Source organism: Ochotona princeps, chromosome 10, assembly GCF_030435755.1.
Source record: "Ochotona princeps isolate mOchPri1 chromosome 10, mOchPri1.hap1, whole genome shotgun sequence".
NCBI classification, from domain to species: domain Eukaryota; kingdom Metazoa; phylum Chordata; class Mammalia; order Lagomorpha; family Ochotonidae; genus Ochotona; species Ochotona princeps.
The window spans coordinates 553,499-663,220 of record NC_080841.1 but is presented as its reverse complement, the minus strand read 5'-3'; the positions used below and the strand labels follow the sequence as shown (position 1 = coordinate 663,220).

The window sequence follows — 109,722 nt, the reverse complement described above, 5'->3', positions numbered from 1 at the left end:
AGAGGGGCTCATCTCGCCGCATGCCTCCGTCCCCCCGCGGCCGGCCTTGGAACGGCTGCCTCTGCCTGGGAGACAGGGCAGGGATGGCGTCTGCCACAGAGGGGACGGAGGCCTGGAAACCGTGGCTGACCACAGCCACTCTGCATTCTGCTGGTGCAAGGACGGGGATGACAGTGGCTCCCTGCGCAGGGTCTGTAGTAGAGTGTATGTGCGCACGGTGACAGGCAGGTGTCCTCCCGTGGGGACGGAAGGCTCACAACTGCCATGGTAGGCTGAGAAGGATGGGGGGTCAGGTGGCCTGGGCGGCGACTCAACCAACAGAAACTCCCGAGAACCAGCGGAGGAGCCAGTGGCTAAAGCCTCGCATGTACCAGGATCGCATACGGGCCCCAGTTCATGTCCTGGCAGCTCCACTTCCCATCCAGCTCCCTGCCTGTGGCCTGGGAAAGCAGTTGAGGACAGCCCAAAGCCTTGGGACCCTGTACCCGCGTGGGAGACCTGGAGGAGGCTCCTGGCTCCTGGCTTCAGTTTGTTTCAGTTCTGGCCGTTGTGACCATTTGGGGTATGAACCAGCAGATGGCAAATCTTTCTCTCTGTATCTCCTTCTCTCTGTATATTGGTCTTTCCAATAAAAATAAATAACTCTTTAAAAAGAAGAAGGAGGAGGAAGGAAGGAAGGAAAAAAGGAAGGAAGGAGAGAGAAAGCAGCCTGGTCTTCCGGCCTGGGAGCCAGGCTGTATCAGAGCAAGCCTGCCATCATCACACGTTGGACCAGCTGGCCCTGAGGGCCACATGCCAGGCCTGGGACCTGGACTTCTCCCACACGTCCATCTGCTGTGATCACCATATGCTGCTAAAGCTCAATCAGACAGGACCAGGGGCACAGGAGCTGCAGCGGGGAGGGTGTGGGCCCCACACCAGGGCTGCACAGTGAGAGGTGAGAAGTCTCCGGTGTCTTCCAGACTGGGCAGCACTTGGTGTGTGCGCTGCACATGGGGGCCAGTTCTCTCTCCTCTTCCTGTCCCTTGAATCTGCCTGGGGCTATGGAGGCTGCTGTTTGCTCCGCAGGCACTGAGCAGCACATGGGGACAGACGCAGCCACCAGGGTTTTGCAGTGAGGCTTTCTGCATGTACGTGACCAATGGGCATGGGGAGTGGGTGTGGGAAGATCGGAAGGTACATGCTGGGTCACCAACACACCTCAGGCTCACCTGGAGACAGCCAGGCCGGCACTGTCTGAGAGATGGGGTCTGGGACTGAGTGACCCGTGGGAGGTGCTTCAGTCCCTGGGCAGGCAGCTCTGGGGAACTGCGATTATCCTTACTCGTCACATGTGTTCTAGGCATCCACCGTAATGCCAGGAAACAGCTATGTGCCACAACCTAACAGGTGCAGCAGGTCTACAGGGCCAGCTGTGCATGCCACAGTGGGAGGACGGTCTGAGCTGCAGTGGGAGGACGGTGAGTGCTGCAGTGGGAGGACAGTGCTGTAGTGGGAGGACAGTGAGTGCTGTAGTGGGAGGACAGTGAGTGCTGCAGTGGGAGGACGGTGAGTGCTGTAGTGGGAGGACAGTGAGTGCTGTAGTGGGAGGACAGTGAGTGCTGTAGTGGGAGGACGGTGAGTGCTGCAGTGGGAGGACAGTGCTACAGTGGGAGGACGGTGAGTGCTGTAGTGGGAGGACAGTGCTGTAGTGGGAGGACGGTGAGTGCTGTAGTGGGAGGACAGTGAGTGCTGTAGTGGGAGGACGGTGAGTGCTGTAGTGGGAGGACAGTGCTGCAGTGGGAGGACAGTGCTGCAGTGGGAGGACAGTGAGTGCTGTAGTGGGAGGACAGTGCTGCAGTGGGAGGACGGTGAGTGCTGTAGTGGGAGGACAGTGAGTGCTGTAGTGGGAGGACAGTGAGTGCTGTAGTGGGAGGACGGTGAGTGCTGCAGTGGGAGGACGGTGAGTGCTGTAGTGGGAGGACGGTGAGTGCTGTAGTGGGAGGACGGTGAGTGCTGCAGTGGGAGGACGGTGAGTGCTGTAGTGGGAGGACGGTGAGTGCTGTAGTGGGAGGACGGTGAGTGCTGCAGTGGGAGGACGGTGAGTGCTGCAGTGGGAGGACGGTGAGTGCTGCAGTGGGAGGACGGTGAGTGCTGTAGTGGGAGGACAGTGCTGCAGTGGGAGGACAGTGCTGCAGTGGGAGGACAGTGAGTGCTGTAGTGGGAGGACAGTGCTGCAGTGGGAGGACGGTGAGTGCTGTAGTGGGAGGACAGTGAGTGCTGTAGTGGGAGGACAGTGAGTGCTGTAGTGGGAGGATGGTGAGTGCTGTAGTGGGAGGACAGTGAGTGCTGCAGTGGGAGGACAGTGAGTGCTGTAGTGGGAGGATGGTGAGTGTTGCAGTGGGAGGATGGTGAGTCGAAGGCCTGGAGCTTGTGCTACTCCCACCCCACTAGTCCTATGTCACAACCTGATTCTCAGTGAACAAGACGGAGAGGTGGGGCCCTTCTCCCCTGCAGGGTGATTCAGCCGTGAGCGCAGGGAGCCCTTGGCATGGGATTGGGGTCCTCAGGAGCAGGTCTGAGGGCGGGGCTTCCAGCCTACAGCTCGGGCAAGCTCCACCTCCAGCTCCACTGAACACCTGGCTCCAGCGTCTTGCCACTGCCTCTCAGGGAATAGCAATGAGAGCTGCAGGCGCTCAGCTCCTGCTGGCCCCTGGGCATCCCCCAAGTCCCCTGGGGCAGGGCTCACCCTGACTTTCCTAGGCATCTGGGGAGAGAACCTGAGATGGAAGACCTTTGTCTGTCCTGTCTGTGTGTTTCTGATAAATGAAATATGTTTGTTCAAAGAGAGAAGATATCACCCACGATGCATAAAGCTGGTTCTCACCAGATGGAATTCTCTGCACCTTGCCTGGGGTCTCCCAGCGCGAGACCCGTGCTCAGGCCGCTGGCTAGGCACGGGCTGGAGACTGCAGGCTTCGGCACAGAGCTGCCTGCGAAGGTGAGAGGTGTTATCTGGTGTGATGTAGCACCTGGAGGGACCCTAAGCCCGGCACGGGGAGGAGGCAGGGTTGTCCGGAACCCCAAGGAGGCTTCCAGCAGGGCTGTGATCAATATTTACATCCTGTGGCCCAACAGTTCGTGCTATTTACACCATGCCAGCACAGCGCTTGGCTGTCGCCTTGGCAACCAGATGGTGGCCGGAGGAGCGGAGATGCGCGAGTAAACTGATACCACAGCAGGTCAGCGAGAGGTGACAGCAGACAGCCAAGACCTGCGGGGAGCTGGACACACTGCAAGCACATTGCTGAATGTCCACAACGCATCCCCCAACCTCCCCAGGAGGGACAACTCTGCCACTTCGCCAACCAAGTCCCCACAGGGGACCCGTCAACGTCCACCTGTTAACTCTGGAGAAAAGAAGCCTGAAAAATGCTTAGTGTCGAGACAGAATACAGAAAATGAGTGTTCCACTCAAGATGACGGAAGGAAAGGAAACAAAAGGCTTCCCAGCAAGTGTCAAGAAGGGACTGATGAGGCCAATGATGGAGTGAAAAAGACCAAAGACTGCTCAGGGGACGTACGCTGTGCGCACTCGGCCCAGGTCAGGGGCCGTACACTGTGCACACTCGGCCCAGGTCAGGGGCCGTACACTGTGCACACTCGGCCCAGGTCAGGGGCCGTACACTGTGCACACTCGGCCCAGGTCAGGGGCCGTACACTGTGCACACTCGGCCCAGGTCAGGGGCCGTACACTGTGCACACTCGGCCCAGGCCAGGGGCCGTACACTGTGCACACTCGGCCCAGGTCAGGGGCCGTACACTGTGCACACTCGGCCCAGGTCAGGGGCCGTACACTGTGCACACTCGGCCCAGGCCAGAGGCCGTACACTGTGCACACTCGGCCCAGGGTAGGGAGCCTGCAGGGGAGTGGCCCTGGAGACAGTGTGCCAGCTGGTGGAACTCTGACCATTCCTTGCTGAGCTCTCGAATGTGCTGGAATTGGTGTCAGCACACCTGGAAGAAAGCTGCAGGTTGACGCCACTGTGGAGTGGAGGCGCTGGCATCGCATGTGACAGCTCGACACTCAATGCCCTGTCCTGGTCCAGAAAGCCGGGATTAACACCACCATGCCGTAAGGAGGCCCTAACCACTGTGACAACACAAGAGAACGTGAAAGGTAGGTGTGGAAAATTTCAAAAAGATTGTTATTTGTAGGCAACAAGTGCTAATAATAATTGCTTGGAAAATGTGATGGAGAAGGGCCGGAATTGTGGCGTAGTGTGTGAGGCAGAGACCTGTGGAGACGGATCCCACATGGGCTGACCTGTCCCCACCACTCCACTTCTGATCCAGCACATTGCCAGTGTACTGGGGAAGGCAGTGGAGGGTGGCCCAAGTGCGTGGGAGACCCAGAAGAAGCTTCTGGCTCCTGGCTTCAGATCAGCTCAGCCCTGGATGTTATAGACACCTGGGAAGTGAACCAGCAGGAAGAAGACCTTTCTCTTTCTCTCTTTGTCTCTAACTCTTTCAACTAAACCAATAAACCTGTTTGGGACCAGCACAGCGTTATAGTAAGCTAAGCCTCTCATACAGGCCCAGCTCCCTGCTTGTGGCCTGAGCAGGCAATGGAGGATGACTCAAGGCCTTGGGCCCTGCACCCTTGTGAGACACCTGACTCCTGGCTTCAGTCGGCCTCAGCCCGGAGAATGGAAGATCTCTGTCTCTCCTCTCTCTAATGCATCCTTTCCAATAAAAACAAAGTAAATCTTTTTTTTAAGATACAGAGAAGAGGAGAGACAGAGAGAAAGATCTTCCATCTTCTGATTCACTCCCCAAGTGGCCACAATGGCTGGAGCTGCGCCAATCTGAAGCCAGGAGCCAGGAACTTCCTCCAGGTCTCCCACGTGGCTGCAGGGTCCTAAGGCTTTGGGACATCCTCCACTGCTTTTCCAGGCCACAAGCAGGGAGCTGGATGGGAAGTGGAGCAGTTGGGACATGAACCAGTACCCATATAGGGTCCCATTCATGCAAGGTGAGGACTTCGGTCACTAGGTTACTGTGCCCAGCCCAAACAATAAATCTTTTTTTTTTTTTTTAAGTGTTTGATGAAACATATGGAAAAATCCATATAAAACCAACATTTACATTTGCTGATGCCCCGGGGAGCGAGATCGTGGCTCAGCAGGAGCAGGTGCTGCCTGGGACGCTGGCAGCCCCGCAAAGCGGTTCCTCCCCACCCAGCCTCCTGTGAGCGGCCCTGGAGAGCAGCAGGCAGCCCAGGGAGGGGGACCACTTGGCAAGTGAACCAGGGGACTGCTCTGCCTTTGAACAGACGAAATGCACACTGCAGTCTCACTGCGCCCTGGGCTGTGTGTCACCTGTCGCTGGCCTGTACGTTTCTTCACTCGCCTGTCCCTGTCTCCCGCAACCTCGATGCTTTGAGTCCCTGGCCCGTTGTCGGCCATCATTCCTCTGGGTTCAGGTCATGTGCCTGTCAGACACATCACAGAGGTGACACGTTTGAGACACCCGAGCCCAGCCTGTGTGCTGTAAAGGCCCAGCTCCCCTGCCGCTCCAGCTTCTTTGCTAAATGGCCCAGAAGCAGCTTGATGGCCACGCACCTGGACCTGTCCACTGCGCGGCCTGCGGGAGCTCCAGGGCCAGGCGGGCCAGCTCTTGCGGGAACGTGGGGCGCAATCCAACAGATAAGAGATCTCTGTGTCTCCCTTCCCTCCTTGTCACTCTCTTTCCAATAAGTGAATCAGCTTTCAAATGTTTACTGAAAAACGAAGACAGGCAGGTTTTAAAAGCACAAACGGATGAGGATGACAGCGATGGGGTGACGGAGGAGGAGGAGGAGGAAGAGGAGGCTGAGCGGCAAGATGGGGCTGCAGCAGCACCTCGGCAGCAGCGGGTGGGAGGCCGGAGGCGGCGCTGGCAGTGGCGACATTGGCCCCCAGGCCTGGGACAGAGTCCGAGTCAATAGTGGTGGGCGTGGAGGCTGCCAGGGGGACTCTGAGAGGAGCTGCTGCTCGAACCAGCGTGATTTGCAAAGAAATGGAGAGAGAGATCTACCCTTTGATTCACTCCCCCAAAATTGGAGCAGAGCCGACCTGAAGGCCAGAGCCAGGAACCTCTTCCAGATCACCCAGTTGGAGCAGGATCCCAAGACTTCGCACCATCCTTCACTGCTTGCCCAGGCCACAAGCAGGGAGCTGGAAGGGAAGTGGAGCCACAGGGATTAGAACCTGCGTCCATATGGGATCCTGATGCTTCAAGTGGGGGGATTCTCCAACTGAGCCATTGTGCCAGGCCCAACTTTACACTCTTCTGGCACCACTATTGTGGGTATGTGTACATGTTGAGCAAAATGTAATTACGTGGCCTCTATGTGGGTGGAGTTGGTATATTCTTCTGGTAACAGTTACAGGAAAGGCGTCTGTATGTCTTTAAGACAGATGGAGGATCATACCCCCAGCTGCACCTTGGAGTCGTAATTGCTTGGCTCATGCATAGAGGAAAAACACCTGTGTTAGTGTCTCCCTTTAAAATGTCCAGATTTCGGGCCCGGCGGCGTGGCCTAGCCGCTAAAGTCTTCTCCTTGAATGCCCCGGGATCCCATATGGACGCCAGTTCTAATCCCGGCTGCTCCACTTCCCATCCAGCTTCCTGCTTGTGGCCTGGGAAAGCAGTTGAGGACGGCCCAATGCATTGGGACCCGCATGGGAGACCTGGAAGAGGTTCCTGGTTCCCGGCTTCGGATCGGCGCAGCACCAGCCGTTGCGGCTCACTTGGGGAGTGAATCATCGGATGGGAGATCTTCCTCTCTGTCTCTCCTCCTCTCTGTATATCCGGCTTTCCAATAATAATAATAAATATTTTTTTTAAAAAAAGTCTAGATTTCCTCTCATTCCTCAGGATTTTATACATTCATGTGTATTACTTTTTAGTAATCTAAAAACACAAATTTCTCATTGTGAACATTTGTCCCTACTTTCAAAGTTATTATTTAAAAATTTTTTCAATTTAAATTCTAATTTGGAAGAATTGAAAGCAGACGGGCACAGAGAAGTCTCCCACCTGCCCCGTTTGCTCCCCGGGGCCAGGCCGGGCTGCCAGGTGGGCGGCAGCGAGCCCGAGCCGTGAGCACCAAGTGGAACCGGGGCAGAGCCAGGCCTTGGGCGCGGGCACTCTCACGGGATGGCGGTATCCCACGGGGCGTTTCAGCTGCCCCCACATTCAAATGTGTTGGTTCTTATTAAAATATGTGGTCTGGTTTTTAAAATTTATTTGTGAATATTTTGTATATAAACTGAATTATGCTGATGCTTAGGAGATAAAGAAGCATTGAGAAAATAGCAATTTTCAAAACACTTGCAACTTTGTGTTTATAAAAGCGTTGAGCGAGGTCACGGGTAGAATGGGCTGATGTGTGTGCTCCGAGCTACTCCCGACTCCGGCGGGCGGCCCTCCGTGTCCCCGAGCGCTGGGACTGCGCACGGAGCGGCCACGTTTCCACATCCCACAACAGTGCACACAGCAGTGTGCATGAACAGACTGGAAAGATAAAACATTTGCTTTTTCTGTAAAAAAAAATAAATAAAAGCACAAATGACATATTTTTATTTTAAATAGGCACTGACAAAATTCCTTATAAAGGAAATACAGCTTACAAGCTTTCAGAGGAAACTGACTTATTTTTACATTTTAAAGGTTTTCTTTTTTTTTTTTTTAAGCTTTCTATTGTTTCAACCATGTAATGTAGACCCTTAAAAACAGCGCTTCCTTCCTCCAAGCACTCATGTGTTTATTTTTTCCTCTTTGGAAAACACTGATTTGAGGCTCGCCTGCACTTTATACCAAAGCTGAAGTTGACCCTAACTTCCGCCCCCATCCTCACCCCCACCCTCACCCCCACCCCCCTCAGCCCCACCGCCACCCCACCCTCACTGCCACCCCACCCCTTAGCCCCACCTCCACCCCTCAGCCCCACCTCCACCCCCTCAGCCCCACCTCCACCCACCCTCACCCCGACCCTCCTCCCTACCACCATCCTCACCTCCCTGCACCATTGCTGGGACTGAGCCCACACGCACCATCGGCCTGGGTCCCTCTGACCTCTGCGGGACAGTGCAGACCCATGGCCACCACTTGGTGACCACGTGCTGTGTTCATGGGTGAAGAGCAGGCCGGCGTTGCAATGTGGCCGGCTCAGCCACCGCCCGTGACGCTGGCATCCCACGGCCATCCCGTTCCTGCGAGTGCACCTGGGAAGGCCGTGGGAAGTGATCCTGGTGCTTGGCCCTGGAAACCACGTGCCTCCAGCTGCAGCTTGCCCAGGCCTGTGGGCAGTGAGCCAGCAGATGCAAGATCTATTTCTGTGATTGTTTCAAAGAGAATTTTTTCTAAGTGGGGGGTTGGTGGGGGAGGCGGTTAACATGATGGCTCAACAGGCTAGTTCTCCACCTTCAATGTGTTAGATCCCGGACCCCACATGGGTGTCGGTTCATGTCCTGGCTGCTCCACTTCCCATCCAGCTCCCTGCTTGTGGCCTGGAAAAGCAGTGGAGGACGGCCCAAAGCCTTGGGACCCTGTACCCACGTGGGAGACCCGGAGGAGGCTCTTGGATCCTGGCTTTAGATCAGCACAGCTCCGGCCGTTGTGGCCACTTGGGGAGTGAACCACTGCATGGAAGGCCTCTCTATCTCCTCTATTTGTAAAATCTGCCTTTCAGGTAAAAACGATCAAATCTTAACAAGACAAAAGCTGTGTGTATAGACTGGAAAGATTCCACTGCCAGAGGGCAGCCAGGGCAGCTGAAGTCCTGGAGACAGCACTGAGAGGGGTGGCTGGCGCAGAGCGGGAATGCAGCATGCCCACTCACCAGGGATCGAGTTTCCCTTGAGCAGATGGAAGTTTCTAGAGTCAGAAGGTGGAGGCTGCCAAGCAGGCGCACATGCTGAAGTTAGAAGTGGCTCAGACATGGGGCCCAGCACAGTAGCCTAGTGGTTAAAGTCCTCTCCTTGCATGCACTGGGATTCCATATAGGCACTGCTTCTAATCCTAGCCACCCCACTTCCCATCCAGCTCCCTCCTTATGGCCTGGGAGAGCGGTCGAGGATGGCCCACAGTCTTAGGACCCTGCACCTATGTGGGAGATCCTGAGGAAACTCCGGGCTCCTGGCTTCGGATTGGTAGAGTTCCAGCTGTTGTGTCTACTTGGGAAGTAAATCAACAAACGGAAAATCTTCCTCTCTATCTTTACTCTTCTCTGTATATCTGATTTTCCAATAAAAAAATAAAAATCAATCTTTAAAAAAAAGTGGCTCAGACAGTGCATTCTGTGTCCTGCGTGGTTTACAGTAAAACACAGAGGCTGACTGGGGGAGCAGGCATGAGGCACTGCAGTGGAGGCGCCGTGCAGCCCACAGCGCAGCCAGGCACGTGTGGGACACGTGGCCGGTGCCACTGGAGAGGTGGGCCACAGCAGGGGCTCCGTCTGTTCTCTCTGCTCTCCAATGAACGCCAGCGCTTTCTGAGGGAGCTGCCCTCCGGGGTGTGTCTGCTGCCAGCCGGCCAAGCCCAGGGTTGGCTCAGGCCCAGCCCTCACCTGAGGCCTTCCTCCCGCCGTGGAGGCGCTCTGACTGCCCCTGCAGTGTGTCCGCTGACGACTCATCCTTCGCATGTCCTGCAGTTCAGGGACACGTGTGCCTGAGCCCTCACGGCCAGCGGCCTTCTCCATGGCTGCCGCACGGGGACCCCTGGTCTGCCCAGCGGCCCAGGGCCTCTGAAAGCAGGAGCATGTGACGGAGACCCCGTCGCCTCTTCACTGTGACCGGCTTAGCCGGTGCCTGAGTGCACCGCCGTAGGCCCGCCTTGGCTTCCTTGGGTAGCTGGAGTCAAGTGGCCATGCCTGGAGGTGTCTTTAGATTCCCCTGACCTTTGGCCTGGCCTCACAGCCGCTCAGCTCAGTTTGGGGGAGATGTGGCCTGGCCAGCAAGGGTGTCTGTCTGCCTGGCTGGGAGCGGCCAGATGAGGAAAGCTGCTGGCGCCTGGCTTCGGGCGGCCCAGGCCTGGCCAGTAGAGCCGCCTGGGGAGTGACTCAGTCGTAACAATTCCCAGGACCCCAGCATCCGGGAGAACATTGTGATTCCAGCTGCTGTGAGCAATCTAACAAACATGAAGTGCTGGAAAAAGTTTATTTGTACAGGCAGTTACAGAGGAGGGAGGGTGAGGCAGAGTGCTCCTTCATCTGCTGGTTCACCCCCTAAACGGCCACAACGTCAGAGCTGATCTGATCTGATGCCAGGAGCCAGGCGCTGCAGGGTGTCCCACGTGGATGCGGGGCCCAAGCACGTAGGCCATCTTCTCTGCCTTCCCAGGCTGTCAAGCAGAGCTGGAGTGGGAGTGGAGCCGCCTGGGCACAAATTCGCACCATATGGAATACCGGCACCACAGAGTGGAGAAACAGCTTGCTGTGCCACCATACTGACCCCAAACCAAACACGTTGGGCCAGCCTCCGCTGCTTCCCCAGGCCACCAGTCATGGAGTCGGATGGGAAGTGGAGCAGCTGGCGTCCATGCCAGATGTTGGTGTCGCGGGCAGGGGCTTCACCCGCTATGCCTCAGTGTGGGCCCCATTGCCGTGGGTCTGATCCAACACACACATAGCTCCTGCTGCAGTGCCTGCCTGAAGAAGGCTGAGCCACTGCTGTGGATGGAGCCTCACGACCAGAGGAAGCGAAATGATCGTCCCATGAGCTCCACTGCCTTAAGTGTGCAGGACACAGCGTGTGGGAGACAGACACGGGTGACCGTGACACGAACCACGCACTGGCCGGTGTATCTGAACAATTATGGGGTCATTGACGATGGTAAGACCCTTTCCCATGGGACCCGCATGGGCAAGCACATGGGCTGAGCCATGCCTGTGGTGGAGAGCAGACTTCTGGGGGCAGGTACCAGGAAAAAAACAGAAATGGGAACTTGTTTTGAGCTGGTGTGTGCACGCGCATCTGCACCGGCGAGAGTCCGCTGGGACTGTGCAGCGACTCCAGCCCTCAGGCCCTGCACGGCACAGACCTGCCCACTCAGCCCTACCAGCCTCTCCTCTGAGACCCAGCAGCAGCACCGTCACGCACGGCCTTCTCTGAGCCGGCGGCTGCTGCCCTTACATCTGTCTTAGGGGTGTGCCTTCTGGCAGCAAACCCACAGCCCCGCAGGCCAGGGGCTCCCACATGCCGTGTGTGGCAGGCGTGGCATGTGGGGCCTCCTGGGACCTGGCTGGTGAGACACACCATGGCTGAGACCTTCATACTGTGTGGAAACAAGCTGAGTTGAAGAGTTTCCCAAAGAGCAGATGCGGACATGTCAGTGGCCGTGGGGAAGCTTGCTTGGGCTGCTGGCTGGAGACTCAGCTTGGGATTTCACTGAGGGCGAACAGACTATCTCACCTTCCTTAAACACCCAGCAGGTTGTGTCATAACCCTGGAGTTGCGTCACTGCCAGCGAAGCCACCGTCCGCAGCAGCAGCACCTTATGCGGGCGCCAGCTTGTGTCCTGGTGCTCCAGTTCTAATCCAACCCCCTGACAGTGGCTGGGAGAGCAGCAGAGGATGCCGGGCCTTCACCCACACGGGAGAAGCTCCGGCCCAGTGTGGCGGCCATCTCAGAGTGAACCAGCAGGCAGAAGCTCTTGCTTTCTCCCCTTTCCCTGGAACTCTTAAATAAATCAATACTACTAAAAACCTGGAGTTTCTGGTCTTGGGTAGGGTGGGGTTAGGCACCTCTGGGTGCACGGGACATCCTCACTGCAAAGCTGCCTTGAGTTCTGCAGCTGGTAACCTGCAGCCCAGGCCAGTGTGCCTGCCCACCTGGAGCTCTGTGCATCCAGGGTAAGCCCCTCGGCCACGCTCTGCCCGGTCCCCGATGGCCGATGAATATAGTAAAATGCTAAGACCAGTTTCTATAGACATACAGAAAGCCTGCCACGCCATTGCTAACACATGGCAGCCTACATATCCTGTGTTTAACACGCACTGGCTCAGTCTCTAGTGCAGCTGGTGGATGGACGAACTCACCCACACGAGTACTTGGAATGACAGCCTGCCTCACTCAGGATGTGGGTCTACACGTGTGTAACGTGCCTATGTGTGCACAGTATGTCCTGTGAGCTGTATTGCTGTGCACACTGCATCATGTATGTACCATGTGTCTACATGTGTGCTGCACGTGCTGGGTGCGTTGTGAATCATGTGTCTATGTGTGCACTGTGTGTATGTGTGTGCTGTGTACACAGTGAACCAAGTGTCTGCATGTGTGTGCACCGTGTGTATATGTGTGTGCTGTGTACCCAGTGTATCAATGTGTCTGTGTGCTGTGTGTGCACCGTGTGTGCTGTGTACAGTGAACCAAGTGCGTATATCATGCGGCTGGAGAACCCAGTCCCGCTGTGGGTCGGGCACCAGGTGTGCTAAGCTCAGGGAATGGTGACTAGCACCCAGTGTCTTGCACAGGTCCTCTCCCTGGAGTCTCACAGCGGGCGGGGGACACGGTTCTGTCACTCCGTCGCAGGAAGAATGCTGTCGTTGAACAAGGCCGGGCTGTCTCCAAGGCTGCCCAGCCGGAAGCAGCTCAGGCTGGCTGTGTGCAGGCAGCCCATTCTGGCACTCGGGCCCAGGCACCCTCTGCACCAGCTCCTAGGCCCACCCTGGGAAACGTGCCACCGGATGCTGCCTGCGCCCAGCAATGCCCTTTCCCTGGGATTTCCAGAGCCTCCCGACTGGGAAGGCTGTAGAACCTCTTTCCTGCCAGGAAGCGCTTCCTTCCCCCAGGGGGCGGCCCGTGTCCTGCTCACAGCTCAGACAAAGAGCTACTGTTTGTACATGCTAACAAAAAACACAGAATTCCCCCCAAGCCCCTGCGCCGGTGATGGCCAGCACTCCACAGCATGGTCCCCCAAATGAAATAATGGCAATGCTTCATCTATTTGGCGTACAGAGACGCAGAGAGATACAAAAAGAAAGAGCTCTTGCATCTGCTGGTTCGCTCTCCCAATGGCTGCAACAGCTGGGGCTGGGCCAGGCTGAAGCCAGGAGCTGGGAGCCAGTCCACCCGGGGGAGGAGCACCGGAGCCCCAGGACTGGAGCCAACCTCCGCCTTCCCAGGATGCATGCGGGCCTGGGCAGCAATTCAGCTTGATTTACCCACAGGCCTCGGCTGTGCTTCTGCAGCTTTAAGAAAACAAAGATCCACAAAGTAAATGCCATTGAAAGCACAGGAGGGCAGCACTGCCTCCCGCCCAGGACCCACGGCGCCTGCCCAGAGCCCGTCGCCCTGCCTGCCCACGGCCGCTCCCGAGGGGCGCCCGGGCCGCTGCAGGCCCAGCCCCGGCGGGCGGAGGCAGCCGTGTCCCGGCGGGTCCAGCAGGGCCTGAGTCAGGCCCCGGGAATGCGGCGGCCCCACCCGGCCCGCCGGCGCCCAGCTCCCCGGGGCCCCCCGGTGGCCGGAGCGGGAGCCGCAAGCGGGAAGGCGCGGGGTCCAGGAGGGCTGCTGGACAGCCCGGGGAAGCAGCTGCCCGGCTTCTCCCCAGGCTCGGGGCCCTGTCACAGCGTGCCCGTGACACCCCAGAACTTCTCCCCAGGCTCGGGGCCCTGTCACAGCGTCCCCGTGACACCCCAGAACTTCTCCCCAGGCTCGGGGCCCTGTCACAGCGTCCCCGTGACACCCCAGAACTTCTCCCCAGGCTCGGGGCCCTGTCACAGCGTCCCCGTGACACCCCAGAACTTCTCCTCAGGCTCGGGTCCCTGTCACAGCGTCCCCGTGACACCCCAGAACTTCTCCTCAGGCTCGGGTCCCTGTCACAGCGTCCCCGTGACACCCCAGAACTTCTCCCCAGGCTCGGGGCCCTGTCACAGTGTGCCCGTGACACCCCAGAACTTCTCCCCAGGCTCGGGGCCCTGTCACAGCGTCCCCGTGACACCCCAGAACTTCTCCTCAGGCTCAGGTCCCTGTCACAGCGTCCCCGTGACACCCCAGAACTTCTCCTCAGGCTCGGGGCCCTGACACCCCAGAACTTCTCCCCAGGCTCGGGGCCCTGTCACAGCGTCCTGTGATATACCAGAATGACTTCTTCTCAGTCCCTGGCCCATGTCACAGCGTATCTGTGACATCCCAGAACTGGGGTCTGGGCAACGGTCAGAGAGGACTGGCGTCAGTCAGGTCATGGTCCAGCCCACCCTCTCACATGAACACTGGCCATGTCATGAGAACAAAGCATCCTGCATCGTAAGCCTGCCCGCGGGGCTGACATTACCGCGCAATGCTGGGGTTAAGCACATGAGTGAGCGCAGGGACACGCCGTACAGAAATTGCTGGATCAAGGCTGGGGTCTTGGTCATCCTGAAAGTTGCCCGACTCCATTTTCACCCATGCTCTGCCCCATGAAGGCTTAGCCTGGGGCCCTGCCTGCAACCATCATGGTCCATGTGTTCATGCTTAGAGTCGTCTATGGGTAACTCTGGCCATCCCTGGGCATTAAAGCTGGGCCACAGCTTATGAGGCCACTCGAGTCCCACAGGCCTCCACCTGCACACCAAGAACTGCTCAGGGGACCCAGGTGCAGGGCCAGGCCTGGCTCAGCCTAACACAGCCTCAACTGGACCAGCAATTGAGGATGGGGGGTGACAACGGCCGCCTCTCCTTGTCATTCCATTCTTTCAGTCCCCTCTGCACATGGGGCTTCAAATGCCTGTGGGGAGTGGAAAAGGAAGGTGAGTTTGGCCCCACGCATGGTGTCTATGCACCGCGTGACTCTCCCACTCTGAGACTGCAGTCCAGCCACATGCACGCCCGGGTGGCAGCTTCTCCTCACCTCGGCAGGATCTGGGCCGCTGCCCCCGCTTCCCGGCCTGCCCTGTGGCCACTGTCTACGCCACCCCCACTCGAAGGCTCTGCTGCTCGGTGGTCCCGTGTGCATGGACCTGAGCTCTCAGGGCGCCCAGCATTTACAAGTCCGCATGCAGCCCCGCAATGCACTTACGTGATACAAGGTGAGATCCAAAGTGAGTTTCTGGTGGCAAATAAGCTGTAGTGACTTGGGGTGTACCTGAGGCCACTCAGGAATTCACCCTAGGCCTTGGGGGGAAGCCAGTCCAGGTGGCCTCCCCCTGGCTGTCAAAGCTGGGGTGTGGTGCCCCAGCTACAGAAGCCCCAGTGTGGACTCCCAGTGGGTTCTCATGGCAGCCCACACCAGCGGCCAGGAGCCTGTCTCACCCCGAGGGAGGACAGCCCAGCTCAGAGCTGCTGCCCGGAGCACTGGGCACCTTCAGCATGCTGCCCCATCTGCCCATTGCTGATGTCTTCAGAGGCCTCTCCCCTCAGACACTTCTGCAAATCATTGCCTGGGAATCCACTCCACACCTGGGACAGATGGTGCGAGGTACACCCGTCGGGGAGTGTTCAGGCCCCGATGCCCTGCGGACAACTGCTACCACACCCTGATGTCAAAGGAAGACGAGCTGACCAAGCGGGTCTCCAGGGACCTGCCCCTGGGGAGAGTGCAGCCTGAGACCTATGGGGGGGTGCCATGGGGACACAGTGATGACATGGAATCCCAGGTGCCTCTGAACCCCAGCTCACTTCTCCCTGATCCAGGCAAGTTTCCCTGAGATGCAGGGGCCATCCTGAGGGTGTGTCCTGGCCACCTGACTCATCTCATAACCCAGCCTGCAGAAGCCAGTCGCTGTCACCACCTGCAGACAGGGCTCCATGTGGGACAGATGCTGAGGGCTGCACGTGGGGCAGGGCCCTGATGTGACGTACAACATGGACTCCAGCCTCGCACGCACCAGGGCCTCGTGACCCAGCGTGCACCCTCAGCTCCCTGAGTTTCCGTCCACTGATGCCATCTATCAGTGGGCCCACTGGTCACTGCCTGCACGGCTGGCCTGCCACCATACTCGCTCACCCCGGCTTGGGGCCTGCAACCTACTGCTGTGTCGCTGGTTTCTTGCCACGAGGATGGACGTGACGAGACTGTGATGGAAGCACCTGTGTGCTGTTGAGGGCTCAAGGAACAACACGGGTTGTGGATCCTCTTGGCTCAGCATCTGGTGAGCTCTGGGGTGTGTGGAAGAAGGGCTCATAGTTAGATGGGGGCAGACAGTGAGCAGGGAGATGGGTGGGAGGGAGGCAGACAGGCCACATTCATGACAGGGTTCCACAGGCCCTACCCACAAACAGCCTAATCTAGTCACTCCCCAAGGCCCTGCATTCAGCCCTACTTTGAGTCCTTCTCCATTAACATAAGGCACTGAACACCACGCCTATAACACAGGGTTTCAGGGGATGCCAGACATCGCCTCCCCAGCACCACTGCAAAGTTGCAGCTCCCCGAAAGCTGTCTGCTCACAGAGGCAGGACGTCACGTAGGAGCCCATCTTGAAAGTACTGACACCCTGGGACCGCAGCACGGAGGGACCCTCTCCCCTCTCCACTAGGGAAGTAGAAGAACCAACAAAAGCAAAGGCATGTGACATCCAAACGGCACGTTGATTCCGACCACGTGACCAGGCATGTGGCACCCTAGAGGACGGCCGACTGCACCTGTGTGGGGCACGGCGTGTTTGAAGAATCACTTGTTCCTACAGTGTAGCACCACAAAGTAAACGGAGCCGTGCTGGGATGGAGGAGGCCTGGAAGAGCAGGGTCGGGCCTGTTGGGCATGAGGCCTGCCTCTGGGCTGGAGTGCCCCCAGCTGGCCCCAGCTCCAGCCCCTGCCAGCGCAGACTCTGGGGCGCCCTAGCGACGGCTTCCACCTGTGGGTCAGCACAGTCCCCTCAATGTTGGCCGCACAGGCATCTGGGGAGCAGACCGGGCAAGAGAAGTGTGGTCCGTCTCCGCCTCTCTGGGGACACTAAAAAAATACACACTGTACAGTCCTGAGTGTGAGAAGAATAATCAGGGGTGAGCGTTTGGCTCAGGTAGGGCACTTCCCCCACATCGTGGCGCCACGGCCTGCTGTCACCAAGGCCCAACAACCAGGTGCCTGCCACCCACAGCAGAGTCTGGACTGGGCTTGTGGTCCAGCCTGAGCCGTCCAGGGAGAGGAAACCGGTGCATGGAGGAATTCACTCTCTCACACAGTAAATCTGTTACCTTGCAAAAGCTGAGAGGAGACATACTGAAATGCCACAGTCCTGCCTGAGCTGTTTTGTTTTCTCCTTTACTGCTTGTCTGTGTTGCTGAAATGAGCTGCGGTACAAGTATTGCCCTCACGATCATGAAGAATCACCGAGTTACTTCCTAAAACACTCTGCTGGGTCACCTCTTAGGGCCTGCACTGTGTCATAATGCGACGAGCCTGTGGTGCCAGCATCCCACGCAGCTGCTCCGCTTCGGATCCAGCTTTCTGCTGCTGCACCTGGGAAAGCATCCGCGGACGGCCCAATGCTTGGGACCGTGCAGCATGGGGCTTCCCAAATGGAGTTCTGGGCTTCTGGCTTCGGACTGGGCAGCTGCAGGTGTTGGCGGCCATTTGGGAAGTGACCCAGGGAAAGGAATCTCCCTCTCTCTGGATTTCAAATGAATACAACACCTCCTGGCAGGAGCCAGCACACGCGGGCAGGAAGGGTGAGCCGGGTCCAGCACCTCTGCGTGGAAGGGCAGGTAGCGCCCTCGAGCAGGGCGCGCGTCGGGGTTCCGGCCCCGCCCTTTGGCGCATCGGGCGGGGGGCCAACGGCCGCCACGGGCCTGGTGCGGAGGCGATGGCGTCGGGGCTGAGGGCTGCGGGGCCCGAAGACCCGCTGCGGGTCTTGAACCCGGGCGAGGAGGTGGTGAGCGCGGCCCCGGTGCGCTCGGTGGTGGCCGCCCCGCGGCCGGTCAAGGGCAGAGCCGGCAGGGAGGCGGTGCGGCGGCGGCTGCAACCGCCCGGGGCCCCCGCGGCCGAGCGCCCCGGGGAGGTGGCGGAGCCGGAGCCTGGAGAGGCTGCAGTCGGGTGGAGGCCCGCGGGGCCTGCCGAGGAGGCACGGCCACTGCCCGCCGTGTGCGCGTCGCCGCTGCGGGGCATGTGGCGGGCAGAGAAGGTGGCGTTGTACTGTGACGCGGTGCTGCTGGGCTGCCAGGTGCGGTGGCGCGGGCGGTTGGGGCGGCCGTGGGGGAGCGCCTGCGTGTGCATGGGGACCCAGCTGGGGTCCCTGACTCCTGGCTGAAGCAAGCTTGCTCTTTCTCCGCGTTTCCCTCAGTTGTTGTCCTGCCTTCCACATAAATAAACTAAGGAAAGGCCGATTGCTATGAAGTAGGGAGGCCGTTGGACAGAATCCTTGCGCTGCCCGTCGGGGGCAGGATCTCATGACCCATAGCCGGCTAGGGGATAGCTTAGCTGCTTACTGAAAATGTTAATTTTTATTTGAAAGGCGGTAATGGGGGCACCCCAGGGTGTGCCCAGCTGTTGGGGCTGGGCAGGTTGAGGCCATGAGCGACTACCCTGGTGCGTGGCAGCTGGGAGCTGGACCGGAAGCTGTGGCAGACCTCAGCTGCGGGCGCCACAGCCTGCTGAGCCATGAAGCCTGCTCCTGGGGAGCTCCTGTAAAACTTGACTTAGCAAATGTGCTTGACTCAAGGCCACCACATATTTAAAGTTGAGAAACAGTCATTACTGTATGCTTAAATGATAATTAGCCTATTTTAATAAGTGTGATTATGTACAAAACCTGATGTATCTCTTTAATAAAAATGAATGGATTAAGTTTATTCTATTTTTAATGCTGTAATAACATTTTCCTTTAAATGCAGTTTTTGCTTAAAGTCTATGCAGTATTAAGGAATCATAGTTCTGTTTTTTCATTATCAATGTGTAGTTTGATGATATTGCTTCTTGGCCTTTTGGTTAAGATCAAGTGTAATTTGATGTTATACACATTTCATTATAAATATTGTATCTATTCATACATGCACATCTGTTACCAGCATGAAATGCTCTATGTTCACACGTGTTTTTATCAGAATGTGATGTCCTCTGTTCACACATGTGTTACAAACACGTGATATCCCATTTGTACATGCATGTTACATACACGTGTTACAGTGTGCGATGCCCCATCGACACCTGTGTTACAGTGTGATGCCCTATTCATACATGTGTTACAGGCGTGTGATGTCCTGTTTATACACGTGTGTTGCAGGTATGTGGTGCCCTGTTCATACATATGTTACAGGCATGCGATGCCATGTTCACATGCACGTGTTACAGGTGTGATGCCCTGTTCATACACGTGCGTTACAGGCATGCGACTCATTGCTCATATATGTGTTACAGGTGTGATGCCCTGTCCACACATGTGTTACCGTGTGTGGTGCCCTGCTCAAACACGTGTTATAGGTGTGTGATGCCCTATTCACACACGTGTGTGACAGGCATGTGGTACCCTGTTCACACACGTGTGTTACAGGTGTGATGCCCTGTTCATGCATGTATGTTACACATGTGTGGTGCCCCTGTTTGTATGTGGGTTACAAGTGTGTTGCTGTGTGATGCCCTGTTCCTGCATGCATGTTACACGTGTGTGACAGGCGTTGGTGTGCTCTGTGTGTGCGAGCACCTTTCTCTGTTCTCAGGCAGAGGACGTTGACGAGGCCATGAGCAAGTACCTGTCAGAAAGGTTGAAGTTGAAGGAAACGTGGCTCGGCGTGTGGAAAACGAACCCAGAGCTATTCTTTGTGAAGTTTGAGGAGACGTCCATCCCATTTGTGGGCATCCTGGTGGAGGTGAGTGCGTCTGTTCACTGCTCGCCCTGGTGCTGAGACGCTCGGTCCTGGCAGGACCTGCTGGGGCTCGGGCACTCGGTGGGTGCTGACAGTTGTTGACGGGAGCTGGGCCTGTGGGCCCAGGCTTGGCATGAACGTGACAGCATGGGGCCTGGCCGTCTGTGGGGCAAGCCTTACGCCTGTGTCTGTGGGGTTAGGGAGGGAAGACAAAACGCAGCCCACAACTCGGGGAAAGCCCGGTGTGAGACTCTCAGCTATGTTCAGGCTGCACCTTGCAGTGCGTGGTGTCAGCATTTGGTGTCCCTGAGGCCCGTGGTTTGTGTGGAGGCTGATGGTGCAGCCGCAGGTGGAGCCCACCCCTGACATTGAAGCACATGAGGCTATCCGCTTGGGTAACAACAACGGCAAGACAATCTGTGGGAAGGTGTTGGGGTGGTTTCCAGCTGAAGGGCGGCATGCTCTCAGCTCGGAGGGTGCAGGAGACCTGGGGGGGTCGGGGAGGGGGGGCTGTGGCACTGGCCATGGTTCTGGAATGTTCTGTTTGTAGTGTTTCTCCCTATGCTTGTCACTGGTTGTGATGCGTGCCCAAGGCTGTAAGGCGAGCATGTCTGCCTGCAGCAATGGCCCATGTTCCCTCAGTGGCCCTGGCCCTGTTGCTGTCCCAGATCCCTACAGCTTCAGGTCACCGTGGACCCACCGCCCATGGTTTACCGGGACACTGTAATGTAGAGTGTTGGGTGACACAGAGGTGGGACTGGGGGCAGGGGAGGGGTGAGGGTGAAGGGAGGGTGCTGTGTGCCAGGGCCCGACCACGCACTAGGCAGCTTAAGCAAAGAGTGTCCCCTGAGTGGGTCCTGGGGCCAGGAGCCCGCTTGGCCAGGCTGTGCCACAGCAAGGCGGGGGCAGAGCCTGGCATCCCTGCAAGGCCCATCAGAGGGATGGCAGGATGTGCGTGTGGCTGGCTCTGCTGCTGGGGCACACGGTGCCGCCTCAGCGTTCTACCATCCTTGGCTGCGATCATGTCCACAGAGTGCAAGGTGGTCAGCTGGGGACCACAGCCCCAGACTGGCACATGTGAAGTGGGCTTGGAAGGCCACGAGCCGCAGACTGGCACGTGACGTGGGCTTGGAAGGCCACGAGCCCTGGACTGGCACACGTGATGTGGGCTTGGAAGGCCACGAGCCGCAGACTGGCACGTGTGATGTGGGCTTGGAAGGCCATGAGCCCCGGACTGGCACTCGTGATGTGGGCTTGGAAGGCCACGAGCCCCGGACTCGCATGCGTGATGTGGGCTTGGAAGGCCACGAGCCCCGGACTGGCACGTGTGATGTGGGACTATAAAGTACCCAGCTACAAAGTGGCCCGAATCCAGGAGGAATTTTGATGCAGTTTGGTGGGGCTGGTGTGGTGGCTCAACAGGCTAATCCTCACCTCCAAGCTCTAGGATCCCACATGTGCACCAGTGTCCTGGTGTTCCCACTTCTGATCCAGCTCCCTGCCTGTGGCCTGGGAAAACAGAGGAGGAAGGAGGACAGCCCAAAGCCTCGGAAGCCTGCCCCCGCGTAGATCCTCAGCTCATTGCATTACGGCCATCTGGAGAGTGAACCAGCGGATGGAAGATCTCTCTACCCCTCCAACAAATATAAATACGGAAGGAAGGAAGGAGGGGAGGAAGGAAGGAAGAAAAGAAATGAATTTGAAAGAAAAGAAAGGAATTTGGCAAGTGTGTCGAGAGCTCTAAAACAGTTTCTGGAACTTTATTCTGTGGTGACCAGCAATGCAGCCAGAGCGGGTGCAGCCGAGGTGCTCAGGGCGCCATCCGTAACACTGCCGCGTGAGCGCGCATGGAAGTCACTGGCAAGCTGCTGGTGGAGTAGATGGTGACCTGCCCGTGAGGAAGAGGCAGAGGCCGTCTGAGCTCTGCCCACAGAATGCTGTCCATGCACAGAGTGCATTGGGGCTTGGAGGCAGAAGAGCTCCCTGCAGCTGTCGGCCGCCCCCCAGACGGGGAGCAGGCGTGGAGAGCTATTGACTGGGGTGGGGGACCACATGGCTAGGCACCTCCCTGCCTGTCCTGGTTGTGCAGTAGAAAGAAAGGCAGTGAGGGGCTGCCCTCCCCTTGCCAGCCTCCCTCCCCCGGCCAGCCTCCCTCCCCCCCCCAGCCACTCTCCCCACCCTCAGCCACACTCTCCCCTCCAGCTGGCCCGAAAGCTCTGCTGTGGCAAGGCCTCCTCGACCTCCTGTCGCTCCATCTTGGCTCTGGGGCGTCCAGAGGTGTTTGCATGGAGCTCTCCCATCCTTATCCGCCTTGGAGCTCAGGGGGAAGATTCTGCCTGCCTGTTGGGCTCCATCAGGGTAGCACTGGGCTGTGCATGTCACGGCCATGGCCTGTCCACCAGTGCCTGCGGTGCCAGCTGCCTTGACCAACTGGATGTCACGGCCATGCCCTGTCCTCCTGTGCCTGTGGTGTCTTGACCGACTAGACGTCATGGCCATGCCCTGTCCACCCCATGCCTGCGGTGCCAGCACTGGCTGCCTTGACTGACTGTGGACGTCATGGCCATGGCCTGTCCACCCGTGCCTGAGGTGCCAGCACTGGCTGCCTTGACTGACTGTGGACGTCATGGCCACATGTCTACCCTGTACCTGAGGTGCCAGCACTGGCTGCTTTGACCGACTGTGGACGTCATGGCCACATGTCTACCCGTGCCTGCGGTGCCAGCACTGGCTGCCTTGACTGACTGTGGACGTCATGGCCATGCCCTGTCCACTCGTGCCTGAGGTGCCAGCACTGGCTGCCTTGACCGACTGTGGACGTCATGGCCACATGTCTACCCGTGCCTGCGGTGCCAGCACTGGCTGCCTTGACTGACTGTGGACGTCATGGCCACATGTCCACCCGTGCCTGAGGTGCCAGCACTGGCTGCCTTGACCGACTGTGGACGTCATGGCCACATGTCTACCCGTGCCTGAGGTGCCAGCACTGGCTGCTTTGACCGACTGTGGACGTCATGGCCACATGTCTACCCTGTACCTGCAGTGCCTGCTGTCTTACTTGAACATGGATGTCATGGTCACATGCCCTGTCTACCCCGTGCCCAGGTGCCAGGGGTGCCAGCACCCAGCCCTGGCCCTGGAAAGCGGGGTTAGTGCTTTCTGCTGTTCCCCGCGGGTTCCCACATTCCGCCTGTTTCCATCCTTCCACAGTGCTCACAGAGGGTGCTGGCATGGTCACATCTTGGGGCCCCATACCGGCTGTGGGGCCCTGGGGTGCTGGCATGGTTACATCTTGGGGCCCCATACCGGCTGTGGGGCCCTGGGGTGCTGGCATGGTCACATCTTGGGGCCCCATACCAGCTGTGGGGCACTGCATGACACAGCAGACGTGTGGCGTGTTATGATTTATTGCTTCTATTTCCCAGACACTTGGACACTTCCTTGAGCTCCACTGACCTTGTTGGTCGCTCCAGGGCCCTCCCTGGCTCACCCTCAGACTCTCCTAAGTTCTCCGACCCCTCTCACCGTACATGCACTCGCTTCCCAGGGACGCCTCCTCGTCACCCTGCAGAGCCCCAGCTTCTCCGCCTTTTGTCCTGGCCCGGGACCATGGACCTGGCGGTGCCTTGTGGGCTGCGCCTTCACGCTCTATTCACGAGTCCACGTGCGGATTCAAGATTTGACTTGAGACTTAGAGTTTGGACTGCGTTTTTTCCTGTCGCATTCCAGGGGCTGCTGTTCAGAAAGCAGCACTACTGATGGTGGATAATGCTGGTGTCGTTTTCCTCCTGAAGATGTGTAGGATTTTCTCTGTCCTCAGAGCCCCCGCCAGCAGAATGACAGCAAAGGACTTTTTGAAAGTAACCCAGAGCCAAGGTGATGGGAAGGAAGACAGCAGCCATATTTAGAAGGCATAGAGCAGATCCAGAAACAGCAGGTGACTTCACAGAACAAGAATGGCTATCTCCCGAGGCAGCAGCAGGGAGAGTGCTGGGCCAGTGAGGCCAGTTTGGACCACCCAGGCCCAGTCTAGAAGCCGCCCCTCGAGGCCCACAAAAGGCTGCATTGAGGACTAAGCGTGGGTGAAGATGGACTCCGGGGCCAGAACAGAGCCTGGAGAAGCGGGTGGGGACGGCGGGCTGCCTGCTGCTCTGAGTGAACCCTGGGCTTGGGAAGGTGAGGGCACGGCCGACTAGCAGGAGCCCATACCCCAGGACAGGGCGTGAGTGCCCAAGGCCTTATGGGGAGCTGACAGACAGCTGAAGGCTGACACAAGACCCACGCGTCCAGCCACACACGCACGCATACACACACACACACGCAACACATGCATGTGTCATGCATACTGCACGAAGATATAATACACACATATAAACCAATACACAATGCACAAACACATGCACGCCTGCCCAGGCACACACAAACACACACGTGTGACATAACGCATACATACATGAACACACAGGCATAAATATACATGCATATTCAAATCATACATAATAAATATTTGCATACAGAGCGACACGTGCATAGTGGCCTGCACATATGCAATGTGTGTGCGTGATACATGAACACGTGCCCAGATGAGCGGACACACACACGCGTAGGACTCAGTGAACCTCAAGACAGCAAAGCACAACTTGCACACCACGACAGAGAAACCAGGTTTTTTGTGATTTATCTGAAAGAGCAACAGAGATCTTCCGAAACGACCACAACGACTGGGGCCGCGCTGCCAGAGAACGGTGCCTTCTGGTCTCCCACACAGGAAGCTGGGGCTCGGGTGGGACGGTCGGGGCTGAGCTAGTGCCTGTGTGGGCTATGGCGTCACAGCAGCCGGACCTGCTAGGAAATGGACCAGGTCTGTGAGAACTTGTCAGGTGTCTGTGGACCTGCCCTGTGCCTGCAGAGTTTCAGGACAGATCTAGGAGAGCTAGGCCCAAAGGTGATCTCTGCAGAAGTGACGGTGGAAATCCCGGGCCTGCAGCCTTGGGGGCTGAGGGCTGGGCAGGGTGAGAGCGTGGGCCGACTGGCTCTCCAGCCTGCAGGGGTCGCCCTCTTCCCATGCACACGGCCCTCCCGCCAGCACTGTGGCCTATATGCTCCAGCAGGAGCTCACACAGCGGTCACCAGATACAGCAGAGAAGTAGAAACTCCAGCGTGGTGTGAGGCCACGAGAGACAGGACGTTTGTCAGCGTTGAGGAGAGAGGCCAGGGGCTCACAGAGAGGGGGGCCTCAGAGGCGGGGGTTTCAGAGAGTCAGGGGCCTCAGGGAGTTGGGGGCTGCTGGCATTGGATCCAGTGCAGGTCTGTGATTGCTGTGTTGTTGGCTAGTAGAAAACCCTCCTGCCCACAGAGGGTTGCCAGGCAGCCCCCGCTGAGTGTCTCGCCCATGGGCTCATGGCTGCCTGTCCGCCCAGGTGACCTGCCAGCTACGCCAGAGCTCCTCACCTTGCTTCAAGGTCAGTGTCTCGGTGGCCGAGCCCTTCGCCTCCAACATCGCCAACATCCCTCGCGAAGTGGTGGACGAGACCCTGGAGGAGCTGGGGCACAGCGTGCCCCTCCTGGAGGTGTACCCCGTGGAGGGTCAGGACGCCGCCGTGGACGACATCGCCCTGGCCCTGGAGGTGGCAAGGTAAGGCGGCCCCAGGAGGCAGAGCTGGTCATGTGTCACTGCTGTTTGCTCACTGCCAGGTTAGATTTGCCCGCGTTTTTTCTTTCTTTTTTTTTTTTAAAGATTTATTTATTTTTATTGGTAAGTCAGATTTAAAGAGAGGAGACACAGAAAGCTCTTTCACCCTCTGCACCAGCCAGAGCTGTGCTGATTCAAAGCCATGAGCCAGGAGCTCTTCCAGGTCTCCCGCGCGGTGCAGGGTCCCAGCTCTGTGGGCCATCCTCGACTGCTTTCCCAGGCCACAAGCAGGAAGCTGGATGGGAAGTGGAGCTGCCGGGATTAGAACCGGCGCCCTTATGGGATGTGACGGTGCTTGAAGGTAGAGGGTGAGCCAGTCGACTCATTGCAGCAGCCTGATTTGCTTGTTTTTAATTGAATCATGGGTGTCCCATTCAGGTAAATTTCCTTGTGGAGGTGTTGTGTGTGGTGTTTGATCTTGCATTTGGCCTTGGGCTTCCAGCAGCTGTGGAAATGAACACTGTGTGTCTTCCTGCAAGTCAGCCTTGCAATTCCATCTGTCCTGTCCACGAGCTTGGGGCAGCGGGCCTGAGAGCAGCCAGGAGCTTCCCATTTCACCTGTTGCTGTGGCTTCCGGGAAGTCCATCTCAAGAGCTCTGTCCTGAGGCCCTGTCCTGTGGAGAGGTGCCCCTCAGGCAAGGAGGGCTCGGACAGCTCTGGCTGACTTTGCTTTTCCGTAGGTTTTTCTATGATTTCCTGTGGAGAGACTGGGATGAGGAGGAAAGCTGTGAGAACTACACTGCTCTGATTGAAGAGAGGATCAACTTGTACGTGCAGGTGGGGCGGCTGCGGGGTGTCGGCCTGGGCGCCGTCCCAGCTCGCGCTGCCTTGCAGGTGGTGTGACATCCAGGACGGCACGATCCCCGGCCCCATCGCACAGCGGTTCCGGAAGACGCTGGAGAAGTACAAGAGCAAGCGCGCGGAGCTCATCGAGTACCAGGGCAGCATCAAGGAGGACCCGTCTGCGGCCGAGGCCGTGGAGTGCTGGAAGAAGTACTACGAGATCGTCATGCTGTGCAGCCTGCTCAAGATGTGGGAGGACCTGCGACTGCGGTGAGTGGCTTAGCTGGACGTGGGCAGGGCCCTGGGCCGGCAGGGCACCGCTCCTTGCTCTCGGAGCCACAGGGCAGCAGCGCCTCTGCCTGCCCCTGCCGTGGGAACTCCCAGGGTCAGCAGTGGCCTGCACCTCCTGCCTTGGTACTTCCCTCCACACCTGAGCTTTGTTCAGCGAGGAACCCGTCCCGGAGCCCGTCGTGGGTGTCTGGCAGTGCCCGGGGGACTGTGGTGAACACAAGGCCGCTTGCGGAAGCACCCGGGGCTTTTCAGACCCTGCCTGGAGTGCGTGGCCTAGTGGAGCGGCCTTGCTGTCCACGAGTGGGAGCAGCACAGCGGGGCCTCCTCGCTCGCCTTGGACGCTCTGCCGAGGACATCACCTCAGGAAGGACATGGCTGTTGTAACTGCACGAATGTGTCATTACAACACGATACACACTCTTGTCTCATGCAGACACGATGGAACAAATTAGAAATGACTGACTGCATAGTCCCAGATGGGAGTGGAGTGAGAGGAAATTACGAAGAGAGACAGATCAGGGAATTTTCCTGAATGTTTGCATATTCACATTTTTATATAACAGAGAAGTCTGAAGAAAAATTAAGATATCAAACTTTATGGAATACAGAAAAAGTCTTTGAAAGGTAATTGATAGCATTACGTACATGGACCATGGTAATTCAGAGTTCCTGAAAGACCATGTTGTTAAACTGCTGTGTGTACCACTGGGATCCCTATGGGCACCAGTTCATGGCCCGGATGCTATCCCTGCCCGTGGCCTGGGAAAGCAGCGGAGGACGGCCCAAAGCCTTGGGACCCTGCACCTGCGTGGGAGACCCGCAAGAGAGATCCTTGACCTTGGCCTGGTCAACGCTGTTGTGACTGGAGAGTGAACCAATGGATGGAAGATCTCTCTCTCTCCACCCCTTTCTTTCTCAGTAACTCTTTGAAATAATGTTAGAAAAAGAAAGCTACACAGGAATTTCAAATTCTTGCACCAAAATAAACCTAGTTGTAATTTCTATGGACTTTTAAAAAATATTTATTTTTATGGGAAAGTCAGATTTACAAAGAGAAGGAGAGACAGAAAGATGTTCCATCCGCTCTTCACTCCCCAAGTGGCCACAACGGCCACAGCTGAACTAATCTGAAACCAGGAGCCAGGAGCCTCTTCCTGGTATCCCGTGTGGGTGCAGGGTCCCAAGACTTTGGGCCGTCCTCTACTGCTTTCCCAGGCCACAGCAGGGAGCTGGATGGGAAGTGGAGCAACCAAGACATGAACCGATACCCATATAGGATGATGGTGCTTGTAGGTGGAGGATTAACCCATTGAACCATTGTGTTGGGCCCTTGCTATAAACTTAAAAGCAGTATCTGTACTAGAAATGTTAACAAGAACTCTAGAGTGACACAAGTGGAATTGGTGGCCGGGGGCAAGGACAGCCCTGGGTGCTTGGTCCCTGGGACAGAGCCGAGTGTGTGTTCAAGTGAGACTGCATGAACAGGCCACCTGGGACTGGGGACCTGTGTAAGCCACATGGTCCCACATTCATCTTTAGACAGGCCAGTGATGAGGAGCAGGCTTCCTGCAGGGTCAAGATATGTCACCCTGTGGACTGTGGCTGCACAGCGGGTGGTAAGGACCAGGAGGGACCACGCCCAGAGGTTACTGATGGAGTGGGTGTGGCCTGCCCATCTTAGGGGGACCACCGTTCTGGGGTGTAGCCACTGCACTGAGCCCACCCTGGGGAAGCTGCCAGGGAACTGCAGTTTCTGGAAACATTACCTTACAAAAAGGATGTGTGCTAACTGGGACGTAAGCTCAAAAATCCTGGGCACCAAACAGTAACTAGAGTTGCCACAGGAGACCCGGAGGGGGAGCGCCCAGAGCTGGCTGCCAGTCCTGCTTCCTGGCTGACCGGCAGATAAAGGACAGCAGGGCCGTGCGTGTCCCCTCACTTCCTGCTGGAGAAACAGATCCAATCCACACTGAGAGAGACTTGTAAGGAGGGAATGGAAGGACAGCTCACTAGGATAGGCCGAGAAGGCCGCTGAGCGCCAGCCGGGCTGTGGAGCCCATGCCTTTGAGAGACAAGTTACGTCTACAAGCCCAACACGGTTCTGCCCACGTCACACCCGTGGATTACAGGGGAGGAGCTGAGGCTGTGGGCTCCCGGGGCGGCATGTTACAGGGACAGAATAGCCTGGCCAGAGCTAACCCACAGCTGAGAGGACTCGCAGCTGACCCCTGGGTCTCTGATATGCTCGGCTTTAGGTACTGACCTAACCATGACTGTTTCCAACCCTAGAGTTCACGGGCCTTTCTTTCCAAGGATTCTGAGACGCAGGAAAGGAAAGCGAGACCTTGGGAAGACCATAACGCACATTGTGGCCAAAGTGATGACCACAGACATGGTGAGACTCGTCTTGTCCTCGCTGGTCCACGTTACTGTCAACCACCGGCAGGTCATCCCCCTTGGGACTCATGAGAGCACGGTTCCCTTTGTTACATTCAGCCCAGAGGTTAGAGCAGAGTACAGGCGAGTGGGTGGTCACTCACTGGGTGCTGGCCTTGCTGCCAGGGACGCTGGGTGCCATGGCAGTGCTGCCATGAGGTGAGGGCACGCTGGGGCGACCTGCAGCTGGGGCCCGTCAGCCATGTGGCCGTGGCAAGGACAGGCTGAAGCAGTTACAATCACAGGGCAGACGGGCGGACGTGGGCATGGTTAGGGAAATGTGGCCATCAGACCAGCTGGAGACGGGCAGTTAGGAAGCTGGCCACGCTGGCTGGGGATGACAGTGGCGTAAACGTACCTCCTGTGAGTGAAGGTGTCCCTCACCATGCGTGGACAGAGCTGACCGAGCATGCTGCCCGTTTCTCCTGGCTCTCCCCTGGCCGTGCGTGGACTGTCTGGGCCTCTATGCTCCTTGGTTGTTCTGTCCCCTCACGGCCTCCGGGTGTCTGGTGGCCCACAGACCACCTGGCCTGAGCTCATGCTACTGGGCCACAGGAGGCTGGCTTGTGTCCCCATGCCATTTCCCCAGGGGTCAGGCACAGCACGCTGGACCTGTGTGAGGCCTGTCCCCTCCAGTGTCACAGCTGCAGGCGCCATGAATGGCCCTCGGGCCCCAGCCTTCACATCCCCGCCACAGGAAGGCCTGCTGAGCTGCCGTTCACGAGGAGTGCCCCTGCACTTGCCTCCCGGGCTTGCCTGCACCCCAGAGAACCAACTGTGTGTTGGCCATTCACAGGCTCCACAATGCTGTGTGGCATTTTCAGTGGCATCAGCGTGGGAGCACGTGCCACAGGAGAACGTGGCGTGTGGTGAACAGGCACATGAGCAAGTACATGCGTGGGGAAATTTTAGGGGAAATAGCTAAATAGAAGTTTTTATATGACCCAACTTACAAGTCAGCTTTTTCTGTACATTTTCTTTCATATTGTTTAATGTTTAGAACAAGTTATAACAAGTCTCATGTCTATAATAAGGGAAGAGTATATGACTCACAATGCCATCTTCCAGTGATTTAAAATATTGGGCATTCTTACGGTGCATTTTACTTCAGATTTCAGAGTCCTCCCCCACAGTGCTCACAGGGTCCCCCACATTCCCATCACTGTCTTAGCTCCAGCCTGTCCTACAGGAGGAGCTGTGACTTAGCTCAGCAGAAGGGCATCTCGGGTTAGAAGGCGGTGGTGCGTAGGGGAGAGCTGGGGCCCAGGGTCAGGCCGGCCAGTGGGCCTGTGGGCAGCTGGTGCCTCGTGGAGGCCCAGCTCCTCCAAGGCCAGCAGGCACGCTGGCAGCATCCGTGCAGGAATACTGACTCTGCGTGTGCGTGTTGGGGGACGAGGGCTGTCCTGCAGGGCTCAGAGGGCGTGCTTGGCACCCCATGGCCTGTCTGCCTTCACAGGTGAAGGGCTTGTCGGCAGACACGCTCCTGCAGCAGCACGGGGACCTGGACGTGGCTCTGGACAGCTGCTACAGTGGGGACACGGTGGTCATCTTCCCGGGAGAGTACCAGGCTTCGAACCTTGCCGTGCTGACCGAGGACATCGTTATAAAGGGTTTGTGCTTGATGCGCGCCTTGCTGTGCGGGAGGCACTGTGCACCACGCAGGTGCCACATGGACCGCCGGGGCTGCAGGGATTGTCTTCCACTGCCAAGACCTACTGGCCACATTTTTAACTAGGTCCCGCTCTCTGGTGTGACTTTAGTAGACAAACACTCAGTGTGTTGTTAAAAAAGCAAATTCCTCTCATGGGAAGGTGTGTTAAGCTTGCAGGTTCCCGATGCTGGAGGCAAGAGGTCCCTGGGGTTGCAGTGACACCAGGCGCGGGCAGGCCCGTGGTCTCGCTCCTGAGAAAAGCACTGGGTTCAGCCGGGGCTGTTCCCAGAGGTCGGTCAGCATCACTGCTGGCTCAAGTGGATGCCCCTCTTGGTACCATTCATTTAGAACTTCGGGGTTTCAGTTCTTGCATAAAACCAGGACAAGACCTTCTTCAAATGATAACAATTTCAAAACCAGGCAAAATCGTTCCGGCTTTTTGATGATTACAGGATGACCATGTGGGTCAGCCAGGGTCTTCAGAAAGTCGAGAAAACATACGCAAGGGTTTCAAAGCTTTCAGAAATCCCACAGCCTTCCCGAGTTTGCACATGAACTCACACGACAGGAAGCAGGTCAGCTGAGGCGTCTTGGCTTGTCCTGGGTTAGCGTCTCTGAGGTGGTGCGTCCCACACGTGACCGCTGCTTGGTCAGCGAAGCACAGGGGCCCGGGAGTCACACTGTGGGAACCCTCAGTGCATTCTGGCAGGAACCCAGATTCCCCCGTCACACTTCAAAGGCGGACGACAGCACGATGCTGAACAGCAGATGGGTGTGACTGGTGGGAAACGCTGGAACAGCGCCCCCCACCCTGCCCGGGGCGCCTGCAGGCCTTGGCGTCCGGTTACTCACTGTTTCCATCCCTACGAATCAGGTGTTGGAAGGAGAGAGGAGATTATCATTACTTCGGAGCCCTCTCACGACAGTTTCGTTGTGTCCAAAGCTGACAATGTCAAGCTAACTCACCTGTCGCTGGTACAGCAAGGGACGGTGGACGGCATCGTGGTGGTGGAGTCGGGCCACATGACTCTGCAAAACTGCGTGCTCAAGTGTGAAGGGACAGGCGTGTGCGTTCTCACCGGGGCGGCCTTGACAGTGACCGACAGTGAAATCACAGGAGCCCAGGTGCGGCGTCCACGATTTGGCTAGCCAGGCTGGGAGGGCTCACGCACACAGGGCAGCCGGAGCAGGCCCATCCGTGCCAGGTGCTTTCAGGACATGTTAAACTAGTGAAGGCAGCTAGCTTCTCCCCAGCTGGCCACAGCAGTCCAGGCCGCGCTAGGCCAGGAAGACAGGAGCCAGGAGCTCCGTCCGGGTCTCCCACATGGGTGAAGGGTCCTGAGCACCAGCACGCTCCTCCACTGCCTTCCCTGGAGCATTAGCGGCGTCTGCATGGGACGCCAGTGTCACAGGCACCACCTGAACCTGCGGGGCCGTCACACCGGCCCCCTTAGCTTTGTTTCAAATAACAGAGAGCACAGGTCAGTGCCGTCCTGCTTTGTAAACACAGAAACGAGTGCGTCCAGCCCTTGACTTGTCGCAGGTCATTAGGTTAGTCAGAGGCGTTTGAGGAACAGAAAACTTTCGTGTCCAGGTAGTGCTCTTAAGATCATGAAAAGCTTGGAGAGCTGAACAGGAGAAAGGAGGGAGCGCGTCCTTGCAGCGCTTTCTGGAGGGGCGGGCACTGGGTGCATGAGGCTGGTGGCGGTTCTCCGGACCCACACACACCCCGTGCCCGACACACAGGGTGCCGGCGTCGAGCTGTACCCCGGGAGCACGGCCGTCCTGGAGCGCAATGAGATCCACCACTGTAATGACCTCAGGAGCAGTGACAGTGCCCAGTGCGCCCTGGGCGGCGTCAGTGTGAAGGTACCCCGTGTCTTGCGTGTGAGTGTGGGGGGTGCGGGGCGAGAACCCCGGCTGTAGCCTGCAATGAGGTCAGGAAATACAAACGGCCGAGCTGGGCCGAGACCCTCGCTACCATCTTAGACCGGTCATGCCTAGACCCCTACCCTGTTCTCAACAGAAGGCAGTGACAGCACACACGAACAACTCCCGCCGTTCCGAGTGCTGGGACGCCAGCACAGTAACCCATCTTCCCCAGCTCCACCCAGCCCTCAAGCTGTTGTCCAGAAGCACCCTGAAAGGCAGCTGAGGGGAAGCAGAGCCGGGGCTCAAGTCAGGGCACCCCAAGTGGGGCCGTTTTACTTCCCCGGGCAGGGACTGTGTCACTTGCTGGGGCAGCGCATTCCTCATCCACTAATGCCGGTGGCAGCAGCATTTGGGATCTCCCCTTTTACCGGAATAGCTGCACATCGGTCACACAAAGAGCTGGGGCGTCTGAAGTCTTGGCATGCAGTTCCTGTTTCAGCCACATAGCCTTGCCCACGTAGCCTGAAGCTGAATTTATATAGTATGTTCTATTTTGCACAGGAAGCAGTTTCTGGCATTACCTGTTTAATCCTAGGCTTGGTATGCGTGAGGGGCACTCAACCTGCACTAGCAGCCCTGTCTCCTCCCCACTCCACATGTAGACTCGGAGCACCCCAAGGTGCTGTCTCGGCAGCTTGGGCTGGCGTGGGGACTCTCTGGCAGGGACTGTGAGCAGTGTGGTCAAGGTGTGTGGTAGCACACCTCACAGCGTCACCACGCTAAATGCCACGAGGAACATCCTGGCCTCATCCTGACACCTGTTAGTCCAGCCTCTCGGCTCCATGCGCCCAGCACTCACTCACCCAGCCTGGATGCCACCCAGGCCCTAACTGCCCACCCCAAGCCAAGTCCCTGGCTAAGGGTGTCCCTGCCCGGTCAGCGTGCCTTGGTTGTCTTCTCTGTGCCACACATTACCATCTGAGATGATTTCCTGCATTGTTGTAACAGCGATGAGCTTTAGGGGCTATTGCCATAGCTCCATGGAGTTTGGTATTTTCTCATGAAACACCTGGGATTATTTAAGATTAACCAGTGGGAGGAAAGCAGCACTTTTTAAAACTGAAAGTCCACTGTTTGAAAGCCGGGCGCTGCAGTGAGCCTGGAAGGACCCACGGACAAGTTTTTCCACTGGTTTCCCAGGTGCTGCCGGCCCCCAGACTGAAGATGGCAAACAACCACATCCACAGCAACAGTGGCTACGGCGTGAGCATCCTCCAGCCCACGGGCCAGCTGTTGATCGTGGACGCCCTGGGCAATGGGGCCGCCTCGGGGGACACCAAGGACGACCAGGTGCTCGGCAAGGTCATGCAGAACCTGGACCTGGAGATGAGCAACAATAAGCTGGAGGACAACCTGAAGGGGGACATCCAGGTGGTGGCGAGTTAAAGTCCATTCCAGAAATCTGATTCATATCCTTAGAGCTTCATTAAAATGTTAGAACATTCAGCTGCATTGACTCACTGCAATATGTTCAAAGCAGGCTTTGATGTGTATTTCCCATACCATGGAAGCCACCCTGTAGGCCACGCACAGTGCAGTGTCACGGCCCCCATCACCAATCCCAGAGCCTAGGGCGACGGCTGACACCTGCTCCCTGGAAGGCATCCCACGTGCTTCTCTCTGAGGAAACACACCCCATCTCAAAGACTTGGGTCTCTGCCAGCCACTTGGCAGACCTGGACTAAGTCCCAGGTTCCCAGCCCCAGCTTTGTGGCCAATAGAGCCCTTGTCACTCTTACAGTCACTCCATGCTCATGGACAGCCATGGTAGTCATACCAAGTGGAAGGCCCAGAACCTACTACAAAGCCGCACAGGGAACTCCACCATGCAGCCTTCCAGACTGCCACCCTACACATCACACAGGACACCAGGAAGCGATCTTCAGACTGGCTCCTCCCACCCAGGCTGCCATATTCCATCGGGAACGCATGGGCTGGCACCCTTGTCCTCAGCTTCCTGCTGACCAACACTGAAGTGGCCAGATCCTGCCCCCTACATGGAACCCTGGGTTATGTGGCTCCAGCTCCTGGCCTCAGGTAGAGCAGGCTTGCAAGGGGCCAAGCCTGGGGAGACCTCGGCTGGGGTGTGCATGCAGGAGACAGTGTGAGGACCCAGGCCTCACTCCCTCAAGGGAGGAAACCCAGGATCCATCTAGTACTGGGCCGTCTTGGATATGTGAAGGACTGTCATTCCAGACCTCCACGTCACAGCCTCGCTCCTTCCAGGGCTCTGGCCAGGGCCTCCCAACATCTAAGCAGCCATCTGCTGCCACACAGCAGCAGTGAAAAGAACTGGATATTTTCAGACTTGTGATGTAAGATACCATTTGATGACCTCACCAATAACATTAAAAACCATCGCAATTAGTCACGGGGATGCCGATTTGGAAATGCTGACAAAACTACAACACCAAAACACACAGATCAACAGGTCAACCTAATCCAATCATGCTTCTTATTAAAGCTGTGCCATTTCTAAACATGTGATTGTAAGCTAATGTTGAAAATACCCACTACGCAGCTGGTAAAACCAGCCTATCAGAGTGTCAGTGTCACCTCTGACCCGTTCCCTCCAACACCCGGCGGAACAGTGGAGGATGGCCCTGGTGCCTGAGCTGCCCACGGGAGACCAGGACGAACAGCCAGGCCTGGCCATCCGGGGAGTGAGCCAGCAACAGAAGGGCCCTGTCTGTCCTCTTCCCAAACAAGTACACAAAACTTAAAAAATAAAGTTGTAATGAATTAAACTGTAGAGAATGCCCAATGCAACGAATTGCATGCAAAGGTTTTATCCCCTCAGGTACAGGACAGCAGGCCTGGTTCCCCAAGGAGGGCAGTGCAGGGTCACATGCCAGAAGGGAGGAGGGGCTCCACACTGGCCGGGCTGGGCTCCTGGGGACTGCCAGGACAGCCCACTACACCTCAGTGGCTCTTGGTGCTGTGCAGGATGAGAGCAGCAGCTCGAGAGGGAGCTCCAGGGAAAGGATCACTTGGCACACTTCCTGCACTGAGGGCACACTTCTTACACTGAAAACAATGAACTGAGGGTGAAGCAAACGATTCTAATAGACAAGGTCAGCAATCAACTACACACCCCAGATTCTGTGTAATACTTCACTTTTAATAACAGTAAACAAAAGCAAAAACAAAAAAACAAGTTAACTTTAAGCGCAAAAACCTAAAGAAAAAAATAGAAACGGTGGTACCTTTATAACGGCCTATATCTTACACAATATAAACAGGACCACTGATGGATCCAGACGCTGGGTTTCCTGGAACTCCAATGAACTACAGACTGGGTGAGGCCACAGCACACGGGCAGAACCTCTTGGGAAAACATGGGACATGCACTGGTCTAACTCCCTAAGCACAAGCACTGGCACGACCAACCCTAATAGCCCCCGCCACCCCTGCCCTGCCCAAAGTAGCCCCCGCCGTAGGCGCCCCTGCCACCGCCCCGCTGGAAACCCCCGCCCCCTCGGTAGCCTCCTCGCCCAGGCCCCCTGTAGTCCCCGCCTGAGCCACCTCTGAAGCCGCCCCGGGCCCCTCCTCTGTAGCCGCCGCCTCCACCGTAGCCGCCCCCACCGTAGCCGCTGCCGTAGCCTCCACCGCCGTAGCCTCCACCGCCGTAGCCGGAGCCCCCCCTTCTGTATCCACCCCCATTGTCGTAGCGTGCCATCTTGGGGGGCCGGGGGCCATCTCCATACCTAGGAAAAGGACAAAGCCACTTTAGCAAGGTGCCCCTGCCATGCCTCGTCTACGGAAAGCCAACAAGCTGAGAGAAGCGAGTCTGTGACACTGTGCTCCCCGGGGTCTCCACTGTATGCTCCAAGGCCTAGAGCTCTGGCAACCGGTCCTCTCACCCCACTTCCTTCCGAGAAAGCAAGTGTTAGGAACTCACATTCTTGGGAGTTGGGAATAAGTTATTTTGTCTTTGTTGCCATTTTCCTTATTAACTCAGAAACAGTTTCTGAAAAAGATGCCTTGGGAGATTTCCTAGTAGCAATGAGAAACTACAGAAATCAAAGGTGCTACCCACCCATAGGTGCAGGGCCAGGGGCGTGTGATGGCTCAGTGGCTACAACCTCGCCTTGTACATGCCCAGATCGCACATGGGCGCCAGTTTGTCCCGGCTGCTCCACTTCCCATCCAGCTCCCTGCCTGTGGCCTGGGAAAGCAGTCGAGGACGGCCCAAAGCCTTGGGACCCTGCACCCGCATGAGGCTCCTGGCTTCGGATCAGCTCAGCTCTGGCCATTGCGGCCACTTGGGGAGTAAACCAGTGGATGGAAGGTCTTTCTCTATCTCCTTTCTCTGTAAATCTGCCTTTCCAGTGGAAAAACCACAAAAAACAAAAGAAGAAGCCAAAACAAAACACACGCGTAGGGCTGGGGTTTCCGCTGACAAGCCCGCTGTGCAGACAGCCTGTTTTGGTCCCCTCCCCGGCTGTACAAATTCCGTCACTTCTGTCCCCTTAACCCTCCCTGCCCACTGTCCTCACATCGTAGATCAGGCTGCTGATGCAGTTCTGATTCGCTCCGTCACGAGGCTACCCACCATGCTCCTATCCTCACTGCTCTTCCTTGTGCCTGTCTATGACACTTCCCTTCTCAAAAACCGCTCCCCGACCCAGCCCCTTGTCTGGCTGGAATCTCTCAGCCGCTCGCTCCGAGGCCTGTGAATGACATCACCTGGGCCTAGATTTCTCCCCGACACGCAGAGGGCAAGGACAGGACAGGTCAGATGGGTGGCTGGTGCGGGCAGCCTCACGGGGTGGCAGTTTTCAGCCCAGCTCCCTGCTCATGTGGCAGATGAGGACAGAGCCCCCACCGAATGGGGAGGAATAAGGCAGGATGGGAACTTTCTCCTTCGTGCTCCAGTGTCGTGCATGTACAAAAAAGGCAGTGACTCCTAAAGAGTCATTGGGATAACTGGCAAAATTTTAAAATTAACTATTGTCTGTCACTGTTTGGAATTTTTGAGGTGGTCACTACACTGACACGGGATCTCAGGGGCACCTTTACCACCAGTGACGGTGCACAGGCCAGACAAGCAACCCTCAGGGAGACGCGGGAGTGGCCCGTGCTGCTTGCGTGCCCTTTGTAAGCAGTGAGTAATCCCAAATGGAAAACGCCCGAGGCCGATGAAGCCTTAGAGAAGATGCCCACACGCAGTCGGCAGTGCTGAAGGTGGGGAACGACACCTGCGCCATCACCTTCGACCGCGCGGCCCCCTGGATGGCCTCCGTACTTGTCCCTAACTATGTGAGCAGGGGAGGAGGACCACACCATGAAAGTGAACTAGCATCCTTTGGTTCTGAGTGTGTCGACCAGAACTCAAGTCCAGAATTCAAGTTCACCCTTGACGCTTCTCTAGAAGTTCAACTAACTGGGCCTCCAAGAGATGCCCATGTGCGGCCTGGGGCCAGGAGAAGGCAGTGGGGTCCTCACCGTGTGCTGCCCACCATGAGGCTGATGCCCGCAGCCGAGGGCCGGGAGATCTGGCGGATGGTGTTCAGCATGTGCTCGTTGGCCGGGTCCAGCTGCCCGATGATGCTGGGCTGCTTGGTCACCTCCACCACCAGGGCTTCCATGGCAGCCCGCAGGGCAGTGATGCAGGCAGCAGCTTCGTGGCTCATCTGCAGCCTGATCCTAAGACGGAGTGAAGTGACAAAAATCAGAAGAGAGTCAACAGGGCAAGTCTACCCGAGGCTACCGGGCAACCCAGGCTCAGAGAGACACCCTGACAACCCTGTAAAGCCCTCCTACACCAGGAGGGCTTTCAGCCCAAATACTGCTCCCAGTACAGACCATCCAGCCTCCCGGAAGAATGCAGCCAGACTTGGAATAGTGGGACGCTGCAGGCTTCCAGGCATGTGGCTAGCCTACTGGGGTTATTCCCCGAGTTCCCGCAGGCAGCTCTGTGGCCAGTCGACACATACACCACAGGGAAGCCAAGCACCTGTGGGGGTCTATGTCCGTGGTGGTGCCATTCCCTCAATGTGGGGGACGTCCCTAATGCATTTGCTGTTAGTGGTACAGTCAGTGCATCACAAGATATGCTATCAGGATGCACTGCTCTGCGGGGACACCATGCTACAAATACCCTATCACTCCACGCGGTATATGGACTCGAAGACTGAGCCCAGAACCCCCTCCGATGGTCCATACCAGTCGTCCACAAGCACAATCTGGCCGTCAGACTGGACCTTCTTGGAGGCAAAGAGAAGCAGCTGCAGGGGGGTGACGAGGGTCATGCCCTTGGCAGAGATGGCTCGGGTGCGAATCTGCAAGCGGACATGAGGAAAAAGAATAAGTGGGTAAGGGGTGGGGAGAATCTAAGTACCTGTGAAACTGTGTCACATAATACAATGTAATTAATGAATTAAAAATAATAAATAAATTAAAAAAAAAAAAAGAGTAAGTGGGTGGCATTCAAACTGCCAAATAACAATGAACTAGACTAAGCCACCAAAACTCACGCTCTCACCTTCTCACCAAATACAAAGAAGGGGGACGGGTACTTCATGTCCTGGCTGCTGAAAGGGCAGTTCACAGAGGACTTGTGGATCAGCGCGTTGCGGCCCTCGGTGGTGAGGATCTTCCTCTTCTCCTTGTGGTAGCACACGTTGGGGTACACGCCAAAGGCCAGGAGAGAGATAACCACGTCCAGGTTGTTATCCGGCCCAGTGTTAGTGAACACTTGTGTCAACAAACAGTCTGTTAAGAACGAGGTTAACAAAACAGGAGTCGGACAATAGCCAAGCACCACATCACATGCGGGTCAAACACTAGCCAGCCCACGGCCCCTAGCTCCATTCCTCCCGTCGTTTGTCTAGAAACCTCTTTCCCCTCAAAACCCTTACACCAGATCAGTTCAGGAGAAATTCTGTTCCATCTCCACAAGAAGAAAACTAAACTGCCCGTTTTTCTCATTGGTTCAACAACCACAGATGGAAACTTGGGATCACGGTCCAAATAAAAAAATGGAGTGACAGGCCAGGAGGCCACCCAGGGAGCACAACGTGCTTCCTACGGGACAGGCTTTAGGAGGACCTCGCCAGCAACTGGAAACACGGCCATTAAGGGTTGAGGAGTCTGTTCTCGGTCAGCCTGGTTCTATGGTTATACAACAGACGCTCCTATCCGCACACACGACTGCCCACTGCTCCACTTTCCAACAGGAGACGCACGACATCTACAACCATGCAATCAGTCACTGTGTGTGGCACGAAGTGCTGCCAGGAGCCTCAGGAAACGGATACATCACTTCTCAAACACTGTCTAACTCCCCTTTGACAGGACTTCATGTAAACCTTCAATGTACCCCCACGTTTACAGCTGGATGTGACACTTGGTGCTGTGAACACACAGCACATCTATGTCTGGAGATGCTGAGAGAATTACCTTCTGGAAACCCAGAATTGATCAGGATCTCTTTCAGCTGAACTTTAGCCTCCCAAGTCATCCTCAGGGTAGCCATGTTGAGCCTTTTGTGATCACAGAAGCGAATCTCTGCCTCCTCCCCACTCATTCTAGGAGAAACGGGGGATGTCACAGGCCAGAGCTCCGCACACCGTGAGAAACCAGGCAGAGCGCACCCAGAGCTTCCAAGAACCCTCTTAACCCGCACCTTGCATCGTCCCAGGCCTGGAATACCGACAACAGGGCCACGTGGTCGGAAAACCTGTTTCCAGCAAAGTTCCGATGCACATAGCCCAGGCGCTTTCCCTCGTTGATGAACGGCTCTGGGAAGCAGGTGGCCGCAGAGATGGTGCACACAGCATCCCCCACACTGGAATGGAGCACAGTCGCACTGCTGACACCACAGGCAGGGCTGGCCGCTTACTGGTCTCGCTTAGCATGGACCCGGCTGAGCAGAGGAAACCAGAGGCGCCCCGCCCAAGCAGTAAAGGAAACCACCACCACCGGTCTAATGGCACCCCGTGCCCCGGGACTCTGCAATTCATCCCACTTCCTAATCATCTAAGAGTTAGGACAAAGTAAAACATCGTTGGGGCTGGCACTGTGGCACAGCAGTTCTAGTCACTGCCTGCAATGTTAACGTCCCACGGGGGTGCTGGGTGGAGTCCTGGGCACCTGGCGCTGGCAGGCATCGGGTGCTGCAACCATGCGGGGCTCTCTGTGTCCCTCCTCTCTGTAACGGACTTGTAAATAAATCTTCTAACTCTTATGCTATGTTTTCTTCCTAGGGACACCATAACCACCAAGGACAGTTCCACCCTCAGGAGAAGATGCTGAGTGAGACTCACTACACGGTGCGCCGTCTCCTCTATGGCAGGAGACTCATGTGCTTCCACTGAACACCATCAGCAGTAACATACAGCACTTACTAGAAAATACACCCCATGATCATCATTTTGCCGAGGCGAGGCTCAATGGGGAGTTTGGCGAGGATCCGGCCCAGAGGAGTCAACTCATCATTGGCGTCCAGCGCGTCCAGCTCTGTGGAGAGAGTGGGTAACAGGCACACTGACCGGAGGCAGGCAGCAGGCTTCTCCCGACTGCTGCAACAGGGCCGCCAGCAGATACGTACTCCCAAAGTGCTCGTCCCTGCCCTCAAAGACACATGGGAAAGGAGGTGCCTGAAACAGCTATTAGTACACACTACTAGTCAGTACCATGACCAGGACTGACTGGGAGCAGCAATGTACAGGTCACAGCGTCTGTCAGAGCTGTAACAGAACCCTAAGCACTGACAGGCCTTAACAAGTCTGACACCTAATTGCAAGAAAAACAATGAAATCTGGAAAAGCAAACCTGAAGCTCACACAGCAGGTGAACTTGTACTGCCCCTCCATCTGATCCTGCCTGTCCACTAAGCAAACACAAACGCGCATTCTAGGTGATGAAGGTAAACTACCACTGCGGTACCGCAGGCTCTGACCAGAAGCACTGCTGTGAGATGAAATCCTGCCTTCTCCTGCCCCCTATCACCTCCAGCCAGAAGCTGTCCTTGTCCTCATGGCCAGGTTGGCAACAGAGCCCTGTGTGTCCCGGGCAGTTTCCAAGGGAACCCACCTCTCAGCGTGTGCTCTGCTTCAATCACGGCATCCAGCGGAGGTGGCTCGATGGCCTTGGCCAGGAACTGGCCGATGCCCCCAAGGCGCAGCAGTTTTATGCTCAGAGCAATCTCATGTAGCGGTGTCCGGAACATCTCTGGTGTCATGTGGGTTTCAAGCCTGGGGGAGACAAGCAGGCAAGACATCCCTTTTCTGCTTACGTAGCTATGACACTGGATCGGCCCCAACCCCACCCTTTTCTAATTAAACACGCATGACGTCCTCTGGCCAAGACTCAGCCGTAAGAGCAGCAGAGGAGAAGCAGGGCTGCTCCCCAAGGCTCCTTCAGGTCTTTTACCCGTGGACAAATGTGGCTTAAAAGTGGTAGCCAGCAAGACTTTCTGTCCAGGTAACTCCAAGTGCTCCTGGGTAGGGTCTTCCAAAGCATCAACCCTTTCCAAGTTCGACAGCCTGGCACTGCCTGGTGCCCGCATGTGCAGGCACTGTTCTAGGGCTAGGGCTGGTGACCAAGTGGTCTCCACCTCACAGGAGCCCGGCAGCTCAGGAATCCCTCTTGTCTTCTCATAAATGAGTGAAAATATCACACTGCTACTAACCAGTAGATTTTTCTGTGTGATGTATTTACACTTTGCTTCTTCAGTTCAACAGATCCTCTGATGGTGCCGTCTGAGTGTCACAGCCACGCTCCCAAGTTGACGGGCCAGGACCAGGGAGCCTGCTATGTACTGCAGGCACTGGTCCCGTAAGTGTGCTGTGCCTCACTGTGCAGCACCCACAAATCCCAGGCTCCACCTTTCCCTGCACATGGCTCTCCAGACAAGCACAGGACGGCCTCCACCTCTACTGCTCTCCCACAGCCACCAACGGAGAAAGACCAACACCGACACGTGGCCTTCAGCCCCGGTTCTGCAGTGGTCTTGGCAAAGTGAGAACCACAGGTTTCATCTCCCCATTCAAATAATCCCCTCTACTTCTCAGGGACACAGAGGATGAGCAAACAGGAGATGTGATGACACTGAAAAGAAAATCTATCACTGCAAAGTTCTTAAAAAGCTATATTTAACATTTACTTTTCAAAGAGTTAACCACTGTTGGGTCAAAATAAACTCAGTTACACACCCACAAGTCTCACATTTCCTTTCCCGGCAGTCTTGCTACCCAGGCTGAGCTTCCCCCACGACACTAGCAGGAGGCATTCCTGTGCCTGGCAGGCGGGAGAGGACCCCGGGCTGCGCTGAAGTCGCACGAGGGGGCACGGCACAGGCAGGTCTCACCTCTCAAAGCGTGCACGGCTGCAGAGGTGGAAGCAGAAGCCAGGCCGCACACGCCCGGCGCGCCCTTTGCGCTGCTCCAGGTTAGTTTTGGATGCCCACACTGTGGCATAGTTGGTCATGTTGTTGTGAGCGGTGAACAGCTTCACTTTCTGCCTGAAGAGGAAGAGGCGGTCATTGCTCAGTGCACTGGCTCTGCCTGGGGCAATCACACAGATGCTAAAGAAGGGACACGGCCCACACAGCTCCTCTGTCTCCCATGCTGGCAGCACAGCACAAGGCAGTGTCATGCACACTCCTCACCAGCTAACTGAACGGCTTGAGCCCAGTCTCACAGCCTTCTGCGGCCTCAACTAACCTAATCAACACACAGCATTCAGCGGGCTGACACGGCCACGGGAGTGCTACCACTCACTCGGGCCAGCCCCATCAGAGGCCCACGTGACTGCTGGCTATACAGGATGTGTCATGACGGGACAAGGTGGCACAATCACACACAGTCCTTTGGAACCTCCCCGCCTCAGGTTCCCTCACAGGCTGGAGATACAGGGCACAAATGTGACAGCAGAACTAAGTCTCCTCAGTGGCTCACCTCACGGCAAGTAGGAAGTTCTTTGTAATAATTACAGGCAGCGTCCTTGCCACAGGCTCACTGCTGGCTGCCTACACACCAGAAAGCAAACGTGGGGGCAGCCAGACCAGCAGCCAGCTCTGTCCCCGTCCCCTGTGACTGACAGTGACAGCGTGCCCACCAAGCAGGAGCACAGTGACAGAGGTGCTTGGGAGGGGGTGCTGGGCCCCGGGAGCTTACTTGCAGGAGTCAATGACGTAAACCACATCATTAATGGTAATGCTCGTCTCAGCAATGTTTGTGGATAAAATAACCTGTGATGAACAGGAGAAAACATACTTCAGAGCGTATGCCAAGCACATCCCAGCAGGAACCATCTCTTAGCCGGACACCGACAGCTCTGTATAGGCAGGGAAGATGCCCTTCGCCGGCTCGCAGGCAGTACTGGCGGCGCTCTGCAGGCCTGCCCCAGCGGGGTCTGCAGTCACAGCCCTGCCTAAGCTTACCTTGGTCACTCCATTCGGTACTGGGTCGAACACCTTGCGCTGCTCCTCTCGGGGGATCTGCGAGTGCAGAGGCAGGATCTGGTACCTATGGCTCCCTGTAACGGCACCCAGAGGGTGTGGACTCAGACCACAGATGCTTGACACCTGCCATTTTCCACACATGCAATCCACACAACACCAAGTTTTGTTTTCAAGTCTGGGCCAGGTCACCATCGAAGACTCCCTTCACACACACACAAGAGAACTCAGACTCGTACCAAAATGCGGGTTCATTTCCAAATGCTTCTGCATGGTATAGATGAGGTTCCAGCCAGGCAGGAACACGAGCACAGCGCCAGGCACATTCAGGGTCTCAATGTACTTCAGCAGGGCCTCAATGAGCTCGAACGGGGTCTCCTTCTCGTTCAGCTGGGCCATGCTCAGCCTCGTCTCTGGGCCGTACTCGTCCCCACAGATCAGGTTGCAATTTGCCTGCAGAAAAAGTGACGCATTCCTGGATGGTCAACAGCGACATCTGCTAATTCCAGATTTACTGTTTCTCTTTTCAGGGGCTGGTGCTGTGGCACTGTGGGTAAAGCAGACACATGTGGCACCAGCTTCCCACTGGGTGCTCTGAGCTCTAGCTGCTCCACTTCCAACCAGCTCCCTGCTGCTGGCCTGGGACAGAAGTGGAGGATGACCCACGTACTTGGGCCTCGCTCACGTGGGTGATTTGGAAGAAACTCCTGGTTCTGCCCCCCAGGCACTAAACCAGCCCAGCTCTGGTTACTGCGGCCAGAGGACAGTAAGATCTCTATCCCTTATCTACAATAACTCTGCCTTTTAAAAAGTAAATCAATCTGTAAAACAATTTTATTTTATTCATTTAAAAAGGCATAATCATAGAGAAAGCAAGCCAGGCGGCAGCCAGAAGCTCCATCTGGGTCTCCCACACGGGTCTGAGGCCCAAAGGGCCATCTTTCACTTTTTTTCCCAACCACTAGCAAGCAGCTAGGACATAAACCAGGGCCCACAGGGGACACAGGTGCTGCAGGTAGTGGCTTAACCGCTATGACACGAAGCCATCCCCATATCTTAGCAGCAGCACAAGACACCCAGGAGTGTGATGCAAAATTCTCCCTTTCAACAAGTTTTCCACAAGCTTTGGTCCAACAGTCCATCTCAGAAAATAGGGCTCCTAGAATAATCCATTGCCTTTATCTCACTTCCTCTTTGCATCTTTTTTTTTTATCTTTGTGTTATCAATGATGTAAGTCTGATAGCAAAGAGCTGGTCACTGAGCCAGACATCAACCAATTCCCAATACTTTCTTCACCAAAAAGTTAAAAATAGAAAAAGCCATTCTTTTCTCTTCAGCATTATGCCCATGAGAGCAACTCACATCATCGTCCTCACCGCCATCGTCGTCTTTATCCTTCTTCTTTTTGTCCTTTGGTGGAGGAACAAACTGGGTCATCTGAATGCAGTCTTCCAGAAAGTACTCTGCCAACAACAAGTCGCAGCAAGGTTCACGACACGGCAGCAGACAAGCACCACCATAGTCATAACCCGGATCCTCACAACTGCCAAGCAAGCCCAGCAGCAACACCATTAGCTGGTTCCCATTCCCACAGGGGCACAGGCGGGTGGCCTTACAGTGCCCGCTTGTGGAGGCGCAAGGTGCAGAGGCCGCATCTCGGGGTGGCCTGCGCACGTGTACACACACACGAAACCCGCCTCTCTTCTGGTCTCTCTCCATCAGAAAGCCTCCAGCAGCCGTTCAGGACTGCGTTGTGACAGCTGCGTCAATCCTGGTCTGTTCAGAGGCTTGTCTCACAGCAGCACAAGTGGACCACATGTCTGACCCCCCAAATGCGTCTCTGTGGGGAAGGGGCCTGTGAGACAGTAGACCCTGAAGGAGGTACCTCTGATATGTGCTCCCACAGAACTAGCCAGCTGTGCTGGGACAACATTCCCAAAAATATGCCATGTCCATCCCGCCACAAACTGGGAGCTATATGGAAGGAGATAAATGCACGGGAAAGTATGTCACAGTAAGAGGGCCCGGTGCCGTAGCCTAGTGGCTGAAGTCCTCGCCTTGAACTCCCTGGGATCCCACATGGGCGCCGGTTCTAATCCTGGCAGCTCCACTTCCCATCCACTTCCCTGCTTGTGGCCAGGGAAAATAGCGGAGGATGGCCCAAAGCCTTGGGACCCTGCACTTGCATGGGAGATCCGAAAGAGCTCCTGGCATCAGACTGGCACAGCACTGGCCATTGCAGTTACTTGGGGAATGAATCATCGGACAGGTGATCTGCCTCTCTGTATATCTGACTTTGCAATAAAAATAAACAAATATTTAAAAACAGTAAGAATGCATACATAGAGCCAGCTCCTGTTTATGTTCCAGTGTAAATGCTGAAGGGTAAGTTCAGCCCCCCATATCACTGGCGTTCTCTCATGGGTCCAGGATGCCTCTGTGGCCTGAACACCTGACCCCGGGCCAATGGCATCACATCCCATCCCAGCCAGGGACTTAGTGAAGATGTCACTTACTCCTCACGATCACTGGCAGACTGACTGAGCTGGTGGCCAAGTTTCCCCTCTGAATTCACTTTTTTTTTTTTTTTTTGGAAGAAAGACTTGCTTTTATTTGAAAGGCAGAGTTACAGAGAGAAAAGAGAGATCTTACATCTGTTGGCTCATTCTCCATATGGCTGCAACAGCTGGAGTTGGTCCACTCTGAAGCCAGGAACTTCTCTTAAGTCTCCCACATGGGCAAAAGGATCTGGGAACTTGGCAAACATCCACTGCTTTCCCAGGGCACATCCATGGTGCCAGCCCCCGACGTCACTCTGGATAACCACCATTCTTCAGAAGTCACCAAGTATACCCTACCCAAGCTTGTCTGAGTAGTACCACAGGCAAGAAATTCCCCAGGAACGCTGACACATCGGACAGCCAAACTGTACTTTAAACCTGCACACGAGGTGTTCACCTTCTCCCCGTCAGTATTTACCTTGAACTGGGTAAGTCCTCCCATAAACTTCAATGATTGGGCAATGGAAGAAATATTCACAGAACATGCTGGTGTCAATCGTAGCTGACATGAGAACAATGCGAACTTCCGGATAAGCCCGAACCACATCACGCAGTACAACCAACAGGAAGTCGGTCTATTAAAATACAAACACAAAAAAAGCAGCACTGAAATGTCTGTACAATTGTGAGAGGAGTTAGACTGGGTAGTAGGCAGTTAGGGTATTCTGGGTCCCCAAGTCATTTTTTTCTCAAATATAAAATCCCCCACCACGTCTTACATTCACCAAGGGACAAGAGTGACATTAGCATATCAATTCCCCACCTGAAGCATCTCTGGCCATTGTGTGGGAGGGCCTCAGGCTGACCTCATCATTGAAAAGAGGACTGGAGGAAGTAATACTCCTATTCCCGAGGCCAGGAATGTCCAATGCCCGACACCTGTCTGGTCCTTTGCCCCAAAGCCAAATACCAGGGGGACCAGGAATTTCCTTTTGTCCTTGGGGAGCCCCTTTGAAGCAAACCTTTAAAAGGTGCGTCCACCACCATTAACACGGGTCTCTTTTTCCACTTTTCCTCCTGCCACTATGGCAGGGGGTAAGGGTCTTTTCTATCTCAAGAGCCCCCTCCCGTCACTAGGACGGGAGTCTCCTTTCTCAGCTCTTCTAATAAATCTTGCTTTAAAACTAAACTGTGTTCGCACGAAAATTCTTCTTTCCTGCGAGACAAGAATTGAGGTTGCTGCCGTACTCGGGGTCAAAAACCCTACAACACAATGAGGTAGACCTGAAGGCTGTGACACAGCCAGGAGACATCAGGGAGACTCATCACAATGAGCGGATACAGTAACAATAAGAAGTTGTATCGAGATATCTGTGAAGATTTAAAATGAGTGCCTTTGGATAAGCAAAAGGGAAAAAATATTATCTCAGAATTAAAATATGCAGTTCCACAGCTTTAGCAACAAGGGAAAACCCACACTAAGCCGAGAAGCGGGCATCTGGTCACCTCAGCATACCCGTTTCTGATGATCACGGGCAGGTACGCCAGGAGGTACCTTCCTAACCCCACCACCTCGCGTCCCTGCTTAGCAGCAAAGCACCTCAGTGGTCACCCACGGCAGTGTCCCGCTGTCCGGCTGCCAGGAGCCTTAGGGCCAACACGCTCCTCTTGGAACATGCCTGTCTCTGCTTAATTGTGACGCAGTCTTCACTGACGTGTACAGGATTTCTATACTAATGTACTAGAATCTCATCAAAGTATCTTTCAATGGAAACAATGTTAGGCTTTTTTTTTTTTTTAAAGATTTATTTCTACTGGAAAGGCAGATACACAGCGAGGAGGAGGAGAGACAGAGAGGAAGATCCTTCATCCGATCATCTACTCCCCAAGTAACCGCAATGACCGGTGCTGTGCCGATCCGAAGCCAGGAGCTCTTCCGGGTCTCCCATGCAGGTGCAGGGTCCCAAGGCTTTGGGCCGTTCTTGATTGCTTTCCCAGGCCACAAGCAGGGGGCTGGATGGGAAGTGGAGCTGCCGGGATTAGAACCGGCGCCCATATGGGATCCCAGGGAGTTCAAGGCGAGGAATCCAGCCGCTAGGCCACTGGGCCCTGATGTTAGCTTTAATAGACTGAAACACCAACACTTAATTTCCAGGTTGAGAACTGTGCTGCAGTGTAAGAGCCACTGGCTACCTGCGCCTGCTCACCAATGAAACAGACCCAATCCTGACGGACACGTGCTGAGAGTAAACACACGTCAGATGCAGAGGAGGATCACAATGCACTTTTACATTTTAAACTTCATTTATATTTTTCCAAGAGACAGAAAGATGTGGAATCCAGCCACAAAATGGAGTCACTTTGGTTCAGGCTAACCTGCTCTTGGTGCTTCTGTACAAAATGCTTTGCCAGCTGCCTGCTTTTTGAGCCAAAGCACCAAGTGCATCATGCCTTGCCTGTAACTCTGGGTTCCAGGAAGTGAGACTGTATGAGCTGCTATCCCACTGTTCCCGTGGCTGCCTCTCATGGCTGCCCCCACTGGCCTGGTTCCCATGGCTACCTAACTTACCATTCTGTAAAAGCCCATGTAACCGGGCCCGGCGGCGTGGCCTAGTGGCTAGGGTCCTCGCCTTGAACACCCCGGGATCCCATATGGGCACCGGTTCTAATCCCGGCAGCTCCACTTCCTTCCAGCTCCCTGCTTATGGCCTGGGAAGGCAGTCGAGGACGGCCCAATGCATTGGGACCCTGCACCCGCGTGGGAGACCCGGAAGAGGTTCCTGGTTCCCGGCTTCGGATCAGCACAGCACCGGCCATTGCGGCTCACTTGGGGAGTGAATCATCGGACGGAAGATCTTCCTCTCTGTCTCTCCTCCTCGCTGTATATCTGACTTTGTAATAAAATAAATAAATCTTAAAAAAAAAAAAAAAAAAAAAACAAACCATGTAACCATTACCTCAGGGTTACTCTGAAGGAAAGCAGAGCTGACCCCAGCGGCTGGTCTGTTTACCTGCCTCCTCAACAAACTGCTGCTTAGCAGAGCTGTCTGGGCTGCACTTCTGATCCAACAAGAGAGCTTCTCTCAGTGGTTTATTTCCCAAATGCCCACACAAGCCAGGATGGGGCCAGGCTGCACGCAGCAGGACCAGAGGTCCACACAGGCCTCTCACAGGTGGCAGGAACCCGAAGCACCCCAGTGGTCACTGTGCTATGCAGTGTACACTTCAGCAGGAAGCTGCAGGGAGCCTGGATGGAGACGCTGTGTGACATGGGCTATGTGTGTCCAGGTCTATCTCAACCATGGTTCTCAATGCGAACCCCAAAATGTTTCCTAAACCGAATATATGTTGAAATGTTTTCTGGGCTGCATGGCTCCCTGGGGGAGAGGCTCGGCAGGCCTTTAGGCTCTCCCTATCCGGACACTTTTTGACCAACACAGGTGCGTCCAGCAAGGTGGCATGGCTTTCTTGGAGAGGGCCTGGGCAGCCGAGTGCGAATGGTGTTGGGTGAAGCCCTCGAGACTGACATTTGACTATGGATGGCACATGTGGGGGAAAGCAGGGACCTTAGGGTTCATGTCCAGCTGAGAAACCACTTCTGAGGGTCTTCCACGGACAAGGCCTCTGAACTTACAGGGATAGATCACGAATCCACCAGTCAGAGTTGGAACAGGGAATGGGTAAGGTGCGGCAGGTCCATGACACTAACCAGTACGTGTGTCAAGTAGGTCTGGGGCAGAATATGTTGGGAAGCATGTGCTGTCCTGGGCTGAATAGCCCTCTCCATTGGTACGCACAAGACCTATGGCTAGGAACACACCTGGTTGCGGAGCTAAGGGGACACCCCAGTGGGGTGGCCATTGCACGGGAGCAAGAGGGTAACTATCTGGGCTGGACATGGCTGCAGTCTCCCTTGGCATGGGTGGGGACTGGGTCTGGGGAGCACCAGACTGGGCTAGATTCCAGCACCCACTGGTACTCGTGAGAGCCAGGGTGGGTGTAAATAGGCTGGGCTAGGTCTCATCCCTTCCTGAACCACATGAGGACTGTGTGTGGGTGGGCAGCAGGCGAGGCTGGGCTGCAACAACCAATAGTAAGAACCAGACTGGGTCTGGGCTGACCGGGCAAGGACAACATTCCCCCCAGAACAAGAGGACAAAGTCAACCTGGGCCAAGGACCGACCGGTGTGTGTAAGGTCTGCCATAGGCAGGTGCCTGACAGAGGAGCCTGGGAAATTCCTTACTCGGGACACAGTCCCTGCAAGAGAGCACAAGAACCAAAGCCAGGCCAGCACACATGTGGGTCAGGTCTAGGGGGTAGGCCAGGCTGGGCCAACTCACAACATCCACTGGCAGACCTGAAGACCAGGAGAGTTTGCAGGTGCGGCCAGGTCGGGCTGCAACCAACCCGTTCACAGAGGCTAGAACTGGGGGCTGGCTGGGCCAAGACAGGATGCAGCATCAACTAGCAGGAGCTAGAACTGGGAGCAGGCTAGACTGAGCTAGGCTGAAACACCTGCCAGTTGATGCCAAGGTGAGGCAAGCCATGCCAATCTGGGGGCAGTGGGGCAGGTACTGTGAGCTCCGGGAGTGGGGGTTCAGCAGGGCCTGCGCTGCCTGGCCTGGGTCCTTGGGCCTGTCTGTGGGTGCTGGTTCTGTGAACCCCAGGGGCAGGGGGTCTGGTGGGGTCTGAGTTTCCTGGTCCGGGCCGTTGGGCCCACCTGTAAGAAATGGTCCTCCTCAGCAGAGAAGACGCGGTAGTCAACAGCCGGCTCAGCTCCACACAGAGGACACAGCAACCCCTGGGGCCTACAGAAGACATCTGCTGTCATAGCAGTGGAAGACATGTACCCCAGTCCAACAATGACAGCAAATATCTGGGCAAATGGAGACTCTAAGGTGGGCTATGTTACCCAATGGACATCCAAAGTGTTCTCTTGGAGGAATCCTAGACTCTACAGAATTGTACCATAAAATTCAAAATTTAAAATAAAAATTAAAAGAAAGTGTTCTCTCATCCTTGGATTGGCAAGATCAACAATGTCAGAATTTCTGAAACCACCTGGGCAGAACCCTTGGAGTGTACGCTACATGAGAACCCTGGGTCAACAATGGGCGTCCGTTCCCCACTGCTGGGTGCTGGGGCAGCTGGGAGACTGGGTGTGGCTTCTCCCCTGTCTACTCCTTCCCCAAGATACAGGCGAAAGAAACAGAAAGCCTGCAAACAATGGTCACACCCACCTTTCCCTGACCCTGGATCCTTCTCACCCTGATCAACTATGCAAGCATCAATGAAAAAAAGTTTTCACTACAGCAGGTTAAATAAAGTATTTAAAAAATAATTATACCTATTTTGTCTTTAAAAGCGCTGTGTGGACCTGAAGCAATGATGCTGACTCCATTCTGTCTCCTGCACAGAGGCTGAGGTAAAGACCCTACTGATAGACGCGTGAGGCAAGGATCCCATCACGAATGGCTGCCTTCAGTTCTACTAAGTCCATGACCTGAGAAGCCATCACTGGCTCATTAAAAAGCACCCCAAGGACCCAACCTGGGCTCTGCACTCCCGGTCTGCCTCCAGCAGCCCCCTGTCCTGCCCTGTCTGCCATCAGCACCCTCTCCCCCCTGCCCTGCACACCTGCTGTTTACAAACTGCAGCCAGGCTGCAGACCCACTACTCACGTTAATGTCTCTCTCGTGTATTTCATCCACAATCACATGACTGATGCCTCGAATGCCTGCTTCCAACTTCCTCAGGAGCACACCTTGAAAAAAAAACAGCAACAACCTTACTTAGAGAAGGAGGATGAGCCAGAAAGACGGGAGGCAGCCAATGTAGAAACAAACAACTTTTTCCGGAAACTACTGAGAAGGTTAGAGTGCAGGCTGAGGACATGTGCTTCTCACTGACTGCACTTCCTCCAGGCTGCAAGATCAGCAGGCCTCTGTATTCTGCACCAGGAAAATGACGACAGAACGTTCTACGCACAGAACCTGGAGACTGGCTCATCAGCTTGAGTGTCACTGCTCTGTTACCACTCTTTCACATGGCCCCCCAAGGACGCCCCAAATGCAGCGCGCGTGGGCACACACACATACACACACACACACTGACCTACGGTGCAGAACATGATGCTGGCGTGCGGCCGGGGCAGAATGGACTCAAAGCGCACGCTGTAGCCACAACTCTTCCCGGGCTCCTCGCCGCGCTCGTAGGCCACCCGCTCTGCCACGGACACTGCACTGATCCTCCTGGGCTGAGAAAGGGCAGGCCTTTTTAGCACTTCAGAACAACCATCAAGAGCTGTGCTATCTTTTAGTAAGCTCCAAATTTATCTTCAAAGAACAAAGGCAGAAAAACTTTTACTTCTGTGTCAGACAGGAATAACATCTTCCATTTTGTGTTTTAAAGGTCACCTTGCTACTGGCCCCAGGGAGACTCCAGGGATGAAGGGACTGAGCACGTGGAAGAGACTCTCATAACTGCTTGCCACGCCAGACAAACCCTGGACACACAGATCACCTCTTAGCCCTGTCTGCAGGAGCACCTTCGGTGGCACCTCCACATCAGGAGCCCCAGAAGGGGGCAAAGATGAGAAAGTTAACAAACTCACTACTTGTTAAGCTTACACAGCAGGGAACACTAAGGGCTCGCTAGCTTTCAGCAAGAAAGCAAGAACCCCAAGATAAACGGTAAACACTAACACTAATTTTGAAACCATAAGATCATGGGAGAGCAGCACGATGCCTCAACAGGCTAACACTCTGCTGGCCAGCATGGATACCCCATTCGGCCCCGGTTCATGGCCCAGCTGCTCCATTTCCCATGCAGCTCTCTAGCTTACTGCCTGGGAAAGCAGCAGAGGATGGCCCCAAGTTCTCGGGCCCCTACACCCATGTAGCAGACCCAGAATAAGCTCCTGGCTCCTAGCTTTGGATCATATTGGCTCAGCTCCAGCCACTGCAACCACCTGGGAGAGAAGCCAGAAGATGGAACATCTTTGCCTCTCCTCTCTGTGAATCTGCCTTTCCAGTACAAATAAATCAAACATCTATGGGTAAGGGACCACACTTTATAAGAGGCAACAGAGGTGCAGACATTTGTAGACGCAATCCCCTACAGGTTCTTGGGAATATTATTTTAGTTCCTTGCATGAGAAACTGTTTCAAAGTTAGGTGAGAGTCTATAGTTTATTTATTACGGAACTTGAGCTGTGGTTATGCATCAAGGTGAAGGAACTCATCATGGGGGAGGGGTTTGGGGTGAAGGGGGGAGAATCCCAGTACCTATGAAATTGTGTCATGTAATAGAATGTAATTAATAAATAAATGAATAGAAAAAAAAAAAGATTTATTTATTTTATTACAAAGTCAGATATACAGAGAGGAGGAGAGACAGAGAGGAAGAAGATCTTCTGTCCGATGATTCATTCCCCAAGTGAGCCGCAATGACCGGTGCTGTGCTGATCCGAAGCCGGGAACCAGGAACCTCTTCCAGGTCTCCCACACGGGTGCAGGGTCCCAAAGCATTGGGCCGTTCTCGACTGCTTTCCCAGGCCACAGGCAGGGAGCTGGAAGGAAGTGGAGCTGCCGGGATTAGAACCGGCGCCCATATGGGATCCCGGGGTGTTCAAGGCAAGGACCCTAGCCACTAGGCCACGCTGGGCCTGGTTCCTATAGTTTAAAAACATGAGACACCTAAAATGCTTGTACAGCTGTCAATGTCTTCTAAATACAAAACACCTTCTCCATCTGCAGAACAGACGCCCAGCGTTACGGGCCAACAGCAGCAGCAGCTGTCCCTACAGATGTTATCACTCCTGCGTATGTACTCCTCCTGGTCTACAGGACCCTACCTTGCTTCCCTACGGCGAGCCTGCAGACAGCTAGCCATTCTGTTCTGCATTCATCTGCTCTTCCAATAACGCTAATTGTCAGAAAGCACTACTGCAGGGAGGCTACCATTACCGTTTCAGCCTGCAAGCAGGGGGGTGCTACAGAGATGACAGAGATCTGGAGGTCTAACTCCTGCTTCAGTCTTGGTGCACCATGTATGCCCCGAGATCCCATCAGCAGGCAACCAGGGACAAGTGCAGATGCAAATCTGCGCGGGCCAACCTGGCATGCAGCCCTGCCAACACACCCAGGAAGGCGGCAGCAGATGGCCCGAGCGCTTGGCTTGCTGCCGTCCTGAGATCAGGACAGTCCTAGCTTCAGTCTGACCCAGCCCTGGCTGTGTGGCCACGTGGACAGTGCCAACTGGATGGAAGATCGCTTTCCGTTGCTCCATCAAACACCTTTTGAAAAATGTTCTGTGAGGAAACGGGCTCTGTAACTAGCCATGGTGTAGGTCTGCCATGAATCTAAGTCAGGGCTTGTGCAAACATTTCACTAGTTGTATAAATCACACTCATAGAATTTTCTGGGTCCTTTCAACAAGCTGCTTCACTGTATAAGGAAAATGCAGGTGTTCACCCTTCTTTTCTCAGTTTCTTAAATCCTACAGTTTTCTAGCATTTCAACTCACAGCTGGAGTCTGGAAGCACTTTCTCCCAATTACGATGCCTGACACTGTGGCTCATTTCACACACTCCAGCCCCTTTGGGCCACTTCTAACTGTTGCCTGTGCGGCTTACAGCCAACTAGCCCGGAGCAGCTGCAGCCAAGGCCGCCGCATGCCGAACACAGGGAAGAGCCGGCCCTCACTGCCAGGACTAGTGTCAGGAGCCGTGCACTATAGCCACACTGAAGCCATTTTGAATATAGACCTATGGGACAGTTGGCTAGATGCTTGGGAAAGAAGTTATGAAACTAATCACACGCTTAGCTTCAATTGTTCCTAGCAACTGTTTCAGAATGTGATTGATGCTGTACTTACCAACATCTTGTTACTGATTACCTACGCTATTGTCGATATGTTGGTTACTATTGTTGATATGGTGGCTGCTCAAGAACAATCGGTCTTGAGACCATGGCTTGCGTCCCAGCTTCTCTTTCCCTGAGCCTTAGTTACTGAAGAATATAAAAACCCTCAGTTGAAATCAATAAACTGACAGCTTGATCAGACCTACTGTCTTGCTGTCCATTCTTTGTGTCTCTTGTCCCTTCATTCTCTCCTAGGTGGCTGCGACCCCGTTGACTGTCCTGCTGTACAGGACAGACTAGCAGCTCTTTGCGCAAACCACCACCAAGCTTCCTACCTCCTTCGACTCCTCAGTTTGTACTCTCTTCACAGCAGCCCTCATTCGTAACAAAAAGCAGAAACGTAGCCAGCGTGATGGCCCAGTGGCTAAATCCCTGCCTTGCAAGTGCTGGGTCCCATATGGGTGGCTAGTTCTTGTCCTAGCTGCTCCACCTCCCATCCAGCTCCCTGCTTGTGGCCTGAGAAGGCAGTAGAGGACGGCCCAAAGCTTTGGGACCCTGCACCTGCATGGAAGACCTAGAAGAGGCTCCTGGCTCCAGATTGGCTGAGCAAATGGAAGATCTTTCTGTTTGAATCTACTTCTATCTGTAAATCTGATTTTCCAATAAAAATTCTTATAATAAAAAAAGAAAGAAACCAGAAACATCTGAAACCACACTGAAAAGAGAAGTGCTGCCCTGACTCACTGCTGATTCTACCGGGAATCCAGGCATGTTTTTCAAAGACAGCAAAACAGTGCACAATACATACTCTGGAACAATTCCACAGTGAAACATTTATCCCAACAAAATATCCAGGAAGTGTACACAAAGCTCATGATGGAAGTATTTATTATTAAGCAACTATGTATGGGAGCCAGTGCTGTGGTGCAGTAAGCGAAGCTTCCACCCCACCTGGGCACTGCTCTGTGTCCTTCCTGCTCCACTCCACATCCAGTGCTCTGTTAATGCACTTGGGCAAGAAGAAGACGGCCTTCAGGCTGTGTGTGACTCACCTGTGTGACGACAATGTTGCACTCTGCTGCTCGGCCACTCTGGATGAAGTCGTCTAGAATAAACTGGGGAACCTGCGTGGTTTTGCCACACCCCGTGGCCCCTCGGATTATGACAACTGAATTCTGACTAATCGCATCGAGGATTTCATCTTCAAACTTCTTCACAGGAAGCAACGTTCTCTCCTGCAAGACCTGTGTGGACAGCCACATCTCAGCTCCTGCGCACACGAGCTGCCCTCTCTGCAAGCACTCACTCCTTCCCACTGGGTCACCCCTTCCCCTCAGAGTATTTCCTGCACGAAAGCACTTACATATTTCCATCTGTAACAAAACACCGTCTTCTCACTAAACCCTGTGGTCACCCCCACACTTTTGTTTCCCTGTTTCCCCCGAACATTCCACATGCTCTAACCCTTCTTCTAACATCTGTTACATCATGTTTCCAAGTTAGGTTATTACGTGAAATAGCTCCACTCAGAGTCAAGTTCTCTCTTAGGCCTTGCCTCCCAGCCCCAGCCTCATGGGAAACCAGGACTGGCAGGCAGGCAGGTGCAGCACTCTGCTCCACCCCCTCGGCCAGGCCTCACTGAGGTTCAGTGGCTCTGCAACCACATGCCTCAACACTGCACACTCACCGCCTGCAAATCCTGATCCTGTTCCAGCTGGTACATCAACTCATTTTTGAGGTCCATGCTTATCTGTTCTGGAGTGGCCTGTAAAGCAGACAGTTGGAGTCACACAAGGGCATGACTTCCACTTGTAGCAGAACCCGTGACAATCCTGAACTCACGTAGGCCAGCGGCCCCTCATCGATGTTGCTGCTGGTCCAAGGGTTCCAGTTCGACTGCGGGGGGGACCAGGGCACCACTCCCACATGGTTCTGCCGCTGCGATGGTTCGAAGTGAGCCAGTTTGCCAATGTTGAGAACGACTGGCATGGAGGGGTCATGGGGCTATCAAGAAGCAAAGCCAAATACGTAGCATGAATCCCTTGTGGGATAAGAGACACTAGAAAACAGTGCACCTAAAAGCTGTATGCTTACAGGGGGCACAACTTCAAGGTTCAGCTCCTGAACTGTGTTCTGCAGCTGAAGCTCCAAGTCTTGAGAGAGATTCACTATGTAAGGCTCCACCTGGGGAGGAAGACTGAGCATCAACACCTCAAAGCACACACAAAACAGGATGCAGATCCACCACCTGGGCTACACACCCACTGCACAGCTGGCGGGTCAGCAGTGCCCCCACACGGCAGGGGGTCAGCAGTGCCCCCACAAGCAGTGGATCTCAGCCAGGTGCACAGACCAGCAGGAGGGGCAGTCTCCAGTCTAAACTTAAAAGATTTTCAACTATAAATATTTTTATACAATTCCTTAAAAAAAAAAAAGCAAGCAAGCAAGCTACATTCAAATGCATTTCTCAGGCTTTTAGACTCACTGTCTCGCCTTCCTTCTTCTTTGTAAGTCCGGAGTAAGGTTCAATCACTCCGAGATGATAGAGCTGTCTGACCAGAGACAGGGCGCAGGACTGGGCCGCCAACTTCTTGTTTGATCCATGTTCACGTGCAAAGATCCCTACAGTGTAAAGTAAGAATTACAAAAAACGAAGCCATTTCTCCGCAGGCCTACACCCCAAAGGAGCCCTCACACAGAAGACGCCAGGGCCTCGTTCCCTCTCTCCCTGATCTACCAACACAGAGACACCAGGACACACACCAGTTACCATCATGACCACACAGCATCAGGCAGAGGAAGAGCATCGTTCTAACCTCGGAAAGCACAAGAATGTAGAGGCAAACAACAATTAAATCCAAAGTGGCTATCTACATGGGGTGAAGTGCACCCAGCCCACCTGCCACACGGGGCACGGAGCAGTTTACACAAGGCAGGCCAGGACTTCTCTCACGGCCCTGCCAAGGCAGCACAAGATTCAGTAAATCCCCAGCAGCCTGACTTTTAGGTTCTGAATTAGTGTTTCAGCTCCCAGCAATTCCACTCTGCCTACCGTGTTAGGGCAATTATTAACTAAAGGGAAACCAGGGCTTGACACAGCACACGTCTGTAATTTGTGTGCTTTTTAAAAGCCTGGAAAATTAGACAAAAATAAAAAGGCTTGATCTGATTGGCTTGGCAAGGCAGGAACCTTTACCATGTAGCCCTTTATGTAGGCAGCAGTGTAGCTGTGCCCTAACCCAGCTGTCCCCTTGCACACAGCAAAGATGCACTTCCCCAGAGGGCCAGTGCACGGATGGCAGCACCAGTGGGAGCCAGCAGCGCCTCCCAGCGTGAACAGGAACGGTGATCTCTCTCCTGGCACCACTCTGCTTATGCTAGGAAGCAGGAAAGCCAACTTAGCGTGAAGTGGCCCGAGGATCAGGAGTGCAGGCCGACAATCCAGGCTGCCTTTACCTTCTTCGTCTTGATCCTAGGCACCGAAAACCATTATTGCTAAAACCGTCTCCCAAGGAACCCTTCAAAAGCTCTGATAGTATTAGGAAGGTTTTTCATACACTGAACTTGCGTGCAAACTGCAGAAGTTGAGTGTGAAAGAAACTTTAGGGCCCGGCGGCGTGGCCTAGTGGCTAAAGTCCTCGCCTTGAAAGCCCCGGGATCCCATATGGGCGCCGGTTCTAATCCCGGCAGCTCCACTTCCCATCCAGCTCCCTGCTTGTGGCCTGGGAAAGCAGTTGAGGATGGCCCAATGCATTGGGACCCTGCACCCGCGTGGGAGACCTGGAAGAGGTTCCAGGTTCCCGGCTTCGGATCGGCCCGTTGCGGCTCACTTGGGGAGTGAATCATCGGACGGAAGATCTTCCTCTCTGTCTCTCCTCCTCTGTGTATATCTGGCTGTAATAAAATGAATAAATCTTAAAAAAAAAAAAAAGAAAGAAACTTTAGCCATTTCTGCCAATTTGCGGAGAAATAAACAGAGCTCAGTGTGCTGATTCCAAGTCACGATATTTGAAAGGAACAACCAGGAACATGGGTTGGTGCTACGGTATAGCAGGGAAAGCCACGACCACTTCCCATCTAGCTCCCTGCTAACGCCCCTGGGACAGTGGAGGCTGGCCCAGACCCAGCCTTTGCAGCCATCTGAGTAGTGAACCAGTGGATGGAAGCTGTCTCTATTAACTTTGCCTTCCAAACAAATAACTAAAACAAAAAAAGTTCAAGACACCATCTGCCCCACTTATGGTGTCCTGCTGTTTCTGGTTATCTCCCCCTTGTGGGCTTCCTCGGGTACTGCCTTCACTGGGTCTCAGGCCAGGCAGTCACCTGTGACTCCTCACCCTTCATCGTAGCTACATGAAGATGACAGCAGTTCACCTTTTTTGACATTGGCACAGTCCTAAACATCCTTCTATGTCTCACTTTTTAATACTAGTGTCATTTTCTTGCATGGGTAAATGTAGACTAGGCTAATCTATGTCACCATAAGTATTTTTAAATAGCAAATACACTGTGGGTCACACAGCACAGAGCACACCAAAATGCATGTCTTGTCTATTTCAAGACGTCACGGGGAGAAACCAGACAGAACTCGGTCTGGACATGGATATCTACCTCTGCTTTTCACCTGGGGAGATCTCTGCCCTCTAGGACCCTGGGTCTGGAGTCTGGCCCAGATGGACCACTGCTCCACCCTCCCCCAGAGCAACACCCCAGCCTGCTTGCTGAGCTACCTCAAGGCTCAGTCTGCATTTGTTGTGCGTCCCCACTAATCCACCACCCATTTACTTCCTGCACCAATCCGTCAGCCTCAGAGGGCCCCCCCACACCGGCTATGTTCTTCCACGTGGTCTGTGGGTCCCAGCCTCAGACACTGCACTTTCTACAGCTTAGCACACCGGGGGCAGGGACACTTACTTCTGCCCAGCTGCTTGATATAAATGGTCATTTCTGCAATAAAGCTCCTGTAACAACACAAAGAAGGTTAGGGATGTCACTGCAGAGGTTAGTACATCCAGGCCTCCAAGTCAGGGAGGCTTTCCAACCGCTTAGGCAAATCACAGAAACGAAAAAAAAAAAATACTAGGTATTCAATTGCATCCCATTCTAAAATAAAGTGAAAATTCCAATACAAAATATGGCATGAGACAGTTATGAGAAAGTTGATGAGCCAACTGTCCATGGGAGGAAAATGTAGGGTTTTAGATTCTACACATCTATTCACTTACTCTTATTCCATAGGCTTGAACCTAACACTCAAGGAAAAGAAATTTTCCACTCAGCATGTAGCCAAGGAATCAATTTGGCCTCAAACTCTCCTATGGAGGTCTTCGCCTCCCCGTGCGGCTCGGAAGGTCAACTCACACATGCACATACAACACTCCGGGATCTGCCTGCAGTTGGAAGCAGCCATTGGTAACACAACAACGGGGCCGGTCACCCCCTTATTGCTTAGCTAGGTCCTAGGGAGCAATGCAGCCGAGACCTCAGGGGGCTCTCAGGCACACACCAGGGTCCCCGCCATGGAAGAACTGCCCTGGACAACTACACACCAGGGATGGTCTAGCCTCACTCTGTACTGCAAGCAAAGGTTGGGGGAGCTCACGAAACAAGATTCCTTCCTCTACCTCTTGTGAACTGACCTTCAGGCACAGCGGCTTCAGGGGTCAAAGGCCACTGACTTTCAGGGGAACAACGGCCACCCTTTCATTAATGACACCGATGCCAGTATGTTTCTCAGCCAGGCTTAAAGTCAGCACTCAATCTCATTCTCCTCCACCTAGGGGGAACAGCGACACCAGAAATCAGTTGACAGTAGTTTGCCATGTGATTGCTTAGTTCAGCCTAAGCAGCAGCACATGTGTCTGATACAGACCTCTGGTGTTGCTGTCTACATGGTGGGCGCGAGGAGCAGTGCTGTGCTGCCCCCCAGGGCGGAGCCTCCCACCTCACTGCGTCCTGAATTCTTTGCTTCTGTCGCAGCAGAAACTGTCCCAACAACGAGCTTCAGCCACACGTCGGCACCTTACCGTGCCTACTAGGCCCAAGCAGCTCAGGACAGCACGTTAAACGAAACACATCGCCAGCAAATGGACCCTTGCTTTAAAAGCCTCAAGGGTTAACAGGCCAGACAGCGTTTAAGAATCCAGGACTGAACAGGGCAGTAGGAAGCAGGGGGAAGGAGGCCCTGCACAATCGGCCCATAATGTCCAAGTTTTACTTTGGTGATAGGATTGTTAGATGCATCCAAGGAACAACACTTAAATTTTCAAAAATGGTTTAGATGCATTCTGAAAAATTTCACGTGGCAGATCTTTCCAATTTCTGCTGCCACCTCCTTCCCTTCCGACATGAACATGGCACCCAGCAAAGCGTCTCATCCATGAGCCCTCCTGGGAGTAATTCTTACTACCCCGGGTGCTCCTGGGAGGCACAGCAGGCAGGCTGAGAAACATACTGCCACTGCCACCACCCCCTGCTAACGGAGCCCTCTACACACGCCGGGCTCATCTGCCACTGCCACCACCCTCTGCTAACAGAGCCCACTACACACGCCGGGCTCATCTGCCACTGCCACCACCCTCTGCTAACAGAGCCCACTACACAAGCCGAGCTCATCTGCCACTGCCACCAGCCCCTGCTAACAGAGCCCTCTACACACGCCGGGCTCATCTTCCTTCAGCAACACAACTTCTCGGGGTTGGAAACTTTGAAAGCTAAGGTGAAATTTCAACCCAAATGCAATAAAATCCACTTTCAAGACCTGACCAATGACAGAAATGACCAGTACTTGGAACCAGTGAACACAACCACCCTTCTGGCAGCACCTGAGCCGGCTGCCAAAGAGCCACACGCTGGAGTACACAAGCATATTCCAAGGTGAAGACCACAGTAACAGCATATTACAAACCCGCATGCGCTCTTGTCTTTGATTTACAGCTCACTGGTAATCCACCCAGTGAAGCTGATTCACACATACAGAAAATAGAACACATCCAATGACAGGTATTCAATCAACTTACTATGGGGGGGCGGAGAAAGAGTGAAACAAGCAAACCTGTTGTGATCAGGACCCACTTGGGTGTACTTATATTCCCCTTGGATCTTTTCCTTCTGGAAATACTGGTTCAGACGCGCTTTGGCGTTTTCCAGGGTCCAGTTTCCATGAAGTCCGGCATTTAAATCCACTTCCTCTGACTCCAGAGTCTGCGGGGTCAGCAGGGAGGCTGGTGTCAGTCAGGCTGACCTCAGGGCCGAAACTCCTAAAACTACTTTCTGCGTGTCGTCCCTCCTGTAAATGCTCCTGGCTCCACTGGCTTTAACTGAAAACAAATTCCCGGGCCCGGCGGCGTGGCCTAGCGGCTAGGGTCCTCGCCTTGAAAGCCCCGGGATCCCATATGGGCGCCGGTTCTAATCCCCGCAGCTCCACCTCCCATCCAGCTCCCTGCTTGTGGCCTGGGAAAGCGGTCAAGGGCGGCCCAAAGCCTTGGGACCCTGCACCCGCGTGGGAGACCTGGAAGAGGTTCCGGGTTCCCTGTTTCGGATCAGCACAGCACCGGCTGTTGTGGCTCACTTGGGGAGTGAGTCGTCAGACGGAGGATCTTCCTCTCTGTCTCTCCTCCTTTCTGTATATCTGACTTTGTAATAAATAAATCTTAAAAAAAAAAAATTTCCCTACTGTACCAACACACCGCTCCTCAAAGCTCGTATTTATTTAAACTGTTCCTGAGAGACTGCTGACAACATCCTTGTGCTCACCACACTTTTAAACGCAGCGATCTGGGTAACGGTGTGTCGGGTTAAGCCTCTGCCTGTGGCTCTGGCGCCCCACATCCGAGACAACAGTGCTTAGAAAGCAGAGCCCTTTCATACCACCATGCTTCTTCCCACAGGCAACTGAAGGACCGGACTGTGCGACAGTCACTGGCCTCTGAATATCTTACACTTTGCTCTGAACCAAGTCCTAAACAACAGCCCCAGCCGTCCCTGGGAGGGCCCACTCGCCCCTCGGCCTCCACCCACTGCCCCTCCTAGCTGTACCTGGGAGGGTCGACTCACCGCCTGGACTTCCTGCTCCTCCTTTTTTGAGTAGTAGTCCTTCAGGTTGGCTCCTCTGTCCCACGTGGGCCCGGGAGGACCATAGCCAGATGCCCCAACTCCAGAATTATTTTCTGTTAACGAAGGAAAGCAACTATTCCCTTGATGAAAAGACAGAAAAATGCTAAATATATGTAAGAGTTTTCCTGGGCCCAGCATGGTAGCCTAGTGGCTAAAGTCCTCGCCTTGCAGTGAAAATCTGGGCAAACGGAGACTCAAAGGTGGGCTATGTCAGCCAGTGGCTTCTGGAGAGATTTCAGTGTGCTTGGAATGGCAAGATTGGCAGCAATTCAGAACTGCGAAACTCTAAACACCACTCGAGCAGTGCCCTCGGAGAATGCCCCACGTCGGGGACCCTGGGATGGGCGGGATTTCTCCCTTTATCTCCCCCCACCCAAGATACAGAAAAAAAAAATGAGAAACAATGGTCCTACCCATTTTCCTGTAGCCCTTGACCCTTTGCGCCCTAATCAATTATGTAAAGATTATCAAAAATAATAATTACAAAAAAATAAAGTCTTCGCCTTTTACACGCTGGGATCCCATATGGATGCAGATTCATGCTCCGCCTGCCCCACTTCCCATCCATCCAGCTCCTTGCTCTTTGCCTGGGAAAACAGTACAGGATGACCCAAAGCCTTAGGACCCTGCACCCACATGGGAGACCCACAGGCTCCTGGCTCCTGGTTTTGGATCAGCACATCTCTGGCCACTGCGGCCACTAGAGGATCTTTCTCTCTCTCCTTCTCTCTGTACAGTTGCCTTTCCAATAAAAATGATTAAAACAAGAAAATTTAAACAACTAGGTACAATTTGCAAACTCTGAGTTTGGGTTATCTCTCTTACCAAGTTTTTCATAGTTGTTTTTCCTGCACCTTGGCCATATGTGTGCACAAAAGGCCCTTACCTGCCTTGAGAGCCAGATGTGGAGGGAGCGGTCCCCCCATGGTAGTTGGTAACCCTCCGGCATTGGCCATGTTGCTGTTAGGTCCGTCCGTAAGTGTGGGCAGAGGAGGGGCGAGCTGCAAGAGGAAAAGCCAGAGCAGCATGAATGTGCAGCCTATCAGGGACGAGACCGCTCTCACCCAAGCACGCCCACGTTCCCCACGCTGCCCAACTCTCACCCAAGCACGCCCAGTTCCCCATGCCACTCAGCTATCATCCAAGTATGCCTACGTTCCCCACGCCACCCGGCTCGCACTCAGGACACATTCCCCATGCCTCCCAGCTCGCACTCAGGACACATTCCCCATGCCTCCCAGCTCGCACTCAGGACACATTCCCCATGCCTCCCAGCTCTCTCTCAGGCAAAAAAAAAAGCCACTACTCAATTCTCCTGGAGAGGTAATAGAATAGGTATGCAAGTAAAACCCTCCCAAGAGGTGGAATTTGGTTTACCCCATACGGTGAAAATACTTCATACTCTGGTACCACTCTCAGCACAGAAATATAATCACGCACCAAAAAGGCCAACAGTCCTCACAGAGCTAAGCTCTGATGCAGAGAGCTACACGAATATGTGAGTGTGTAACCATGAAACGATGGGACTGAAACCCAGGGACTGTGCACTCACTGCTTAAAACGGGCAAGCTACACTCACGTTGACGTCTGGGCAGACATACAGTGGGGGGGAACACGGGGCTCCTAAGATGAGGACCACTGTGGCAGCTCTTCTAGCCACTAGCCACTCACTACCCGAGTCTACTACAAACACAGGCAGCATCACTGCTGAAGGACAGTTACTTTGCAGAAAACACTGCTTGGGGCTAATGTCACGGTGTAGCAAGTTCAGTCACCTTCTGTGATGCTGGCATCCGATATGAGCCCTGGCAGTCCCACTTATGATCCAGCTCCCTCTAACATGCCTGAGGAAGCAGCAGGAGACGGCCCAAGTGCTTGGAACTCTGCCACCCACATGGGAGACCTGCAGTTCTAGCTTCAGCCTAGCTCAACCTTGGCCACTGGGGGAACGAAACTAGCAGATGGAAAATCTCACTCAGGGCCTCACTGTAGCACAGTGGGTAAAGCCAATGCCTGCCACACTTATGTCCCATATGAGCTCTGGTTCAAGTCCCAGCTACTCCACTTCTCATCTAGCTGCCTGCTCAAGTGCCTGAAAAAGCAGTGGCAGCAGGCTCCTGGTTGGCCCCTCCCAGCCACTGCAATCTGGGAAGTGACTCAGTAGATGGAGAGAAGATAGCTCTGTCTTGCAAATAAATAAATACATCTTTAAAAAGGTCTGGGAGTCATCCAGATCCAGCCCGGCCACTCAGAGAGATGGCCCACGGAGCCTGCCTGCCCAACATTGATCTCTGTTATCTGCCCCAACGGTAGGTCTCATTTTTCTACAGCAACTTACTGTTTGCAGATTTTCTCTGCCCACTACTCTAGATATTTTCTGAGGTCATCTGAATGATAAATAGCGTCAAAAGATGAACGTATCAAGGCCAGCACTGTGGGGGCAGCATAGAAGTCACTGCCTGCAGCATCAGCAACCCATGTGGCGCTGGTTCAAGTCCAGCTCCCAGTCCTGTGAGGTGGCCCTGCCACCCAAGGAGCCCCAGAGAAGTCCTGGTCTTCAGTCTGGCCACAGCTTTTGTGAAGGATGAAAGACCCATCTCCCTCTTTCTGTAGATGTTTCCTGCCCAGGACAGCCTTCAGCAAAGGGGTTCTGCATACCACCCACCCATGTTCCTTCCAGAGCTCCATGAGCCCAGTGTGCTCTCCGAAGCTATCTAGGCCAACTTCATGTCACCTCAAAGGCACACTGAAGGAGCGTTAGGACCCAGGGGTTGCGACTCCAGGAGGCAAGCAGGAGACGGTGGCCAGCTCACTCCTCAGCCAGTCTGGAGCTCTGGACACTACCCTCCAGGAAAAATTTTACAACTACATATTCCTGAATTCCTTTGTAACTGTTATTACCGGGGTGATTAGGGTAACTTTTTCTGGTTAAACAAATTTTTATTTTTAATTTTTGAATTTTATGGTACAATTTCATCTAGACTGGGATTTCCCCCCCATGTCCTGCCCCTCGACAATTTTCCCCATGTGGCTACAATAGTAGTCCTTCATAAGGAATCGTAATTCCATCAGTCTGTTATTTAAGTGTGCCCCGACATTACTGGTACAATTTTAGGCAGTCCAGCATCCCACTGTCTACACATTTCCAACAGTTTGGGAGTCCGCCTCTGATCTGGAAGCAGGGATGCGTGTTGTATTGTATCCCACATCTGGACATGGTAGTCTCTATTACTCCACCACTACACATTCCCTCAAATGAGAAGCCACGAAATAAGGTCAACAACCAGTATGAATCAATAAAATTACAGCACCATGAAAAAAACGTGCCACTGAATAACCAATGCATGGGTGACAAAAAGAAAACAAAGTCTCTTAGGTAAAATGATGCCACTGTGTAATCCATGAGCCAGAGATGAATTCAACAAAAGTATTTGGAAAAAACAAAAATGAAATAAAAAACACGAAAGCACATGGGACACGGCAAGAAAACACACACACACACCAGTATGGAAAGGGTTATTGAAGAAGTTACACTCATATGATGGTTTCCTTACATTAGAGAGAACATACGGTATTTGTTCTTTTGGGATTGACTTATTTCACGGAGCATAATGGTCTCTAGTTGGGACCATCTAGTTGTATATGGCACATTTCATCCTTCTTAATAGCTGAGTAATATTCCATGGAGTAGATGTGCCAGTTTTTTTAACCACTCTTCTTTGGAAGCACATCTGGACTGTTTCCATGTCTTTGCCATTGTAGATTGTGCTGCTGCAAATATAGGATTACAGATCCCATTCTCATATGCAGATTTCACTTCTATTGGGTATATTTCTAGGAGCAGGATAGCTGGGTCATATGGCAGATTTATTTGCAAATCTCCAAGCACTCTCCATACTAATTTCCACGGTGGTTGTACTAGCCTACACTCCCACTAGCAGTGAGGGAGGGTGCCTTTCTCCCCACATCCACACCAGGTGTTGTTAGTTGAGTTCTGAATGTAGGCCAGTCTCGCTGGTGTTAGGTGGTGCCTCAACGTGGTTTTCATTTGTATCTCTGATGGCCAGGAAGCCTAAGCATCTTTCCATGTCTGTTAGCCATTTGAATCTGTTCTTTTGAAAAATGTCTGTTTTCTTTGCCCATTTTGTTACAGGGCTGTTTTTCACTGTCCCTGGGTTTCTGAAGCTCTTTGTAAATTCTATCACTTGTGTAGTGTGCAAAATTGTTCTCCCATTCTGTTGGTTGCTTCTTCACTTCATTTTCTTTGTTGTACAGAAACTTTTGAGTTTGATGTAGTCCTATTTGCTTATTTTGGCGTCTTTTCTAAGAAGTCTTTCCCCATTCCCATATTTTGGAAAGTGCTTCCAATGTTTTTCTTTAATAGTTTGATGGCGTCTGGGTGTAGATTTAGGTCCTTGACCTATTTAGAGCTGATTTTTTTTTTTTAAAGATTTATTCATTTTATTACAGCCAGATATACACAGAGGAGGAGAGACAGAGAGGAAGATCTTCCGTCCGATGTTTCACTCCCCAAGTGAGCCGCAACGGGCCGGTGCGCACCGATCCGAAGCCGGGAACCAGGAACCTCTTCCAGGTCTCCCACGCGGGTGCAGGGTCCCAATGCATTGGGCCGTCCTCGACTGCTTTCCCAGGCCACAAGCAGGGAGCTGGATGGGAAGTGAAGCTGCCGGGACTAGAACCGGCGCCCATATGGGATCCCGGGGCTTTCAAGGCGAGGACTTTAGCCGCTAGGCCACGCCGCCGGGCCCTAGAGCTGATTTTTGTAAAATGTGACAGGTGTGGGTCTTGCTTCTTCATTCTGCACGCTGCTATCCAGTTGTCCCAACAGCATTTGTTGAATAGACCCGGATTTCTGCCTGGATTGTTTTCGGTTTTCTTGTCAAAGATTAATTGATTATACATGTGTGGGCTCCCTTCTGGTGTTTCCATTCTGTACCAGTACCAGACTGTTTTGATAACCACTGTTCTGTAGTACGTCTTGAGGTCTGGAATTGTGATTCCTTCAACTTGGTTTTTATTCAAGATAGCTTTGGCTAGTCATGGTCTTTCGTGATTACAGATGAACTTCTGTATCATCTTTTCTATTTCTGAGAAGAATGTTGTTGGGATTCTGATTGGGATTGTGTTGAATCTGTATATTACTTTTGGTGATATGGTCATTTTGATGATGTTGATCCTGCCAATCCAGGAACATGGTAAGTTTTTCCATTTGTCAATGTCTTCTTCTATTTACCTTTTAAATGTTTTACAGTTTTCATTATAGGGGTCTTCAACATATTTAGTTAGCCTAATTCCTAGGTAAAGAAGGACCTTCAGAATCTTTGCTATTGAGGAGACACAGCCAGCTGAACCTCCCCTGAAGGCAGCGGGAGCAACTGATAAGGAGATGAATAAGCAGGAGACCTCCAGGTTCACAGGTTTAGATGGAGGACCTGCTAGAGGACTGGACACTGTCCCTTGCTGCTGAGATGTAAATGGCCCAAGCCCCTCCTCCCTGGATGCCTATGTGACAACTTTCTTTTAAAAGTCTGATGCTGTTAATAAACTTGGGCTAATGACCACCAGTCAGTAGTCCACGCGTGTCATTAATCAGGTTCTGTGCAAAGTCCATTACTGCAGGACAGCGATACCTAGGTATTTACCATTCCTTTCTGCTATTTTAAAGGGGACTGTACTTACAACTTCTTTCTCAGCCATGGAATTATTTGTGTACACTAGTGCCATCGATTTGTGTTCATTTTGTATCCTGCTACTCTGCCAAAGTCTCTTATGAGTTCCAATAGTCTTTTTTTTTTAAAGTTTTTTTATTAAGTTTTTACATATGCAGATTTTTATTTATTTTTTATTTATTTTATTTTTACTACAAAGTCAGATATACTGAGAGGAGGAGAGACAGGAAGTGGAGCTGCTGGGATTAGAACCAGCGGCCATATGGGATCAAGGCGAGGACCTTAGCCACTAGGCCACGCTGCCGAGTCCCCCAATAGTCTCTTGACTGAGTCTTTTGGTTCTTCTATGTAGAGAATCATGTCGTCTGCAAAGAGATAATTTCAGTTCCTCATTTCCAATTTGGATTCCTTTAATTTTTCTTGCCCAATAGCTCTGGCAAGGAGCTCCAATACTATACTGAAGAGTAGTGGTGACAGTGGACATCCCTGTTTAGTTCCAGATTTTAGTGGGAAGGCTTCCAATCTTCCTCCATTTAATATGATGCTGGCACTGGGTTTTTCATATACTGCTTTGATTGTGTTGTAGTATGTTCCGTCTATGCCTATCTTGCCTAGGGTTTTCAGCATGAAGTGGTGTTGGATTTTATCAAAGGCTTTCTCTGCATCTATTGAGAGGATCATATGGTTTTCATTGTAATAATCTAATGGATCACACTTATTGATTTGTGAATGTTGAACCATCCCTGCATGCCTGGGATGAATCCCACCAGGTTCGGGTGAACGATCTGCCTCATGTGCTGTTGGATCCTGTTGTCTAGTGTTCTGTTGAGGATCTTTGCATCTGTGTTCATCAAGGATTAAAGGGCCGTTCCGTCAACTCTGTAGTCTGCTTCTCCACACACGATGACACCCAGAGTCCCTTACTTTTTCTCTGCTTGTAGCTGGTCCAATGTATTCAGCAAGATTAGCAGATCTCAGACTGCATTTGCCTCCTGAGCTCCTTGCGTGAACACAAGCTCCCACCTGGTAGCTACAAGAGCCGAGCAGAGGCCACTACTGGATCTAAGAAGTCTGGACTGCTGCTGTCGACTGCTGGTGGGTTTTTCTGGTCACTGCAACACTGCTCTGCTGTTGCCGCAACTTCCCTGTGTCCAGGGGGTCTCCAGGTACCCCCGTCTACTGCTCAACCCCCTGTAATCTGCTTCTTATGCTTCACCCTGTCTAAACAGTCTGTCATACCACACATGTCTGTACCCCTGCTGCCATCTTGCCTCTTTCCCCTACTCATTTCCTTTCAATTTTGATGCAGACCTTGGTCCTATCCTAACAGGGAATGCCGCAGGACACTCCATCTCCCACTACCCAAATGAAAGGCCAATTACATTTAAGTTTTCTCTCCTAATCTATCGGAAACAATGTTTTTGTAAGACATCTATACACAAACTTGCTAGAAATAACAGAAGAACATTCAAAGAAGCTCAATTTTTCTAATCATTGGCTCAACAACCAAGACTAATCAATGTTTAGCCATTTTTAAAAAAGGCTTATTTATTTTTATTGGAAAGATTTATAGAGGACAGAAAGATCTTGTCTATTGGTTCACTCTCCAAGTGGGCCACAATGGCCAGAACTGTGCTGATCCAAAGTCAGAAGCCAGGAACTTCTTCTGGGTCTCCCACGTGGGTGCAGGGGTCCCAAGGCTTTGGGTCATCCTCTACTGCTCCCCAGGCCAGAAGCAGGGAGCTGAATGGGAAGTGGAACAGCCGGGACGTGGATCAGCGTCAGTGCCCATATGGGATCCCAGCATGTACAAGGTGTTGACTTTAGCCACACCATGTACTGCTAACCCTTACCACTACACCTGCCTAAGCCGCCCTGCTGGGCCCTGTTTACACATTTTTTCACCCATCATCTATCACAACTATCAAGGTTCATTCTGCTTCCTGTAATTTCAGATGACACCATTCAGTACACTAAGGAAGGATCTTCCTTTTTTTTTTTAAGATTTATTTTTATTACAAAGTCAGATATACAGAGAAGAGGAGACAGAGAGGAAGATCTTCCGTCCAATGATTCACTCCCCAGGTAACCACAATGGCCAGTGCTGTGCTGATCTGAAGCCAGGAGCCAGGAACTTTCCTCCAGGTCTCCCACGCGGGTACCGGGTCCCAAGGCTTTGGGCCATCCTTGACTGCTTTCCAGGGCTACAAACAGGGAGCTGGATGGGAAGTGGAGCTGCTGGGATTAGAACTGGCACCCATATGGGATCCCAGGGCGTTCAAGGCGAGGACTTTAGCCACTAGGCCACTGTGCTGGGTCCAGGAAGTATTTTCTGAACCCATTTCTCAAGTACTTTACAGGTGGTATTTATGAATAACATTATTAGTATTAGTAAATGTTGTTATGAAGGTGGCGTTCTGGGGCCAGCACTGCAGTAGACAAGGTTAAGTTACCACCCGTAATTCTGGCAATCCACACAAGTGTTGGGTGAGTGCAGCCCAGCTGCCCTACTTCCCAACTAGCAATGGCAGTACAAGTGACCAGAGTGCTTGGGCCCTGCATGGAGACCTGAGAGAGGTCCAGGCTCCAGGCCTCCGTGGAGTGACCTGCAGGCAGATCTCCATCTCTCCCTCTGTGATTCTGCAACTCCAGCAACACAAGTGCTACGAACACCCTGGTATCTCCACAGTATCATCAAGTAGCCCACTTCCCACCCAAAACTGGTGACAGTCCACTACTTCAGAGGACAGATTATTTTTATGAATAAACAAAATGAAACCCCAATCAAAAACCAGAGGGTGGAAAGGCGTTGGCCTGGCAGGAAGATGCCCAAGCCTTACTCAGGCTCTGGGATCAACACGGCTGGCTCCCGTCTTTGGGTTCCTGCCACCCACATGCAGAGCTGGACTGGTTCCCGAGCTTCCAGCACACTGAGCCCATTCGAGCGAAGACGCTTCTCCACTCGAACAAGAAACCAGAGAACCAGAGAAAGACAAAACCTCTCAAATGCTCATCTAGTCACCAGAGTAGGACCATTCCCAACGTAAGAATTTAAGTTGAAGAAAGGAGAAATGCTGCTGTATAGGGGAGACAGAATTTCACCTGTCATGCTTAAAATGAATGCCTGTTTCAGCAGGTGATGCTCCAAAGATTGGCGTTCCTGCCAACCATTTTGGAGGCTAGGATTGAAATTTCATCTTCTGGCTTTGGCCTGGCCCAGCCCTGGCTGCTGCAAGCATTTGGGGAATGAAGCAGCAGAAAAAAATCTGTCTTGCCAAGAACAAACAAAAGCCTGTTTGCTAAAGCTGGTCTAGAACCTGAGGCGCAGCTCAGGATGGAGAAGCACACAGCACCGGCAATGATCAGCCAGCACCTACAGGTGCATCCTGAAAGATCTAAGCAAGCAGCACCGCAGTGAGGGGGCCCAGGCCACCCACCAACTCCTGTGGTCAAGGAGTGCGCCGGGATGGAAGGTTCAACAAGGCTGGGTGCTGACTGGGTGGAAAGAAAATACAGCCATACAGGGTAAGCTTGAGAAAATACATACCTGTCAAACATTTACTTATTTCTATCGGAAAAGCAGATTTAGAGAGACAAAGAGAGAGACTTCGATCCGCTGGCTCACTCCCAAGTGGCCGTAGCAGCCACAGCTCAGCCAACAGTTTAGAGAAAAACATGCAGATGGCTGTTGGATACCAAAAATGTCCAAAGCTACTCCTTAAAAAACATAAATTCAGGGGCCTGGATCAACAGCTCAACTAGCTAATCACCTCCAAGCTCCAGCATCCCAGATGGGCACTGATTCCTGTTCTGGCTCGTGGAATTTCAGGCCCTTGGCTGAGGCCCAGCCTAGCCCAGGTCATCCAAGCCATCTGAGAAGTGAACCAGCAGACGGATGACTTCTTTCTCCCAACCGTCCCTCTCTGAGACTCTTCCCTTTAAGGAAGCACACAAAAAACAAGCAAGCAGCTGATGGGAAAGAGTGCAGTAAAACACCATTAGTAAAGAAGGAGAGCAAGAGATAGCAACTTGTTCTTCTTTGCTTTCAAACACAAAATTGATCTAAAGTCAAAAAATAAAACCAAGAAACCAGGAGAAAACAAAGCAGAAAGCAGGGTTACAGGCTCGACTTTTCTGAATACCTGTAAATAAATTTAACACAAAGCCACAGAAACAATCTTAAAAGGACAATCCCTTAAAATCAAAAGCAATGTTGCTCCTTCTGGCTTCGATGAGTAGCTGCAGTGAGATCAGCCAACACGAACAGCGAAGACAGTAGCAGAAGCATCAGACCCAACAGTGACCAACTGGACTCTGCAGGGAGCCCGTCACTGGGCCTGCACTGCTAGCCAAGCAAGGTGGCTACAGTCTTGCAGCGTTCTCAGGAGCCAAGGCCCCTGGGTGAGAAGGGACATGGGGATTTCGTGAGGTCAGGGTTTTAAACTAAAGCGTCAGTCAAACTCAAAACATGGTCTTTCCCCAAGCTTTGTACACAACAGGCTAAAGAGCTGGGGACAGACACTAAGACAAAGAAGGTACAGCCCTCTTGTGCTGGCTCACCCCCAAACACCTGCAAAGACAATGCTGGGGCATGGGGGTTGGAATGCAACCCAGGCCCCCTACCATCCAGCATCCTGCCCACTAGGCTAACCACCTATTCCCTGTGTGCTATTCTCCCTCCCCCACACAGTCAAACAAGGACCTCTAACAATAACCCACCCACAGGAGAGCGCACACACCCCCACCCCAGCACGGGAGCTGCATGGCAGGCCACAGGTGAGTCCCTGTGCATTCCTGATATCTCCCTGAAGAGTCAGAGCTGCGGAGCTCAAGCAGGAGCCGCTGTGGAGCATAGCAAGTAAAGCTGCTGCCTGCAGCACTAGTACCCCATCCAGCTTCACACCAGGCTGCTTCACTTCCCATCCAGCTCCCAGCTTGTGGCCTAGGAGAGCAGCTGAGGACGGCCCAAAGTCTTAGGACCCTACACCTGTGTGGGAGATCCAGAAGATCCAGGCTCCTGGCTTCAGATTGGCTCAGTTCAGGCTGTTGCAGCAACCTAGGGAGGGAACCAGCAGATGGAAGATCTGCTTCTCTCTGTAAATCTTTCAATAAAAATAGATCTTTCAAAAAGCACCAGGAAACCAAATTTGCTAGAAATGAAGAGAACTGCAGAAAGAGTCCAGAACAGTCTCCAAGAGGTCTGCCCACACCTTTGCTTAGACCTTGAACCACACAGGCATAGGGCAGACTCCTAGCGGAGGATGAGAAGACTGAAACAAGATTCAGTATTTACTGTCTCAATGATGTATTCTGTGTTGCACCAATTAACTGCCTAAGGAAACAAGAAAGCCACACCATCCAGTGCCTGCACACTGAATATTCCTATGCCAGAATCCAACCCAAACTCACCCCAAATACAAAGACAAAATGAGAGTACAATTGTACGATTAGTAGAGCCCAACACAATACAACTAAGGCTTTGTTTCCTCAAGATCTATTTACTCATTTGAGAGGCAGAGACAGAGGTGTTCCATGTCGCTTCACTCCCGATGGCCAAACACGCCCAGGGCGGGTCAGGCTGAAGCCAGGAGTCTACAATGTGAGCATTAGCTGAGCACTGGTCAGGACTTAGAGCCAGCACCTACATGGGATGCCAGCACCACAGGCAGAGTCAGCATGCTATACCACAATGCCAGTTCTAGGGCTCCAACTACTTTAACCTTCACCATTCTCGTCCAGGTATTGATATGGGAGACATGACCCAGAGGATGAAGCCTCTGCCTGTGGCACCACCGGCTTGAATCCCAGCTGCTCTACTTTTGATCCAGGTTCCTGCTAATGCACCTGGAAAAGCAACAGAGGCTGCGCCAGTGGCTGGGTCCCTGTGGGCGACCTAAAGCTCTTGGCTCCAACCTGCCCAGCCCTGCCACTGCAGCCCTCCGGAAGATCCACCTCTTCTTCTCCCTCTCACAGTAACTCCTTATAGAAAACCTCTGAAAAAAATCTGCAAAATTTTCTCCAGAGAGAATCAAGATCATCTTGCTTAATCCCTTCACCCACAGATGAATCAACACTTGTTCTTCTGGGCCTTAGAGGAGCACACGGATCCTCAACTCAGTTTGCAGAAAGGCCAACATCAGCTCCAAGCGCAGCCTGAGGCATGCAGTCTGGTCCGAACGCACACGGGTACACGTTGTGCGGCCTGTGCCCAATGCACACAGGTTATACGCCGTGTGGCTTGCTCCCGATGCACACTGCTTACACACTGCCAACATCGAGGACCACAGGCGTGAGCCCCCAAACTTCCTTGGCACATTCAAGTTTCCTTTTCTCTCATGCAGAGCCATTTGCCCACAGTAAATCTGTGCACCTCCTCCTTTATTTGGTCTCATTTCTGTAACCCAACACAGCCACAGAAGTTACAAGCGTGGACATGAACTGCTTCTCACTCCCAACAAAGCACTCAAATGCAGCACCAGCCGCATGACTCACCCCCATAGCTGGGACGTCCTCACTCCTGACTTGGTTGATTCGCACCAGGTAGTTGAGGAAGTCTCTGGCAGCATTGCTCTGCGCGTCCTTTTTGTTGGTGGAATTGCCCATACCAGTGTAATTGTACCCTTCCACTCGAACCTGGAACCAAGAGCAAGATGAACCCATTTACTGGGGTAACTCCAGGATGTTCAAAATGTGTCGTTCAACTAAGAAACAACTAATAGCTAATTTTTAGAAACTCATAATCTAAACACAACGAAACCAGAATTCATAGAATAGAATAGACTGGATTATACTGTCCAGTGATAAAATAATCCAAAAAATCCACTTAAATGGTTCTGGTACCTCTTTGTACATAGTGTTGGAGAATAAAATATGACTTTACGTATCACACAGCAAGCCTGCTACTCGCACTTGCTGCCCTACCTGTTCAAGCTGACCCAGCCCTGAGTGCTGAGGCGGCTCGGGTTTCAGAAACTGGCCTATCAGACTGCTGATGAGACATAGAGCCACCACAGCACCAGATAAAGAACCGCCCTTCTCCAGTGCGCAAGTCACGACCACTTCTAAACAAAACTACCGTCCTAACTCAGACCTGAGCTGCGAGACGCACAGCCCGCAGCAGCGCTCAGTACCTCACACATGAACTTCTGCCGGTTCTTGTTGCCCACGGCTCTGATCTCATAGGATGGCGTCATCTTTCTTTTGCCGCACCAGGCATACAGAAAATCCTTAACGTCACCCATGGCTCAGGGGCTCTGGCAAGCCTAAAAAAAAAGTTGGAAACAAAAAATCAGCACCATATTTACCAAAACCCGGAAACTACCAACTCTTGGCTAAGTCGCCCTGGTATCACGGGTGTGGCCAACGCCAGGAGCGCCTAAGGTGAATTCCGGTGGGTCCAGGCCTGCGGCTCCACGGGCCAGGCCAGCTGCACTTCCCGACTGTGATATCAATGACAGGCCTCCTCGCCATATTGAAACTACCACATTCCCATGTTGGAGCAGATTCTGAACCTTGTGAAATCTCACGTTTCAGACCGCAAAAGGACTTGGTGACACTCAGTTTTCAGTGGTAGGCCTAGCCCAGTAAATTTCAAGTCCATCATTTGTAGGATTTTCCTATTGAAAACACCATACCTTCTTCTCTCTCATTTTCAGAAACTACAGCAAATACGATAATGCTGCAAGGTAAAAGCTTTGAGAACTATATTACCATGCCCAATAAAACATCATCACTTACAATGATGCTGCGGCACAGCAGAGCCGCGGCCACTGAAGCCAGCATCCCACAGGGACACCGGTTTGTGTCCTGGCTGTGCACTTCCCAATCAGTGCTCTGCTAACGCGCTGGGAAAGCAGCAGCAGACCTGAGGAAGCTCCTGACTGGGCCTAGCCCATCGAGGGAGTGAACCTACGACTGCAAGGTCCCCAGTCCTCTAACTCTCCAATAAATAAATGCATCTATTAAAAAACTGCCTGAAAGTTTAACAACACCACTGGAAAGTCTATGACCCCAGAACACAAGATTTTGTGATGTGAACTACGTACAAATCATGCAAAAATCAAAACTGGGAAGCAGTGCCCGTAAGACTTGTCTAGCTCAAAGATCGGCCCTGCAATCGGCACCTCGTCTGTTTTAACCCGTAGCTCTTCACAGGACAGGTGCGTCCACCGCACTGCACAGCAGAAACGGACACAGCCAGAAGCGCTAGCTCAGGATGGAAACGCGAGCCCAGCCTCCAGACTAAGAGGTGCTCAACCACACCGTGCCGCGGGCCGCGCGGTGCACCTGCTCCTTCAAACCGGGTGTTCTCCCCGGGCCGGCCAACCCGCCAGCACCCAGCACCCAGCACCCAGCTCGGGGCCAGGCCGCCGTCAGCACCCGAGGACGGCCGGGCGGGATCCCGGGCCCCTCCGCGCCTGCCGCCCTAACCACGGCCCGTCGGCCCACCCCGGCCCGGCTCCCTCCCCGCTTCCTGCCCAGCCTTCGCCCTCAGAGCGCGGGCAGCCCGGGACGAGGAGCGGCGGGAGACGCCACCAGGCCGCCCGCTCCCTCACCGGCTCCTCACCGGCTCCCCACCGGGGACGCCCACCCCCTCACCGGCTCCTCACCGGGCCGCCCGCTCCCTCACCGGCTCCTCACCGGCTCCCCACCGGGGACGCCCGCCCCCTCACCGGCTCCTCACCGCGCCGCCCGCCCCCTCACCGGCTCCTCACCAAGCCGCCCGCACCCTCACCCGCTCCTCACCGGGCCGCCCGCTCCCTCACCCGCTCCCTCAATGGCTCCCCTCCGGCTCCTCACCGAGGCCGCACAACCCCTAGCCCCGCACCGAGCGAAAAGTGGCGAAATGGCCGACGGCGGCGCGAGGGGCGGGACCAACGGGCGCATGCGCAGGAGGCGGGCCGCAGCGGGGACGGGGGCGGGGCCTTGCCCGCCGCGGCGCCGTCGCCCTGGAGACCGTGGCCCCACCCCTTCCGGGCCGTGGGGTCGTGCGCCCTAGAGGCTTGTGGGAACCCATGCATTCCCCAACAGGGCGCCCGGAAATGCAGGTCCCTGGGGAGTTTCTGACGGGATCCTGTGTGGAAGGCCCTCCCTCGGTAACGGAAATGTGTGCTTCTGTGGCTAAGCTGTTTCCGCCGACTGGCGAGGAAGCAATCGGGGCCCGGGAGGAAGGGGACCCGGGCAAGGTCCGCCTCCTCGGGGCTGCGGCTGACCGGCACGCCGACACCCCGGGCGCGGCGGTCACCCCCGGGTCTCCATCCTCGGGGCGGCAGCTTCTTCCGGGTCTCCCACGTGGGTGCAGGGGCCCAAGGGCTTGGACCGTCCTCTGCTGCTTTCCCGCATGTGTGAGCGGAGAGCTGGGTGGGGAGTGAGCGGCCGGGACAGGAGCCAGCACCCTTGGGATGCTGGCAGTGCCGGCAGAGCTTCACCACTACACCAAAGCGCTGGTCCCCCCGGAGTGGTCGTTCCTGGTGTGCGTGTCTGCATTCTGTCAGTTTACTTACAAAGTTATCAAGCCTTGAAGGGAATAAAATTGAGGTTTAGAGTACCCTGCCTGCTCCCCACTGCTCCACATCTCATCCAGCTCCCTGCTGATGGCCCAAGGGGACCCGATGAAGCTCCCGGGGGCTGCCTGGCCAGGCTCTGGGCACTGACTGGCAGGGAAGTGAAGCAGTGGATGACAGCTGGCTCTCGTTCTCTCCCTCTCTCTGGAACTCTCTCAAATAGATCAATAAGTCTTGTAAAGGATGTTTTCACTGTGACTAACTTCTCCTTCCAGACCCTCGGGTGTCCCAGTCACCTGACGGTCCCCAAAGTCGTCTGAAGATTTTAACACCCGCCCCCCCGTTTACGTGAGGACTTTGACCCCCAGCTGGGTTTGTTCCAGGTTTATTCCTCCATCAGGGAGGAGTTGAGGGGGCGAAGGTGTGTACAGGAAGCAGCAGCATACACTCCAGACTGCCCGCCAACACCCTGTCCCACAAAGTTGCGGTTGTCCTTACTAGGGTGGTGCCCAAGGCAGGGCCCAGCTGAATGTTCAAATGGCATAGAGTTGAGGCGAGGCTCGAGTCCTAGGGATCCAGGAAAGTGATGGCAGAAGGGTGGTTTCAGTTCTCGTCTCACAGAATTCCGCAGCGGGGACCGGGGGCGCTCCAAGGAGGGCCGGACCCAGTTTTCAAAGTGTCTTTTAAGTACACTGTGTGTGAGGACAAAGCCAGTCAGAATTGGGACCCTGTGATTCCAACTGCAGGACTGTAGCATCAAGTCCACTCGGAAGGAACTTTCATTCCAGCGGGACCGACGGACTGCCCAGCCCTTCGTCTGCCTCCTCACCTGGTCTCTCCTGTGTCCCCTGGGGATCTCAGTGGTGTCATGCTGGTGCTAGCAACGTGTAGCAGGAAGAGCCACCACCTGTAAGAACAGCATCCCATATGGGCACCAATTTGAGTCCTGGCTGCCCCACTTCCAATCCAGCTCCTGGCTGATGTGCCTGGGAAAGCAGTGGAGTATGGGCCAAATACCTGGGCCCCTGCGCCCACATGGGAGACCTGGAAGAAGCTCCTGGCTTCAGCCTGGCCCAGCCCCAGACACTGCAGCATTTGGGGAGGGAACCAGCAAATGAAAGATTTTCTTTCTTTCTTCCTTCCTTCCTTCCTTCCTTCCTTCCTTCCTTCCTTCCTTCCTTCCTTCCTCTCTCTCTCTCTCTCTCTCTCTCTCTCTCTCTCTCTCTCTCTCTCTCTCTCACACACACACACACACACACAAACACACACTGCCTTTCAAATAACTAAATCTCTAAGAAAAGAAAGTTTCCTGGCAAAGTTGTACCTGGAGCTGCAGAACATCTAAGGGCATCTCTAGGAAGACACCCTGGATTCTTACGCGTCGGCTGTGTGACGAGGAGTCGGGCGCAAGTGGATCTCTGGGAGTGGGGCTTTGGTGTGTGACGGGGAGTGGGGTATAGGTGTGTGTTGAGAGGGGCTTGAGTGGGTGTGGGGGCTGGGTTATGGGCATGTGTTGGGGAGTAGGATGCAGGTGTGCTGGGGTACGGGTGTGTGTTGGGGAGTAGGGCGTGGCAGGGAACAGGTGTTAGTCTTATGTATTCCCAGCCTGCACCTGTGGAAGTGAAGTATGGTTCAGGTGTGGGGGAGTGTTCCTCAGCTCCTGCTCACTTTCCAGCTGCCTGCCTGTCCTCATCTGATCTGGGTAGAGATGGACTGGCCCAGGCTCCTCTGTAAGGTGCGCAGGTGGGTCTGAAGCGTCCCTAGGTCATGCTCACCTCGGGACGTCTATGCGCATGTGAGGGGTTTCTGAACCGCACCTCGTGAACTGTATGACAAGAGTGGCTCCTCACATCCACATTTCCTGTTGCTCAGGGAGTCACGCTGTGGAAATGATGCTCTGACCTGCTTAGACTAGTCTTCTGTCGCCTCACCCTCGTTCCTCCCCTCCATTCCATGATGTGGAAGGCACAGTGAGAATCGGACTCCCTGACTGGGTGGCTGGGGAAGGACAGCCAACATAGGATAACAACTGGTTGGATAGCGTTTGTATGAGGACACTTGGGTGGATATACAAAACAAAAAGGTAGTTTCAAGCAAGGGTGTGGAGACAATTGATGAGTTCTGTAAAGGGGTTTATGAGAACCAGGGAAGCTCCTCAATACCTCCTCCCTTATCCTGTGTGAGCCTCAGTCTATAAGAGCCTGATGCCACTAATAAACTTTGACTATCTCACCAACATAGCAGTCTACGCGTGTTGTTATAGGCTCTGTGCACCAAGTCCCTCGCCTCAGGACAGCGAACACTTGGCTTATTTCCCAGATGCCGACAGTGTAGAGTTATTTGAATATCCCACCCTGGACCAGGCGCCATTTCTTCTTCCTCACAGCTCACGAAATTTGCGCCAGCCTAGCCATCCATCAATCAGATGTAACCTGACATTCCACCTGAGACTCCCACCCCTGATCTTCCAGCTGCTTCCCCAACCCCACCACTCACCAATCATCCCTAGGCATTCACCTGCAGGCACCAATCCCCTGGGGCCGGCCCTCAATCCCTCCTAATCCCCGCCCCCCACACCTTGCCTGGCCTACCTGCATAAAAAGGCCCCGGTTGCTTCCTTCTGCCCTTTTTTCTGATCTCCACCACCTCCCCCCTGTTCCTGCCCCGCTGGAATAAGCCTAAGATACCTCGTTGCATCTGGTGTTTTCAGGTTGTGGGAATTAGCTGTGCGTATTAATATAATATCCTAGGAACTAGAACTCTAAACTGTTTTAAGTAACTAACAGACAGTAGCCAGGACTGGGCCAGGCTCAAGCCAGGAGGAGCCCAGGGTTGCCTCCAAGGCTCCTGGTGGTGGCAGGAAGCCACGCACATGGGCCAGGTGCAGCAGCAGGGAACTGGTTTAGAAGGACTCTGCCCCATACTTTAGGGTGGGTACCACTGTGTCTCAACATTCACATACTTGCAAGCAAACCATCGCTTTTAAAATCTGAGCAAGGGGCTGGCGTTTGCCGAGCTGGTGCAGTTGTCACTGAGACACAGTGCCCGGCATCTTTGCCTCCCTTGCAGCTCCCTGCCGCAGCACCCTGGGAGGCAGATGGGTCCCTGCCACCCACAGTGGGGCGAGTGCAAGTGGAGCTCTGGGTGCCCTGCCCCTGGCCATCATGTGCACCTGGGGGAGGGGAACCAGCAGATGGGACAGTTCTTTCAAAAATAAAATGACTACAGAGAAGAAAAAGATTTTTGAAGCCCAGAACAACACAGAATTTACTCATTTTGAGAATTATATTTTGAGTCTTTCTAAAAATTATTATTTATTTGAATGAGGGAGAGAACGAGCTATTTCTTGCGTCTGCTGGGTCACTCTCCAGACTGCTGCTTCTGCCAGGCTGTAGCCCGTGGCCAGGAGCTCCATCCTGTTGGGGTCCGTGCAGGCAGGGTCACAAGGAACTTCCCACTGTCTGTACAACCACCTGAATGCAGCGCAACCTTGCTTTGCATGGACACCGGACCACCCTGCGAAAGAATTCTAATCCATTCAGGCACTGTTTGCTACTGTGGAGTTGGCTTCTTTACTCACTGTGAGCTTGGAGGTTAATGTCAATAATAGTAAGGGCCTTCTATTATTCATGCTGTCTTGGCTGTCCCCATTGACCTTATGCTAATCAAGGGACCTATATTTAGGGTTTCATTCTTTCCTCGATCTTTAGGTTCTCCTTTTCTTTGTGATACAAGATTAAGTTGTAGAACAAGAATTATAGCAGGAACTTCTGTTGTTTTTAGGTAAAACAAATGGCAGAATTATCCTTGGAAACACCCACTTGACCATGACATAAAAAGTCTGAGCCAGAGTTTGACTGTTTCTGTATAAATAAAGCGGACAGCTTTCCCACATTGTCCATTATGATCATGGAATCGTAGTGGTCCATTTCCTTCCTCTTTACGCCTCATCTACACACTCTTCTCGAGTTCCAAACTCGGCTGGAGCTGGACTCCGGCACCATCCCACGCGGGCACAGGGAACCGTGCCCTCTGCAGTCCTCCACTGCTGTCTCAGGTCATTGGCAGGAAGCTGCGTAGGCAGTGGGCCAACCTGGACTCTAGTTGTATGGGATGTTGGCATGGCGGTCAGCCGCTTTACCCACACGCCATCCCACAGACCCCACGCCTGTGACCCTCAGGGTGCTGAGCACTGCCTGTGCCTGACAGGTCTTCACGACAGGGAGCCGAGGCCTGCAGACCGAGCAGGAGGCCTGAGGCCCCCAGCCCATGCCTGAGTACCTTTTCAGAGGCAGATATTCCAGCCTGAGTTGGTCTTGGAGCCCAAGGCTGCGGCAGTGCCATAGCTGCTGCTCCCTGAGTTTGCCCCAGGCAGGTACCTGCTCAGCCCTTGCAGGTGAGCTGTTTGGGTTGGTGCCAAAGGTTAAGGGTTCATGCTGGGGCCATGGTGAGGCATTTGCGCCAGGGCCAGGGTTCATGCCCCGCCCACATGAGTTAAGGATACCAGCCCTGGAAGGCATTTCTTGTACAAATAAAGAAAGGTAGGGTGTTGTTCATGCCAGGGGGTGCTGTGGTCATTACATGCAGAGGTGGGCGCCAGCGGGGGAGGGGCAATATGTGTCCACACATGTCATCGTGATGTAACGGGCCTGGGCGTCTGTGTGCCAGATACAGCGCAGGTCAAGGTGGTGCCTTTGCCTGAAAGCCAAGGGTTGTCTGTGTTAATTCTCATTTGGAAAGGCTCAGTCCCTGGGGCTCTCTGTTTCAGTGGTGGGCAGTGTGGGGTGGGCATGCCAACTGTGGGTGTCCCCTTGGGCTTTCCAGTCCCCTCCCAGGACAAGACCCCCCAGAGCAGGTGCTACCTGGTGCCACCCCATCCCCACCTCCCAGGCCACTGTGTTCCTAAGCTCCCACCCCAGCACCTCCGCTTTCCCTGACATGTCTCCCAGGCTCCGCACCACCTCTTCCACATGTCCTTCACTTGTGGCTCCTGCCCATTGCCTCTGCATGCTACCTGGACGGTCTCCCTTTCTGCTGGACACTGAGCGTTGTTGTCCTTTACAGAATTCCTCTAAGGAAAGGAAGCTCAAAGCTGGCGTTGTAGCACAGCATGTTAAGCCTTTACCTGCAGTGCTGGCATCCCATATGGGCACCAACTCATGTGCTGGCTACCCCATTTCTGATGCAGCTCCCCACTTGAAGCCTGGGAAAGCAGCAGAGGATGACCCAAGTCCTTGGGATCCTGCACCCACATGGGAGAAGCCAAAAGAAGCTCCAGGCTCCTGCTTCAGACAAGCCCAGCTCTGTTATGGCCATCTGGGAAGAGATCCAGCAGATGGAAGGTGTCTGTGTGTGTGAGTGTGTATTTTCTCTCTCTGTAAATCTGCCTTTCAAACAAAGTCTTAAAAATAAGCAACCCACCCGTCAAAATTAGGCTCCTCTCAAAGCTCTGGGGGTCCAAGAGCACGTGCTGTGTTGTGCTGCATGGGAGAGGGGCTGCACGGGAGCCGGAGGCTGGAGAGCCAGGGGGCTGGGGAGCCGGGGGCCGTGGGGCCGGGGAGCCAGGTAGCAAGCTTGGCCAGGCTCAGGCTATTGTGAGCAAGAGGCCCCAAACCCAGGGCAGTCCCCTGAGCCTGTAGGACCCCTCCGTCATCCCCACATTGTGGCACCCAGACTTTGCTTAAGAGAGCTAAAGCAAGTGTTCTCCCACCCCATGCCGCACTGCGTGAAGTGTGCTCCTGCATGGCATCAACACATGGCTGCCATGTGGTGTCACAGCACCTGGCTACCATGTGCCGTCACAGCAAATGCTGCATGGTGTTAGAGTACGCTGCCACATGGTGTCACAGCACACTGCCACATGGTGTTTAAGCACACTGCCGTGTGGTGTTACAGCACGCTGCCACATGGTGTCACAGCACACTCACTCACGCATGGTGTCACAGCTCACTGCCACATGGTGTCACAGCACGCTGCCACATGGTGTCACAGAGCACGCTGCCACATGTTGTCACAGCTCACTGCCACATGGTGTTAGTGAACACTGCCGCATGGTGTCACAGCACACTGCCACATGGTGTCACAGAGCACGCTGCCACATGGTGTCACAGCACGCTGCCACATGGTGTCACAGCACGCTGCCACATGGTGTTAGTGAACACTGCCGCATGGTGTCACAGCACGCTGCCACATGGTGTCACAGCACGCTGCCACATGGTGTCACAGCTCACTGCCACATGGTGTCACAGCACGCTGCCACATGGTGTCACAGAGCATGCTGCCACATGGTGTCACAGCACGCTGCCACATGGTGTCACAGAGCACGCTGCCACATGGTGTCACAGAGCACGCTGCCACATGGTGTCACAGCACGCTGCCACATGGTGTCACAGCACGCTGCCACATGGTGTTAGTGAACACTGCCGCATGGTGTCACAGCACGCTGCCACATGGTGTCACAGAGCACGCTGCCACATGGTGTCACAGCACGCTGCCACATGGTGTCACAGCACGCTGCCACATGGTGTTAGTGAACACTGCCGCATGGTGTCACAGCACGCTGCCACATGGTGTCACAGCACGCTGCCACATGGTGTCACAGCTCACTGCCACATGGTGTCACAGCACGCTGCCACATGGTGTCACAGAGCACACTGCCACATGGTGTCACAGCATGCTGCCACATGGTGTCACAGAGCACGCTGCCACATGGTGTCACAGAGCACGCTGCCACATGGTGTCACAGCACGCTGCCACATGGTGTTAGTGAACACTGCCGCATGGTGTCACAGCACGCTGCCACATGGTGTCACAGAGCACGCTGCCACATGGTGTCACAGCACGCTGCCACATGGTGTCACAGCACGCTGCCACATGGTGTTAGTGAACACTGCCGCATGGTGTCACAGCACGCTGCCACATGGTGTCACAGCACGCTGCCACATGGTGTCACAGCTCACTGCCACATGGTGTCACAGCACGCTGCCACATGGTGTCACAGAGCATGCTGCCACATGGTGTCACAGAGCACGCTGCCACATGGTGTCACAGCACGCTGCCACATGGTGTCACAGCACGCTGCCACATGGTGTCACAGAGCACGCTGCCACATGGTGTCACAGAGCACGCTGCCACATGGTGTCACAGCACGCTGCCACATGGTGTCACAGAGCACGCTGCCACATGGTGTCACAGAGCACACTGCCACATGGTGTCACAGAGCACGCTGCCACATGGTGTCACAGCACGCTGCCACATGGTGTCACAGAGCACGCTGCCGCATGGTGTCACACAGCACGCTGCCACATGGTGTCACAGAGCACACTGCCACATGGTGTCACAGCACACTGCCACATGGTGTCACAGCACGCTGCCACATGGTGTCACAGCACACTGCCGTGTGGTGCTGTGGGTCCAAACTGCCCAGAGATACCAGCTCAGAGTCAGGTGCTGGACAAAGGTTTATTTGTGTGGACATATGCGCGAGTAGCTCAGAATCAAAGTGTTCGATTAGGATTGGGCCCCAGGAATCAAAGTCACAGCGAAGGCAGGAGGGACCAATCAGCCATGGTTTTCCTCTGGGCTCTCCTCCATCCCCACAACCCCCTACAGAGGCGTGAGCCATCAGTGGCCAAGCCAGGACCCTCTGAGAGCTCCCTCCGACAGGGGCACCTTTCAGGCCCACGGTCAGCACTGAAGCATCTGTTGATGGATATGAGGATGGAGTGCAGCCCAAGTTCACGTGCAAAGTCCCTGAGAGGAGAATGAAGTATGTACAGCGGACCAGGCCTGGTGTGGCCTGACCCCACGGCAGGCATTAGTCCCGGACCTCTCAGCTGTCCTACTGGGAGCTGGCCAGTGCCAGAAAATCAGCGTCCAGGCTCCTGAGTTGAGCTGCAGCCTTCTCGGTGAACTCGCCACAGGCCCTCTCCAGGGGGAGCCGGGGTGGACCCATGGGGATCCCCGAGACCAGAGACAAGAGGGCCTTAGTCTGTGGCACCCCGAAACCTGCCCAGGAGAAAGCAATGAGAAGGCGTCAGTGGCACCCACTCTTCCTCACAGGCCCCGAGGCATCCTCTCCCAGGGACCATCCCGTAGAGCAAGGGATCATATGGACGGACCATGCAAGAAATGACCCAAAAATCCAGGAGGAGGAACCAGCAGCCTGGAGTCGGCCTGGGTCCAGCACTGACTGAGGAGGGGTGGGGCGGGCAGAGATCAAGGCCCTGAGAGGTCCCTGAGAATGGCTCGCTCTCCTGGGGCCACGTGACAAAGCGGCCCAGGGCTCAAGCTGGCCACAGAGCTGGGCATGCTGAGGAGCTGGGGTCACCCCAGTGGCCAGGCCCCTCGCTGGCTGGGGCAGGCCCACTGGCTTCCAGGGCTTCCATGCCACAAGGGCACAAGAGGCAAGACTGCATCATGCGCCTGGTGCAGGTGCCACAGTAAGATGCTGTCTAGGGAACTAGCAGGTGCTCATGGAGCCAGGCACTAGCTCCGCCACAGCACCCCTCATGAGCCAGCCCCCGGGCAGCTCATCCAGAAAACCAGTCTGGACCAAGGAGCTCAGTCAGCAACGAGAGTCAGAAGCCAAGGGCGAGAGGACACAGAGTGACAGGAAAAGAGGAAGTAAGTGGTCGAGGACAATGCGGAGTAGACAACATGTTGGGGAAGGCCAGGAGACACACTGAGAGGGGACTGGCACCACCAAAGGTCAACCTGCAGAAACACACGGGCTAAAATGGCTGCTGTGCGGATGTGAGCGCGCAGGGTCTATGCAGGACTTGGGGATACAGCAAAGGCAATGCTCCCCAGGAAGGAACAGAGCTGGCGGCCGTGGGGCCCCCAGGCCTGCCAGCACTGACTGGCCTGCAGGTAAAGGGCAGTGCCCACAGCGAGGCTTGGGACCGTGTTTCCTGCTCTAGACCTGGGACCAGCGGCCGCAAGGGCCGATTTCCCGTGCATGGTGGCATCTGTCGCATGTCACAGTGGTTCTGGACAGGGGTACTCTCCTCCAGCGTCCCCGTACCCCATCTCACTTGGTCACCTCCTGCAAACACCCTATGCCTGTTCACTGCACGGCCAGCCTGCCAGCACACAGCACACAGCAGGACCACCTCCTGGATGCCTCAGCCAACACCAACACCGCTCAGGGTGGGATTCCCGTGAGCAGCCACAGGAGGGGTGGGGTGTCCTGGCTCCCAGATACTCCCAGCTGGCCTCGCTCCCCAGCAGCCCATGGAGCAGCAAGCACACACAGCACTTACCTAGTTTAACCACAAAGTTGATGAACCTCTGGATACAAAACTAGAAAGGAAGAAGCAAATCAGCAGGCAGGATCCCTTGACTGAGATCCCAGCAGGCCTACAGGCCTTTGATTGCTCTCTCCAAAACCATCCAACTGAGAGGCAGAGCAACAGAAAGCAGAGAGGGAGGGAGAAGGAGGGAGGGAGAAGGAGGGGGAGGGAGAAGGAAGGGGAGGGAGGAGGAGGGAGGAGGGGGAGGGAGAAGGGGGGGAGGGAGAAGGAAGGGGAGGGAGGAGGAGGGAGGAGGGGGAGGGAGAAGGGGGAGGGAGGAGGAGGGGGAGGGAGGAGGAGGGGGAGGGAGGAGGGGGAGGGAGGAGGAGGGGGAGGGAGGAGGGGGAGGGAGGAGGGGGAGGGAGGAGGGGGAGGGAGGAGGAGGGGGAGAGAGAAGGAGGGGGAGGGAGGAGGAGGGGGAGAGAGAAGGAGGGGGAGGGAGAAGGAGGGGGAGGGAGAAGGAGGGGGAGGGAGAAGGAGGGGGAGGGAGAAGGAGGGGGAGGGAGAAGGAGGGGGTGGGAGGAGGAGGGGGAGGTAGGGAGCAAGTGAGAGAACTGGATCTTCCATCTGCTGGTTCACTCCCCCAATTCCCCAGACGGAAACAATGGCCAGGCCATGCCAGGCTGAAGCCTGGTCTTCCCAGTTGACAGCAGGGTCCAAGCACCTGGACTTTCCCAGGTGCACTGGCAGGGAGCTGGCTGGGAAGGGGAACAGCTGGAATTCGCACTGAGGCTGGGAGAGCAGGGAGGCAGATGATGGTTCAGCTGCTGCGCTGCAATGTCTGCCACCCTCTGCCTTCCCCCAGCTTTCTGAAGGTCCGCGTAGAGATGGACGCCAGGGGATGGAGGGTGGGACACATTCAGAATGGGTGGAGACAGCGCCTGCTGGCCAGGAGCTCAGAGGACAGGACTGTGTGACCCAAGGCAGGACACCCTCATCGCTCCTGCAGCCAGGGCCAGCTTGACCTGCACAGCTGTTGGAAAGCGAGGGTACCACCCAGGATCCCCAAGGGGACACCTAACCAATGCCCTGTCTTCATGCTCAGCTGACTGGCCTAAGAACGCACACAGCAGCAGGTGCAGGCCATCCAGCTCTGCTTATCCTGGCAGTCACTGTTCTCCTGGGTAAGGCCCCCGAGGACACTGCTGGGAACGGCGCTGGGGAAGCCCTTGTCCCGACAGGTTCTGCCCCTCGGGAGGGGTGACAGATGCTCCCGGACCTGGGGGTTCCTTTCTTGCTACTCAGCATATGATGAAATGATCAAGGCTATGACTTAAAACCACTGGTTCACAGAACCCACGGCCACTGATGGCCACAGACAGCCATCCACGGTCACTGATAACCACCGATGGCCACAGACAGCCATCCACGGTCACTGATAACCACCGATGGCCACAGACAGCCCCTGCGGTAACCACACTTCTGCCACTCTCACCCACCAATTCACATAATCAGAACTTTCTAGGATGAATCTCTCTAACACAGGAATATCCTGGCACTGCACCTTTAGCTTACCCTGGCATGGATATTCCCCGCGTTCACAGAAAAAAAAAATGGTTTAAAAATAAAATAAAACCAAGAAAACAGACCAGAGGCACGCCTCTCCTCCTTGCTACCTGCCTCCTTCCTCCTGGGCCTCTGCCACCTGATGACATCCTGGGGCTTCCCCTGCCACTCAGGCACCTACCCCTCATCCATCTCCATTTCACCCAGCGGCCCAGAGGCAGGGTCTGCTTGAGAGTGGCCTGGCTGCCGGTTCCTGCCTGGGGCCGAGGGGGCGTCTTGGTTCTGGGCCTTCTCAGGGGAGGCCGCAGCTGCCCTGCCCTGCCCTGCCCTGCCCTGCCCTGCCCTGCCCTGCCCTGCCCCAGCCTGTGTCGGGCGCAAGCCCTCAGCTCTCTTGCCGTTGCTGTTTTATGGCCGCAATACTAGGAAGGCAGAGCCAACACAGGCTTCTGGGCTTAGGGGACACCCCAAGAGGCTGTCCTGCTCCAGGGCAGCAGGAAGAAAGACCGAGGGAGGAAGGTGAAGCAGAGGCCCATGCTGAGGGCAGAGGGAAGGAGGCAGGCCCACCTGGTAGCTGAGAGCCGTGGACAGGTCCCCGCGTTGGAAGGCCTCCAGCACCTGGGCTGCCCTCTTCCCCAGGTAATTGTAGGTGCTGGTGAGACAAGTGAAAGTGTAGGTTCAGCCACACGCCCTCAACTGCCTCGCCCGGTGGCCCAGGCCCCAGGTGAGGTCTAAGGTGAGGAGGAGGTTGGCCACCTGGCATCCCACGTCTCCAGAGCAAGAGGTGGCAAAGGGAGGGGACAGAACAGAAAAGGACAGTGTGCGAGAGGCCGACGATGCCTGCCCTCGGGCAGGGCTTCCCACCGGGCGAGGGGCATCACAGGCCTGCCAGCCTCGTGGGGGCCTGGCTCCCCAGGATGTGCCGCTCACGCCTTCCTACAAGGCCTGAGGGAAGAACGAGGTCCCAGGACTCAGCTGTGATCCCACGGGGTGCTCTGGGCAGACGGGAAGGAACAGAGCCCGGGCAGGGAGCTTCCCTGGCTAACATCAGGGGCCACATGACAGGGCCAGGCAGGGAGAAGGCTCCACGGCCAGCAGCTTCTCGGTGAGGATGGCCACCGTCCTTGGTGTTCACCCAGGCGGGGACAGGACCCACGCACCCTCATCCATAGCCAGCAGCCATGGCATGACCCAGTGCCCGCCTCCTGCCGAGGGGGCTTCAGGCCGGTGACTCGGGTCTCCTGGTCCACGTGGCCAACAGGAGCTTCTGTGGACATGCTTGGACTGCCATCAAACCATGTTGGGGGGCTGGGGAACAGAGACTCTGAGCTGGCTCCAAGCTGGCCTGTGCAGTCCCTGCTTTCAGCGTCTTGCACCCGCACCCCCCGAGCCCTGGTAGTCTACAGCATCCGCGATTTACAGGCACCATTCTGACCTAGGCATTGGGGTCCACCGAGACGCTGACCGCCACAGGGAGGCCACACCCAGTCTGACTCTCCCTGTATCCCAGGGCTGCTTTCCAAACACTGGGTGAGGTATCTTGTGGTGAGGCTAGCCCATCCCCATGCAAGACTTCATGCAACGGCCCCGGGACTCACCTGCCCACAGCCCCCGTGGCTCCCATCGCCAGTGCGCCCAGCAGCTGCTGTCCAGGAACAGAGAAGAGTAGGCTTTGGTGGAAGCTGACGGAGAGGGGCTGCCGAGCGACAGTCCCTCCTGCTGCCCTGGACGGAAGCCAACCATGGGATGTCCCAGGGTACCCACCTCGTCCACCCCGAAAAGAAGAGCCAGCTGGCGTGGGCCGTGCTGGTCCACACACTGGCCGAAGTCCAGGAGGTCCGTGTCGCTGAACTTGAGCCCCTGGAAGCTGGGAATCTGGTCCTGAATGCTGTCCAACAGTTCTTCAGCACGAACTGTCAAGACCACAGATGGTGCCAATGAGTCTGGGGCTCGCACTTGCCACGGCACACCTGCCAGAGCCTGTCCTGCCAGAGCCGGCCTAACCCTAACCCCACGGCACACCTGCCAGAGCCGGCCTAACCCTCACCCCACGGCACACCTGCCAGAGCCGGCCTAACCCTCACCCCACGGCACACCTGCCAGAGCCGTCCTAACCCTCACCCCACAACACACCTGCCAGAGCCGGCCTAACCCTAACCCCAAAGGCGGCACACAGGTGTCTGCGGTGCCGTGCTGCGCCTCTGGCCTCAGCCTCAGCTCCTGGGCTGAGCTCCCCGCAGGCAGGCAGGCTCTTGGTCCAGCACCACCCCAGCTCCTTTTAAAGAGTTATTTTACTTCTGTGAAAGGCAGAGTCAAGGAGACAGAGGGCACCAGAGAGATCATCCATCTACTGGCTCACTTCCCAGGTGGCTCTGATGGCTACACTGAGAGGAGGGGACAACAGGGGAGGGGAGGGCAGGAGAGGGGAGGGGAGGAAGGGAACGGAGGGGAAGGGAGAAGAGATGCAGCTTGCACTGTGAGGAAGAGAAGGGGAGTGGGGATGAGCAGACTGGAAGCAGTAAGAGGAGGTGGAGTCCCAGGCACTGGGAGGGGTCAGCAGAGCCTGGGCCGCAGGGACAACTGGGGCACTTGGGAGCGCTGTGCCGAGGCACTGCGTGCTGGTGGTGTGGGGGCACGGGGGCACAGGTGAAGTGTGAGGGTCTGCGCAGAGCAGCTCGCGAGCAGGGTTACTCACTCCTCACTCCGGTCAGGGCCGGGATGTGGTAGTAATAGAACGGCACATTGGGCGCCGCTGCAGCCACCTCCTTAAGGAAACTGACCAGTGCATCTGCAAGGACAGCGGGCATGGCAGGCTGGGCACGTGGGTGCACCATGTGCCCACAGTGCAGCACCTCCTGCACAGGCCCCTCCATGCCATCACTGTCCTCCCCCTGCAGGCAGCATGAAGCAGGGTGGCATGCTCCACTGTGATCTCACAGCACACGAAAGGCGACCCCAGGGTGAAGTGGCCCCCAGCAGTTCCCCTTTCCCCCCACCCAGGCAGTGGGCACCTGGCAGGGGGCAGAGAAGGGACCCCGGAGGCCAGCAGCGCCTGCTCGGGCATGGGTTGAGCGCAGTGGCTTGTGTCTGAAACACAGCCAGACTCTGGGCCCGTTCCCACAGGGCAGAGATGCAGGCTTGGTGGGAGGAGCGGGGGGGCAGCAGGGCCTGCCAGGTCGTTGGGCATGAGCCTGGGCTGCGGTGCTCCTGCAGGTGGCCAGGGGCCGGGGTGCCCCTGATGTGGGGGGCACCTCCCCAAGGGCTGCAGGGACATATTCACCCAGCCCCGTGATGAGAGCCAAAACACTGTGTACTCGTCTCTTAGGAAAATCACTCAAGGCAAGCTGGTAGACTCCATGAGAAGTGTTTGAAGCGCACATTCCAAACCTTCCAATCAGCAAAATTTAAATAATCTACACAGTAGGCACGACTTCATGATGGCTTAACCTGTCAGACTTAGGGGTTTGGTCACTTGGGCCGGTCGTTTGAACTGCGCTGTGTCCTCCAATGCCCATCAACGAGGGTCGCGGTGATGTAGGCACTTGGGCACCGTGCGGCGGCAGGGAGGGGGAGCAGCCTGTGTGTTTGGCATTCCCGATATGCTTTCTGTGCCATTGGTCTCATCACTGGCCTGCCATCCAGCCCTCATGCCCCTCTTCCCTCTTCCCAGACGTCCCCACATTTCATCATGCAACTCCTCAAAAATGTGCAGGCCTCAGAGGCCGGTCCATGGGCAGGCGGGAATGGACAGGCAGGCCTCAGAGGCCCTGGCCTGTGGGTGGGATGGTGGACAGGCAGGCCTTGGGGGCCCTGGCCTGTGGGTGGGACGGTGGACGGGCAATACTTGGGGGCCGGCCTGTGGGTAGGGCAGTGGACAGGCAGGCCTCGGGGGCCCTGGCCTGTGGGTGGGACAGTGGACAGGCAGTACTTGGGGGCCGTGGCCCGTCGGCGGGGGCGTTGGACAGGCAGTCTTTGGGGGCAGGTGGGAGTGCACAGGCAGGCCCCGACCCCCCTTACCTTTGCTGCATGGCTTAAGAAAGAAAGGCGCAATGACGGCGATGCCATCGGCTCCTATCCCTGCTGCGTGCTGGGCCTTCACCAGGGAAGAGGGGAGCAGGGAGGGTCAACAGTGCCTGCCGCACCAGTGCTGGCGGCCACCACAGCCACGTCTCACGGGCCACTGGACGTGCCGCCTGGAATCCCAGGCTCAAGTGGAGGAGGGTGGCGCTGCCGGGGATTCGCAGGCCGCAGAGGGGGCTGCAGTGGCCCTAAGCACAGCTGCCGCCACTCGCCCAACAGACACTTCGGAACCACACCACCCACTGAGGAAGGAAGCTGTGGAGAGACACCACTCAGAAGCACTTTTGAAGAGCAGTTCGGGTGTAAGAATGAGGCGAGTGAGCGATTCCTGACTGCAGGCTGGTAGGGCTGGCAGGTGCCAGCCCAGGGTCATACCTGCTCAGGGCCCTGGCTGGCCTGAGGGCGCTGATCAGCTGCCTGGACTGACTTAACAGGCAAATGCAGAGTGGAGCCCAGCCAGAGGACAGGCTGGTCAGAGCACTGTACCCTCAGGGGTCAGACTGCTGTGCCCTGGGGTCAGACCTCTGAAACCAGCAGGCACCGGCCTGAGCAGCGACTTGAACCTGGAAACCACCTGGCCAGCAGCTGTTCAGCTGCAACTCAGGGTTTCTCCTGTCTGCCCCCGCGGCCCTGCCCCTGGCCAGTCAGGTGTCTACCCGTCCCACGTCCTGGCTGAGCAGCCCAGCCACGTGGCCTCCAGCCCGTGCCCTCCACGAGTGCCTCTGGCTACGCACCAGCTCCTGCGACTCCTTCAAGCTCAATGCCCCCACGTGAATCACCACCTGGTCCAGCCTGCGGGGAGAGAGGCCACCCTGTCTCACGTCCCAGCCGCTCAGGGCTGCGCAGGTCTGCGGGCTCAGTGGGCAGCACAGACTTAACTCTGTGGTGATTCGTTCGGCGTGAACTGGATGGACGGGCAGCAGGGACCTTGTTCATGGCCACCTGTGACGTGGGCTTGCCCAAGGTGACCCTGACCACACACTAGGACAGTTTCAGCCCAGACGAGGTCCTTGAGGGCAAAGTTAGACTACCCTCCGCTTCTCCCTTTTGGCAGGGGAGCCATCCCTGCAGCAGTTGGCTCAGAGCTGAGGACACAGCTGGACATGCATGTGGCAGCACAGGGCTCTCACATGACACACGTGTGGGCCAGAGTGACCACGTCCCCCACCAAGCAAAGGCTGGAATCCCAGGGACGAATTAGCCTACGTCAGCAAACTGGGCATCAGCTCTGCCTTCACGTGTGGCTGGACACAAGCCAGGGCTGTGATGACAGTTAGGGCATTAGTGGACATCCGTGGAAAGCGTACGTGTGGTCTGAACACATAACTGGGCACACAGGGTCTATAAACAGCCACCAATGGCCAGTCCCTGTTGCCTTAGATCTAAGACAGACTTAGAACACATCAGGGTTCCTACTGTGGACAAGGCAGCTGCTCCACGTTCCTGCCCCTGTGCCCTGGCCGTGTGCCTTTGCTGCTCTGGGTGGCGGGGCCTTCTCTCCTGCACTGCAACCCCTCTGGTCCTTTCAACCATCCTGACACGCCATGCCCCACTCTGTCCTAAGCACAGCATGACCTCGCGAGGCTGTCCCCACGCCCAGGTCGTGGGCTGGGCAGAGGTGGGGACCCACGGGGCCCCACCATGCAGAGAAGTCAGGTGCTGTAGATGGCTCCTCAGTATCACTGGGGGCGTAGGAAGAGCAGGGGTCCTCAGCCCAGAGACGGCCTGAGGCCACACTGAGCAGGCTGGGGCACCACGGTGCTTAAGAACCAGAGATGGGGGAGAGGCCAGCTGAGGCTCAGGCCAGGGACTGGGTCAGGGGTCGGGCACTAGAGCCAGGACTGGAGTCAGGGACTGGGTCAGGGGTTGGGCACTAGGGCCAGGACTGGAGTCAGGGACTGGGACTAGGGGCCAGGGCCAGGGCCAGGGCGGGGTCAGGGACTGGGTCAGGGGTTGGGCACTAGGGCCAGGAATGGGTTCAGGCACTGGGACTAGGAGTCAGGGACAGGGCCAGGGTCGGGGTCAGGGACTGGGTCAGGGGTCGGGCACCAGGGCCAGGGCTGGGGTCAGGGACTGGGGCTAGGGGTCAGGGCCAGGGGCCAGGAGCCTAGAGTCAGGGACGGGGCCAGGGGCCTGGGGTCAGGGACTGGGTCAGGGGTCGGGCACCAGGGCCAGGGCCAGGGCTGGGGTTAGGGTCAGGGCCAGGGCTGGGCCCCTCCAGGACAACGGGAATCTGGGCCACCCTCTCAGCAGAATCGGCTTCTAGCAGTTTGCACTCACTTGCTCCTTCCTTGTGCCACCCACTCCTCGGCGACCTGGCGGCGCTCAGAGATGCTGAGGGACAGGCCTTCCCCAGTCGTGCCATTCACTGTGGGAGACAGAGTGGGGTTGGGGCAGCCACACTTGGGTGACACCCCGCACCCACAAGCCCAGGAGCTGGGAGCAAGAAGCTGCCCCAGGTGCAGGGAGGGAATCTCACATCTCCACTTCCTCTTCAGGCATGGAGTTGTGCTGTGTGTCCCCAGGAAGGACCCTGCCCCTGTTGCCAGGGACACAGGTGACTATCCACGCCCATGTCCTGGGCCAGTGTCTAAACTACATCCAGACTGAAGGGCAGGGCAGTGACAGCGTCTGGAAGTGCTGGGGATGAAGCTGCAGCAGTGGGGGCTTGCTGGTCACTCGGCCTGTGGTACCCGCACAGTGAGGACCGAAGCGGGAGCACTAGGGCCGTTGGACTCCCATTCCCGCTGGTGAGCCCAGCAAGTGCCAGCAGACACTGGTGTCCGGGGACACTCCAGGACCCTCAGGCCTGGGGGTCACTTGTTACTGCCCTAGGCCTCAGGGAGAACTCTGTTTTGTGCAGTAGCAACCCAACGGCTACCTAGAGTTGAAAGCCAATGCACACTGGCGCTCCTGTGGTCAGACCTGGGTTGCAGGATGCATTTCTGTGAATATGTCAGGGACTCCTCTGCCTCCTGCCCCCACCGTGACTGTGCCCACAGCACCTCCTCTGCCTCCTGCCCCCACCGTGACTGTGCCCACAGCACCTCCTCTGCCTCCTGCCCCTACAATGACTGTGCCCACAGCACCTCCTCTGCCTCCTGCCCCCACCGTGACTGTGCCCACAGCACCTCCTCTGCCTCCTGCCCCCACCGTGACTGTGCCCACAGCACCTCCTCTGCCTCCTGCCCCTACAATGACTGTGCCCACAGCACCTCCTCTGCCTCCTGCCCCTACAATGACTGTGCCCACAGCACCTCCCCTGCCTCCTGCCCCCACCGTGACTGTGCCCACAGCACCTCCTCTGCCTCCTGCCCCCACCGTGACTGTGCCCACAGCACCTCCTCTGCCTCCTGCCCCCACCGTGACTGTGCCCACAGCACCTCCTCTGCCTCCTGCCCCCACCGTGACTGTGCCCACAGCACCTCCTCTGCCTCCTGCCCCTACAATGACTGTGCCCACAGCACCTCCTCTGCCTCCTGCCCCTACAATGACTGTGCCCATAACACCTCCTCTGCCTCCTGCCCCCACCGTGACTGTGCCCACAGCACCTCCTCTGCCTCCTGCCCCTACAATGACTGTGCCCACAGCACCTCCTCTGCCTCCTGCCCCTACAATGACTGTGCCCACAGCACCTCCGGGTGCCCAACCTTCTGTGGACACTGTGTGGTAGGCAACAAGTCCAGCAGAGCCGCAAGGGAAGCTCCCTGACAGGCCTGGCTTCTCGTGTGGACTCTTGCAGTCGCTTTTTGTCCCCAACAGATTCGTGCCCACTGCTGCCCTGTGGCTACTGCGCGCACGGCCTCTGAGGTCTCCCTGTTCTGTTGCATAGTCTGGCAGGGGCATTGAGCCAGGCATCATGGAGCCCAGGGCCTGGTGGGCTGAACGCCCAAGCTGAGAAGCCATGGTTGTGGTCCCTGGTGAGATGGACCAGGCTGAAGTCCTGGTTCCTAGGACGTGGGGAAGGCCCCAAGGGCGCTCACCAAAGACGCTCCTGATGCCCTGTTCCTTCACGAGGTAGTCCACATAGCGGGCGACCACGGGCAGGTTTACATCTCTGCAAGACACAGCACGTGTGACCTCCCTGCAGACCACACCACCAGCCCTGGGCTGCCAGCGGGGCCACTGGGAGCCTCAATGCAGCCCCTCCTGCTCCGGAGCTCTGAAGCCTCGGCTGCGTGTCTTCTGCGCCTCTTGTCACCGCCATGCCCAGCTAAGCCCGAGGCCTCGGCCAGCCGCGTCATCCTGCTCAGCTGGCCTCATCCAAGCTGGTACAGAAGCCAGGAGCTTCATCCGGGTCTCCCTAGTACTTATGCCGTCCTCTGTTGTTTTTCCAGGCCATAAGCAGGGAGCTGGGTGGGAAGTGGAACCAGTGCCCATGTGGGATACTGAGGTTGCAGGTGGTGGCTTAACTGGGTATGTCACCACACCGGCCCCCCAGACAAGCATTTCTTAGGCTATGGGATGGGCAAAGGGACCTTAGTCATTTAAGACTTTCTGTGCTTGGTGTCTGTGCTGATAAAGGCTGGAGTCCATGTGACTGGCCGGAGAAGTGGGGAGCAGATGTCACTCAGCTCTCAGGGTGGAGGGGGAGCCCCCGCCCCTGCAGCCCCAGCCATGAGCCTCTGGGCTGCAGTCCTGACCCTGTGTGGCCTGCAGCCCCCTCCTTCCTGGGCCTAGGAGAACCCCCACCCTGCCAGGATTGAACCCAGCCACACCAATTCAGGGCACTCGTCCCCACGGCAGAGTGCAGGGATGGGAGGAGTCAGGAACCTGGGGTGCCTTTGTCAGGGACACCAGAAGGCCTGGCCCCAGCGCTTTTCCCCACTTCCTGCTGGCGTCCATGCCCCCAGCACCAAAAGTCAGAAAGTGACTGAGTTTACCAAGGCTGTGCAGGCAGAACCGGGCTCCGAGGAGGCATGGCACGCCCGGGTCCGCAGGAGCTCGAGCGGCTTGGGCTTCAGGACTGCTTCCTGCCGCACCCTGAACCCTGACCATCCAGGAAGACAGGCCAGGAGGCCGAGCCTGCAGCGGCCATTCCCACCTGGGAACCATGCCCCCACTGGGCAGCTCACTCTCCTGGGAGGGGCAGAGGGGTGTCGGGCTTGCTCAGCTCTGCCAGTCTGCACATGCCCAGGGCACAGGGGGTGCTGAGGGCCTCTGTGGCAGGGAAGGCCACTCCCTGTGCTGGATTCAGTGTCTGGGCGAGCAGAGGAGGTGACAGACAGAGGAGTGGGGAGAGAGAGGGTGCTTCCGGATGACACAAAGCCTGAGTGGGGAGGGGGCTGCCCAGGCCCATGGACTGGCTGTTAGCCACTTCCTTCCTGCAGCGCCCGGGTCAGACAAGGCCAGGAAGCAGGTGCTGACTCAGTGGCCCACAGGAGGGCTGTGGGGGGCAGACCACACAGCAAGTGGGCGGGCAGAGGCTGGAGGAAGGGGGCCTGGACAGAAGGATGGACCCAGCCACTGTCCTTTGTCTGCCTTTGCTGAGTGTGACCCTAGCTGGCATCATGGGCGGCGCCGTGCAGTCGGTGTGAAGCCCAGGGTGGCCTGGTCCTATCCTGACAGAATATAAAGGTATTCTTGGTGGTAGCAAGCCGTCCGGGCCACGTAGCCGGGCTAGGACCCAGGACCCAAGCCATCCAGCCATGTCTCCTGGTGACCCTCCCGCTGCAGCCTGCACCCGGCTGGGCATGGGGAGGACCCCCGCTGGAAGGAGGGACTGGGCAGTGCTCCCCGCCTCCCGGTCAGGGACGAGGCAGCTGGGACGGAAGCCAGAAAGGGGAAGTTGGGGCAGAGCTGGCAGGGGCTGGGGGTGGTGTGAGGGTTTTTGGGGACACAGCCCGGGCAGGGCTGGGGTGGGACTGGGGGGACAGGCCTGTGAGGGTGTGGGGTGGGCTGGGTAGGAGTGCAGGGACACTGATGCGACCTAGCCTCCCCTATTCTGGGCGCTGACATGAGTCTGACCACCCCAGCCCAGAGGCTGCACACACCAGGCTATAGCATTAGGAAGCCACCCGCCCCTGAGGAGGTAGACCTAGGAGGCCAGGGGCTCCAGGACAGGGCGTGAGGCCCCTGCGGCTGTAAGACTTCCACTCTCCTGGGCAAGGCCTGACGGAACAGGAAACGGCCTCCAGCCGGCCAGGTGGCCCAGGTCACCTCAGCAAGTCAGCGGGTTCATGCGTCAGGATGGCTGTAGTGGCTGTGTGTGTGAGGCTCCGTGGGGGTGGCTGTAGTGGCTGTGTGTGTGAGGCTCCGTGAGGGTGGCTGTGGTGGCTGTGTGTGTAGTGGAGGTGTGTGGAGACTCCATGGTCTCCCTCCATGGTGTCCCTCAAGCTGGACAGTGCACATGCGGGCCCTTCGGGCAGGCCATGGCCATGCTGACAGGTCCAAGCAGAATCGTGCAGTAGCCGTGGGCAGGCTCCGAGGTGCCGGGCTGAGGACAAACCCTCTTCCCCTGGTGGACACCACCCCCCCGGCTGGGGCCTGGGGTAGCACCCATCTCCACCCTCTGCATGGGGAATGGAACCCAGCCCGGCCCCGGTTTTCAACGCAGTTACCCGTTCTCAGTCATTGGCGTGACGGTCGCGGCCACGAGGCCCCGAAGCTGCTTCTGGAAGGCCATGGAGCTGCTGGAAAAATCTGTAAAACATGGACCATGACTGCTGGTCCTTAAGGAAGGTCAAGTCCACTCTGGGGGCAGAGAGTGTCCTTTCAGCTGGGAGGGCCGGCGAGGGGTCACAGACACCCAGGCACACAGAAGTAACAGGATGGACAACATTGAAATACACATTTTTTTTTTGTATCAGATTTTAAAAAAATTATTTGGGAGGTAGAGAAAGAGCAAGAAAGAGAGAGAGAATCACACAGAGAGAGCCTCCGTTCACAAAGCCCCTCCTGTAATGCCTGCAACGCCAAGTTGGGCGGGCCGACGCTGGACGCTGGGACCCCCCTCCAGGCCTCCCATGTGGACATGGGCCCCAGTGCCTGGCCACCTCTGCTCCTCTCAGCATGCTCATCGGTGGGCAGCTGCCAGGCGCCACAGCACCCTAACCAGCATCTCGTCTGAACCCTGAGCATGCAGCATGCAGGTGGGTTCTGCTGGGGCAGCCTGGCACCCCAGCCCTCCCAGCTGGAAGATCCCTGGTGTGAGCTGTGCAGGGAGCGAGCAGGCAGCCCCTGGGCGGGGCTAGGCACAAACTCAGGGGCCAACACTGCTCACTGTTCCACTTGTTTGTTTGAGCTCAGAAGTGGCGAGTAGTGGGGTGACCATGGGTGTCCTTCCTACAGACAAGCCACTTCCCAGGACAGGGGCTGCAGCTGGGGCCAGCCCCATGCCGGGTGTGCGGGGCCTGTGTGCTCACAGCAGCCCAGGTGAGGAGAGCAGCTGAGCAGTGGGAGGGAAGGGCCTGGCATGCTGGCTTCCCATTCAGCTCCCTGCTCCTGCGCCTGGGAGAGCAGACGGTCCCTGCATCGTGGAAGCCCTGGCTGGAGCTCCAGGCTCCTGGCTTCAGCTTGGCTCAGCTCCTTGCCATTGCGACCATCTGGGGAGTGAGCCAGCACATGGAAGATAACTTAATCCCAACAGCACCGGCTCATTAAAAAACCCAACGCCAGGACTGATGCATTGGCTGAAAGCTGACCCTCTGCCTGAAAACGCCAGCACCCATAGGAGTGCCAAGTTGTGTCTTTACTGCTCCACTTCCCATCCAGCTCCCTGCTTGTGAGCTGGGAAAGCAGTCAAGGACGGCCTAGAAGCCTTGGGACCCTGCATCCATGTGGGAGACCCATAAGAAGGCCCTGGCTCCTGGCTTCGGATCGGCTCAGCTCCGACTCTTGTGGTCATTTAGGGAGTAAACCAGTGGATGGATGATCTTTCTGTCTCTCCTCTCTATAACTATGCCTTTTAAATAAAAATGAATAAATCTTATATTAAAAAAAGCCAGCACCCCCTGCGTTCACGTTAGACTTCCCACATTGCTGATTTAGGAACCACTCCTTTGGCTTGCTCGGGACTCACAGCTGTCACCTCCGTCTCCCCAAACAGAATAAACCCTGGCACGCTGTGTCCAGGAGTCCTGGCTCAGGTGGGCCCTGAAAAGTAGGGTGGAGTCCAGAGCGGGGCCACCAAACACCTCCCCTTTCAAACAAACACACCTCAGTCAGACAGACCAGGGCTGGGGTGCAGACCCCACTGTGTGTGGGGGGGCAGTGCACCCCACTCTGCCCGAGCAGTGCAGACCCCGCTGTATGTGTGGGCGTGCAGAGTAGCCTTAGCTGACTGTGACTTCCCAGCACCCACCCATAGCAACACTGGACGGTCAGCCAGTGTGAGGACACAGATAAGAAACCGCAGACTTGGCTCTAAGCCTCAGCATCATGTGACCAGCAGGTGCCCGTGGGTCACCAGCGAGCGGAGTGCTGAGCAGGGCACCTTCCTGCTCCCTGCCCTTCCCTGGGACCCCCCCCAGGGGTCCCTTGGCATGAGGGCTGGGGGCTGCCTCCCAGCTGCCACTTTCTGACAGGTTGGCTGACTGGGGTCAGCTCCCCTCCGTAACCCAGGCAGGTGGAGAGCACACAGCAGCCTCCAGGAGCCCAGGCCTGAGCCCACTGGACAGTGCCCAGGGTCCTCGGGTCCCCACAGCCTCCCTGGCTGTCCTCCCTGGCTGTCCTCCCTTCTCTGGGGACAGCAGGGGAGCTTAACCTAACTACCAGCACTTCACTCCCCCTCCCCAGAACGTCCTGGGCTGGGGCCTAGGCGGCTGGGGGCGGCTGCCCCAGGGCGGGTCTGCTTCCCTGCAGAGGGTGCAGAGTTCGGAGTGGCTGCTCAGGGAAGCAGGCTGCCTCTCTGGCCCCGGAGTGGGAGGCTTCAGGACCGGAAATGGCAAAGCGGGCCGCGAAAACTTGAAGAGGAAGCACAAGGGAGTACGAAACAGAACTGTAGAGCAGGACACTGCCGGCGCCCTGGCAGCCCCCGGGGCCCGCGTCCCCTGCCCGTTCCGAGCCCCGCGAATCGCGTCCTTCCAGGACCGCGGGCCCCGCCAGCTCAGCGCGCCCCACTTACCCAGACGGCCAGCCGCGCTCCGCGCCCTGGGCTCCCCGGGGGCGGCTGCACTGCCCACGCGCCCTCCGGCCAGGGCGCACTGCCTGGACAGTTGGAGCTCGGCCGCCCGTGGCCGCGCAGTGGAGAAGCTCCTAGTGGTCCCGCAGCGGAGCCTGCCCGCCCTGCCCGCCCTGCCCGCCCTGGCCGCCTCAGCCCGCACCCCAGGGTCGTGCAGGGCCCCTGGAGCTGTACTTTGGGCCCGTAAGCCCAGAAACCGCGTCCTTAGACTCCTGTGGAATGCGGGTGGGGGAGGGATGTGGAGGAGAGGGGCAGGGGCAGAAGCCCTGGTCACGCGCAGTGTCACGCGGAGGGTGCAGCCGGAGTTCCGCTGGTCTGTAATGTTGGCCAGGATGTGGGATCCTAGGTCACTTTTTACTTTGTTATTTTTGAGTCTACAGAATCAGCAGTTATAATTCCCCAAAAGCGAGCCAACAGATCAACACTCCGCGAAAAACAGCAGGTGCAAGGAAGGGTCTTTGGTGAGAGGCACTGTGCAGTGTAACTAGTGCAGACCCACTGTGTGCCCGCGCATGAGAGGCAGTGTTGGCCCAACGTGTGTGGGAGGGGACAGCGCAGATCTCACTGTGTGTGTGGGGGGGACAGTGCAGATCTCACTGTGTGTGTCGGGGGGGACAGTGCAGACCCACTGTGTGTGCGCACACACGCATGAGAGGCAGTGTTGGCCCAACATGTGTGGGGCGGGACAGTGCAGATCTCACTGTGTGTCGGGGGGACAGTGCAGACCCACTGTGTGTGGGGGGGACAGTGCAGACCCACTGTGTGTGTGTGTGTGCACACGCATGAGAGGCAGTGTTGGCCCAACATGTGTGGGGGGGGACAGTGCAGATCTCACTGTGTGTGTCGGGGGGGACAATGCAGACCCTTTGTGTGTGGGGGACAGTGCAGACCCACTGTGTGTGTGTGGGGGGGGACAGTGCAGACTCACTGTGTGTGTGTGGGGGGACAGTGCAGACCCACTGTGTGTGGGGAACAGTGCAGATCTCACTGTGTGTGTGGGGGGAGACAGTGCAGACCCACTGTGTGTGCGCACACACGCATGAGAGGCAGTGTTGGCCCAACATGTGTGGGGGGGACAGTGCAGATCTCACTTTGTGTGTCGAGGGGACAGTGCAGACTCACTGTGTGTGTGCGGGGGACAATGCAGACCCACTGTGTGGGGGGGACAGTGCAGACCCACTGTGTGTGTGGGGGACAGTGCAGACCCACTGTGAGAGTGTGTGTGGAGCAAGCCTTGGAGAGAGGTCTGTGCCCTGGGCCAGCCCAGAGCCTGGCAAGAAGACTGCTCAGGGCAGTGCCCTGTGCACCTGCGGGGAGTCCTGACCAGGTGGTGTCCTGGGCCAGCCTCGCGTGCACTGTGAGAAAACCGCCAGCTCTCAAGAAAGGACAGTTCGCTTCTTTCCGAGGTGAAGCACACAGAGGAGAGTAAGGACTTGCACCTATGGGTCACTCCTTGAGGCTACAGTGGCCAGGGCCGCCAGACTCACGGTCACCAGGCCCCTGCTCACTGGGGCTTTGCGCCCCTCTGTCCCCACTCCTGGGATGTGTGTCAGCACCCTCTTTGCCTGTCTAGTCAGCTGGGTTTTTGGTGATTATTGTGGATAATGCAGCTGTTGGGCCTGAAGTGTTTTTTTTTTTTTTAAGATTTATTTATTTTTATTGGAAAGGCAGATATACAGAGAGGAGAGAGAGGAAGATCTTCATTGCTGATCTGAAACCAGGAGCCTGGAGCTTCTTCCAGGTCTCCTACGCAGGGTCCTGAGGCTTTGGGCCGCCCTCGACTGCTTTTCCAGGCCACAAGCAGGGAGCTGGATGGGAAATGGGGCTGCCAAGATTAGAACTGGCGTTCATATGGGATCCCGGTGCGTACAAGGCAAGGACTTTAGCCTCTAGGCTATCGTACTGGGCCGGGGCCTGCAGATGTAAAATAAATATTTATTTATTTGAATGTAAGAGTTAACTTCCCTTCCCGCCCCACTCCCTGACCGATCTTCCACCCCTTCTCTGGTTTACTCTGTTAATGGCTGGAGCCAGGAGCTAGGAGCTTATTCCAAGTCCCCAACACAAATTCAGGGTCCCAAGTTCTTAGGTCATTCTGTGCTGCTTTCCCAGGCCATAAGCAGGGAACAGGATGGGAAGTGGAGCAGCTGGGACATGAACTGGCATCCATATGGGATGCTGGCACACTGACGGCAGGCTCAGCCACTGTGCCACAGCACCAGCCCTAGCCTGCAGCCCTGAAGCTCCCTGAGTTTTGTGGCATCCTGTCCCCGTGGGATTGGTCTGCAGCACCTGACCTCTGTCCAGCGTTCAGTAAGGTCAGGCATCTCTCTCTGCCCACTGAGCCCCTCACCCATCAGCCCTGGGCTCCAGGACAACCTTTGCAGGGCCCTCCCTCAGGTCTTTCCCTCCAGGACCCCTGCCCCCAGGGTGCCCAGTGCTGCCTCCCTGGTCACAGACTGTCAGTGCCTGCCTTTCAGGGGTCCTGCAGTACCCACAGCTCCCAGGGTCCTTCTCCAGGAGCTGTGGGCACTGGCGACAAGGCAGACACGCACCACCAGGTGGCAGTTTTTTGTGGCCTGCCGGGGACAGGAATGCCCGCCCCGCTGACGCCTCTGGAGCAAACTTCTGAAATCTTAGTCCTCTTATCAGTATTAGGATGAGGACCTGCATACAGACAGCATTGCGATGTGGTGGGTAAGTCCTCTGTCTGCGGTGCTGGCATCCCGTGTGGGTGCTGGCTCATGTCCTGCTGCCTCACTTCCCATCCAGCTCTCTGCTCACGTTCTGGGAAAGCAGCGGAGAATGACCCGGGTGCTGGGGTCCCTGCATCCACATGGGAGACTTGGAATAAGCTCCTGGCTCCTGCCCTAGGCCTGGCCCAACGCTGGCCCTTGTGGTCATCTGGGCATGGACCCTGTGGGCCCCCAGGGCCCCGTTAGCCTGGATGGGACTCAAGCCAGACCCAGAGGGAGCCCCACCCCCTGCCTAGTCGCCAAGTCCCTCTGCTTCCAACTCAGTGGTGCGCAGTCTGTGTCCTGCACATGCAGGGTGAGCAACGCAGAATGACCGGACACAGAGCAGTGTGGTCAGTCCTGCCTGTGTCCTGCAAGGAGGAAAGGGCCCTCCAGGACCCGGGCACTGGCTCCAGGCTGCTCGCTGTGCCTGTGGCGGTTGCTGGGGGGGAGGGGGCCCCAGCACTGCATGCCTCATGCCTCCGTTCAGGTGGGGAAAAAGACAAAAATAACCACGCCGGCGACAGAGCCTGACAGCTGCACAAAGCGCGGCCGATGGTGGGTGCTTGGCACAAAGCACGAGGTGCTGACTGCCTGGTGCCCACAGCCAGCGCAGGGCATGCTCCACCAGGATGCCAGCAGAGGACAGTGCCCACCGTGTCACCTCTGCCTCTGCTAAGTCCTCCTTAGCAAAACCAAGTGGGCACTCACCTTCTGTGTCATGGGCAGAGCTAGGCTGTAGTGGGCAGAGCTTCCGCTTGCGACACGGTCATCGTATTGGGAATGGGTTTGAGTCCGGCTGCTTCTCTGCTGATTCACCCGGGAAAGCCCCAGAGGGCGGCCCTGTGCATGGAGACCTGGAGCAAGCCCTCAGCCCACCATCTAACAGAATTAATAACAGTTGATTTTGTGCTTTTTCTTTTTTTAAGAGTTATTTGTTTATGGGGCTGGCAGTGCCATCATCTGGGGTGGGTGCCAGTGCAAGTCCCAGTGGAGCAAAGCAACTCAAGCTGAATACCATATGGGACACTGCCCTCGCAGGTGGCGGCTTCACCCACCATGCCACGTGCCAGGCCACTGTGGGGCTCCTGTAAGCACACCTGTGGCTGCCTCAGAAGTACACCACGGGGCAGGCCCGGAAGCCTAGGGCCCACGTCTGCACTGAAAACCGCTGGATTCCTAAGAACTGTTGGACTCCCCACACAGAGCACCCCAAACTGTGTGTGTGAAGTGTTGAGCCTGGGGTACTGGCTGACAGCCCTGGGCCCCAGGACAGGAGGTGAGCTTGGTGCCGAGTTCAGGGTCCTGGGCCAGCCAGGGTGCGCCGGGAAGCCCAGGAGGACATGGCGTTAGAAGGGAGTTGTAAAACACATGTGGATGACCTTAGAGGATTTGTCCTGGGTTTGCACATTTAGGGTGAAAGCACCAGCCAGTGGCCAGTGAGCTGTGCTAATCTCCCGCTCCGTGCCCTGCCTTAAAAGTGCCAGGAAACACCCCCTCCCCCTGCCCACAGGGCCTGGCATGCTCTAGCTTTGATGAGGCTGGACTGTGTCAGCCTCTTGTGGACACTGTCCTGAGGGACACTCTGCAGGCTGAAAAAGGGGCTGCCTTGGCTCTGCCTCACGTGATGTGAGTCCCTCGGTCAGCCTGACGTCTCGCCACATGGTCAGCCACCCACATTCACACGCCTCACACATACATGCCCACACTGACACACACTCAGACCTTCACACACACACATCCACACAAATACACAGACAGTCACACACAGACATGCACACACACACACACATATACACACGTCCACCTACACTGTCATATACACATGTCCACCTACACTGTCATACACACATCCACACTCACACACTCATACACCCACACACTTACACAATTCACCCTTACACACATTAATACACACTCTCACACACTCCCTCAGGGCCCTGCACAGATGGCTCCCTTGGGGGCGCGTGGAATGCGTGGAGACCAGAGAGAATGTACAAGCGCCTATGGCGTGTTGAGAGGCTCAGGTGCCCATCTGCATTTGCTCCCCAGGGGAGGAAAGCACCCATTGCGGTCTGCTGTTCAGACAGGGTGCTGCTCAGTCGCTGCCTGCAGCTGAGCTTTCTGAATCTCATCTGGAGTGACCTTCCAGTGCATTCCCTGGAGGCTTGCTAATGCTGATCCACAACTCTGATACATCAAGAGAAAAAACCCTCAGTGAGAACATCTCAGCCCCTTCACGCCAGGTTCTCTTGTCCAGGCACTGTGGTGATTTTCCATCATTGGCATCTCCGTGTGCCCCTGGTGAGGCTGTGCCTCAGTTCCCTGTGTGGCTTCTGCAGCAGAAGCGCTGGAGGGACAAAAAGTGCTTCAGAGTTGAGCTGGTTGGGGCAGCATAGTCGGATGAGGGGAGAGAAAGACCCTGATTGTTGTACCATGGTGGCCACAAGGTCAAAACCACTCCCAGAGCTATTGAGCAGGACTTGCTGTTGTGTCACCAAGCACAGTTAGGAACACACATGGAAGCAGCTATGCCTAGTTGGGATCAGACTTAGTCAGGAAGTAAGCTGGGAGGTGTGAGTGGATGCTGGGAGGTGTGAGTGGATGCTGGGAGGTGTGAGTGGATGCTGACAGGTGTGAGTGGATGCTGGGAGGTGTGAGTGGATGCTGGGAGGTGTGAGAGGATGCTGGGAGGTGTGAGTGGATGCTGGGAGGTGTGAGTGGATGTTGACAGGTGTGAGTGGATGCTGGGAGGTGTGAGTGGATGCTGACAGGTGTGAGTGGATGCTGGGAGGTGTGAGTGGATGCTGGGAGGTGTGAGTGGATGCTGGGAGGTGTGAGTGGATGCTGACAGGTGTGAGTGGATGCTGACAGGTGTGAGTGGATGCTGGGAGGTGTGAGAGGATGCTGAGAGGTGTGAGAGGATGCTGGGAGGTGTGAGTGGATGCTGACAGGTGTGAGTGGATGCTGGGAGGTATGAGTGGATGCTGGGAGGTGTGAGTGGATGCTGGGAGGTGTGAGTGGATGCTGGGAGGTGTGAGTGGATGCTGGGAGGTGTGAGAGGATGCTGAGAGGTGTGAGTCAATGCTGACAGGTGTGAAAGGATGCTGACAGGTGTGAGTCGATGCTGACAGGTGTGAGTCGATGCTGACAGGTGTGAAAGGATGCTGACAGGTGTGAGTGGATGTTGACAGGTGTGAGAGGATGCTGGGAGGTGTGAGTGGATGCTGACAGGTGTGAGTGGATGCTGGGAGGTGTGAGTGGATGCTGGGAGGTGTGAGTCGATGCTGACAGGTGTGAGTGGATGCTGACAGGTGTGAGTGGATGCTGGGAGGTGTGAGTGGATGCTGACAGGTGTGAGTGGATGCTGACAGGTGTGAGTGGATGCTGGGAGGTGTGAGAGGATGCTGGGAGGTGTGAGTGGATGCTGACAGGTGTGAGTGAATGCTGGGAGGTGTGAGAGGATGCTGGGAGGTGTGAGTGGATGCTGGGAGGTGTGAGTGGATGCTGACAGGTGTGAGTGGATGCTGGGAGGTGTGAGTGGATGCTGGGAGGTGTGAGTGGATGCTGGGAGGTGTGAGTCGATGCTGACAGGTGTGAGTGGATGCTGGGAGGTGTGAGTGGATGCTGACAGGTGTGAGTGGATGCTGACAGGTGTGAGTGGATGCTGGGAGGTGTGAGAGGATGCTGACAGGTGTGAGTGGATGCTGACAGGTGTGAGTGGATGCTGGGAGGTGTGAGAGGATGCTGGGAGGTGTGAGTGGATGCTGGGAGGTGTGAGTGGATGCTGACAGGTGTGAGTGGATGCTGGGAGGTGTGAGTGGATGCTGGGAGGTGTGAGTGGATGCTGGGAGGTGTGAGAGGATGCTGGGAGGTGTGAGTCAATGCTGACAGGTGTGAGTCGATGCTGACAGGTGTGAGTGGATGCTGACAGGTGTGAGTGGATGCTGACAGGTGTGAGTGGATGCTGGGAGGTGTGAAAGGATGCTGAGAGGTGTGAGAGGATGCTGGGAGGTGTGAGTGGATGCTGACAGGTGTGAGTGGATGCTGGGAGGTGTGAGTGGATGCTGACAGGTGTGAGTGGATGCTGGGAGGTGTGAGTCGATGCTGACAGGTGTGAGTGGATGCTGGGAGGTGTGAGAGGATGCTTGGAGGTGTGAATCAATGCTGACAGGTGTGAGTCGATGCTGACAGGTGTGAGTCGATGCTGACAGGTGTGAGTCGATGCTGACAGGTGTGAAAGGATGCTGGGAGGTGTGAGTGGATGTTGACAGGTGTGAGTGGATGCTGGGAGGTGTGAGAGGATGCTGGGAGGTGTGAGTGGATGCTGGGAGGTGTGAGTGGATGCTGACAGGTGTGAGTGGATGCTGACAGGTGTGAG

General features: G+C 55.6%; 3 protein-coding genes across 5 annotated transcripts; 1 reads left to right on the top strand and 2 right to left on the bottom strand.

Annotated features, from left to right (window-relative positions):
* Positions 1 to 17,696: 17,696 nt before the first annotated feature.
* SHCBP1L (SHC binding and spindle associated 1 like) lies at positions 17,697 to 33,973 on the top strand. The gene is made up of 10 exons (XM_004578981.4): positions 17,697 to 18,103; positions 19,596 to 19,745; positions 25,163 to 25,377; positions 26,115 to 26,201; positions 26,269 to 26,487; positions 28,798 to 28,903; positions 30,401 to 30,554; positions 31,470 to 31,720; positions 32,342 to 32,464; positions 33,668 to 33,973. Exons 1-10 carry the CDS (start codon positions 17,747 to 17,749, stop codon positions 33,911 to 33,913), a joined length of 1,908 nt encoding a protein of 635 aa, XP_004579038.2. The 5' UTR covers positions 17,697 to 17,746; the 3' UTR covers positions 33,914 to 33,973.
* A 1,703-nt stretch (positions 33,974 to 35,676) lies between these two features.
* On the bottom strand, positions 35,677 to 76,386 carry DHX9 (DExH-box helicase 9). Of its 2 annotated transcripts, XM_004578833.3 has the most exons (27): positions 76,237 to 76,386; positions 75,599 to 75,739; positions 64,303 to 64,417; positions 63,357 to 63,469; positions 62,356 to 62,504; positions 60,216 to 60,262; positions 57,787 to 57,923; positions 57,396 to 57,485; positions 57,144 to 57,305; positions 56,989 to 57,066; positions 56,354 to 56,545; positions 52,552 to 52,693; positions 52,119 to 52,201; positions 46,915 to 47,071; positions 45,298 to 45,398; positions 44,174 to 44,387; positions 43,917 to 44,011; positions 43,651 to 43,724; positions 42,843 to 42,995; positions 41,567 to 41,727; positions 40,879 to 40,990; positions 40,158 to 40,319; positions 39,932 to 40,059; positions 39,015 to 39,244; positions 38,696 to 38,811; positions 37,976 to 38,176; positions 35,677 to 36,234 (listed from the first exon to the last, which is right to left on the bottom strand). In XM_004578833.3, exons 1-27 carry the CDS (start codon positions 76,345 to 76,347, stop codon positions 35,919 to 35,921), a joined length of 3,780 nt encoding a protein of 1,259 aa, XP_004578890.2. In that variant the 5' UTR covers positions 76,348 to 76,386; the 3' UTR covers positions 35,677 to 35,918. The 2 variants fall into 2 exon arrangements, with proteins under 2 accessions (XP_004578890.2, XP_058524911.1); XM_058668928.1 differs by lacking the exons at positions 62,356 to 62,504; positions 63,357 to 63,469; positions 64,303 to 64,417; positions 75,599 to 75,739; positions 76,237 to 76,386 and adding an exon at positions 60,941 to 61,076 and having other exon boundaries at positions 35,678 to 36,234.
* Positions 76,387 to 86,391: 10,005 nt separating this feature from the next.
* NPL (N-acetylneuraminate pyruvate lyase) lies at positions 86,392 to 100,164 on the bottom strand. 2 transcript variants are annotated; one of them, XM_058669705.1, is made up of 11 exons: positions 100,046 to 100,164; positions 97,469 to 97,542; positions 95,766 to 95,853; positions 94,220 to 94,277; positions 93,423 to 93,498; positions 92,101 to 92,193; positions 91,170 to 91,318; positions 91,004 to 91,050; positions 89,973 to 90,057; positions 87,873 to 87,912; positions 86,392 to 86,616 (listed from the first exon to the last, which is right to left on the bottom strand). In XM_058669705.1, exons 1-11 carry the CDS (start codon positions 100,108 to 100,110, stop codon positions 86,450 to 86,452), a joined length of 942 nt encoding a protein of 313 aa, XP_058525688.1. In that variant the 5' UTR covers positions 100,111 to 100,164; the 3' UTR covers positions 86,392 to 86,449. The 2 variants fall into 2 exon arrangements, 1 of the variants encoding a protein (XP_058525688.1); XR_009246219.1 differs by having other exon boundaries at positions 86,508 to 86,616; positions 87,873 to 88,006.
* Positions 100,165 to 109,722: the final 9,558 nt, after the last annotated feature.

What these genes read in the sequence shown, in the direction of transcription:
- SHCBP1L (XM_004578981.4), top strand. Translation starts at nt 17,747, where the DNA reads ATGGCGTCGGGGCTGAGGGCTGCGGGGCCCGAAGACCCGCTGCGGGTC. An exon ending in CGAGGACATCGTTATAAAGG is followed by an intron (nt 30,555 to 31,469) that starts GTTTGTGCTTGA and finishes CCTACGAATCAG; the next exon opens with GTGTTGGAAGGAGAGAGGAG. An exon ending in GTGAAATCACAGGAGCCCAG is followed by an intron (nt 31,721 to 32,341) that starts GTGCGGCGTCCA and finishes CCCGACACACAG; the next exon opens with GGTGCCGGCGTCGAGCTGTA.
- DHX9 (XM_004578833.3), bottom strand. Translation starts at nt 76,347, where the DNA reads ATGGGTGACGTTAAGGATTTTCTGTATGCCTGGTGCGGCAAAAGAAAG. An exon ending in AGGATCAGGATTTGCAGGCG is followed by an intron (nt 56,546 to 56,988) that starts GTGAGTGTGCAG and finishes CTGTCCACACAG; the next exon opens with GTCTTGCAGGAGAGAACGTT. An exon ending in TACGTCATTGACTCCTGCAA is followed by an intron (nt 42,996 to 43,650) that starts GTAAGCTCCCGG and finishes CTTCCTCTTCAG; the next exon opens with GCAGAAAGTGAAGCTGTTCA.
- NPL (XM_058669705.1), bottom strand. Translation starts at nt 100,110, where the DNA reads ATGGCCTTCCAGAAGCAGCTTCGGGGCCTCGTGGCCGCGACCGTCACG. An exon ending in ACGCCAATGACTGAGAACGG is followed by an intron (nt 97,543 to 100,045) that starts GTAACTGCGTTG and finishes TGTGTCTTGCAG; the next exon opens with AGATGTAAACCTGCCCGTGG. An exon ending in GCCACGGGGGCTGTGGGCAG is followed by an intron (nt 90,058 to 91,003) that starts GTGAGTCCCGGG and finishes TTGTCTCACCAG; the next exon opens with CACCTACAATTACCTGGGGA.